The 124,463-nt window shown below is 38.2% G+C and overlaps 3 protein-coding genes and 2 long non-coding RNA genes across 6 annotated transcripts; 4 read left to right on the forward strand and 1 right to left on the reverse strand.

Annotated features, from left to right (window-relative positions):
- Positions 1-25,907: 25,907 nt before the first annotated feature.
- On the forward strand, positions 25,908-31,258 carry LOC127435363 (uncharacterized). The gene is made up of 3 exons (XR_007896192.1): positions 25,908-26,076; positions 30,829-30,974; positions 31,121-31,258. It is a non-coding gene; the product is annotated as an uncharacterized LOC127435363 (long non-coding RNA).
- Positions 31,259-34,787: 3,529 nt separating this feature from the next.
- LOC127435145 (uncharacterized) lies at positions 34,788-37,423 on the forward strand. Its single transcript, XR_007896134.1, has 3 exons — positions 34,788-34,910; positions 35,218-35,280; positions 35,367-37,423. It is a non-coding gene; the product is annotated as an uncharacterized LOC127435145 (long non-coding RNA).
- A 12,323-nt stretch (positions 37,424-49,746) lies between these two features.
- Positions 49,747-66,509, forward strand: LOC127435305 (protein mono-ADP-ribosyltransferase PARP12-like). Its single transcript, XM_051688674.1, has 10 exons — positions 49,747-49,983; positions 53,105-53,232; positions 53,551-53,767; positions 53,877-54,021; positions 55,557-55,692; positions 55,965-56,085; positions 56,189-56,267; positions 61,681-61,786; positions 62,821-62,926; positions 65,147-66,509. The coding sequence occupies exons 1-10, from the start codon at positions 49,950-49,952 to the stop codon at positions 65,200-65,202; spliced, it is 1,128 nt and encodes a 375-aa protein (XP_051544634.1). The 5' UTR covers positions 49,747-49,949; the 3' UTR covers positions 65,203-66,509.
- A 245-nt stretch (positions 66,510-66,754) lies between these two features.
- Positions 66,755-82,849, forward strand: si:ch211-244b2.3 (uncharacterized protein LOC557230 homolog). Its single transcript, XM_051688579.1, has 12 exons — positions 66,755-66,901; positions 67,293-67,365; positions 67,543-67,666; positions 67,800-67,950; positions 68,216-68,336; positions 68,490-68,577; positions 69,427-69,532; positions 69,675-69,780; positions 80,804-80,882; positions 81,041-81,104; positions 81,229-81,349; positions 81,473-82,849. Exons 2-12 carry the CDS (start codon positions 67,326-67,328, stop codon positions 81,532-81,534), a joined length of 1,062 nt encoding a protein of 353 aa, XP_051544539.1. The 5' UTR covers positions 66,755-66,901; positions 67,293-67,325; the 3' UTR covers positions 81,535-82,849.
- Positions 82,850-92,620: 9,771 nt separating this feature from the next.
- On the reverse strand, positions 92,621-120,933 carry LOC127435041 (SCY1-like protein 2). Of its 2 annotated transcripts, none has more exons than XM_051688174.1 (18): positions 120,825-120,933; positions 115,963-116,158; positions 110,678-110,835; positions 107,221-107,365; positions 106,923-107,072; positions 106,005-106,226; positions 104,839-104,955; positions 104,502-104,627; positions 103,510-103,686; positions 102,579-102,701; positions 102,365-102,478; positions 102,130-102,262; positions 98,432-98,550; positions 98,153-98,253; positions 97,525-97,603; positions 97,347-97,430; positions 96,928-97,047; positions 92,621-95,454 (listed from the first exon to the last, which is right to left on the reverse strand). In XM_051688174.1, exons 2-18 carry the CDS (start codon positions 116,137-116,139, stop codon positions 94,804-94,806), a joined length of 2,796 nt encoding a protein of 931 aa, XP_051544134.1. In that variant the 5' UTR covers positions 116,140-116,158; positions 120,825-120,933; the 3' UTR covers positions 92,621-94,803. The 2 variants fall into 2 exon arrangements, with proteins under 2 accessions (XP_051544134.1, XP_051544133.1); XM_051688173.1 differs by having other exon boundaries at positions 120,817-120,930.
- Positions 120,934-124,463: the final 3,530 nt, after the last annotated feature.

Raw genomic sequence — 124,463 nt, forward strand, 5'->3', positions numbered from 1 at the left:
TTGATGAAACGCCTAATATTATCAGAAAAGCTACGGCCCTGAATAAACCTCACCTGATCAATATGTATAAGAGATGTCATAACTTTACTTAATCGGTTAGCCAGAATTTTTGACAACATTTTTACATCTAACTGGATCGAACTGAAATTAGGCGGTAACTTTTACACTTGCTAGGATCTTTGTCCTTTTTAAGAATCAGACTGATCTGGGCTTGTGTCATGGTTGGGGGAAGCTTTCCATTCTTTAATGCTTCTATATAATCTTCTAGCAAAAGTGGAGCCAATTCTGTTGCACAAGATCTAAAAAATTCAGCAGCAAATCCATCTGGCCCCGGAGCTTTGCCTGTAGGTAGGGCCTTAATTACCTCGTCAAGCTCCTCCAAGGTTATCTCAGAATCAAGAGAGTTTTTTTGCTTGGTGGTCAGTTTAGGGAGTTCTAATGGATCCACAAATTTTTTAATATCTTCATCAGTAGATGAAGACATGGAACAATAGAGATCAAAATAGAACTCCCTAAAAGCATTATTAATTTCACTGTTCAATATAAATATTTCACCGGCAGAAGATTTTATTGAGGGAATGGTAGAAAAAAACTCTCTCTGTTTTATATATCTAGCTAAAAGCTTTCCTGCTTTGTCCCCTGCCTCAAAGTATGACTGCCTTGCCCTGAACAACCAAAACTCCACTTTCCGTGACAAAATAGCATTATATCTATATTTCAATCGGGTCAATTCTCTGAGGCCATCAGACGACATAAGACATTTCAGCTCTGCCTCTGCCCTTTTAATATTCCCTTCCAATTCCACAAGTTCTTGTGCTTTGGATTTTTTGAGGAATGAGGCATAATGTATGATCCGACCCCTATGAAAAGCCTTAAGTGCCTCCCAAGCCATGCCCACAGAAGATACTGAGGACCAGTTGGTCTCCATATAAACATTGATTTCAGCCTTTAACATTTGTTGGAAATCAGGATTTTGCAAAAGGGATTCATTAAAGCGCCAACTATATGATTTCTTTTTCTCCGTATGTGGCAACATCTCTAAACTCAACAGGGCGTGATCTGAGACTAAGATGTTTCCAATTGAACAATTGACTACAGATGAAATGAGGGACTTAGATATAAAAAAATAAAAAAAATCTATTCTAGAATAGATTTTATGAACTGATGAATAAAATGTATAGTCCCTACCAGATGGGTTCAAAAGTCGCCAGATATCTGCAAGACCAAGATTTTTACACATCCTGTGCTGTTGCTCTAGGGTGCTTACACACTTTTTTCTTCACTATGATCAAGAACTGAGTCCATCAAAAGATTAAAGTCTCCTCCCAATATTATATCATAAGGGGTGCCAGCGGTTTGCAACATCCCTTCAAGATCTATAAAAAAGCCCTGGTCATCAGCATTATGTGCATAAATATTAGCCAAAATCAGCCTTTGTCCCTGAATTTCAACTAAAACAATAATGACTCTTCCTAATTTATCCTTAATTACATTTACATTTACATTTATTCATTTGGTAGACGCTTTTATCCAAAGCGACTTACAAAAGAGGAAAACATAAGCGAATCATCTTAAGGAGACAGTGGTATGAAAAGTGCCATATTACAAAGATTCTCTAGCATCAGAATAGTAATCAAAACAGAATAAAGTGCAACAGGAATTTTTTTTTTAATGACTGGTTAAGTGCTCATGGAAAAGATGTGTGTTTAGTCATTTTTTGAAGACAGAGAGTGAGTCAGCTTCATGGATGGAGTTGGGTAGGTCATTCCACCAACGTGGTATGAAGAAGCTGAAAGTCCAGGAAAGTGTTTTGGTGCCTCTTTGTGTTGGTACAACAAGGCGACATTCCTTAGCTAACCGCAGGCTTCTAGTGGGTGCGTAGCTCTGCATAAATGATTTTAGGTATGCTGGAGCAGACCCAGTGACTGTTCTGTATGCCAGCATCAGAGCCTTGAATTTGATACGTGCATCAACCGGCAGCCAGAGGAGAGAGACAAGGAGTGGTGTAACATGCACTCTCTTTGGTTCATTAAAGACCAGATGTGCTGCCGCATTCTGGATCATTTGCAGGGGTCTAATTGCACATGCAGGGAGGCCTGCAATGAGAGCATTACAGTAGTCCAGTCTAGTTATGACAAGTGACTGGACAAGCAGTTGTGTGGCATGTTCAGAGAGGAAGGGTCTTATCTACCTGATATTGTAGTGTAAATCTACATGATCTTGCGGTCTTTGAGATGTGGTCTGTGAAATTTAGTCTGTTGTCGATGGTTACCCCTAGATTTCTGACTGATTTGGAAGGCGTTACTGTAGTTGCACCCAGCTGCACGGTGATGTTGTGTTCAACAGCAGGGTTGGCTGGAAAGACAAGGAGTTCAGTCTTGGCTGGGTTGAGTTGCAGGTGGTGCTCCTTCATCCAGGCTGAGATGTCTGCCAGGCAGGCAGAAATTCAAGCAGTCACTGTGGTGTCGTTGGGCTGGAAAGACAAGTAAATTTGCGTGTCATCAGCGTAGCAGTGGTAAGAGAAACCATGTGCCTGAATGATGGGTCCCAGTGATGTTGTGTATATAGAGAAGAGAAGTGGCCCAAGCACAGATCCCTGAGGTACCTCAGTAAGTAGCTGATGAGGCTTGGATACCTCACCTCTCCAGGCTACCTTGAAGGACCTACCTGAGAGATAGGAGTTAAAACAGTCAAGCACTGTTCCTGTGATGCCCAGCGAGGAGAGGGTAGAGTTTTAAGATATTTGAATTGTAGATGTTTATTTATCAATATAATAACTCCCCTGCTCTTACTTGAGTCAGCACTTAAAAAAAATATGTCCACCCCATATCTTCCCAAATTTTTCAGCTTTCTGTGGGGAAAGCTTCTTGAAGAAACACTATATCATATTTCTTACGCTTAAGAAAAGTAACAACTTTTCTTCTTTTTATGGGGTACCCCAACCCATTCACATTCCATGTGGAGAGTGATAATCCATTCATATTAACGATTGACATCTTGATATAATAGAAAGAAAAAAAATGTGTGTCAAAAACAAGATAATACAGACCACAATCCCCATTAGTGCAACATTCAAACCCTGAACTCGCCACCCCCCCAAACCAACCAAAAAAAAAACACATGCGCATTAACACCGCTTACGAGAGTGCCAACCGGCGTCAGTCCCTCCAGACTCAAAGGTCCATGCACGCCTGCAAGAGCCCCCACGACAAGTTTGCCATCAGATTGTTCAGTTTTGCCTCACAAATTTGTAAGGCAAAATTACATAACAGAAAATACTTTGTAAAAAAACCTCTGCCAATAGGCATCATAAACACACGTAACATATAGGTTAATTCACAGAACTGACTCAAAGATGTGTTCTTCCACAGAACAAAATTCTAGCCACTATAAACCATTCAGTGTCCTCAAACAGTCAAACAGATGAATGGTGAACCGATTGCTTATGAATGCAGCAGATGACGTAATCATTCCAATGTCCCACAAAAAAACTCTGCAAATCAAACCCCAGCCAACAGGAGGCATAAGAACAAAGAACATATGCAGGTTCATCCACAAAACTGTTCCAAATAGTGTTACTCCACAAAGCAAACTCCAGCCGCTAGGCGGAACCATCATAAACAGCAGCAAAACAGGAATCCCGGTTCCTCGGGTGATCAAGAGTCAAGTTCACTCAGAGGGCACATGAAAAGAATACACCATGACTTACTCAGACCGCCAACTGTAAAAAAAAAAAAAAAAAAAGACATCCTGTGTGTGGGCATGTAAACATTTTGCAGTCATCCATAGTGTCTAATCTCAATCTGGCTGGGAACTTCAGTGCATAAGCGATCTTCCATCAATGCAAAAGATTCTTTGAGGAAAAGTGTAATTCCACCAAACAGACTCCAGCCGCCAGGCGGAGTCAATGCAAAAAGAAACAGAAATGACAATGATGATGACGCCCAACTTCATCCAACAGTAGAATCAATGAACAGCAAGTCGATCCACTTACAAGAGAAAAACCCCAATGGTTTACTCACTCATAGATTGTATAAAAGACAGTTCTTGTTTCGGACACGTGAATACTTTGCAACCATCCTTCATCTCTATTCTCATTCTGGCCGGAAACATCAGTGCAAAAACGATATTTCTTTGATGCAAGATGGACACTCCTTGAATCGCTCGCGTTTCTCTCTTGTCGAATTCGCGAAGTCCGGGAACAAGAAAATACTGTGATTCTTCCAAGAAAGCCCTCCCCTGTTCCTCGCCTGGTGCAACACAAGATCTTTATCGGATGATCCAAGAAATTTGACCAACATCGATCAGGGCCTGTTTCCCTCAGTAGATCTACCTGCCGGAACTCTGTGAGCTCGCACGATTTCCAGCCCACGGACCATTATTTCGAGCAGACTCGGGAAGAGTTCATCTAAGAATTTCACCATATCGCTGCCCTCCTCATGCTCAGGAATTCCAACAATTCGGACGTTATTCCTGCAATTTCTATTCTCAAGATGTTAAATTTTTCGAAGAACACATTCCAAATTAACTTTGGTCACGGGTGGATTAGCGGGTAATTCCCTCTCCGATGACTCAAGACAATCGTTTCGTCTCTCAACATCCGTCACTCTTGTGACTAGCTCAGAGAATTTTGCTTCCATCTCCATAATTGATCGACGTATAACAGCGAGATCCTCCAAGTCAGCAAGAATCCTCGTCAGCATCACCGACATGTTGGACAGTTGACGCTGGCTCTCCTCTCTCGTCGCACCAACCAAATCGAGTCCACGGTCTGTAGGCCTGACGGGGCTTTCATCCTGAGCACGTAAGTGTCTTTTAATGTCTCCAGAGCACGAGGATTTTGACTTCTTTGCCATATTTTACCTCAAAGAGGAAATGTGTAACTGACTGTATCGAATTTCACCAGGTTATCACATACAAATAATAAAAAATTTAGCAAAGTGCACAGAGCTCGTTGCTCACACGTCTGCTCCCTGTACGGCGTCATGTGTCCCCCGCTAGAGTTACTTTTAAATGTATGTGCCATTAAACATGATTTTTTTTTTTCAGGTAGCTATAAACAACTTAATGTTTAATTAGTGATGTGATAAACTACACTACCCATTATTCAGCAATAGAGCGCAACAGTCAGGTTCCAGAAGTAAAAATCCCATAAATTTTCTCCACAGACCCATCAAGTTAACCTTTAAAGACAGGCCTACTATGAGCTCTGAGGTTGTTAATCAATAGAATATCCTTCTGTTGAAGCCATCCTTCTGCGTTATTTCAACGTAGTTTTTTAGAAATCGTTTTTAGAATTTCTTGTGAAGAAATGTAAGTGCAGCGTAGTTCTAGCGGGAAGACTAGCAGCTGTACATCATCGCGCCATTAGCTAGGTAACTCCTAGCCAATCACATGTAAGCCATTGTTTTATAAGTTTGCTCACAATCTATCACATTGCTGTTTCAGTGTGCTAACATGGCAAACTCCATCACCCCACCACCACCAGTTGAGTCCCATCCTGCACGGGGGTATTCTCCTCGCCCCTGCCTCCTATCTCCGGCAGGATATGACGGTTCGGAATACAACTTCTTCGGACCGCCAGATGGGGCTTACGCCAAAGAGAGACGTTACATTTCTGTTTTATATTCATCAAATAAATTCAATCTTAAATTTCACTCAAGTCTGTGAGTCTTCCTGATAGAACTACACTTCCTATGATCCTGAAGAGAAAGAGCCACCAATCAGAGAGTCACGGCAAACAAACCGTGGCAATAAAGCTCAGTAGCGACTGCCCACTTCCATGACGCATTGTGAATGATGTAATCGCGTCGGTCTCCCTACACTCTCAAAATACTTATGTATTTGTATATATCTGTATATTCTACAATAAAATCAAAAATATATTGTTTTTTTGTGATGGACCGAAAGGAAAATTTATGTCAGAAACCGAAAAATTCTGGAGACACCGGGCCAGAAACCGAAACCAATTTAAATCAAAGTTTGTAAACTTGTGATTCCTATTGGAGCTCTTTGGTTTGGTTCATGGCTTAGAACACTTTTATGAAGGATTTAAATAATTCCCTATGTTAAAAATGAATGGGAAAAATACTTCCGGAACCAAGACGATGTAATTGATCATTTTGGGTTGAATAAAATGGATAACTAAGTTGTTCATTTTGGGACAGTTTCCTGTTGAAATGAACACTAGAGGTGCTACAACAACAATGAATTTATTCACTTTCACATGTGGAATATTTTTATCAAGTTAAATATAAATTAATCAAGTATAATCAATATAAATATAGCCATTTTTGTCTACAATTATTTCTAAAGGTCAAGCATGGACTTTACTGTGTGTTTGGGTGTGTTTAGTGGCCTGTGGGAATGAGGCCCCTGAAAACGGAATGTGTAATCACATATGGTACTCATATATGGTAAACTTGAGTCTCATGTTTTGACACTAGAGAAAATATAGGATAAGGCCCCGTAAAGAGGTTCCAGATGGGGAGGGTCCTCTCTCATATTTTAATGTTTTCTAAGCAGACTAAAGACACAGAACAAAATGTATGGGGTGTATTGGTCACGCCCTAGGTGAATATGTGTATATAGGCCTGTTTGAATACAGAAAGTCAGTTGTGCTGGGAGCAACTCGGCTTTGCTATCTCTGATAATAAAGTCTATCTTCTGGCATCAAAACCCTAAGACTTCAAGAGTGATGTTTCACAGAGGTGGCGGAAGCCACAACACACACAAATAAGTAAAACTGCAGATTGGGTCAATATATCGAAGTTCATCTTGCGAACCATAAAAAAATTAATTAAAAAAAGATATCGTGGATATAACTCGATATTTTGAAATTTGCAACATTGTTTTTTGTCCTTGTGATCGTAAATGAAATGACCCGTCAAACATTGTAATCTCTCTATCAATTGATTTTACTACTACTGCACTTTTTTCTGCACTGTTTACAGGGTTCGCAAAAGGTGGCTTGAATTTAGCTTTTAGAAATGTAAGTACTGGAATACCTGGAAAATCACCATGTTTTGATGAAAAGTGAAAAAACAGATCATTTCCTCCATGTAATCAATGGTGGTTTTAACCACCACACAAACCACGCATCCCGGTTGGGAAGCTCAGCAAAAACCACTTGAAGGGTGACATGTTATTATGGGTATACGCACGGCGCGAACGCGCTGTTGTCAGAGCGGTCCACATTAGAGGTCCGCTGGGTTTTTAAATCAGTTTTTCAAGTAGGATTTTGTCCTTCCGAACTTGTTTAACCCACACGCTCTCACTCACATACGCGCGAACGGATGTATTAGGGACCGTTCACGCCAAACGTGTTTTTGCGTGCGTCTGCTCTGTTTTTCCATTGTTTCTCTTTGTAAACACGCACTGAAAGAAGTCCATACCTGTTGCATCACGTCTCGCTATTTCTTTAGTGTCTCATGCAGGACCGGCACATTTTAGACACTGTGTCAAGTTAAAAATAACTTAATGTCTCAAAAATGCATCTCGAGACACCTGCGTTCTGTTTCATTCGTTGTGCCGCATCTTGATTGTTTTTAGCGCAGGTGTCACAACGATTTAACGTTCTGAACAAGTTCAGGTTGCAAAGAGTTGACTGTTACAATGTTTAACATTATTCCAGATTGTTCTGCACCAAGCAAATTTTCAGCGCTTGATAAACGGCAATGTTTTTAGTAGTGTGCTGATGGGCTGCCATGCCTTGTATGTTTACTTTTACAATACTGCCTACGATGCTTACATAAAATACAGCCTTTTGCAACACTTTCCAGGTGAAAGTAATTAAGACAGAAATATATTACTATTGCATATAACAAATCCTCAAAGTTATAAAAATAATACTGTATCATATTATAATGACAAACTCGACAACAATAAATAGTTGTTGGGTTATAATAATAAAATGACAACTGAATTCCAAAATGTTAGTTAGTAGGTTTTGCACACCCTGTTCATTTCACAAAATTAAAAACAATTAATAAAGTGTTTTGAAAAAATATATGTATTGCTTTTTTTATCATTGTATTGTGGAAAAACTGGAAAACATGTATTATCTTTAACTAGATTTTTACTTCATTAAACATTTTTAATGTACTTGGCTACAATCGCTGACAGGATGAATTTAAAATTATAATTTAAAATCAGTTTTATGTAATTTTTCTAAATTGGGGCCGGTCGGTTTCTTGGGGCCTCAGAAAACACACCTCTGCGTGTAATGTGTGTAAATCAAAGATGAGGCAACTCTACTTTCATTGAATAATGTGTCTTAATATCCTTTCTGTTGTTTACAGTCAGATAAAACAGCATGGATGCACTAAAGAAACTTAGAGATTCTCATTGATGTTCACTGAACTGGAATACTGTGAAATGCATGTTGAAACTCTTAAAAGTGACAGTACCTTTTCAACGTTTCTTATACATATGAATGTAAACTCAATGTTTTACTCAATTGTACACATTATTTCAAACAGTGATAGCTCATATCAATATTATATATACTATTTCGTGATAAAATATTAATTAATTTGAATGTAGATTTTGTAGATTTTGATGTAGAAAATGTGCATTTTACAAAGTTAAAATGTGATAATAATAATGATGACAAACAAATAATTACAAAATAAAATACTTTTTTCAGGACATGTTCTGTTCAGTTCTATTGATTAATTGTTCTGCACCTGATCATCCGGAATGTACCCCACTATTTTTGAAAGTTTATTTGTTTGTGAAATTTTCTTATAGAGAAAGGTATATGAGCAACGCTTCTTATTTAAACTTTGAGCATTTTATAGTGTGTATAAAATAACTTTATTTTGATAATTATAATTATTATAATTATATTAAATATAGAAATTATAATGTGTATTTTGCTCAAAAAAAAAATCAGAAAATAAAAATGTTCTGTAATACTTTGTAATTTAAGTGTTACTATATTGAATCGAGATTATATCAAATTGTGAACCTCATAATGTATATCGAACCGAATGGTGAGATAACATATCATCCCATCCCTAATTTATAAACACTTCTCTCATTCCTTTTTACGTTCCTCACACAACACTATCTTTTGACATCAAAACATTTTAACTATACTGTAGCTCTTGTAAGGCAATACATTTTAAGTGTTGCATTAAAAAAATCTACATTTACAAGCTTATAGAAGTACATTCAAATTGCATGGTAACTCAACTGATAGAGCATTGCACTTGCGATGCAAAGGACAGGGGTACGAGTCCTGAAGTGCATGCAAGTGTTATAGAAGCACCACAAAATGAAGTGGTTGATTCAGCAATTGCATTTTTTTTTATCTCATATTAGCCTTTTCTGACACTATCGGTTAGATTCAGGTTTAAGGTTTAGGAAAGGGAGGTAGGTTTTGTTGAATTAAAACTCAATATAGTATTAACCTTTAAAACCTCATCTGTTTGGGAGAAAAGGGACCTTGCATTTAGCGCCACACAGTGGACATTTCACCTCGGAACAGCTGCGAGAAGCGTAATGAACATCGTAATATCATTCTGCAAAACTGGTGCCAGTCACATAATTTTCATGAAATCAAGCAACCCCCATCTCTCTCTCTCTCTCTCTCTCTCTCTCTCTCTCTCTCTCTCTCTCTCTCTCTCTTCTCTCTCTCTCTCTCTCTCTCTCTCTCTCTCTCTCTCTCTCTCTCTCTCTCTCTCTCTCTCTCTCTTTCATATACATATATATATATATATCTTTACCACTACTATTTTATCACATTGCTGTGGTTTGGGTGGGAGTTTTAGGTCACTGTACTCTGCCAGAGAACAAAAAAGATTTAGGCGCACTGCCTTAAGTAATACAAAACAGCTGACACTGTGTAATACAATATAGTACTGTTACAGAGCTAGCGGCAACCAATGCCCTCTGTGAAATCACGGCTAGTAATTTTTTTCACACTGACATGTGGAGAAGATTGTGGTCATAGAGGGTTGCCATTTATGAGCCGGCATTCATTGCTTCCTTTTTGATGTTTCCTTAAAATACAGTGCATACAGTATACTTCCTTTATATGTAACTGCAGTTTGAGGGAATTCAGAATGTTAGCGTATTAGTCATGATGATGACCCAGTTAAAGGGCTTTGTATGTGAATCCAGCTCCCAGAACTAGAGGTTGACCGATACTGGATTTTGCAGATACCAATATCTAAGCTGATGGAAAATGCAGATAACCGATTAATCAGTCAATGATTTATAATATCGATTCATAGAATGATTTTTGAAAAAAATCTTAGTCCTTGCTAACTACGATGTGCACAGACACAGAGGCTGCAAGAGTTATTTAAAATCCCAGATGTAGTTTATTGTTCAACCAAAATCCCCAAAATTATCAGAAAAAAATCTGATTTTGTGTTTAATGCGGGACTTTTAACTATAAACAAGCCCAAAACACATTGGAGACTCTTATTTTGAAAAGACAGAGATTTGGCTCCTTGGTTATATATTTAAGTATAACCCAAATTTTTCTAGCCTATATATTCACCAGATTATGGGTTTTGTATATGTATATTTCGCCAGATGAGGTTTAATAAGGAAAAAGGTTTATTATTATTCACACGATATGAAGTTTGTGTATGTGCTGATGGGGAACGTTTCCATAGAGTCGCATTTTACGCTCCATGTCCTCGCTTCAATTTAAAAACTTTCAAATGCATTGAAGTGAAGAAAAAAATATGGATGAATATTGTCAATGATGAAAGATTGAGGAACACGAAGGAATAAAAAGAACAATCTGCATCCATTTTTGACGATTACCGATAGTTCCAAAAAGTAACTATCGGCACTGATTAATCAGTAAAACCGATATATCGGTCCACCTCTACCCAGAACCACTGATATCAAATGCTTAATGTGAATATAGTGTCCTTTACCAGTGTTCAAGTCAATGGCAATAACTGCCATACATTTAAGTCCTAGTTAATTTACTTAGTCTCAAGAGTAATACCAACTAAGAGGAAAATGTTTTTTGTAATCAACAACAGCATAACAGTCACATAAAGTCATCTTTGCAGCCTCAACTTCTTCAGAACGTCAAATTTTTGTGACACCTGCGCTAAAAAAGCTAGACGCAGAGCAACGAATGAAAAAAAAACTTATTTTAATTTGACACTGTGTCTAAAAAATATGGCAGCCCTGCACAAGACATTGAAAAAACAGAAAGGCACAGTACCATTGTCAAAGACGTCTGTCCAGCGCGTTTACACACTGTAGAAAAACAACGGAAAACAGTGCAGATGCAAAAACATGAAAAGCTGAATAGCCCCTATGTCTGTTCGCGTGCGCTGATTTTCATTAATTACAAATCCGAACTCGAATTTATACTTGAAAATTGATCCGAACATGGCCTCAAACCAGACAGTTTGTCAGGTCCTAACATTTCAAGTTGAGTAGCAGACAAAGGAATCCTTTTTATTTTTTTTTTAAATAGCCAATAGGTTTTAGATATGTCACAGCCATGAAACATGATTTGATACCTGCTTGTCATTGCAGGTAGTATTCTAGGGAGGAACACTGTCATTTTAGAGAGCGTTTGATTGGACAGTTTAGTGCAAGATAAGTAATCCATTTATTATATGAGTAAAATGATGAGAGTGAATTTTCAGTTTTGAGTGAAAATTCTTTCATTATTGACTTTTCCTCTGGAGAAACATTTGAGAAGCAGAAAAGTGTCCTTTTGTTATACTTTTAATCTAATTTCTGAGTTTTCTTTCTGAGTTTTCAGGACTGGCCTGTGCATTTTTAGCATCTCATTTAAATGATAGTTCATCCAAAAATCTAAATTCTCTCATCATTTACTCACCCTCATAACATCCCAGATGTGTATGACATTCTTCTGCAGAACACAAACAAATATTTTTATAAGAATATTTCAGCTCTTGAGGTCCTCAAAATGCAAGTAAATAGGTACCAAAATTTTGAAGCTCCAAAAAGCACATAAAGTCAGCATAAAAGTAATCCATGAGACTACGGGTGTTAAATCAGTGTCTTCAGAAGTGATATGACAGGTGTGGGTAAAAAAAAGATTAATATTTACACTGGCGGCCAAAAGTTTGGAATAATGTACAGATTTTGCTGTCTCAGAAGGAAATTGGTACTTTAATTCACCAAAGTGGCATTCAACTGATCACAAAGTATAGTCAGAACATTACTGATGTAAAAACAGCAATTTTTTGATCAAATCTAGACAGGCCCCATTTCCAGCAGCCAATACTCCAACACCTTATCCTTGAGTAATCATGTTAAATTGCTAATTTGGTACTAGAAAATCACTTGCCATTATACCAAACACAGCTGAAAGCTATCTGTTTCATTAAATAAAGCTTAACATTGTCTTTGTCTTTGTGTTTGAGTTGCCACAATATGCAATAGACTGGCATGTCTTAAGGTCAATATTAGGTCAAAAATGGCAAAAAAGAAACAGCTTTCTCCAGAAACTCATCAGTCAATCATTGTTTTGATGAATGAAGGCTATACAATGCTTGAAATTGCCAAAAAAAAAAAAAAAAATTAAGATTTCATACAAAGGTGAACACTACAGTCTTCAAAGACAAATGACAGCTGGCTCTAACAAGGACAGAAAGAGATGTGGAAGGCCAGATGTACAAGAGAATAAGTACATCAGTGTCTCTAGTTTGAGAAATAGGCACCTCACATGTCCTCAGCTGACAGCTTCATTGAATTCTACCTGCTCAACACCAGTTTCATATACAACAGTAAAGAGAAGACTCAGGGGTGCAGGACTTATGGGAAGAATTGCAAAGAAAAAGACACTTTTGAAACAGAAAAACAAAAATAAAAGGTTAGAATAGGCAATGAAACACAGACATTGGACAACAGATAATTGGAGAAGAGTGTTATGGATCTTAACCCCATTGAGCTTTTGTGGGATCAGCTAGACTGTAAGGTGCGTGAGAAGTGCCCGACAAGACAGCCACATCTATGGCAAGTGCTACAGGAAGTGTGAGTATCTGGACAAACTGACAGCTAGAATACCAAGGATCTGCAAAGCTGTTATTGCTGCACGTGGAGGATTTTTTGATGAGAACTCTTTGAAGTAGTTTAAGAAGTTCTGGGAAAAAAAAATTCAAATTGTAATAGTAATTTTTCACATTATTAATGACCTGACTATACATTGTGATCAGATGAATGCCACTTTGGTGAGTAAAAGTACAAATTTCTTTCCATAAGAGCAAAATCTGTACATTATTCCAAAATTTTGGCTGCCAGTGTGTCTTTTTTTTTTTTTTTACTATAAATTCTCCTCCCTGCCCAGTAGGTGGCAATGTGCTCGAAGAATGCAAATCGTTAAAAACAAAAGACGAAGAATGTGAAAGTGGGGATTGATTGTAAAAAAATCTATGTTTGTGTTTTGCAGAAGAAAGAAAGTCATACACATCTGGGATGGCATGATGGTGAGTAAATGATGAGAGAATTTTAATTTTTGGTTTGGACTTAATATTTTAAGTTTTCAGAAAATTTTTACAAATATTTGAATTGCTTTGTTGTGGATTTTATAATAGACACACTTTGTGAGAAAGGCGTGAGCATGTGCATCAGGAAGTTTTGATATGTCAATTTGAAGATAGTGTAGTCACTTTGTGGTTGTGGAAACTGTGTGCAGTTTCTTGAAAACATTATTGCATGCTGTCCACAGTAGAAACTTTGAGTAATTGTGCAACAGTAACCTTTAAAATACCCTCCAATATTCAATGCTCTTTTTGTTAATGAGACTCAACAAGCTCTCTATTTTGTTTTTCCTTGTTTCTGCTAGCACAATGCACAATCCTCAAAAAAGAACACTACAAACAGTAGATATCTGCTACAGAACATGAGTAAGCAATAATATAGACCTAAATTCTACTGTAAAAGATAGGTGCATTTCAATATGTGTATTCTTAACTATTTAGTCAAATGTTAAAAGATCAACTAAGCCACAAAATTCAAGATATGGGATTACTTTGAGTCACGTGATGCCATGCGAGAGTCAGACGTGTAAACGACAAGCTCTGCGCACTTTGCTAGTTTTTAATTATTTTTATGTAATAAACCGGTGAGATTCGATACAAAGAAGGCAAAGAATTCAAAATCCTCGGGCTCTGGAGATATTAAAAGACACTTAAATGCTCAAGCTGGTGCCTCGGACGGGCCCGCAGACCAGGTACTCTGTTTGGATGGTGCAGCGGGAGAAATTCAGTGTCAACAGGCGAGCATGTCTGTGATGCTGAGGAAAGTTGTTGCTGACTTAGAGGATCATTCTGTAATACGTTGATAGATTACTGCGGTGGAAAAGATATTCTCTGAGCTGGTTACAAGAATCGGGGAAGTCGAGAGATGGGTCAACTGAAGTCATAGGAAAGGGAACTAGCTGTTAACCCACTAGTGACCAAAGTTGATTTGGAACACATTTTGGAAAAACTGGAAGACCTTGAGAATTGTAGCCGGCAAAACAACGTCCGAATTGTTGGAATTCCTGAGCATGAAGAAGGTCGAGATATGGTAAAATTCCTGGACGAGCTATTCCCGAGCATGCTCGACATAATGTAATTCTGTCTCACAAAATTTGTATAGAAACACAGGACTTGAGCAATCCGACGGCAAAGTTGTCTCATAGGCGTACATGGACTGTTTGAGTTGAGCGGGGTTAATGCGCATGTTTCGGGGTTTGACTGTTGCACTAATGGGGAATGTGGTCTTTATAATTTTATTTTAGACACAATCTATTTTTTCTAATATGTCAAAATGTCAAATGTAAATATGAGTGGATTGTCTCTCTCCACGTGGAATGTGAATGGGTTGGGGCACCCCATAAAAAGAAGGAAAGTTATTTCTCTTCTTAAACATAAAAAATATGATATAGCGTTTCTTCAAGAAACGCATCTTTCTTCGCAGGAAGCTGAAAAATTTGGGAAGATATGGGGTGGACATGTTTTCTTTAGTGCTGGCTCAAGTTAAAAAAAAAAAAAAATCAAATCACTTTATTGTCAGACAGCCATATACACAAGTGCAATGGTGTGTGAAATTCTTGGGTGCAGTTCCGATCAACATAGCAGTCGTGACAGTGATGAGACATACACCAATTTACAATAACATCAAATTAACACAGCACAATTTAAACGTCTGATATACACACAATTACACACAACAATATACTAATAATAACATACACTGTGCAGTATACAATACACACTATATAGATACACATTATTCAATAAAAATAAAAAATATATAAAAAAGTATATATAGTAGTATATATAGAATGTACAGTAGGTTGTATTGTACTGTATTGACATTCAGGCTGTCGGTTGATAGTAAGTTGTTAAGAGAGACTATAATGTAATAATAATATAGTTTATGACAGTCCGGTGTGAGATATAAGATTAAGGGTAATAAAGTGCAGTGCTGATGTATTTTGATCGTGGGAGATCAAGAGTTCAAAAGTCTGATTGCTTGGGGGAAGAAGCTATCATGAAGTCGGCTGGTGCGGGTCCTGATGCTGCAATACCGCCTGCCTGATGGTAGCAGTGAGAACAGCCCATGGCTCGGGTGGCTGGAGTCTCTGATGATCCTCCGAGCTTTTTTCACACACCGCTTGATATATATTTCCTGGAGGGAGGGAAGATCACCTCCGATGATGCATCTGGCAGTTCGCACCACCCTTTGCAGTGCTTTGCGGTTGTGGGCGGTGCTATTGCCGTACCAGGCAGAGATGCAGCCAGTCAGGATGCTCTCTACAGTGCAGGTGTAGAACCGTGTGAGGATGTGGCGGTTCATTCCAAACTTCCTCAGCCGTCTCAGGAAGAAGAGGCGCTGATGAGCCTTCTTCACAACGACTTCAGTGTGGATGGACCATGTGAGTTCCTCAGTGATGTGGACACCCAGGAACTTGAAGCTGCTGACTCTCTCCACTGGTGCTCCATTGATGGTGATGGGATTGTGTTCTTTGTCTTTTTTTCTGAAGTCCACCACAAGCTCCTTTGTCTTACTGACGTTGAGGGAGAGGTTGTGCTCCTGACACCAGTGTGTCAGAGTGTGCACCTCCTCTCTGTAGGCTGTTTCATCATTGTCAGTGATCAGACCTACCACCGTCGTGTCATCAGCAAACTTAATGATGGCATTGGAGCTATGTTGCCACACAGTCATGTGTGTACAGGGAATACAGTAGTGGGCTGAGAACACAGCCCTGTGGGGCTCCAGTGTTGAGGGTTAGTGCTGAGATGTTGCTGCCTATTCTAACCACCTGGCGTCTGCTTGACAGGAAGTCCAGGATCCAGCTGCACAGCGAGCTGTTTAAGCCCAGAGCCCGGAGTTTCTCATCTAGCTTGGAGGGCACTATGGTGTTGAATGCTGAGCTGTAGTCTACAAACAGCATTCTCACATAAGTGTTCTTTTTTTCCAGGTGGGAGAGAGCAGTGTGTATTGTAGATGCAATGGCATCATCAGTGGAGCGGTTGTTGCAGTAAGCAAACTGCAATGGGTCAAGAGAGAGAGGCAGCACAGAGCAGATGTAATCTCTGATTAGTCTCTCAAAGCATTTGCTGATGATGGGGGTCAGAGCAACAGGACGCCAGTCATTTAAGCAAGTTATTTTTGATTGCTTTGGAACGGGCACAATGGTGGATGTTTTAAAGCATGTGGGAACTACAGACAAAGAGAGGGAAAGGTTGAAAATTTCTGTTAAAAACACCAGCCAGCTGGTTCGCGCAAGCTCTGATGACGCGGCCCAGAATGCCGTCTGGGCCCGCGGCTTTGCGGATATTCACCCGTCGGAAGGATCAGGTTACATCCGCTACAGAGACGGAGAGTGAACTAACCTCTGTAGCTTCGGCCACGAGAGCTCTCTCCGCGATGGCGGTGTTATTTCCCTCAAAACGAGCATAAAAAGTATTTAGCTCATCCGGGAGAGAGGCAGTGGTGTTCATAGCAGAGATTTTATTCCCTTTAAAGTCCGTGATGATGTTAATTCCCTGCCACATGCTTCTAGAGTTGGTGGTGTTAAACTGTCCTTCAATCTTGCTCCTGTACTGGCGTTTTGCTGTTCTGAGTTATGCACTCTTTTCGGAGTGCATAACTGGCTTGTTTATGCTCCTCCGCGTTCCCGGAATTAAAAGCGGAGGTCCGCACATTAAGTGCCGCACGAACATCGTTATTTATCCATGGTTTCTGGTTCGGGTAGATCCGTACTGTTCTGGTCGGAACCACGTCCTCCACGCACTTTTTGATGAAACACATTACGCTATCAGCGTAAAGCTCGATGTCATCATCAGAGGCGGACCGGAACATCTCCCAGTCCGTGTGATCAAAACAGTCCTGTAGCATAGAGTCTGATTGGTCCGACCAGCACTGGATCGTTCTGAGAGCGGATGCTTCCTGTTTCAGTTTCTGCCTGTAAGCGGGCAGAAGCAGAATACAAGAGTGGTCCGATTTGCCAAATGGTGGGCGGGGGAGGGATTTGTAGCCATCCTGGAAGGGAGAGTAGCAATGGTCTAAAATCCAGTCCCCTCGTGTGTCGAAACTAATGTGCTGGTGGTATTTTGGTGCGACTGATTTGAAACTGGCTTTATTAAAGTCCCCAGTCACAATGAACGCGGCCTCAGGGTGCACGGTTTCCTGCTCACTTATACTCCCATACAGTTCCTTGATTGCCCAGTCTGTGTCGGCTTGTGGGGGGATGTACACAGCAGTGATAATGACCGCTGTGAATTCCCTCGGTAGCCAGAATGGTCGACACAGATGCATGAGAAATTCCAGATCAGGAGAGCAGAAAGACTTGAGAGAATGAACGTTCCTCTGATCACACCAGGATTTGGTGATCATAAAACATACACCACCACCTCTGCTTTTACCTGAGAGGTCTTTTGCTCTGTCCGCTTGGTGCACGGAGAACCCCGCGGGTTCAATGGCTGAGTCTGGAATCTCCACAGACATCCAAGTTTCCGTAAGGCAGATAATGCAGCAGTCCCTCATCTCTCGTTGGAAAGAGATCCGCGCTTTCAGCTCGCAGAGCTTGTTATCCAGAGACTGAACATTTGCCAGTAGAATACTGGGTAACGGGGGTCGATTTGCGTGGCGTCTTACTCTGATGAGAACGCCGGCTCTGTTTCCCCTTTTCCTTTTGCGTTTCTGCGTCCGGACTGCCCAGACAAAGGGCTCCGCTTGCGTGTTTGTAAACAGCGAATTTGAAGTCCGGTTTACGGTGTGAAATTGCTGAACCAATGTCCAAAAGTGTTTGTCTGTCGTAGACAATAAGGCAGACAACGTCCAAGACAAAAAACATAAGAATTGTGAACAAAACAAACAAAACACTACTATGTTGTGTCGGAGCTCGCAACGCAGCAGCCATATTCAGCGCCATCTTGAGTCCAAGAGCAGGGGAGTCATTACAATGATAAGTAAGCATCTACAATTCAAATGTCTCAAACAGATTAAAGATAAATTAGGAAGAGTCATTATTGTTCTAGCAGAAATTCAGGGGCAAAGGTTGATTTTGGCTAATATTTACGCACCTAACGTTGATGATCAGGGCTTTTTTTTATAGGTCCTGAAGGGATGTTGCAAGCCGCTGGTACCCCTCATGAAATAATATTGGGAGGAGACTTTAATTTATTGATGGACTCGATCATAGTGAAGCAAAAGTGTGCAAGCCCCTTAGAGCAACATTGACGCTCCACAGGATGTGTAAAAATCTTGGTCTTACAGATATTTGGAGACTTTTGAACCCATCTGGTAGGTACTATATAAGCTTTTGGCTAGATATATAAAGCAGAGAGGGTCTTTTTCTACCATTCCCTCAGTGAAATCTGCTGGTGGTGAAATATTTACCTCGGCCATTGATATTAATAATGCTTTTAAAGAATTCTATCTTGATCTCTATAGTTCCATGTCTTCGTCTACTGATGAAGATATTAGAAACTTTGTGGAACCATTAGATCTTCCTAAACTGACAACTGAGCAAAAAAATTATCTTGATTCTGAGATAAACTTGGAGGAGTTTGGCGAGGTAATTAGGGCCTTGCCTACAGGCAAGGCTCCTGGGCCAGATGGATTTGCCACTGATTTTTTTAGATCTTATGCTACAGAGTTGGCTCCATTTTTATTAGAAGATTATATGGAATCATTAAAGAATGGAAAGCTTCCACCAACCATGACACAGGCCCGGATCAGTCTGATTTTTAAAAAGGACAAAGATCCAAGCGAGTGTAAGAGTTACCATCCAATTTCCCTGATCCAGCTAGACATTAAAATATTGTCAAAAATTTGGCTAACCGATTAAGTAAAGTTATGACATCTCTTCATCTAATTCAGGGTCGTAGCTCTTCTGATAATATTAGGTGTTTCATCAACATCATATCAGTGGTGAATGATCAGACTCCGGTTGCTGCCATCTCACTTGATGCCTAAAAGGCATTTGATATTGTAGAATGGGATTATCTTTTTAAGGTTTTGGAAATGTATGGGTTTGGGAGTACGTATGGATGGATTAAGTTGCTTTATAGACACCCAGTGGTACAAACAAATGGATTAATTTCAGATTATTTTACTCTGGATGGGGGCACCTGGCAGGGTTGCCCTTTTTCCCCATTATTGTTCTGTCTTGCCTGGAACCATTAGCAGCCGCAATAAGAAAGGAGGATGATTTTCAAGGAGTGGTGGCGGGAGGTATGACGCATAAGCTTTTGCTTTACGCATATTATATTTTATTATTCGTCTCTGACCCCACTAGAGCTATGCCTTGCCTCCACAGAATTATTAATTCCTTTTTTAAGTTCTCAGGATACAGAGTCAATTGGTCCAAATCCGAAGCTTTGGCTCTGACAGCGTACTGCCCAGTAATGGCTTTCCAGCCATGTGCCTTCCAGTGGCCCAAACAGGGTATTAAGTATTTGGGTATTTTATTCCCAGCTAATTTGTCTGATTTAGTTGGAGTTAATTTTGACCCTTTAATAAAAAGGTTTTCGAGTAATGTGGACAGGTGGGCTTCATTTCATTTATCTATGATTGGGAAGGTTGATGTTATTAAAATGAATTGTATTCCAAAATGCAACTACCTGCTACAGTCTCTCCCTGTAGATGTCCCCCTCTCTTATTTAAGCAATTTGATAGCATAGCGAAGTCCTTCATTTGGAATGGTAAACGTCCCAGATTACATTTCAACAAATTACATAGGCCGATTGACAATGTGGGCTAGGCCAAAATTATGTATTAATAAATCCCCTTTCTGTTGGTCAGAGTGGATTGTGAGGGAGATTAATATGCTCGGTGACCTATATGAGAGTGGAGTGTTGAGATCTTCTGAAAATTTGGTTCAACATTTTAGGATTCTCAGATCTTTAGGTATTTACAGCTGTGCCATTTGCTCTGTACTGTTTTTGGGAGTAGCATACACCCCACTAAGGCAGCAGATATGGTGATTACTGCCTTTGGAAAAGGTCATGAGGCATCAGTGTTTCCCTGTTAATACAGAGTCTGGGTGGCGGATCTTTAACTTCTCTCAAGAGAGTATGGGAGAAAGATTTAAACTTGGTATTGGAGGAGGGAGTGTGGGTTAGGATTCTAAAAAACATCAAGTCTACATTTAGAGATATAAGGGTGCGTCTGATATAATTTAAGATTTTAAATAGATTTTATTGGACCCCCTCTAGATTGTATAGACTTGGTCTCAAAGACACACCCACCTGCTGCCGATGCCAATCAGAAGATGGGGACACAACCCATGTTTTTTGGGGGTGTGTAAAGATTCAAGAAATTTGATTGAGGGTTCAGAATTTTATTTGTGATGGCTGCTCGGAAGGAAAGGTTTAGGCTTATGTAATGTGATTCCTTGTTCCTGTTATATTTATTTGATTCAAGAAATTTGATTGAGGGTTCAGAATTTTATTTGTGATGGCTGCTCGGAAGGAAAGGTTTAGGCTTATGTAATGTGATTCCTTGTTCCTGTTATATTTATTTGATTTGTCATTGGAATCAATAAATAAATGTTAATATCAAGGTATGGGATTACTTTATAACCAAAGAAATTACTAATTTCGGAGCTCTTTCTCACAGACAACAAAACATCACAAGACAACATAGTTTCATGACAACTATGTGGGGGGGGGGGGGGTCTTCCATGGTACACTACTACAAGTTATTTTCCTATTTAAATCATGGTTTATGTTTAGGGTTTTTAAAAAACCCTTATGTTTAGGGTTTGGGTTAAACTTAGGAAAACTCATAAGAACATCATTCAGTGGTGTTTATTTTTCTCTATGGGAGTAAAAGTCGTAGGTTTTAGTACGAACCAACTCGTACTGTTATTACGACTTGTTATGAGACCGGGTTGGTTCAGTATTCAATGCTAAGGTGTTGTGGGTGGTTGCCAGTGTTCTTGCTAGTTGATTGCTTGTGTGTTCTAGGTTGCCTCTATCAAAATCAACTGACTTAAAATGGCATAGGTACATAATGCGGGACCATAATGCCATTAAGCTGAGTTGCTCTACCCACAATGTGTTTATCAGTGTAATGAAACCTAATAGAACATTATCCATTTTATGCATGTTTTGATGATTTGGTAACCTGGTATGTCAGTATCCTTAAATGTTATCTTTATATCCTTTATTCTTATTAGCATCATATTCCAAGTCTTCTTAAGATACACAAAACACAAATTGTAGGTAACCTTTGGGGTTGTCATTTACTGAAAATCTTGACATCCACCCTCGCTCTCTTTGGAGCATTTATGATAGTTCATGAAAGTCGTTAACTTTTTTTTTTTGTCCTTTTGGAACATTACAGCTGTTTAATTAAGGCAATGTTATTCATCAAAAATTCACTTTTTGTGTTTCACTGATGAAAGAAATTAGTTAATGATGGTAAGGATGACATAATTTAAATTTTAAATGAACTATTCCTTTAATTGCTAAACGTTTTTCCATTTATGCAAAATCACATATACAGGCGCTACAGCGGCCCGCATCGGGTGAGCTGCTGTAAAATATTGTACGCATGCAAGCACTCGCCCACATCCTGAATGTGAGTGATAAAATAACTCGTGTATATAACCATTTAATAGTGTTACATCTTTGTTAAAACATTACCCAAAACTCTTGAATACTTTCATCGTAAGAATAAGGACGCACTTCCAAAGAAAAAAAAAGTGAACTGCCGAACAGCTGAAGCAACAACTACATCCTATGCTTTCTCCTTTGTTAATTAATTCTTATAAAATGTAAGTTGAGGGTCATTGTTTCTCCACAGTAAATTTTTTGCCATCCAACATTAATACAAGACTGAGGTAAGTTCTGAATTTACCGACCACATGTGGCGTCGCGTGCATTATTTACATTTGGCAGCACGCTCAGCTGTGTACACTGATGAGCCAAAACATAATGACCACCTTCCTAATATGCTGTTGGTCTTGGGTTTGTATTTTTCTGCCAGCCGCGAAATGAATTTGCCAAACTGGTTGACCATTCCAAGAAAGCTCTGTAGCTCACTGACCTTGGCTGGCTCGAGCAAGTTTTCGAACGCCGCTGTCTTTGGTACAGCGGTCAAGCCAGCCGCGTATGGCAAGCCAAAGTATTCATATACGCCTGGTCGGGCGTCTGATTGCACACTGCAAAACGCGCGTCCTCGACGTGTGATTTGCCATAAAAACGAGCGTTCTTAACGTGCGCTTTGGGGTCACGGAAAACGCGCGTCGGAAACGTGCATTTTTTAAATTATTATTATTATACGTTTTTGACGTGCGTTTATCATAACAAAAATGGGCGTCGAATACGTGCGTTTTGAGTCGGACAAGACGCACGTTATTAACGTGTAAACAGGTAAACCATGTGTTTGAAGTGTCCAAACATGTGAAAAGAACGTGCTCTTTCCTTAGTGTTCTCAAAATTGCATGTCGAAAGCGTGTGCTCACTTTTTAGGGTTTGAGCCTGTCAAAGTTTTGGACTCTTGTATTATCATTAAATCCAACCAAAACAATATGGAATTATCGAGGACAAATTTGACAAAGGATTATAATTGTTGAGTTATTATAATCCAGTATAATTTAGTTCAACAAAAAACAGACAGAGGTTTGCGTATGAAAACATGAAACTTTTCTTTAAAATGGCCGTGGGGGGATGACAGTGGATACATATATCTTCGATCAAGGCCAAAACTTTGTAAGGTAGTTGTAAGCTTTGTAAGCTCCCCAGTTGGAGCCAATAAAATACACCACATTTATGATCAGCTTGGCTATGTAGCTACAGATAGCAGTGGCTACATGCCAAATTTATCTGACCTCTTGTATTTCTCTCTGAGGTTTAGTGTTGTTGCTGTTGTGCTTTGGCTCCTCCCACTCAGGTTGACATAATGAGATTATTTCTGTCTGCAGGTGTGTTCTGCCTTAGAAATATTTTTGTAACAAGAAAACAAAAACAACTCTTGGTTTCTGGTAAAGTTCACTGGTTTTTATTTCAGCACCTCGGACAGCAGCCCCCCTAATCACTGCAACTAATGCTGCATTCGAGACACCTCTGACATTTTCCAGTTGTAATTTCTTCCGACTTTCGACCTCAAAGCCTTCCAGGTGCATGATGCCAAAAGTGAACGAATAACATGGCTGACCATGACGAACTGATGTTTCTTTGTCAATTGTACACACAATTGAACCCTCAGCAATGCCATTGGTGTTAATTAAAAATATTTTAATTAATGATTAATTTATTAAGTTTCTTCCACCCAAAGAGGAGGGATCAGGTAGGCACAGCAGTGGTAGTCACAGATGATGTAGCAGGAGATGTGTAAAATACAAAGCTTCATCTATTGGTATCATTCCAACTGAATTTTACATTTTTATACACTGTAAGATTCTGTACTTTTACTCAAGTACAGGATTTGTGTACTTCGTCCACCACTGCTGAAATTTGGTGGAAGACCGTCTGCTGGTTCTGTGGTAAACTGACTGGAAAAACACCTTGGTCGATCCTGTGCAACTACGAAAAAGTCTGTGTTACATTTGACTCGGTTGTGCCCCGTGTACCCCTAATAGCTCAAAGTTAATGTTCTCCACCTAGGTCTCATTAACAGTGCTAATCGTGTTCGTTATTATAAGCTGGTGGTTAAGGTTCATTAAGGAAATGGGTCTGGTACAATTTACGTTATGTTGCCGTGAAGTTGATGCCATTCATTTTAGCTGCTGTCTAACATTACCTCGGTAGCACCTGGATGACCACCATGGCTCGTAAAATTCTGGTACAGTGTAGGATCACTTTTAACGACAGTTGTCGTCTTATTTTGTCAACGTTAATTCCGGACCTCGATATTGTGGAAGCAACAATTGTAAGGTAGGTTAATCACTGTTTTTCATTCACCATTGTCGTAATTGTTTTGCACGTTTGCATGACAAACAGGAAAGTTAAGTTATGCCTTCCACTAATATCTGGATTTTTATTTTATGGAACCATTGTTGGCAGTGTTCTGAATCATTCCTAGCCTTGGAATAATGTAATTCTGACAATTAAGAAGCCAATTGAATTGAGCAGTCCGTGTGAGTTCTTGAACAAGAGTTTAGGCCCACAACATTCTTTCTAACTGTTTCCAATTTTCTGTCCTGTGAGGTAGTCACAAACTAATGTGAAAGTTTGTTTCGACTTTCCCATTGTTTGCTAATTATCGATACTGTACAAAATTTGCTGACCAACAGCATCCAAACCAGGTGTGAACTTAATCTATATTTTTGTCTCTTGAATATTTTTTTATGTTATGTGCTTGTAGACTGGAAACGGTGTTGCTCAGTTTACGCGATGTATCATTTGGGACTGCTTCTGCGCAAAAACTCATTGGTCTTCTATCAGCGTTCATTCAGATCCTGCGAGACCAGGCCAATAATCAAGGTAGATTGATGTCATTGATAATATTTATATTTTCGTTTGTTGCACACTTCAATTTAACATAGCGATGTAATGTGGATGGCCGACATTTATACCCAATTTAAAGGGCCCATCATATCGAAATATATTTTTTATCTATTGAACACCAGTCTAACCTTTTGCAGCTTCTCCAGTTTGCCAGTCAAATTGTTAATGGCAGAAATTATTCACCAGTCCATAATGCACGTTATGACCATGTAGTCTGGATGCGAGTTCCTATGAACACCTTATAGAAAATGCTGTCTGTTTTTTCTATACTTCCAGAAGGTGCAAGTGGGTATCAAGTACCACTGATTCATGGTGGTAAAGGTCCCCCATCCTATGATATAACCAGGCCACAACCAGAACTTCTGGTGGGGTCTGGATTTACTTCAAGGCAAATTTTTGAAATCCTTGATGTGTCACGATCTACTGTGAGACGGCGACTAAGGCAAGGTTCAGTCAGTGTCTAACACATATTACATATTTGTGCATGCCATCAAATTACTGTAAATGTTCACATGAGCACAGGGGTTAAAACAGAACTCATGACTTCTTACTGTCTTAGATAATTTCCAAATTAACACATTAGTGTGAACAGGTGAAGTCAAATTGTCTCGTTTTCATCACAACCAGTGTCTGTCAGGAAACTATAGAATGGACAAATGGGCATCTGTGCAGCTTACAGGACTTTGAGAGGGCCAGAGTATGTAAATAGTGGCTGTGTGAAATGCAAAAAAATGTCATTTCCCCTAGATAACTTATAAGAAATATCAGATTTTGGGGTTAGATTTTGAAAGATATTTGTTAAATAAAAAATGGGATAAAACTAAATGGTTAACAATTTGAAGTAACTGCTTTGTCCAAACCTTCCCTTTAAATAGAATCTTTCATCTCAACTGTTCAAGACGCTATGCACGGATTACGGATCAGGAGCTTGAAAGCATGGTCATCGATGCTGTCGGTCAAAATGATCTACTTGGACCTGAATCTGTGAGGGTTCAGTTAAGCTCATCAGGTGTACTTGTACAAAGGAGGAGGGTGAGGGCGAGTATGCTTCGAACCAATCCAGATGCAGCTGTTTTGAGAGCTAATCACAAAGACTACAGCGCAGAACATACCGCGTAGCTGGCCCAAACTCTCTATAGCACCTAGATGGTTATCACAAGCTCATAAGGTAATGATTCATTTTCTTTACATCTGCTAAAGTCTCACTACAATTAATTAAAATCATATTTATATGATATTTTAAATGGTATTTATCCAACCATCATGTTTCAGTTGTTTAGACTGGTAATTGTGGTAATTGTGTTGGAGCCATACATCATTAAGGTAGACAAATACTTTTCAATTTTCATAATCCATATTATATAGTCTCATAGTAAGATTTGATATCAAAGTATTGCGTTGTATAGCCAAGTTACACAATCCAAAAGGCTTATACCACTTCCAACACCTCACACATTGTTTTCAGGGATTTCCATTTTGATGACTTTATCAGCTATGTAATCTTCCTTTATATTCATATTAAACTAGAGGAAGAGCTGCCTGGTAATTAAAAAAATATTTTGCTTTCAAAGGTGGTGGATTGTGATTCATAGATGGCTACAGTCGGCTTGTGGTTTTCCTTGTCGCATCCAACAACAATCGCAGCAGTACAGTCCTGCAACATTTCAACACAGCAGTCAACCAGTATGGTGTGCCTTCACAAGTGCGTTGTGATTACGGTGGAGAGAACGTTGATGTGTGTCTCTTCATGAATGTCTTCCATGGAATGGGCACCAGGAGTGTTCTCAGATGTCAGAGTACACATAATCAAAGGATCGAGAGGTTTTGGGGTGATCTTTGGTCTGGCATGATCAGTGTGTACCATAACACCTCTTTACATTCCTGGAGTCGGAATGAACTGCACATGTGGGCTTTGCAGTATGTGTATCTCCTGAGAATAAACAGGGATCTCTGAGTTTTCCGCCATCGCTGGAATAATCATGGCCTGCTCACTGAGGGATTTAGCACTCCAGTACAGCTGTTTGTCCAAGCATGCCTGCGGTTGCAGATCAGGCCCTTGAGAGCCATTCAGGGTGTATCTGAAGGACCTGTCAGTGCCCCAGAATTTCAAGGTGGTGTTCCCTGAGTACCATAATGCTGATCCTCTATGGAGAGAGGACATTCATGTCCCTGAAAGTCTGCTCGATCTAAATGAAGGTGATGTTCATCAACTCCAACACTTGGTGGATCCTCTGGATGTCTCCAGGGATAGCATGGTTGCTGACCTTCTTCAGATGACAATTATGTTCCTGCAGTCTGTGGTTCATCCAGAGACTCTGGTTATATTGTAGTTTTGTGACATAATGTTTTTAACAGTAGTTGTAAGTTCTGTGTTTTGGTATAAGCCATTGTAAGCTAGTTGGCCATTTTTGTCAATTACGTAGGTTTAACACGCTTGTGTTTGTGTGATGTTGACTGCATTGCACATTAGCCTATTTGTAAATATGTCCCTGGATGTGGTATGGAGTTCCTTATTCAAAGGGTAATTGGGTGTTTTATCCCAGTTGAACTCTCTTTGTTATTCTGTCCTCTGGCATATTAATTACCAGTAAATGATTCATACAATATATAAAACGCCAAGTAGTACAATTTAAAAATAATTTATTTATATGCATTTATACTCTTGTAGATGTGTCCATCATAAAATGTATGATTAGTAATACATTCATTTATAAAGATTTAATTCATTTAAAAAGATTTAATTAATGCATTTCTAGATGTTTGGTTTCATACGTTATATGATGGACATAGTTAATTATGTTATTAAAGTCTTGAATATGATGTTTTATAATAGGTATAATATCCTGCGATAATAACCATATAATTACGTGCAAAATGTTTTACGTGAGTCTGGGAAACCCCCACAACAAACAGGCTTATGGGCAAACGTGGTCTGCATAGTGCACATAGCTAGCTATATACTTTGTCATCATGGAGGAAGATCAGCGCTCAGCCTGTTCTACAAGAAAAAGCATGTCAGATCAGAGGTACAGATCACGTCTCATAAGTTTACGATCACAGATAAATGCTAACTTTGATAGGTTGATAGGACAAGCAACTCTGGCAAACGAGGACCAAGAAGGTAGTCTCATTGAAAGGTAATCTGGTGTTACTGTAAAGTAATGTATAGTCATAAGGATAATTGCAAGAGAGATACTTTATTTACTTTATGTATAACCCAGCCGTAATCATGTTAATTATGACTGAACATGAGCATGCTGCGCGCACTCTCGCGGACAGCAATCGGTTTTCGGCGGACGATCAATTTTTGGCTAGACACCTGTCGCTAAAAGAAATGTTCAATCATGTGAGCGTAACTGAAGGGTTACTGCGTTAACGTGAGCGATATTCTAAAACCAAATGTCCAATTTGGTGTAACTTTTGTACTTGTAGGTTGCGGGAGTTCAGAAATGAGACAAATCAAGGCCACCAAGGAGGAGGGTAACTGTTGGGCTTTACTGGTTGTTTAGATCAGTGTTACTATCAGAAATAATTAATAATTATTTCTTTAGTTATTAAGTAATAATTTAATTAATTGAATCTAACTCATTAAAACCTCATATGGGGCTCCAGTAAATGTAGTGTGCTACGTTTAGGAGCGGGTTTGGTTATTAGCAATAATTAATAATTATCAAAGATAATTATTAAAATCAATAGAACATTGAAGAGAATCAATGTTAGCTTTTCTAATCCTTTAAATCAACAATTATCAAAGATAATTGTTTATTGTTAACATTGATGAAACATTAATTCAAATTAACACTAGCTTATTGATCATTCAAATTCAACAATCATCAAAGATAATTATCAAAAATCAATAGAATATTAATAAGGATTAACATTGATGGGGCACCATCCTGGAATCAGGGACTAATAACCAGATAGTATAACAGTCTCAATATTAGATTGTTTTCTTAGGAAAATTGACATCCGAAGAATATCGATTTTCAGGGGAAAAAACAATGAATGAATGTTTGAATCCGAGCACTGACAGTCTGTCAGATGCCACAGGCGTATGCAAAACAAACCAAAACACTTCTCTTTGTAATATAAACAAAGTTTATTTATGCAGTAATATCAATTAATAATTAATACAATGCAGTCAATAAACTTCCGACTTACAACTACAAACTAAACAGTGATATGATTAGATATGGAAATCAAAATAATCCTATAACACATGAGGGTGTGTGTGTGAGAGAGCGAGTGTGTCTGTGTGTGTGTGTGTGTGTGCGTGTGCGTGTGCGTGTGTGTGTGTGTTTGTGTAAGGAGGGACGCGCACAAAATGGCGGACGTGACTCTCGTGGAGAGTATGTCACACGAGACTTCCGGCCATGGAATATGGCCGCGAATGTGGGCGGAGAGAAACCGGTCAATGGCATCTACCAGTTACCGCGTGTATCCACTTGTACGATAGCTTAGGGACAAAGCTGAGCTTTATCACGAAGCTATCTACGAGCCAAAAATGTGTGCCAGAATGTTTGTGAGGGGTCGCGTGTGTGTGTGTGTGTGTGTGTGTGTGTGTGTGTGGTTAGTACAATAGAGAGAGAGAGAGAGAGAGAGAGAATTAAGTGATGGCCCCAAAGCCGATTTTGCGATCATGGGAGAGAAAGCAGCTGTTAGTTTATCACTCAGAGTCATGCAGTCCTGCGTTCTTTGATTCTTTATTGGATAAACTCAGTTTCCCGGTCTCACCCGCGATAGCGAAAATGCACAACAGTCCAATTTGGTTGGACCACAATACAGCACATAAAATTTGTGATAATTAATACCCTGAGTATTAATAATTAGCAGACATGGCAGTCCTTAAACTGTACAAGCAAAAACCTTGAAACACAAGAATAACACACTATAATATTCTATCTCTGCCCAGACGTAAACCTCTTACTTGAATCGCATGAGGATGCAGAATGTGTGTTCATCCATCCTTTAACTCAGACTTGGTTCCTCGAGGCTCGGGTGATGACAGGAGGCCGTTTTCTCGCTCTGTCGGCGGGCGGTACAGCTGTTGATTCTTGGCGGGCTGGCGGAGAAATCAGAAATGTCGACTTGATTGAAGATGGAAGAGAAATCTTTAATCTCTTCACTTCTGCAGGCAAACGGATGAAGATGCTGATTGCTCGGCGGTCTCCTTCGGATCCGTTAGAGTGTTCGGTTGAACACAGAGTAATCTCAACTCGTCCAGCGAGATGGAGATTGTATGGCCACAGTTTCAATTTGGACGTTACTTCCTTGTGCCACAAGACTGCACCTGAGAGCAGCGATGAGCTGTGTCTACCCACGGCGAGCAAAGTTGCAGGAAGCAAATCCCGGAAGCATTTCAGAGATATTTCTACTCCTGATGATGTCATGGTTGAGGGACGTTCTGTTGTGTACCTCATCCAATAGGAGTTGAGAGTTCAATCCTTTAGTGAGCAAGGCTTCATGGGATTTGTAATCTGTTTTGGACTCCCTTTGTTTGATTTTGGCGCGATTTTTATCAGGATAATTTATGACCTGGTATGTGGGGGCCTGAGTTAGGTTTTACGACTGTGTTAGGCCTGCCTTTGTCTTCTATCTGAATACATGAGGCCCAACATAACCAACCCCCCGTGGACGTTAAGTGTACGCTTGGGATTCATAGATGAGGGAACCAATCAATCTGTTTCTCGACATAAGTATTGATTTGATGGGAAATAGTCCGTTTTCAACAGGTGGAGGTCAAAACGAATATATAGAATCTTTGGTCACTTTTTTCTGAAGTTGTAGAAAACTTTAACCAGTTTTAAATAGTTCACTAGCCAGCTTTATAGGCTATTTTTCAATCAGCGTTTGACTTGGCCATAGGTGTTGTGACACAGGATGTTTTAGGGTTTTTTTTCTTTTTTTTTTTTAATTGCAGAGAGCCAGGGGTTCTTGATAGGCCATTCGAGCTCTGTCGGATGGATGTCCACCATAACATCATCGTCCTGAATTTGCCTGGCATCACACCACGTGACAAAAGAGTGCCTTGAATTGAATAGGTCTGCGGTTTATGTCAGAATCAAGGTAACCTATTTTGTATAAACGCAGCATTATCTATTGCTACCTTTTTGGATGTATTGATCTAGTCCATATGAATACACCTTTTGTGGAATATTGATGGATTTGGACATTAGTATCCAATTCTACTAACCTGTCATTTATACCCACAGGGTGAGGACCAACCTCCCGTTACCGTGCACAACCAGCCACCCTCACCTGGAACGCCAAATCCCCCTCCCTCTACCATGCCGAGACGTCAGACAACAGCCCCCCCATAGAAGAAAGACATGTGTCCCTATCACTAGGAATTAGAAATAGCTCAAGCAGATTGTCTCATCAGGTGCATAATGATGTCAGTGGTGGGGATTCAGACTGTGTGTTTGTGGAGGTAAGATGAACTTTAGATGAATTGTCACTATTTGAAATCACAAATCTGTTGCAATCATGATTGCAAAGGAGGCGATTATCATGGGTGTAAATTTCATCTAACAGTTGGGCGGGACAATAAACATAAAATTACTCGAGAGCAATTTTTTAAGGGGACACAAATAATACATCCAAAATGTTACTTGTATAGCATATGTGTACACAGAGGAAAGCCTTACTACTATTATTAATGTGGCATGGAGACCGTGCCATTATCCTTCTTCTCAAAGTTTCTCTCTGATTCAATGAAAAATCTGACTAAATTGACGCTAACATAGCGGACTCATGGAAAAATATATCGGTTATCATTATTTTTTTGTCATGACTAATTTCTTAATGACTCAGCATCATCTGAGTCATTTCATCCAAGAATCAAGAATCACTTCATCTGATGTTTAAAGTGAATAAAGTATCCTTGCCAGCCTGCTTACCGGAGTTCCACAACTACTGAAGCGATTCAACTTTCCCACCTGACTTGTGTGTGTAGGTGACGCAAAGGGGGAAAGCAGGCAGTGGACCAAACCACTGTGAGGGAAGGGAGGGGGGACTCAAAATGTTTCTAAACTTAAATCGCATTTCTTTGCATTTGTATTGTTTTACTACTTACACAATTATTTCAGTATACAGTGCATCTGGTAAGTATTCACAGCGCTTCAATTTTTCCACATTTTGTTATGTTACAGCCTTATTCCAAAATGGATTAAATTCATTATTTTCCTCAAAATTCTACAAACAATACCCCATAATGACATCATGAAAGAAGTTTGTTTGAAATCTTTGCAAATTTATTAAAAATAAAAAACGAAAAAAATCACATGTATATAAGTATTCACAGCCTTTGCCATGACACTCAAAATTGAGCTCAGGTGCATCCTGTTTCCACTGATCATCCTTGAGATGTTTCTACAACTTGATTGGAGTCCACCTTTGGTAAATTCAGTTGATTGGACACAATTTGGATAGGCACACACCTGTCTATATAAGGTCCCACAGTTAACAGTGCATGTCAGAGCACAAACCAAGCCATGAAGTCCAAGGAATTGTCTGTAGACCTCCGAGACAGGATTGTATCGAGGCACAGATCTGGGGAAGGGTACAGAAAAATTTCTGCAGCATTGAAGGTCCCAGTGAGCACAGTGGCCTCCATCATCCGTAAATGGAAGAAGTTTGGAACCACCAGGACTCTTCCTAGAGCTGGCCGCCTGGCCAAACTGAGCGATCAGGGGAGAAGGGCCTTAGTTAGGGAGGTGACCAAGAACCTGATGGTCACTCTGACAGACCTCCAGCATTTCTCTGTGGAGAGAGGAGAACCTTCCAGAAGAATAACCATCTCTGCAGCACTCCACCAATCAGGCCTGTATGGTAGAGTAGCCAGATGGAAGCCACTCCTCAGTAAAAGGCATATGACAGCCCACCTGGAGTTTGCCAAAAGGCACCTGAAGGACTCTCAGACCATGAGAAACAAAGAATGAACTCTTTGGCCTGAATGGCAAGCATCATGTCTGGAGGAAACCAGGCACTGCTCATCACCTGGCCAATACCATCCCTACAGTGAAGCATGGTGGTGGCAGCATCATGCTGTGCGGATGTTTTTCAGCGGCAGGAACTGGGAGACTAGTCAGGATCGAGGGAAAGATGAATGCAGCAATGTACAGAGACATCCTTGATGAAAACCTGCTCCAGAACGCTCTGGACCTCAGACTGGGGTGAAGGTTCATCTTCCAACAGGACAACGACCCTAAGCACACAGCCAAGATAACAAAGGAGTGGCTCCGGGACAACTCTGTGAATGTCCTTGAGTGGCCCAGCCAGAGGCCAGACTTGAACCCGATTGAACATCTCTGGAGAGATCTGAAAATGGCTGTGCACCGACGCTCCCCATCCAACCCGATGGAGCTTGAGAGGTCCTGCAAAGAAGAATGGGAGAAACTGCCCAAAAATAGGTGTGCCAAGCTTGTAGCATCATACTCAAAAAGACTTGAGGCTGTAATTGGTGCCAAAGGTGCTTCAACAAAGTATTGAGCAAAGGCTGTGAATACTTATGTACATATGAATTTTTTCATTTTTTATTTTTAATAAATTTGCAAAGATTTCAAACAAACTTCTTTCATGTTGTCATTATGGGGTATTGTTTGTAGAATTTTGAGGAAAATAATGAATTTAATCCATTTTGGAATAAGGCTGTAACATAACAAAATGTGGAAAAAGTGAAGCGCTGTGAATACTTTCCGGATGCACTGTATATCATTATATTATTTACAATACACAGCTGGTTTTTAATGATATATTTAGGGGGGGACAGCCCATAGATGGGGTAGGTCCTGACCCCCCCGCAATTTCCGCCTGTGGCGATGATTAGCCTCCAAGTCACAAGGGAGGCTGGCTGAGGTTAAAACCTTTCTTTAAAAGCATACAAGGCTTTGGTTCCAATTTAACAGGTTACTCATTTTCTCAGGTGTTCACAACTCTATATGGGGAATTTTTTATGAAATGTGTACTTTTTTGTGATTTTATGTATTTTTCCCTTAATTCAGGAAACACGACTGGCACCTCTGGCCAGAGGGCAAAATCCAGAGATGCCATCTTTTGAATGGATAGTGGAAGTGAGTTTCATCTGCTAATTGAATAAATGTATATATGCAATCAGTTGAACTTTATAGTTTGCTTTGGGTATATCCAGTGCAGAAATGCCACACTACACTTAATTTTGGGCCTAAGTCTGTGTTGCCACGTAATTTGTTGTGTGTCTTGGTATAAAGACTGTAGAACAGACATGAGCACTAAGGAGAAGCCAGGACATAGAATACCTGGAGGCCCTCAGCAGAGACGAGCAAAGGGACCAGGAGAGGGCAAGTCCAAAATAATGCAAATCCATTTGTTTTTCTTGGTTTTACTACCTTTCGGTTTAACTTAACTTTTAGGTGAGGGAGATACTGAAGAGGTTATTTTTACTGGATTGACAGTAAATATAAGTAAACTCTGGCTGTAATACACTTCTCTGTTATTAGGAAGCACAGAGACTGGCTTTGGAGCGTAGCAACGAAGCTGCACACATGATGGAAGAGAGGAGATTGAATGCAAGTAAATTTGATCCTTTAGTAGGATTTGTGAGTGAGCTGGACCAAAGTTATGTAAATCTAATAGAAGAAGAGGCAAGGAAAATTTACTGAACAGTCTAGTTTTGGCTCAGCAGTATTGAAATCATGATAAATTTGACCTGGTAGTTAATTCACTGATGTCTCTGTGAATCCCACCTCAGGAACCCATACTATTCTCAGTCCAGCCAAAGTTCAGATGTGTCTAGACAGTAAAGCTTTGATTCTCCCACCCACTGACAGATTTTTGGGACTGTATATAAATCTCATCAGTAGTTCTTTGATGATTACCAAAGCTGTGTTGTCCTGTTTCCACAAGGCCTTAATGGAAATATGCGGCCGTCTGTGTCCTGAACCTTTAAATGGCTTCAGAATCCATCTCAAATATCGTGATGGTTCCATGAAGTCAAGGCGGTTCCTACCTACACATTCATTGCAGGTGTTTACTACTGTACTCTCAGATCTAGAGATTAACAAGCATGTTATTTCTCAATTGGTTCAAGTTTACCAAAAAGTTGGTTGCCCAGATCTCTCAATAAAAATTTAAATTAAGTTCTGCTATTTTGCAGTACAGTACCAGTCAAAAGTTTGGACACACGTTCCCATCCAAGAGAATGGGAAAGTGTGTCCAAACTTTTGACTGGTACTGTACATGAACCTCTGTATAGGCTACATGTGTGCATGTTTTTCCTGTTACCTGTATTTTTATGTTTTTGTTGTTTTTTTGTTTTTGTTTTTTTAAATAGAACCTTGGTACAATGAAATTAGACCCTACGCCTGGTTCCGTGACTTCTTGCTAGATGTGGAAGGTATGATGTCAATAGTATGCAAAGCTATATAGCAAATACCTAGTTTCAGGTATTTTTATTTAAGATATTTACATTATTTGCCACAGGTGGAGAAATGCAGGTGGACCAAAGTAAAAACCTTACTCTGCAAGAGGTCTTGGCCTTTGCTTCCGGGCTGGAAGAGTTGCACCCACTGGGATTCAAGAACCAGCCAATCATTGATTTTATATACACAGACTGCAAATTCCCAGAAGCTAACACATGTGACGTAGTCCTCTGCCTACGGATACATAGGAGCTACGAGGAGTTCTGCCAGCACATGTGCAGTGGGATATAGCAGGCTACAGAGTTTGGATGACATAAACCACGTCACATTGTTTCTTGTTGTTTTTACAGTTTTGACATTTGTTTTATCAGCCAGACACTACTCAGACCTCTCCTCCCCACTCTTTCTATCCTACTCTCATTACCCCTCAGCTACCCCACTCCCTCTCCCTAACCTACCGAACAGGGTATTAGTTAGGTGGTCCATAGCACAGCCAGTTACCCAAAGCCCTCCACTCTTGTTCTATATCATCTATAGTTGTTTTTCACTTCTATGCTGCAAGACTGAGCTCCACAGAGTAAGTTTGTTACTGTTGTAAGTTTGTTAGTTGTCCTCTGTCTTCTGATGCAAACAAGCCAAAAGTATTGCAGCAAATGTTTGGAGAGTCACACATTAAAACAACTAAATTGTGTTATAAGACTAAACAGCCCTTATATAAAGTTTATAACTACTTTTGTTAGTTTTCAGTTATAGTTTGCTGAGAATCATTAATTTGGACAAGACAAAATCCACTGAAATTCAGTGAATGAAGCATAGACATAATGTTTATTTTCAGACACATCCAGCTGCTTCTTTGCTTTAAATATTATCAGACCAGTTTGTCAGCAGCTTCACCACAGAAGGCAGAAGACACATTTCTCACGTTTCTATAAAGAGACTTACTGGAGTGGTCCCACATTCAACTAAAACTAAAGGACATTAACAGTGAAACAGTAATCACTGTATTATTATTACAGATAATCAGTATATTATGGAATTCATTATTAAGCATTGCTGCTATTTAATGGTATTATGTAATTGGCCTAATTATATGACTTTGGAGTACCCCAAACAAAGTAGCCTACACCTCTCATATCTTGATATATATCGGAGGAGACCGACCACCTGTCATATCCAAAAAAAGTTCTGGAACTTGTAGGTGGTGTGGCCTAAATGATTGCCATTCTAGACTATATCACTAACTGCTACTATATGTATATGTATATATATATATATGGGCAATTTAGGCTGGGTAATTAGGTAGCTTCTGTTCAGTTTAACTCAGAACTTCAAAATGTAGTTTTGTTTTGTGGGTTCAGATTTCGAGACACTCAAATCGTATTTGGCCTTAAACCTAGAGCATAATTACACTGATTACTGGCAACATTGTCTACCATTTGTATTGTATCAATTCGACAGCAAACCAGAAATTTTAAAACAATAAAACAATTAGACAATGTGGATAACATGAATGAATCTTACAGTGGATAAAAATGCACAATTCAGTTGGAATGATAACAATAGATGAAGCTTTGTATTTTACACATCTCCTGCTACATCATCTGTGACTACCACTGCTGTGCCTATCTGATCCCTCCTCTTTGGGTGGAAGAAACTAGTGATGTCAATTAATCAATAATCAAAATATTTTTAATTAACACCAAAGGCACTGCTGAGGGTTCAATTGTGTGTACACTTGACAAAGAATCACGAGTTTTTCACGGCCAACCTGGAAGGCTTTGGGGTCGGAAGAAATTACAACTGGAAAATGTCAGAGGTGTCTCGAATGCAGCATTAGTTGCAGTGATTAGGGGGGCTGCTGTCCAAGGTGCTGAAATAAAAAAAACAGTGAACTTTAATAGAAACCAAGAGTTGTTTTTGTTTTCTTGTTACAAAAATATTTCTAAGGCAGAACACACCTGCAGACAGAAACAATCTCATTATGTCAACCTGAGTGGGAGGAGCCAAAGCACAACAGCAACAACACTAAACCTCAGAGAGAAATACAAGAGGTCAGATAAATTTGGCATGTAGCCACTGCTATCTGTAGCTACATAGCCAAGCTGATCATAAATGTGGTGTATTTTATTGGCTCCAACTGGGGAGCTTACAAAGCTTACAACTACCTTACAAAGTTTTGGCCTTGATCGAAGATATATTTATCCACTGTCATCCCCCCACGGCCATTTTAAAGAAAAGTTTCATGTTTTCATACGCAAACCTCTGTCTGTTTCTTGTTGAACTAAATTATACTGGATTATAATAACTCAACAATTATAATCCTTTGTCAAATTTGTCCTCGATAATTCCATATTGTTTTGGTTGGATTTAATGATAATACAAGAGTCCAAAACTGACAGCAAATCCACAGGCTCAAACCCTAAAAAGTGAGCACACGCTTTCGACATGCAATTTTGAGAACACTAAGGAAAGAGCACGTTCTTTTCACATGTTTGGACACTTCAAACACACGTTTGCACGCCTGTTTGGTTTACCTGTTTACACGTTCATAACGCCCATTTTTGTTATGATAAACGCATGTCAAAAACGTGAACGCGCGTTTTTATAGCAAATCACACGTCGAGGACGCGCGTTTTGCTGTCAAAGCGCACGCTTTTGACGGGTCACTATGCAATCAGACGCCCGACCAGGCATATATGAATACTTTGGCTTGCCATAGCCGCGATTTAAATCTGAGTGCGCGCATATTGCAGTAATAACGGTACTTTGCGGAAAGAACAGAAAGACGTGCTTCCTGACTCCTGTTGAGTGCAGAAGATAGCGAGTCTTACTATATTGACGAATAAGCGTTTAATAACTGTTTGTGACGTGCTGGTGTTTATTAATATGTTTGATTTAGGCTGTGTGAAAGGTGACTGGTTTAGAAGACTCTTGGATAGGGCAGGTAAATAATTTATAACCAAAGTTTACTGAATTATCATAACATTACATTTACATATTACATATAATAAATGTTACTTTTCTGCCAAGGATCTATCATTGTCATTCATATGTACCTTGTAATAAACTTTGAATTGTAAATCCTGTAGGTAAATTAAAACTTAACAGTTTTTGAGAAAATTAAAGGCAAATTCACCCCAAAATTCAAAGTGCATCCTAGCACTTGGATAATTTCATGTTCAAATTCTCTTAAAAAGTGTTGCTCACTTTTTCAAAGGATTAAATATTAGAGTGACCCCGACTGTTACTGTATCAATTTTCAAGTCATTTAACTGTACAGTGTTTGAAAAAATTAAAGGCAAAATCACCCCAAAAATCCATCCTAGCACTTGCATCACTTCCTCATGTTTAAACACATCATAAAAAGCATTCCTTTATATGTTTGCTATTAATATAATTAAAGGCAAAATCACCCCAAAAATCTAATTTTGTCCAGGCATGTGAATCAGATCCTCATATTCAAACACTCATAAAAAGTTTTCATTTTTGAAGGGGTTCTTGTTCAAACATACCATGCTTATTAACATATGAAATTTAAACTCATTTAATGTAGTATTGGACAAAATTACAGGAAAATACCCTCCTGACACTTTCGGTATGCTGTTGTACTCATGCACAACCCATCAGACTGCACAACAGTGTCTACTGTGGCTTCAGCACCTGTGGACATTTTTTGACTCCTTGCTGCACACTGATGCACACACCTAATAAAATTAGCTTCTCATATTAGGTTTTTGTTTTATTGGTTAAAAATTACATATTTGCATTTGTATCTACTGTGACATGTCATAACACAGGTTATGTAACTACTAGTTAGTTTGTAACTAAGACAGTGCTTAATTTGGTTGCACCACTTGTTAAAATACGATATGTAATAAAAGTAGACTTGATAAATAGTATATTTTTGTAATTAACATTTTTTATTGATTTAAAGAAAAAACACAACAGAGAAAAACACAACATATACACACCGAATCAACATTTATCTTTTAACCCTCATTAACATCTCTCCCCAAACACCAACCCACCCTACCCCAAAGAACACCCCTGTAGTCACATAAAATAATACACACACACAAACAATAAAATAAAAATAAATAGAAATAAATAAAAAATAAAACATATAATAAACATGCATAATTAAACTAAATGTCTCCCTCCTCATCCCTTCATCTAGAGTCCTCCAAAACTGCCAAATACTACCGCACTTCCTTAAAAATAAGTCCTCCTGCCCCAGCCTTCCATCTATCATCTTCTCATAAGCCGCCACCCTCCCCATCTCCGCACACCACTCCGGAAATGGTGGCGCTCTGTCTGACTTCCATCCCCTTAAAATTATTTGTCTTCCAATCATCACGCCAGTCAGAACCCAATTTTTATATATTTGTCCCCCAAATTTATAAATTCCCCATCGCCCAAAATGCAAAGTCTGGGGCAAAGTAAAATTTGAGTGCCCAGAATGTCACGCAAATAATTCTGAATCTTTAAATCTTTGTAAAATCTTAAATTGCATAAGGCGAACCCTTGCATCTCTAGATGCAGACTTGACATTTTTCAGAACCTTAGTCCACACTCCATCCTGCAATACCAAATTCAAATCTTTCTCCCATAGTCTCTTAATAGAAGTTAAAGCTCCATCCCCCAGACTCTGAATTAACAGGGAGTAGTACACTGATGCCTCATGACCTTTTCCAAAAGCCGCAATCACCTCTCCCAAAGCATCTGCCTCCTTAGGGGTGTGTGCTACTCCCAAAAATAGTACAAAGCAGGTGGCACAATTGTAAATACCTATAAAACTGAGGTTTGGGGATCCCAAAATGTTGGACCAAGTTTTCAAACAATGTCAACACTCCACTTTCATATAGGCCACCGAGTGTAGTAACCCCCCTCACAATCCACTCTGGCTAGCAGAAAGGGGACTTGCCAATACATAATCTTGGGTTCTGCCATATGCTCGAGGCAACATTTAAATAAGTGTGCAATTTAAACAATCTGGACACTTTAGTCCATACCGAGTGTAAATGTGAAATAACGGGGTGTAACTTTTCTAATTAGTTTGATAGAGATGCTTTGTAATGGCGAAATAGGGGCAAGAACTGCCTGTTCAATAACAAACCAGGGAGGGGCTCTTTCAGGTGGAAGTGACCAATGAGCCAAATGTCTGAGACTGAACACATTAATAAAACAAAATCGTGGGTAGGCCTAGCCCTCCTTTGTCAATCGGCCTATGTAACTTATTAAAATGCAATCTGGGACGTTTACCATTCCAAATGAAGGACTTCGCTATGCTCTCAAATTGCTTGAAATAAGAGAGGGGGACATCTACAGGGAGAGATCGTAGCAGGTAGTTACATTTTGGAATACAATTAATTTTAATAACATTAACCTTCCCAATCATAGATAATGTAATGAAGCCCACCTGCCCACATCGCTCGAAAACCTTTTTATTAAAGGGTCAAAATTAACACTAACTAAATCAGACAAATTTGCTGGGAATAAAATCCCCAAATACTTAATGCCCTGTTTGGGCTATTGGAAGGCACCCAGCTGGAAAGCCATTACTGGACAGTACGCTGTCAGAGCCAAAGCTTCGGATTTAGACCAATTAACTTTGTATCCTGAGAACTTTGAAAATGAATTAATAATTCTGTGGAGACAAGGCATAGATCTAGTAGGTTCAGAGACAAATAATAAAATATCATCTGCGTAAAGCAGAAGCTTAAGCGCCACACCTCCTGCCACCACCCCTGGAAAATCATCCTCCTTTCTTATCACAGCTGCTAATGGTTTCAGGGCAAGACAGAACAATAATGGGGAAAGAGGGCAACCCTGCCGGGTGCCCCTATCCAGAGTAAAATAATCTGAAATTAATCAGTTTGTTTGTACCGCTGCTACAGGGTGTCTATAAAGTAACTTAATCCAACCAATAAATGTACCCTCCCGAACCCATACATTTCCAAAATCTTAAAAAGATAAACCCATTCTACCATATCAAAGGCCTTTTCAGCGTCAAGTGAGATGGCAGCGACCGGAGACTGATCATTTGCTACTGACCACATGATATTGATGAAACACCTAATGTTATCAGAAGAACTACGGCCTCAAATAAACCCCACCTGATCTATATGTATAAGTGATGTAATAACTTTACTTAATCGATTAACCAGAATTTTGGACAAAATTTTTACATCTAACTGGATCAGGGAAATTGGGCGGTAACTTTTTCACTCGCTTGGATCTTTGTCCTTTTTAAGAATCAGACTGATCCGGGCTTGTGTCGTGGTTGGCGGAAGCTTTCCATTCTTTAATGATTCTGTATAAACTGCTAACAAAAGAGCAATTTCTGTAGCATAAGATTTGAAAAACTCAGAGAAAAAGCCATCAGGCCCCAGAGGCCTTAATTACCAGATCAAGCTCCTCCAAGGTTATCTCAGAATCAAGAGAATTTTTTTGCTCAGTTTTCAGTTTAGGAATATCTAATGGTTCCACAAAGTTCCTAATATCTTCATCAGTAGACGAAGACGTGGAACTATAGAGATCGAAGTAGAATTCTTTAAAGGCATTATTAATATCAATGGCCAAGGTAAATATTTCACCACCAGCAGATTTCACCGAGGGAATGGTAGAAAAAGACTCTCTCTGCTTTATATATCTAGCCAAAGGTTTTCCTGCTTTGTCCCCCGACTCAAAGTATGACTGTCTTGCCCTGAATAACCAAAACTCCACTTTCCGCGACAAAATAGCATTATATCTATATTTCAATTGGGTCAATTCTCTGAGGCCATCAGATGACATACGGCGCTTCAGCTCTGCCTCGGCACTTTTAATATTTCCTTCCAACTCCACGAGTTCTCGTGCTTTGGATTTTTTGGTGAATGAGGCATACTGTATGATCCGACCCCTAAGAACCACCTTAAGTGCCTCCCACGCCACGCCCACAGAGGATACTGAGGACCAGTTGGTCTCCATATAAACATTGATTTCAGTCTTTAACATTTGTTGGAAATCAGGATTTTGCAAAAGGGACACATTAAGGCGCCAACTATATGATTTCTTTTTCTCTGTATATGGCAACACCACTAAACTCACCAGGGCATGATCTGAGACTAAAATATTTCCAATTGAGCAATCAACAACAGATGAAATGAGGGCTTTAGATATTAAAAAAAAAAATCTATTCTAGAATAAATATTATGGACTGATGAAAAAAATGTATAGTCCCTACCAGATGGGTTCAAAAGTCTCCAAATATCTGTAAGAGCAAGATTTTTACACATCCTGTGAAGCATCAATGTTGCTCTAGGGAGTTTACACACTTTTGCTTCACTATGATCAAGGACCAAGTCCATCAAAAGATTAAAGTCTCCTCCCAATATTATATCATGAGGGGTGCCAGCGGCTTGCAACATCCCTTCAAGATCTTTAAAAAAGCCCTGATCATCAGTGTTAGGTGCGTAAATATTAGCCAAAATCAACCTTTGCCCTTGAATTTCAGCTAAAACAATAATGACTCTCCATAATTTATCTTTAGTCTGTTTGAGACATTTGAATTGTTGATGTTTATTAATCAATATAATGACTCCCCTGCTCTTACTTGAGCCAGCACTAAAGAAAACATGTCCACCCCATATCTTCCCAAATTTTTCAGCTTCCTGCAGGGAGAGATGTGTTTCTTGAAGAAACACTATATCATATTTCTTATGTTTAAGAAAAGTAATAACCTTATTTGGGGGTGCCCCAACCCATTCACATTCCATGTGGAGAGAGATAGCACACTCATATTAACATTTGACATTTTGATATAGAAGAAAAAATAAATTGTGTGTCAAAAACAAAGTTATACAGACCACATTCCCCATTAGTGAAACAATCAAACCCCGAACTTCCCCATGAACAAAACAAACAGAAAAAGAAAAACGTGCGCATTAACCCCGCGCATGAAAGCGCCAACCAGCGACAATCCCTCTAAACTCAAAAGGTCCATGACGCCCACGAGCCCCCACGACAACTTTGCCATCAGATTGCTCAATTTTGTCTCAAACATTTGTGAGGCAAAATTACATAACAGACAATACTTTGTAAAATAAACCCCAGCCAATAGGAAGAATGAACACAAATAACGTGTAGACTCATTCACAGAACTGTCTCAAAGGTGTGATCTTCCACAAAACAAATTCCAGCTGATATAAGACTGTTCAGATTCCTCGGACAGACAAACGAATGTTCAGTGAGCCAGCTGTTATGAGTCCAGCAGATGACGTGATCATTCCAGTGTCCCATAAAAATACTCAACAAAACAAACTCCAGCCAGCAGGAGGAATAAGCGCGAAGAATGAACAGATTATCCCACAGCTGTTCCAAAGGAGTGTTATTCAATAGAACAAGCTCCAGCCGCTAGGTGGAACCAATACAAAAAGAAACAAAACCAGCATCCCGTTTCCCCGGATGGTCGAGTCAATTCACTCGGAGGCCGCATAAAAGTCAACTTTATTGTTGACCTCCCCCCCCCCCTTTTTTTTTTGCAGTACAAGCTTGTCCAGAGTTTTCCTAAGCCGTTTGGAGTGTGATGCAGCACATGTTTCCTTGGCAATGAAGTGGAGCCTGATGTTAGTGCAGCTTTCTGCAATACACTTTGAGTATGAAGATGTGATTGTTGTATGGCTCTAGGTCGAACATGTGTGCCTCAAGCTCCTTGAATGCAGAACCACCATGGAGTTCCAGAACCTTTGTGGAGACCCTGGATTTAAATTTGGTGTCAAATTCAGAGATGGGCCTTGTGAGTGTGTGCTGTTGAATACATTTCTCAGCTGTCTTGCAGACTTTCAGGACACTGTCTGACGGTCTGATAAGTCCACCTCGGGACTTCATGTCGATCAGTGTGTTCATCTTGCGAAGAGCTCTCGACACTGAGTGCTGATAAACAGGTAGTGCACTCAATCTTCTTCATAGTTGTTTTAACTACAAAGCCTGCTATGAACCCCACAACAGCCTCTTTGAACATGGACAAGCTGGGAAGACATACAGTGATGTTTTTCTCTGTGTCTTCTGTTTCAGGCTGAACATCACTTTGCCTGAAATGCCAGCATATCAGAAGGTGTTTCTTCCAGTTTCACTGTGCTATCCGATGGAGAACAGTTGCCACTAGCTCTGGTGGTATGTCTTGCTACCTATCTTTTGAAAGCTGACTTAAATTGCCTTGCTGTGTGATTGTTATTAAATCCATTAGCAGATTTGTCCCCACATATCTTCAAATTTGTATTGTATTGTTCAGTTTAATAGTCCATTTTTGTGTGTACTTGGAAGCTTCTGTTATTGAACAAATATATATATATATATATATATATATATGATTTCCTTGAGTGTGCATATGTCAATAAACCTCTTTCTGATTATGATATAAAAGATCAGGGGATTGTTGGAATAATTAAATGCTCACAAGCTGGTATGTACATATTCCAGAAATGAATGCAAATGCATGGGATAATTCCATTAAGTAAAGGTAAATTCCCTCTTATTTCAGTGTTGATGTTAATTTTGTGGTAATTATTTTGTGGTTATTGCTTCGTATTCAGTTCAACAGCATTAAGTTAAAGAGGACAAATGTTATATTCAATTGAACTGTGCACATGTATTGTATATGGGTGAATTTGCCTTTAAATTTCTCAAAAACTGTACAGTTAAATGACTTGAAAATGTATACAGTAACAGTCAGGGTCACTCTAATCTATAATCAATTGAAATAGTGAGCAAACCTATAAAGGAAAGCTTTTTATTGGCGTTTGAATATGAGGAAATTATCCAAGTGCAAGGATGAATTTTGGGGTGATTTTGCCTTTAATTTTCTCAACAAAAAAAAACTGTGCGGTTTTAATTGACCTACAGGATTTACAATTCAAAGTTTATTACAAGGTACATATGAATGACAATGATAGATCCTTGGCAGAAAAGTAACATTTATTATATGTAATATGTAAATGTAATGTTATGTTAATTCAGTAAACTTTGGTTATAAATTATTTACCTGCCCTATCCAAGAGTCTTCTAAACCAGTCACCTTTCACACAGCCTAAATCAAACATATTAATAACACCAGCACGTCACAAACAGTTATTAAACGCTTATTCGTCAATATAGTAAGACTCGCTATCTTCTGCACTCAACAGGAGTCAGGAAGCACGTCTTTCTGTTCTTTCCGCAAAGTACCATTATTACAGCAATATGTGCGCACTCGGATTTAAATTACTGCTGGCTTGACCGCAGTGTCTTTGCTGGGTCTGGTTGCACCCCCGCATCTGAGAGGATGTGCCCTGGAAACTTCACTGTTTTTCAACATTGAGGGTAATGCCAGCTTTATCAAGCCACTGTAACATCGCATGAAAACGCACGTTATGCTCTTCCTGAGAACAACCCCACATCAGCACATCATCCATATGGTAGACTAAACTGTCCAGGTTCATGTGACCTCGGTGAACATACGGTTTTGAAAGTGCTCAGGTACTGATGGTGCAGTACCTTTACCGAAAGGTAAGTGATTGAAGATATAGTGTCCGAACGGTGTGATTAAAGTTGTGAGCTTGGCGGACTCCTCGGCTAACGGAATTTGCCAAAAAGCCCATGTTAGCGTCCATCTGGCTAAAAACCTTGGCTCCCGCTAGCATCCCAAGGGTCTGCTCAACAGAAGGAAGTCTAAATTTCTTCCTGCGCACTGACTCGTTGAGCTTTGTGAGGTCAACACAAATACGTGGATCACCTGTCTTTTTAGGCAGGTCTGCCCAACAGTCGATTGACCACATAAACTTATTTCAGCGCCTGCTATTCACCTTTCTGTAGTAGTATGTTTGTGACACCTATCACTTTAAGTGACACGTACACTTAACACTTAACACTTTTACTATACTTATGTGTGATTTGCTTTTTGCAAGAGCCAAATTTTGCAGAGTAATACATTTAACCAAGTTGTACCAATGTGATGTCTTGTTCTTAAAACTCGTTTTTCTTGATGTTCACTTAACCATGATTGTCACTTTGAAAAATTTAGCAAATAAATATAAAAATAAATAAATAATATTCTAAAGTATCTTTTTCAATGTATTTGTTTATTGCAGTTTAGGGTTATCTCTCTAACACAATGTGGAAAAGTTAATGAAGACCCTGTTTCGGTTTATGGGGACATTTAATGTTCGGTTTCAATCCAAGACAATCGCTTGGGGCCAGTGGCGTAGATTTGGCTTGAACATTTTGTTTAATATACAGGTGCATCTCAATAAATTAGAATGTCGTGGAAAAGTTCATTTATTTCAGTAATTCAACTCAAATGGTGAAACTTGTGTATTAAATAAATTCAATGCACACAGACTGAAATAGTTTAAGTCTTCCACCTTCTGGAAAGTATGTTCATTTACTGTATATGTACTCAATACTTGGTAGGGGCTCCTTTTGCTTTAATTACTGCCTCAATTCAGCGTGGCATGGAGGTGATCAGTTTGTGGCACTGCTGAGGTGGTATGGAAGCCCAGATTTCTTTGACAGTGGCTTTCAGCTCATCTGCATTTTTTGGTCTCTTGTTTCTCATTTTCCTCTTGACAATACCCCATAGATTCTCTATGGGGTTCAGGTCTGGTGAGTTTGCTGGCCAGTCAAGCACACCAACACCATGGTCATTTAACCAACTTTTGGTGCTTTTGGCAGTGTGGGCAGGTGCCAAATCCTGCTGGAAAATGAAATCAGCATCTTTAAAAAGCTGGTCAGCAGAAGGAAGCATGAAGTGCTCCAAAATTTCTTGGTAAACGGGTGCAGTGACTTTGGTTTTCAAAAAACACAATGGACCAACACCAGCAGATGACATTGCACCCCAAATCATCACAGACTGTGGAAACTTAACACTGGACTTCAAGCAACTTGGGCTATGAGCTTCTCCACCCTTCCTCCAGACTCTAGGACCTTGGTTTCCAAATGAAATACAAAACTTGCTCTGATCTGAAAAGAGGACTTTGGACCACTGGGCAACAGTCCAGTTCTTCTTCTCCTTAGCCCAGGTAAGACGCCTCTGACGTTGTCTGTGGTTCAGGAGTGGCTTAACAAGAGGAATACGACAACTGTAGCCAAATTCCTTGATACGTCTGTGTGTGGTGGCTCTTGATGCCTTGACCCCAGCCTCAGTCCATTCCTTGTGAAGTTCACCCAAATTCTTGAATCGATTTTGCTTGACAATCATAAGGCTGCGGTTCTCTCGGTTGGTTGTGCATCTTTTTCTTCCACACTTTTTCCTTCCACTCAACTTTCTGTTAACATGCTTGGATACAGCACTCTGTGAACAGCCAGCTTCTTTGGCAATGAATGTTTGTGGCTTACCCTCCTTGTGAAGGGTGTCAATGATTGTCTTCTGGACAACTGTCAGATCAGCAGTCTTCCCCATGATTGTGTAGCCTAGTGAACCAAACTGAGAGACCATTTTGAAGGCTCAGGAAACCTTTGCAGGTGTTTTGAGTTGATTAGCTGATTGGCATGTCACCATATTCTAATTTTTTGAGATAGTGAATTGGTGGGTTTTTGTTAAATGTGAGCCAAAATCATCACAATTAAAAGAACCAAAGACTTAAACTACTTCAGTCTGTGTGCACTGAATTTATTTAATACACGAGTTTCACAATTTGAGTTGAATTACTGAAATAAATGAACTTTTCTACGACATTCTAATTTATTGAGATGCACCTGTATATATATATATATATATATATATATATATATATATATATATATATATAAACAGGTAAGAAAGGTAACTTTGGAAAAGTTGGTCTTCATAAGAGTTTTAAGAGGTGCTTGATGAATCTCACAGAGCCTGTCAAGAAATTATACTAATTAGGAAAAGACTGTTTACATCTTTAAGATTTTTTTGCATTGTGACATTTTTGTCATGTCAATTAAGCATTGTTCTTTGCCAAAGTTTCATTACTGTGGTGTGAAAAAGGATAAATTATTTAAATTGTAAAGTACTGATAACTAAATCATAAGTAGTATTTGTTGTATTGCCTTAACATAAATGCTGATATAAATAAAAAAAATCGTGTGGTTGCCAGGTCCTGCTAGGAGTCCAAACCAAGTTTCCAACATATTCTGGTACCTAGATATGGCTTGGGAGTAGTATAGTAACGTTCATTCTATGAGACTTGGGGTGTGTCTAATTTCGAAGGCTGTAGGCAGCGGTATACCTGGCTTTCCATGCCAGGCTTTTCAGTAAAACAGCATACTAGACTAAGTTCTTAGAAATTACAAAAATGTAATAAATCAATATCACACAATCAAAATTGTGAATATAAGCATGGCTCTGATTCGGACGTAGCTACGAGGCCGGTATGTCATTCATACCAGTAGCACAACTGCGAGTATGATGTTGCTTTTACACAACAACAAACAAGAAATAACATTGAATAGCTTACGTTTTATAGATAATTTCTTCTCCAGCGAAAGAAGTTCCAAAATAAGAAGTCAATTAGCATCAAGCACAACTCTGATTGTTTTGAACTAGTGGTGTCACATTTGTAATGAGTGTGTGTTTTTAAACTTCTTTCAAGTGAATCGTTCCCATTCACTTCCATAGTTTCGGTCGTGAACGACTCGCTGTTGTTTGACGAATCAGTCGAGTCGGTGGGTGCGTCTCGTTTTTTAAATTGCTCTTCTTTGTTTCCTCGCTTCTCCGTCCTCGAGCCTGTGACTCAGAAACTGATCAAACTCTGCCATCTTTAAGAAAGTATCAGTTCTCTAACTGCACCACGAGGAGGACGGAGGAAGCTTTGCCGACGACACTTTAGCGAGGAAGCACAGAAGCATCCTATGCAGAAGACTTTTATGTCGAAGTACATGAAACGCGCTTAAATTCTCATCCCCTTTTACATCTTTCACCTTACAAGTTTCACCTTTACAGTTTAAATAAACTATAACTGTCACATGCTTCAACAGTCTACGAGGGTGGAACTAGGAAACGAGGAAGGAAGGAAGGAAAGGAAATGAGAAGCACCAAATAACTCAATGGCTCACTAATAACAGACACTCATTTGTCATTGTAAATGTCTGCATTAATGGTCACTGAACGAATCGGTGAATGAAATCAAAATTAACGATAAATGAATCAAAAGGCACAAACACGGAGAAGCGAAGTGACTGAGTGCTCCAAGTGCGGTTGAGTTCATGTAATGAAAGAACAGATACACCCACCCTCCTGAAAAAAAAAAAAAATCCTCCTTTGTGCTGTTATACATTTACTTTGTAATTAAATTTAAGTGCACTCTGTCAGTATTTATTAAACAGTATTTTGTAATAATTTTTACATCATGTAAAAATAAATAAATACATAAATTCGTATGGCATTCAAATCTGATAGACAAGAATAGTGGTCATAGTTACAGTTGTTCCTCGTTAGATGGAGCCAAAGCTTCAAAATGTCATTTGACGTTAAATAACTTTGATTAACTTTGTTAATATTATGAGGCATTCTCGATTTTAGGACCAATCTTGGTGAATGATAAACCAAAATCTTCAAAACAACATAGATGAAGATACTAATGTAAGGAAACATGTCTATCCATTTTGTGGGCATGTTTAGGTCTGAGAAAATGAAACTGAAAGCATATAGGGAATCTCATTTATGAACATGGCTTCGAATTTTGACGAGGATTCGGGTGAGTTCTTTCTTCAAATATCAAAAGAATAAATAGCATAAAACATGCAATGTTCCCTGTCTTAGGTCAGTTAGGATCACTGCTTTATTTTAAGAATGTGAAATGTCAGAATAATAGTAGAGATAATGATTTATTTCAGCTTTTATTTCTTTCATCACATTCCCAGTGGGTCAGAAGTTTACATACACTTTGTTAATATTTGGTAACATTGCCTTTAAATTGTTTAACTTGGGTCAAACGTTTTGGGTAGAAGCTAATTGGCTAATTGTCTAAAGGCTTGACATCATTTTCTGGAATTTCCAAGCTGCTTAAAGGCACAGTTAACTTAGTGTATGTAAACTTCTGACCCACTGGAATTGTGATATAGTCAATTGAATGTGAAACAATCTGTCTGTAAACAATTGATGGAAACAATACTTGTCATGCACAAAGTAGATGTCCTAAACGACTTGCCAAAACTATCATATTTTTTTGCTAAAAAAAAATTATTTAATACAAATAATATTAAATCTGTGGAGTTTTAATTACTTCAACCTAAGTGTATGTAAATTTCTGATTTCAACTGTATATGTATTTTTTTCAAATGTATGGGCTGTTTAATGGCTTTTCAACACAATTTAAGTTAAACAATTATAGAACAAACTTGTACAATTAATGATAGCCTATTTTGTGTGTGTGCGTGCATGCGTGTTTATAGAAATGTTGTATAAAAGCAATATCATATTCACACCCAGGGGGCACCGTTAGGATTTTTGGGCCCCCTGACAACTTTGCATTTTGGGCCCCTATCTTATCATAACCCTTACAACATTTTTTTTTTTTCTTTAAACATTATCAGTATTAATAAATGTGAACATAAGCATGTTTGCATATTCAATAAGAGACACTAAAAATAAACTTGAGTTTGAAAAGTTCATTAAATTAGTCGTCATTTTTATTATTATTATAGCACTTTTCACAACACACATCGTTTCAAAGCAGCTTTACAGAAAATCATGCATTAACAAAAAAAAATATCTATAAAATCTTAGAGTGATCATTGTGTAGTTTGATTAAATTTGATTGTAAATTGTGTATAAAAATTTAATAATTAAATAATTGTATTTAGAACCCCTGTGAGCAAGCTAAAGGTGACTGTGGCAAGGAACACTAAAATCCATACGATGTTGGTTAATGGAGAAAAATAACCTTGGGAGAAACCAGGCTCAATGTGGGGGCCAGTTCCCCTCTGGCTAAACATCATGAATATAATGCCAATATTAGTTATTTGTGTGCAGTGCAAGTCATGGTTTCAAATGAGTAAACTAAGTAAATGTTAAGGGCCAATGTTTAAACAAATATTTTTTTATGAACTGTAAGATTAATGACTAAAGTCTTTGAAGTTCATCCTGGATTAACTGCAGAAGTTCACATAGATGCATTGTCCTTTGTTAGTTGGCTGATGAAGGCTTTTTTTGGCAGTTAGAATTAATAGAATTAATGCATTTAATACAAATAACTATACAATACATTAATATATATATATACTGTATTTCCTATGGTATTTAATGCATTTAACACTGGTATTATTTTTTTAATACATTGATTGATTTTAGAGTCATTTAGAAATATAGCATCATACTGCAATACAGAGTAGGCTACATAAGGTTATAGTTTTACAAGTTTATAACAGTTGTTTAAAAAAAAAAAAAAAAAGTATCCTAGTCTATTGTACTTGTGTGGGTAGTGTTGTTGAGACATTTCACATTTTACCACCAAACATGGAATTTGCCCATATTTCATATTACACTCTCATGCAAAAGTCCTTAATTTTATGTCTGTAGTCTTCAGTATTCAGCATTAAATAAAAGATATATGAACTATTTAAAAAGTTTATTTACTTATAAAAAAAACATGAGTTTATATGCCATGAAGAAATAAGTAGTTTTATAAAGAATAAGCCTCTAGATTTCATCTCCACACATATGTATTTAAGAGGGTTGAGGTTTCATATGAATTCTAGGGTTGCTATCTCTAATCTGAAGGCAAATTGAGTACACAATATTCTTCCTCATTAGAATAGAACAGATTTTATACAGGTAAAAATAAAAACTGTTAGCTTGGCTCATACTTCAGAAAGGTCCAAGCTTTAAAGCCCTTGATTTTACTTTTTTTATTTGTAAGATTCACCACAGGTTTGAGCATGGATGGCTCATCATTACTGAATAGGTCAATGTAGGTTTCCATAAAACAAAGAATTTTGTTTTTTTTTTGAAGAAAAAACAGTAGCCCAAACATTTAAAATCCTTATTAGAATGACCTTTGTTATAAAACTAAGTAGTCTTCTCCTTCCCCTCTTATAGTTTTAACATGAAAAAAATTCTGTCTAGTCATACGTTTCTACAGTTGGTTTTGCTACAGTAATGGCACACAATACATTTTCTCGTCTTTTCCTCGTCAGCGCTGTTTATAATGTCGGGTCTGTCTGGTCTTATGAGATATTTAACATTCTCCATAGTGCTTCAAAGTAGAAAGTTATCAATTTTATTCAGGTTTTGTGGTCAATGCCACGCTGTTTAGCGCAATCCAGTCAAGCCTGGTTTATGACACGTCCAGCGCGAGTCATGCTGCAGGCTGTACAGATGGGAAGCGCATTTTGGGATAAACCACTGAACGTCTTAAGGTGCATCCCAGTCATCCCACACACTAGATCGTCTTTTATTAAGAAAGAACAGTTTTCATTTTAGCTAACCAGTGCAAAGTGGCCATTTATAACAAAATCACACAGAAAAAGTCTTCGGGGTCCTGCTGGGCGCTTTGTCTGTCCAGGGCCCTTAGCGTCATCCTAATCTTTCCCGACGTTACGGCACCCTTGATCACACTGGTGTGCTTTTATACAGAATATAACCAGAGCTAGAGAAAACAAGCATTTATGAAGTTTGACTTTTGACACACACACACAAAACATATATATGTTCGGGGATATGCCCCTTGTGACAACTTCCTTATTTGACAAATAGTCCCGGTCTCCTCTACAGTACAATCTCTATAGTAGAACATTTATTATTACAAAATATCTAAATTCAATTTTCTCTAAGTTATATTTTGATTAAAATTGTTGTATATTAATTATTCTTTTTAGTTGAGAGCAGACATCAAAAGTCAGACTCTGAGGATAGCTCTTCGGGTTTCAGTGAGAGTGACTCTGAAACAGCCTCAGAGTCTGGCTCCAGCTCTGGAAATGAAGCAGTCAGACATACCACTGCCAAGGTAAATCCCCAATTAGATAGAATAAGAAAGACAAAAAGAAAGTTGCATATTGCATGATAATGTAGACAAAGCTTCTCAAACAAATGCACTTTTATAAAAAAAAATAAATAAAAAAATTTAAATAAACCACATTACTTCTTGAGCGTGAATGCAGTTGTCTAAAAGGAAGAATTGTTAACCTCAAAAATGAAAATTCTATGTTCTCACCCTGAAATCCCAAATGTGTTTAACTCTTTCTTCCGCAGAAAATTTAAAGAGAAGTTTAGAAGATTGTGTTGCATGAACTAACCTTTAATAATACATTTGTTATGTGTTCAGATATGTAAGAGTTATAATCATGGTCGCTGCCATTATGGAGACAAGTGTTGGAACCTGCACATATGCTTACACTATGCGAAAGGCAACTGTCATTATGGTGCCGGGTGTCGTCTCAACCACATCACGAGTTCATCTTCATCACCTAGACAAAGTGAACTTCCAGGAAGGAAAAATCATGGAAGACGGCGGAGAAGGAGCCGGAGTCCCTCACCTGTTGGTATGTGTGTTTTGATGTCTGGAATGGATAAATAATTGTTCAATTAAATAAATAGTGTGCAATGCTAGCCTTTTTTTTTTCTTTTTTTTTTCTTCTTCAATACTAATAGAAAATGATGGAGACAATGAAAGGCCCTACAGGTGGCAGCTGGATATTGGAAGAGGCTGGGAGGACGTTGCCCATGATTACATACTAGAAGCCCAATATTCACGCCCTAACACCAAAGGAATCAAGATCTATAACACTAGTGCTGGGTGAGTGCAGGAGATCAGAAGATTTAAGTTTGTTTTGATCAAGTGCTTTAATCAGGAGTCTAAATAGCAAAGTTGCTGGAACCCTATTGTATTTGGGTTTTCTTCATTTCCAAAGGGTTAGTTCACCCAAAAATGACAATTCTGTCATTATTCATTTACGTTCTTGTTGTTGGGCATCAGACTGTATTGTTAATCACAGAGAGCCCAAACTTGGTAAGTTGGTACAGGACCACATTTTTGCAAACATTTTTAGTCTTCTGGATTCTTCATGTGGTTTCTATATGTCTATAACATTGTAACAAATTTCGTAATGGGGTTGCAAGGAGGAAGCGGGAGAAGGCAAATCCAACTCAAACGGTATTTACTTATATTATCTAAACACCCTCAGGACAGAAAAGTATTTTGATTCATCAGAATATTCTTTAGATACAAGCCAAAAAATATTTGAGAACGGCTAATATTGACTTTTTTTGATCTTTTGAACACAAGGTCCAAACTTAAAACTTGCTACCGTTCCACACCTGAACCAAATTTTGTTCCATTCTGCCCACAAGGGGCGCTGCAACTCAAAACCATTTTATATGGCATCCATATGTCCAAGGATGTTGAAATTTGGCATGCTTTTTCTTTTATATTAGTGCTAATATGCGAAAAATAGCAATCAAACAAAATTAACAACAAAAATGGCCTCCAACAGCCAGTCAAATTTCAGCAGCCATTAATTTCAATTGAGAATGGATGATCATTCTATTTCTTAATCATCAAATCGTTTGGCAGATATAAATCAATAAATGTTTCTGATGTGGTGCGTTATGATTAACTAACCTGTATCTTTTGAGCGCAAAATCCAAAGTCCACAAAATCTGGTACACGTGGATCACTGGACAAATAGCACACCAAATTTTGTTCTATTCCGAACATAGGGGACACTGCAACTAAAAACCATCATAAACTGCAACCGTTTGTTTGTGAATGTTGAAATTTCACATCCTTTTTGTTTGGTACAAGTGCTAATAGTAAAATAGCAATCAGATAAATGATCAAAAGTCAAATATCAACAGCCATTAATTTCAATTGAAAATTAATTTATATTTAAATGAATTCATCCCGTTTCCCATTTATCAAATCGTTGGTCAGATATAAATCAGTGAATTTTTTGGGCATGGATTTTAATGCCTAACAGGCCTGTATCTTGTGAAAGCAAAATCTAAAGTTCACAAAAAAGGTTCACATGGACAGCGGGACAATCTGAGGATGCATATCAAATTTCACAATTTTTCGATACCAGGTGGTGCTATTATGAAAAAGTCCTCAAAACTCTGAAACCATTTGATCAACAATGTTTAAATTTGCCACAGCTGGAAACAACTTTATCTAGATCATCCATAGAATTATTTGCAATAAGATTCAATAAAATATAGCAAAATATAGCTTGTGTCTATATTTAGACATTATGTTTGAATTATTGTTTTAAATAATTACTTGAGATAATTCCCTCTGCCTCTGTGATTTATTCTCCATGTCATTCCCTATAGGGCTATTTCAATTGATTTTACTAAGATGAGAGTTCTTAAGAAAACGAATATTAGAGTCCGCCGTAAAGGTTCAGAACAGACAGAGTGGCTCTGGTGGTACCAAGGTGACCAAGGCTGGTATCGTTATGGAGAGAAGGTAAGTGATATGACTTGTGCACTATATTCTAAGTCATCTGAAGCTTTTTGATCACTTTGTGTGATGAATATCATGAAATGTTGTTATTCGCTCTCAAAAAAAGTCACAAATCAAATATGGCAACTACGTCAATAACATCAAACCTCATTGGTTCTTGCAACATGATGTCTGTTTACGAGATGCAATGAGTACCAATAAGGTTGTGTTATCGACGTAGCCGTCATATTTGATATATAATTAATGCACAATATGTATTGCATCTGTGGGTCTAGGGTTCTAAGGGCAAAGCCAGTCCACTTCAGAGCTCAAAACTAGAGCAGGAGTACCAAAAGAATCGCAAAGGTTCTGTTCAGTTCAGCGTTGACTCCACCAACTATGAAGTTAACTTCAGAGGTTTGTTTTTATTTGCAACTACGCACATGACTAAAAGTAAGCATTCATTCCTTAAACACAATTGGCCAGATTCATGAATGTGCGCTTTTTTGTGTGTTTTCAGGAATGTCACAGAAAAATTTATCTACAGGCCATAGCAGACGGGTTAGACGACGCCCTAAATATGAACCTCAAAGTGGAGTGTGAGTACAAAAACCAATTTGGGCAAAAAGTTCACTAAACAGATCAATATTTTGGGCCATATTTAGTACCTTTAGCTCATTAAAGTCAACATGAAATTAAAATGTACCCTATGTACTTTCTTTTTTGTAATTAAATTTTTTTATTGATTCATATATACACCACAAAGAAAAACCCAGCACATATACAACGAATCAACATTTCACATACAAACCCCACTAATATCAGTTCCCATTCACCATCCCCACCCTGACCCCAAACAAACACCCCTGTTGTCCCACATAATAACACAATAACACAACCAAAAAAAATCAATATATACTGTATATATAATAAACATACATAATTAAACTAAACTACACTCTCCACATCCCTTCCGCGAGAGTCCCCCCCAAAAAACTAAATAATTGCCCCATTTCTTTAACAAATATGTCCCAAAACCCCAGCCTTCTACTTACCACTTCCTCTAAAGCAGCCACCCTCCCCATTTCCACACTCCTCTCCGAAAAAAGGGCACTCCATCCGACTTCCATCCCCTTAAAATTATTTGCCTGCCAATCATGAGACTGGTCAGAACCCAATTTTTAATGTGATTATTCCCCAAATTTATGACCGCCCATCACCCAAAGTACAGAGTCTGGGACAAAGTAAAATTTGAGTGCTCAAAACGTCACACATACAACTCTGAACTTTCAACCAAAGTTCTTGAATCTTAGCACACCCCCAAAAACATGGATTGCGTCTCCATTTTCTGATTGGCATCGCCAACAGGTGGGTGTGTCTTTAAGACCAAGCCTATATAATCTAGAGGGGGTCCAATAGAATCTGTGTAAAAGATTCTTAAACTGCATAAGGCAAACCCTTGCATCTCTAGATGCAGACTTGACATTTTTTAGAATCCTAGCCCACACTTCCTCCTCCAATACCAAGTTTAAATCTTACTCCCATAATCTCTTGATAGAAGTTAAAGCTCCATCCCCCAGCATCTTAATTAACAGGGAGTAATACACTGATGCCTCATGACCTTTTCCAAAAGCAGTAATCACCTCTCCCTGAGTATCTGCAGCTTTAGGGGGGTGTGAGCTACTCCCAAAAATATTACAGAGCAGGTGGCGCAGCTGTAAATACTTTTAGAACTGAGATCTGGGAATCTCAATGTGTTGAACCAAATTTTCAAAAGATCTAAACACTCCACTCTCATATAGGTCACCGAGTGTAGTAACCCCCCTCACAATCCACTCTGACCAGCAGAAAGGGGACCTTTCAATACATAATTTAGGATTCAGCCATATGCTCGAGGCAACATTTAAATAAATGTCTGAATTAAACACTCTGGACACTTTTGTCCATACCGCGTGCAAATGTGAGATAACGGGGTGTGACTTATCTACTATGGTTAGTTTAATAGAAAGGCTTTGTAACGGCAAAATACAGGCAAGAACTTCCTGTTCAATACAAAACCAGGGAGGGGCTCTCTCAGGTGGAAGCGACCAATGAGCCAAATGTCTGAGACCAAATGCATAATAATAAAACAAAATCTTGGGTAGGCCTAGCCCACCTTTGTCAATCGGCCGATGTACAGTAACTTATTAAAACGTAATCTGGGACATTTACCATTCCAAATGAACGACTTTGCTATACTATCAAATTGCTTGAAATAAGAGAGGGGGACATCTACAGGGAGAGATTGTAACAAGTAGTTAAATTTTGGAATACAATTCATTTTAATAACATTAACCTTCCCAATCATAAATAAATGTAATGAAGCCCACCTGCCCACATTGTTCGAAAACCTTTTAATTAAGTGGTCAAAATTAACTCTAACTAAATCAGACTAAATCAGACAAATTTGCTGGGAATAAAATGCCCAAATACTTAATGCCCTGTTTTGGCCACTGGAAGGCGCCCGGCTGGAAAGCCGTTACTGGGTAGTACACTTTCAGAGCCAAAGCTTCGGATTTAGACCAATTGACCAATTGAGAACTTAGAAAAGGAATTCATAATTCTGTGGAGGCAAGGCATAGATCTAGTAGGGTCGGAGACAAATAACAAAATATCATCTGGGTAAAGCAAAAGCTTATGTGCCATACCTTCCACCACCACCCCTGGAAAATCATTTGCCCTTCTTATTGCGGCTGCTAATGGTTCCAGGGCAAGACAGAACAATAATGGGGAAAGAGGGCAACCCTGCCAGGTGCTCTTATCCAGAGTAAAATAATCCGAAATTAATCCATTAGTTTGTACCTGTAGCAGTGATGGAGGTCATGAGAGCAGGATCTAAGAGCAGCTATTTTAATAAGAATAAAACTAAATACAAAACAGGATGAACACAGAAACAGGGCAAGACAGGAAACCAGGAAGCAAAAACAAACGGAAACAAACAGGACTGAAACCGGAGCATGAACTGGGGAGAAACATTAACAACCGACAAAGGTGAACAGAAAACAGGGCATTATATACATGAGGGATAATTAGGTAAATGACACACAGGTGAAAACAATAGGGAACTGCTGGTAGCGATCAGGGCAGGGAAAAAAAATCTATTCTAGAATAAATCTTATTCTACATCCTGTGAAGCGTCAGTGTTGCTCTAGGGGACTTATACAATTTTGCTTCACTATGATCAAGAACTGAGTCCATCAAAAGATTAAAGTCTCCTTTAAAGCTAGCGGCTTGCAACATCCCTTCAAGATCTATAAAAAAGCCCTGATCATCAGTGTTAGGTGCGTAAATATTAGCCAAAATCAACCTTTGCCCCTGAATTTCTGCTAAACATATAATAATGACTCTTCCTAATTTATCTTTAACCTGTTTGAGACATTTGAATTGTAGATGTTTATTTATCAGTTTAATGACTCCCCTGCTCTTACATGTCCACCCCATATCTTCCCAAATTTTTCAGCTTCCTGCAGGGAAAGATGCGTTTCTTGAAGAAACACTATATCATATTTCTTACGTTTAAGAAAAGAAATAACCTTCCTTCTTTTTATGGGGTGCCCCAACCCATTCACATACCATGTGGAGAGAGATAATCCACTCATATTAACATTTGACATTTTGACATGTTAGAAATAATAGATTGTGTCAAAAATAAAAATCATAAAGACCACATTCCCCATTAGTGCAACAATCAAACCCCGAACCTCCCCCCGAACCAAACAAACAGAAAAAAGAAAAATGTGGGCATTAACCCTGCGCACGACAGCACCAACCGGCGTCCATCCTTCTAAACTCAAACAGTCCATGTACGCCTATGAGAGTCCCCGCAACAACTTTGCTGTCGGATTGCTCAAGTCCCCTGCTTCTATAAAAATTTTGTGAGACAGAATTACATAACAGAAAATAATCTATAAAACAAACTCCAGCCAATAGGCAAAATAAACACAAAGAATGTGTAGATTTATCCCCAAAACTGTATCAAACTGTATAAAAAAATAATAAAAAAAAATCTGTTTAGTTTCCTCGGACAGTCAAATGAATGTTCAGCGAGCCGACTGTTCATGAGTGCAGCAGATGACCTAATCCTTCCATTGTCCTGCAAGAAATACTCCACAAAACAAACTCCAGCCAATAGGAGGCATAAGCACAAAGAACGAGCAGATTCATCCACAACCGAGTGTTATTCCACAAAACAAACTCCAGCCGCTAGGCAGAACCAGCACAAAAAGAAACAAAATGGTGACCATCTTCCTCAGACAGTCAAGAGTATATTCGGCGAGTCAAGTTCACTCAGGGGCCACATGAGAAACACCAAATGGCTTACTCACCCCATTGTCTTTATGAAAGACAATGCTTGCTGTGGGCATGTAAATATTCTGCGGCCATCCTTGGTATCTATTCTCAATTTGGCTGGAAACATCAGTGCAAAAGCGATCCTCCGTCGATGTAAGGGTTTCTTGAAAGAGTGTTACTACACAAAATAAACTCCAGCCACTAGGCAGAACCAATACAAAAAGAAACAAAATGGTGCCCAGCTTCCTCAGACAGTCAAGTGTATATTTAGCGAGTCAAGTTCACTTGGGGGCCACATGAGAAACATCAAATGGCTTACTCCAATGTTTTTATGAAGGACATCATTTGCTGTGGACATGTAAATACTTTGCGGCCATCCTTGGTATCTATTCTCAGTTTGGCTGGAAACATCAGTGCAAAAGCGATCCTCCATCGATGCAAGAGTTTCTTGCATTCCTTGAATCAATCATGTTTCTCTCTTGTCGAATTCGCAAAGTCTGGGAACAAGAAAATGTTGTGGTTCTTCCAATAAAGCTTTCCTTTACTCCTCGCCTCGCACAACACGAGATCTTTATCGGATGATCTCAGAAATTTGGCCGGAATTGATCGGGGCCTCCCTCAGCGGATCTGCGAGCCGGGGCTCTGTGAGCTCGCTCGATTTCCAGTTTATGGCCTGTTATGTCGAGCAGACTAGGGAAGAGCTTGTCTAGGAATTTCACCATATCTCTGCCTTCCTCATGCTCAGGAATTCCAACAATTCGGACATTGTTTCGTCGATTACAATTCTCCAAGTCCTCCAGTTTTTACCAAACGCGTTCCAAATCCACCTTGGTCGCTAGCTGATTAGCAGCTAATTCCCTCTCCGATGACTCAAGATAATCAGTCCGTCTCTCGACGTCCAACAATCTTGTAATCAATTTAGTGAATTTCGTTTCCATGGAAGTAATCGATCGACATATTACAGCAAGATCCTCCAAATCTGCAACGACTTTCGTCAGCACTGCCGACACATTCATAATTTCACGCCAGATTTCTTTCAGTTCACCATCCGAATTGAGTCCGGGGCTTTTGGTCTGTCGCTCCGGGGAATCAGCCCGAGCACATAAGTGTCTTTTAATATTTCCAGAGCATGAGGATTTTGAATTTTTTGACATATTGTCTTCCTAGAACAGTTAAGTATCAGGGTGTATCAAATCTCACCGGTTTATGACACAATTAGTAATAAAATAAGCAAAGTGCGCAGAGCTCGCCGTTCACACGTCCGCTCCTCACATGGCGTCATGTGACTCCCCCTATGTACTTTCTTAATACATGTTCCTGGTCTTATTTTGCACAATTCATCAGTGCATGTTATTTCAGTGAAAAATATTTGTCTTCGTGATCTTTCATCAAAATGTAATAACTTGCTCTGCCTTTGAAACGATTCTGTTTCATTCTGAAATATATTACATGACATTATGTGAGTAAAATGGGTTTCGAATGCCGGTTAATGTTGATTTTAACAATACTCACAATTCTTTACTCTAAAAAACTAAATGTACATTGATGTCACAATCAGCATACATTGAAATACAATCACTTAAAATTCATTTATATTTTAGTGTTAAAGTCATATGCTGAATTGACACTACTCATCAATATTATGTTTAATACTAATATAATGTTTTCACTAAACATTTATAGTGAATTATCTTTGAAGTTTAAGAACTTGATGACTCCTCCAAATAAGGCCCCCATTTGGCAGTTTGAAGGGAAAAGTGGTGGAAACTGGCACACCTTCAAAAACTCGGTAAAGCTCTTTCTTAACACATCTATAATGCTTTTCTGTACATGTTAATGGTGACCTTGAATGTCAATATTAACCTTATATTGCAGCATATTCTGTCCAAGAACTGCCCACTTAAACGGGAAAGCAAAAAGTCACTGCTCCATTTGTTTTTTTAAGTGCCATTTAGGGGTGGGTTTATCTGAGGTTGATTATACAACATTAATAGACCGGCTTGGGATAATGGCTCAACAGTACCTACGAAAGAAATTGTGTAGGAAACAGAAAAATTGCAGAAAAGTCCTGTTCATGGATATTTATTTTAATTGCTACTAAGTGCATCAAGCAAATTAAGAATAATAAAAAAAAAAATTGCCCATACTCTCAAAATTTGCATAAAGCTAGCCAATCGGATTTGAGCTTACTTGATCAAGAAAGGGCCTGGGTAGCTCAGCGAGTAAAGATGCTGACTACCACCCCTGGAGTCGCGAGTTTGAATCCAGGGCATGCTGAGTGAATCCAGCCAGGTCTCCTAAGCAATCAAATTGGCCCAGCTGCTAGGGAGGGTAGAGTCACATGGGGTAACATCCTCGTGGTCGACGTTCTCGCTCTCGGTGGGGCTCATGGTGAGTTGTGCGTGGATGCCGCGGAGAATAGTGTGAAGCCTCCACATGCACTATTTCTCCACAGTAATGCACTTAGCAAGCCACGTGATAAGATGCGTGGATTGACAGTCTCAGACACAGGGGCAACTGAGATTCGTCCTCCACCACCCAGATTGAGGCGAGTCACTACTTAGAGCGCATTGGGAATTGGGCATTCCAAATTAGGGAGAAAAGGGGGAGAAAATCAAAAAAAGAAAAGAAAGTGTTTTCCATTTTTATGTGCAATATGCTTAAGATGGTCAGTGAACTGTGGTCTGTGGAGTAGGTGGTCTGTGGGTGTGAAGCTGAGACTAATATTGACTTAACCAACATAATTAGTCATTGACTAAACTGTGTATTTAAGTCTATAGGGAGATTAAATTACAATTGTTCATCTTGTTGTTTTCTCAATAGGGTGGATGTTCAGTTTCTAGTGCTGACATTGAGAGATGCTACAAACAGCAACAAAAAACCATGACCTTCAGTGTAAATGGTGACACTTACATACTGGATTTTTCAAGTATGTCAACAAAAACAATCAAATTTAATAATTATGCGCAAGTCTGAAAATGTCTCTTTTTGTCTGGTAATCAGAGCATTCGGGGTTCAATCCCTGCATTGTTATACATTCATCTTTTTTGTAATAAACTAAGTTAAATAGCAACTCTGTCATTGGATGTATAACAGCAGCTGTATCTCATTTGTTTCCATTTTAATGAATTATTTCACTGACAAACATTTGTAACTTTAGTCTAATATGAAGACATTCTGAAAACGCTTTACAAATTTGTGCATGAAACACTGTATGGATGTATATTAATGTCCAATGTCTTTGAAACAAAAAAGCACATTGAATTGCATTAATTGAAAAATAAACTAGAGCTGTAAGAATTAACACGTTAATGCATGTGATTAATTAAAAGTTTAACGCATTATTTATTTTTTAATCGCGATTAACGCATTTACCATTAATACAGCATAATCACTGGTGTGAAGGGCAAAACCTTTGTAATGTGTCTGCCCGGAGTCATTACTTTGACGCACATGCCACAAACAGACACACACAACAGTGCTGGAGCCCTTCCAACAGCCTACAAGTTAAGCATTATTTGGCACAGTGCGGCGGTCCCATAGACTTTCTTTGAGCAGTACTGTCGTAACACACTAGTTGACCGTTATGCTCTCTCCTATGATAGAGGTTGTTATCTCAGTAAATAAATGAATCTCTGACAGTGCTTCCTTGTCAGTGATATAGTGATGGAGAAAATGGCTGCTACTGGCAGTGACAATGATGAAGACGATGAAGTGACGAACCCAAGTGCAGTTTATGTCCAAACGTGAAAACCAGTAAACCTAACTATAAATGTGAACAAAACATTGACTTGACTTGACTTGACTTGACTTGACTATCCATAGTCTGACACCACCTGACACCAGACAATGGCAAACATGAGGGCTTAAATATAAGGACATGGGTAACAGGTAAACAAGACAACCAATCACAAGACTAAACTATAAACAAGATAACAAGACTAAATGAACTTTAACCAATGAAAAGACAAGACTAATAACAAAGTAATCAAACAATGAACCAATGAAAACAAGACACATGAACAGGAGAAACACATGACAAGATCACATGAGGGAACAGGAAATCACATGACATGGCAGGAACAGGAACTAAACTTGAAAATAAAAGACATGAAAACAAGAACAAAACACATAAACATGACATCTTAACACTATTTGATGTACAAAACAAGCCCAGATGGGACTTGTGATAGAAATCAAGTATTTTTCAGCCTATGTAAGGCACATTTTAATTTCCACAGAAGCACACCAAATCTTAACTATCACCAAAACGCAGAATGAGACCTTTTTGACTGCAAGCTCTTTTCATGGTGAACTCAAAAGCGACTCTTGACGCTGGCGCTGATGCTCTGACGCAACGATTGCTGTAGCAAAGCGGATAGCTACAGTCTACTGGCAGATTAATATTGTGGAGGATGAGAGTTTAAGAGATTTAATGCCCATTGCAATGAATATGCAACTTATGTGGGGACTATTTTTTCAGTTAGTCAAACTCCCCATGTTACTTGAATTGGTGCTATTTTAGTTCATTTAAATCTGCAATTAATCACAATTAACTACAACAACAAAAAATGATGTAATTAATCGCGATTAAAAAAATTAATCGACTGACAGCACTAAAATAAACGCATTGCATTAACAATGCTTACATTTTTTTAGGATGCAATTTCATATGGTTGTTATATGGTTTTTATTAGTGCAATTATGCATGCTTTTTTCAAAGACATTTGTCATTAATATACTTCCATACACTTGGGCGTGTTTAAAACATTCAGTCAGAAAATGAATTCTGGATCACTGTTGAAAAGTTGGGTAAAGAAAAACAATCATGTTATGTCAAGGCGATAATTCAAAAAGTTCATATCAAACAGGAGTCCCCAAGTTCAACTTTTTATTATTTGTATTTTATTTTTTGGCAAATTTTTCAATTTGTTTGGGACTCCACCACCCGCCTCCTTTCAATTTGAACACGGCTGCTAATAAAAAATAATAATAATAATAATAATTAAAAAATACAAGATCATAACTTTTTGGGTATATTAACATGAATCTTTTAAAACAAACTTTAAAATACATTATTGTCCAGTTTAGGTGAAACAAAATCGAGTCATACATTTTGAAATGAGATGTTTATTTTGCTTTTTTCTAGGGATGAATCAAGTCAACCAGAGGACAAATGCCAAACGCAAGATCCAGCGTGTATAAGGTCTTTCTGGAGATTTTGGCTGATGCTTAGGATCCAAACAGGAAATATGAGTACAATTTGTGGTGGACAGCATTATATGTTATTTACTTATTCATCTTAAGTATAAGTGATTTTAATGTTTTTATTCTGTTTCAGATTACATTAGTGTCTTGTTTTGAGAACTGTCTTTAGAATCATTATTCAATTATATTAAACATAATTTTTTTTTTAAAATATGGTGGAGACTGAGGCTAGTTCTCGCACTTTTTACTCCAGTGAATAATTCTCATGGTAGGTTTGTGTTTAACAGTCAGATTCTGCATAGACATAACTTAAAGTCTTGGTTACAAAAAAGGCTATTACCACCGTTCAATAACAGTTCATTAAACACACATGTTGGACTTTTTGACAACATGCTCCACTAGCAGGGCATGCTAGTTTGTTTTTATTGTGTTCACTTGTTTACCCAATAGCTATAGCAAAAATATGATATTGGAATTTTCGTTTGGATGATGGATTTCACAAAAATTATCCTAATTTGAGAGTATTTTAAACTATGTGTTGGAAACCAACATACAAAAACTCTGCCAGAGAAAAAACACTTTTGTGTAACTGGGCTTTTGTGACGACTTCCCTGTGTTTCACTCCTAAATTTAAATCCTTAACCTGAACATAAACATGCAATGTGCCTGAAGCAATCTTGCAATGATTTTGCTTTCTGTGTTTGTTGATTTTTCTTTGTAATCCTATAAAAAGACTTTTTTTTTTTTATGTTTATTAATGAACGTGCCAAGACAATTGTGCAATGCAGATTATACTGTTCGATAAGTTGCAATCATATTATCTATGTATCGTATATATTTGGTGAGGTAACTGTTGAGAACCAGTGTTTACACTGTTTGTATATTCATTTTTCTTGAAATTTTCCAGTTTTATTTTTTATGTAAATGAAAGTGTTTTGTTTTTTATTATTATTATTATTATTATCAACATGCTCACAAACTTGCTGAAATGATCTGTTAAAAATTCAGTCAGGGATACACAATGATACTATGTTGAGCAATACACAATATAATATACAACACCATGTAATATAGCCTACAATACAGGACAATCTTATTTTGAATTACATTACAGCATTACAATATACAAACTTTGGACACTGTAGCAATGAATTAATTAGTTGAAATAGCTTATTTCGACTGGGTTTACAGATTACAAACTGAACTGTTTTTAATGGTGTATATATGCTACGCAAGGATTTTGTAGTTCATGGGTGCCTTTCTTAATGCATGTTGCTTGATTTAAAAATAAATAAAATGATACATTTTAGATGAAATCTTGTTTAACTAACATGCACACACAATATGTAACATTACTATTTCTTTATTGAACAAATGGACAAAATGATTTCTACAGAGAATAGTATGTTAGTGGGGATCACTGACATCATCATATAGCCCTTTCAGAAATGTTTCAGAAATACTTTATGGTATTGAAACTATAAATATTTTTACTGACACTGATTTGAGAAGAATCCCGGAAATCGCGAGTCACGACGCTGAAAGGAAACCGAAACTGAATCAGTTGTGCTGTTTCATTTAGCAGTTCGTACGAAACTTAGACCATTTTATGTATATGTATATATATATATATACCTAATGATTATAAATTATTGTTTGTTATAATTTATATTATATAGTGTCTAGAAGGCATTTGGTAAGTAGAATTACACATGTAATTTCAGTATCATGTGATTGATAACCCTGCGCGAGTCCTAATAACAACTCATAGATAGCACGATCGTATTATGGATACATTTTCACACTTAGGCATGATGTGAAACACCTGTCTTTATTATTATTATTATTATTATAAGTGTGAATAAGTCTGAGGAAGAGAAGCAAAGTCATTAAGTTATTATGAAAAAAAAAAGCTGTCACGCTTTAAGTGACACAATTATCAAAGATGAACAGAATCAAAAATGGAATTGTTTCCCCAAAAGTATCTGAAGTTACAGTAAAAAAATAAATAAATAAATAAATAAAAAACGGAATGTATTTGCATTAGATAGCAAACTATCTTAATTTCTGTTTATGGCTAAATTAAGATCTTTAGGTTAAAGACATTCAGAGAACCCTGCATGAAGAAACAAAACAGCATTATTGGCAACATGGCAGCAGGTAAGCCTGTTAATTAATACATTTCTCATTGTAATGTTGGCTCTGGTATTCAGCAAACAATAAACCAAAAAAACGTGTCTGGGAATTTTCTTTTCTGGTCACTAGCGCAACCAAAACTAAATATTTAATAGTTGTCTTTGTTGTCTTTCATTCGTTCGTTCGTTCATTCATACTCAGGTAATCACTATGAGTGGCAGTTGTATGTTGGACAGCGGTGGTCTTCTATCTGTAATGATATTGTCATTGAAACCCATTACTGTCAGCCAGGGGCTACTGGAATCACCATCTACACCAGCATGGGGTGAGTTTAGTCTTCAACAAGTCCTGTTTCCTCACAGAGATCATCAAATTGAGTTTATTGTAATAAGGCTTTACAATGACGGCATTAGGTCCATATTTTTTATATTATTAATTGTTTTCCATTGGTTCAACAGGTCTCTCTATATTGACTTTGATGCTATGACAATCAATGGACCTTATAATAACCTCAGTATACGACGCAACACATTTCTGAACTACAATCAGAAGCAAGAAGTAGGCTGGTACTACAAAGACAACCGTCACTGGTTCGAATATGGATCCCAGGTATAAGTGACCTTCTATCAACCTATCATTTCCCTCTGATTTTAGGTTAGGTTATGGTTAAAGTAGGGTTGAAGGTACACTAAGGTTTCCACATTTTTATATTTTACACTTAAGAATTGAATAGTACTTTAGAAAAACCTGTTCAAAGTGATGTACAAAGATGAAGATTCATGTCATATCAGTGGTCTAGAAAAAGCTGTTTTAATTAACAAGTTAACCTTTTGATCAGTCTTCCCCTTTATTTTCCTTACTCTAAATTCGGCAGGGATCAGGTGGGAACACATCCTCAATTGGAAGTGATTATATAGAGCAACAATACAACAACAACCCAACAGGTTCAGTCCAGTTTACTGCAGGAAACATGACTTACATGGTGGACTTCACTGGTAATTCTTGAAAAACTCTCTTTAACAATTGAGAATTGTGTCAAGGCCCTGACACAACATATTAGCATCATTTATGACAAATGGATGCACTATACATTTAAAATGGCTAACTTGCAGATATAAAAGTTTATTTGTGTTTTTGGAATGTTTTAGCCATGACTCAAACCAATCTGTCCACACACATGACGAGAAAAGTGAGACGGCGACCAAAATTAAATTCAATAGTATCAGACAACAACAGGTATCAACCCCCCCCCCCCCCCCCCCCAAATTTACAGTTTGTGTTAATAATTTGTTTATATAGACTTAATGTGACAATTTATGGAAGAGTGGTTTTGTGGTTATATTGTGGCCATGACAGGATGCACATGGTCAGCAACAATACTCAAATAGACTGTGGCATTCAAGCGATGATTGATTGGTATTAATAGGCCCAAAGTGTGCCAAGAAAACATTCCCCATGGAATGGCAGCCAGCTGGTATGTGATCACCGCTTCGAATCCCGCTCGTGGCGGGTCGAGTAGGACTGGTGACACCCACACCATTACACCACTGCCACCAGCCTGGACTGTTGACACAAGGCAGGTTGGGTCCATGGAATCATGCTGTTGGCGCCAAATTCTGACCCTACCATCTGTGTGCCTCAGCAGAAATCGATATTCATCAGACCAGGCTAAGTTTTTCCAATCTTTAACTGTCCAGTTTTGGCAAGCCTGTGCCCACTGCAGCCTTGGCTTTCTGTTCTTGGCTGACAGAAGTGGAACCGGATGTGGTCTTCTGCTGTTGTAGCCCATCCGCCTCAAGGGTCGATGTGTTGTGCATTCTGATATGCTATTCTGCTCACTACAATTGTACAGAGTGGTTATTTGAGTTAGTCTTTCTGTCAGCTCGAACCAGTCTGGCCGTTCTCCGTTGACTTGTAAATTGTTTGTCAAAGCATTCTAACATGAATTAATAATTTATGTAAGAATGGTTTTATGAATGATTTACACGAAAATTCGCTATGCTAATTTTTAATGAATGAGGCCCAATTTCTTTTTCTTGTGTCGAAAAGTTGAACATCAAACCTTTGTTTTTTTATCGCATGCAGTTCGCCAATGCTGGAATCTCCCACTACAAATTCAACAGATTCATCGACTGAATTCATCTGGGAGTTTAATGGTGATAAAGGCATTTGGACTGAGTACCAGAAACCAGTAAGAAGTTCTGAAGATTTTTTTTAAACCAAAGAAACACTGTCCAAAGAAGCACATCCAAATTCAAAAACTGCATCAGCTTAAATGTTTGAATGTGAAATGTTCCACCAGTCTCACATTTCATTGCACTTTTCGTTTGCAGGGATGTTCTTTGGATAGTGCAGAAATCGAGAGATTGTATCAGCTAAACCCTGAATGCCAGGTTTCATTCACAGCTGGACGATACACTTACACTCTTTACTTTGGTGGTAAGACACATTAAGAGAAATTATAAATAGACAGATTATAGGCCCTTTCCCACAGCTGGAACTAAAACCCATTTTAGGTACTTTTTGAGGAACCATTCAGTTTTCGGCACTTTCGCACATGAGGTACTATAGTTCCTCTTAACCCTTTAGAGGGACTTTTTTGCTCCTACTCTGGGGTAGCTACATTTTGGGAGAAGAAGAACTATGGGAGGTGCTGCAACCTGAGATTGGTCAAACACGTATGATGCACAAAGCAATGAGAAATGCGAAGAGTCGGCAGCCGCCATGAGTAAACAAACTTGTAGCTGCTAGCCTGCTACTCAGAGGATTGCACTAATTTTCCAATTTCCTTAACCGAAATAACATAAAACCAAGTATCCAAAGAGTATCGCCTGTTATACATATTATGTGTGTGCGAGGGGTGGGCAGAGCTGCTGCTGTGACTTCAACGGGAGACACACTTTGAGTTTTTATCGCATCTCTGTGACAGCTGCAGCACTGTACAGAAATAAAGTGATTTCTGTATGACTACATTTAGTTTTTTCTTGTGATAATGGACATAAATAATAAGATGTTTATCAAGAGTGGGTAATTGAGAACTGTAACAAATTTCAACAGAAAGGAGGCGGCGAGAACCGGCTTGACAATATAAATAATCTTTTAATAAAACAAAAAGACACAAACATAAACACATGCAGGTCAGCTGCCCGTAACTCACTCTCTCTCTAACTGCAGCCTCCGGTTGCCTTTATCCCTCTTGAGGGCTCGATTAGCCTGATTAGGGGCTGGGTGTGCAGCATCGTGACCCGGCCCCACCCTCCTCCCTGCCACACTCCTCCCTCCTTTCCTTCATGACGTACACCCCCCCCACCCCGCCTTATGGCCCATCCTGCAGGCAGGGGAGGGAAAAACAACAACAATAAAAAAACGAGAAGGAAAGGCCAACACGGAGCAACAGCAGGAGAGAGAGAGAAAAAAAAAAACGTACTGCTGGTTCTCCGATACACTGTAGCCTGGTCCTCGGCCACTCCTCCACCCTCTAGTGGACGACAGCCGCGCCTCCCCGGGCGGATCGGAGGCAGTCCTCCAGCCCCTGGCGGACGGAACGCACCGCTGCATTTTCAGTGGACGGTAGGGGTCTCCTCTGCCCCTGGCAGTGGCCCTGACCGCTCCAGGCGGTCGGCTAGGAGCCCCTCCTCCCCTCGCGGTCGGCGGCCGTTCCTCCGTTCTCAGGTGGCTGGGCTCCTCCATCCCCCGGCAGATGGCCGCAGCTGCTCCGTTGGGGTGGATGGTAGTGGCGAGGACTCTACTATGCCGTATCCCTCCTCCTTCCCGGGTTTCAGCACCAGTGTAACAAATTTCAGTGGAAAGGAGGCGGCGAGAACCGGCTTGACATATATAAATAATCTTTTAATAAAACAAAAAGACACAAACATAAACACATGCAGGTCAGCTGTCCGTAACTCTCTCTCTCTCTCTCTCTCTCGAACTGTTACCTCCAGTCCCCTTTATCCCTTTCGAGGGCTTGATTAGCCTGATTAGGGGCCGGGTGTGCAGCATCACGACCCGGCCCCACCCTCCTCCCTGCCACAAGAACTATTCTAATTTACATGAGGAAAGCATTGCGTGCCTGTTCCAAGTATTTAGTTTGAGTCCACCTTAGTCGAGTCCGAGTTAGATTCGAAAGGGGGCCGAGTCAGACTCAAGACTGAGTCCATAACAGGCAGAGTCTGAGTGGAGTCCGAGTGAATCTGTTTATGAATCTTAATTAAAATTGTAGTCTCTATCTGCTGGTGTTTGGAAAAATACATACAAATGATTCAACATAGTAGTAATTAGCATTAGCTAAGAAGTTATGTTTCATAATTTGACTAAATGGCACTCCGGTAAAGCTGTTTACATGCAGAACAAAATCAGTGTAATGGGCAAAATTCCACGTGTGCAGATTGGTTTTTGTTTAAACTTTGTAATGTGTCTGCCCAGAGTCATTATACTCACACACACTTCACAAAATACACAACAGCACATCCGTGTCAGTGATAAAATGATGGAGAATTTACCTCTTAAGGCTATTTGATGTACAAAACAAGCCCAGAAGGGACTTGTGACAGAAATCTAGTATTTTTCAGCCTAAGGTGCATTTTATTTACCACAAAAGCACGTCAAGTCGTAACTATCACCAAAATGCAGAATAAGACATTTTTGTCTGCAAGCACTTTTCATGTGGTGTTCATGCTGACGCTGGTGCTGACACCCTGACACGAATCATGAACGCGGCTTCACAATTGCTGTAACAATGCAGATAGCCACAGTCTACTGGCAGATTGATATTGTGGAGGATGAGATTTTAAGAGATTTAATGCTCATTGCAATGAATATGCAACCTTTGTGGGGACTAGTTCTTTCAATTAGTCAAACTCCCACTTAGATTTTGGGAAACATTTAATGTTATTTGAATTGGTGATTGTGGCATGTGGGGCATGGTCATGTGTCAGTCTGCGGGAGAGGGAAAGTGGTATGGCTCGTCACCTGTGCTGCAATTACTCTAACATCCGTCTCCCTCCACTATTCCCCCCAGGTTGGCGAGACAAAAACATGACCATGCCCCCCATGCCACAGTGATATATTAGTGCATTTCTATCTTTTACATATTGTTCTATTTTATTTCCTAAGATGGAAATAAATGCATTTTGACAGGAAAATAAGTAGATATGGTGTCAAATTTCAGCATTTTTTAAAATACACGATTAATCACAATTTATTGATGAAAAAATGTGAGATTAATCGTGATTAAAAATTGTAATCGACTGACAGCAGTAAACAAAAAATTTCGCTGCCCATAAAATCCTTATATTTTATTGTGTAAGATTGAATGTTGTGAATAGTGGAAATATGCTGGAAAAGACGTATTTTAAGCAGCAACATCTTGACTGCACAAATGTTTCCATTAAAGGGGAAAGTATTAGCTGTGTGCAATTTTAACTGTTGTCAGGTCCCTTGCAAAACTGCCTTTTAGTTTAAAGTACATTGGCTACATACCTTTATTTATGTTTTCTTTCCACATGTCAGTAAACATCGGCAGTCATGTTAGCCACCTCGGTAATCAATGTTTTACATTAAGCGTATTGGTTGACTGATTAGTGTGCCTGTGCTCGTGCGTGTGCTCAACACAATGACACAAACTCTAGCTACAAGATCAGGGGGATGCTACAGCTGTATGCAGACATACTGTAGATGCGTTCATTTATTTCTCATTTTCATTATTTTATTTTTGTTTATGCTTTGGACTCGACTGGACTCTGAAAAAGATTTTCCGAATCCCAAAGGCTCGAGTCCAAGTCAAGTCCAAGTAAAATAGTCTGTGACAAGTACATGTACATTGAGTCCTCAAGTACCCCAACTCTACCTGTTACTGCGTGTTTTACTTGCATCAGGATGTCATTTTACAGTCAAAGGGTGAGTTTGTCAGTACAGTATTTTATGTTGAGTCATACTGTAAAAGCCTTAATTGTAAAAGATCATGATAAATAGGTTTATTGTGGGAGTCACGTGATGCCATGCGAGGTTCGGACGTGTGAACGGCGAGCTCTGAGCACTTTGTTAGTTTTAATACTTTTTATGTCATAAACCGGTGAGATTCAATACACCCTGATCCTTAACTGTTCTAGGAAGACAATATGTCAAATAATTCAAAATCCTCGGGCTCTGGAGACATTAAAAGACACTTACGTGCTCAAGCTGACACCCCTGACAAGGCCACGGACAATTAAGCCGATTTGGCCGGAGAAGTGAAGGAAATTCAGCGAGAATTGTTGAACGTGTCGGCAATGCTGACGAAGGTCTTTGCTGACTTGGAGGATCTTGCTGTAATACGTCGATCTATATCTTGTTGTAATACGTCGATCAATCACTGCCATGGAAACGAAATTCACTGAGGTGGTTACAAGAGTGGGAGATGTCGAGAAACAGATAGATTATCTGGAGTCATTGGAGAGGGAATTAGCTGCTAATCCGCTAGCGACCAAGGTGGATTTGGAGCGCGTCTGGGAGAAGTTGGAAGACTTGGAGAATCGTAACCGGCGGAATAATGTCCGAATTTTTGGAATTCCTAAGGACGAAGAAGGTCGGGATATGGTGAAATTCCTGGACGGGCTCTTTCCAAGTCTGCTCGACATAACAGCCATAAGCTGGAAATCGAGCGAGCTCACAGGGTCCAGCTCAGTGATCCGCTGAGGGAGACAGGCCCCGATCAATTCTGGCCAGATTTCTGAGATCATACGATAAAGATCTCGTGTTACATGAGGCGAGGTGTAAAGGAAGGCTTTCTTGGAAGAACCACAGCATTTTCTTGTTCCTAGACTTTGCAAATTCGACAAGAGAGAAACCTGATCGATTCAAGGAATGCTAGAAACTCTTACATCAACAGGAGGTCGCTTTTGCACTGATGTACCCGGCCAAATTGAGTATAGATGCTAAGGATGGCCGTAAAGTATTTACATGTCCCCAGCAAGCGATGTCCTTCATAAAGTCAATGGACTGAGTACGTTATTTTGTGGTACTCACGTTGCAGCCAAATGGACCGACTCACTGAACATCCACTTGATCGTCCGAGGAAGCTTTTTTTTGTTTATTTTTTTGCTGGTTCCGCCTAGCGGCTGGAGTATGTTTTGTGTAGCAGCACTCCTTCGGGACAGTGTTGTGGATGAATCTGCATGTTCTTTGTGCTTATGCCTCCTATTGGTTGGAGTTTGTTTTGTGAAGTATTTCTTGCAGGACATTGGAGTGATTGGGTCATTTGTTGCACTCATGTAGCAGTCGAATGTGCCGGCTCATTGAACATTCGTTTGACTGTCCGAGGAAACTGAACGGCCTTTTTTTTCTTTTTATTATTTATTTTCTGTGTGTGCTTGTTCCGCTAGTGGCTGGATTTTGTTTTGTGTAGGAACACACCTTCAGGACAGTTATGTGGATGAATCTACACGTTGGAGTTTGTTTTAAAAATTATCTTCTGTTGTGTAATTCTGTCTTAAAAAATTTGTATAGAAACACCGAACTTGAGCAATCCGATGGCAAAGTTGTTGCGGGGACTCTTGTAGGCATACATGGACTGTTTGAGTTTAGAGGGATTGACACCGGTTGGTGATGTCGCGGGGTTAATGTGCACGTTTTTCTTTTTTCTGTTTGTTTGGTTCAGGGGGAAGTTTGGGGTTTGATTGTTGCACTAATGTTGGAATGTGGTCTTTATAATTTTATTTTTGACACACAATCTATTTTTTCTAATATGTCAAAATGTCAAATGTTAGTATGAGTGGTTGTCTCTCTCCACGTGGAATGTTAATGGGTTGGGGCACCCCATAAAAAGGAGGAAAGTAATTTCTCTTCTTAAATGTAAGAAATATGATATAGTGTTTCTTCAAGAAACACATCTTTCTTCGCAGGAAGCTGGAAAATTTGGGAAGATATGGGGTGGACATGTTTTCTTTAGTGCTGGCTCAAGTAAGAGCAGGGGAGTCATTACACTGATAAGTAAGCATCTACAATTCAAATGTCTCAAACAGACTAAAGATAAATTAGGATGAGTCATTATTGTTTTAGCAGAAATTCAGGGGCAAAAGTTGATTTTGGCTAATATTTACGCACCTAATGCTGATGATCAGGGATTTTTTATAGATCTTGAAGCACCCCTCATGATATAATATTAGGAGGAGACTTTAATCTATTGATGGACTCAGTCCTTGATCATAGTGAAGCAAAAGTGTGTAAACCCCCTAGAGCAATACTGACGCTTCACAGAATGTGTAAAAATCTTGGACTTACAGATATTTGGAGACTTTTGAACCCATCTGGTAGGGACTATACATTTTTTTTCATCAGTCCATAATATTTATTCTAGAATAGATTTTTTTATATATATCTAAGTCCCTCATTTCATCTGCACAATTGGAAACATCTTAGTGGCAAATCACGCCTTGGTGAGTTTAGGTATTGCCACATACAGAGAAAAAGAAATCATATAGTTGCCGCTTTAATGTATCCCTTTTGCAAAATCCTGAATTTCAACAAATGTTAAAGGCTGAAATCAATGTTTATATGGAGACCAACTGGTCCTCAGTATCCTATGTGGGCATGGCTTGGGAGGCACTTAAGGCGGTTCTTAGGGGTCAGATCATACAGTATGCCTCATTCATCAAAAAATCTAAAGCACAAGAACTTGTGGAGTTGGAAGGGAATATTAAAAGTGCAGAGGCAGAGCTGAAGCGCCGAATGTCATCTGATGGCCTCCGAGAATTGACCCGATTGAAATATAGATATAATACTATTTTGTTGCGGAAGGTGGAGTTTTGGTTATTCAGGGCAAGACAGTCATACTTTGAGTTGGGGGACAAAGCAGAGAAGCTTTTGGCTAGAAATATAAAGCAGAGAGAGTCTTTTTCTACCATTCCCTCAGTGAAATCTGCTGGTGGTGAAATATTTACCTCGGCCATTGATATTAATAATGCTTTTAAAGAACTCGATTTCTATAGTTCCACATCTTCGTCTACTGATGAGGATATTAGAAACTTTATGGAACCATTAGATCTTCCTAAACTAAAAGTCCCTACCTACTGGCAAGGCTCCGGGGTCAGATGGTTTTGCCGCAGAATTTTTTAGATCCTATGCTACAGAACTGGCTCCACTTTTGTTAGAAGTTTATACTGAATCATTAAAGAATGGAAAGCGTCCTCCAACCATGACACAAGCCCGGATCAGTCTGATTCTTAAAAAGGATAAAGTGTAAAAGTTACCGTCCAATCTCCCTGATCCAACTAGATGCAAAATGTTTTGTCAAAAATTTTGGCTAACCGATTAAGTAAGGTTATGACATCTCTTATACATATAGATCAGGTGGGGTTTATTCAGGCGATAAGAAAGGAGGATGATTTTCCAGGGGTGGTTGTGGGAGGTGTGGCGCATAAGCTTCTGCTTTATGCAGATGATATTTTATTATTTGTCTCTGAACCTATTAGATCTATGCCTTGCCTCCACAGAATTATTCATTCCTTTTCCAAGTTCTCAGGATACAAATTCAATTGGTCTAAATCCGTAGCTTTGGCTCTGACAGCGTACTGTCCAGTAATGGCTTTCCAGCTGGGCACCTTCCAGTGGCCCAAACAGGGCATTAAGTATTTGGGCATTTTATTCCCAGCAAATTTGTCTGATTTAGTTAGTGTTAATTTTGACCCTTTAATAAAAAGTTTTTCGAGCGATGTGGACAGGTGGGCTTCATTACATTTATCGATGATTGGGAAGGTTAATGTTATTAAAATGAATTGTATTCCAAAATTTAACTACCTGCTACAATCTCACTGTAGATGTTAAAATTGCATTTTAATAAGTTACATAGGCCAATAGACAAAGGTGGGCTAGGCCTACCCAAGATTTTGTTTTATTACTATGCGTTCAGTCTCAGACATTTGACTCGTTGTTCACTTCCACCTGAGAGAGCCCCTCCCTGGTTTGTTATTGAACAGGCAGTTCTTGCCCCTATTTCGCCATTACAAAGCATCTCTATCAAACTAATCGGAAAAGTTAAGTTACACCCCGTTATTTCGCATTTATACTCGGTATGGACTAAAGTGTACAGATTGTTTAAATTGGACACTTATTTAAATGTTGCCTCGAGCATATGGCAGAACCTAACTGTGCCACCTGCTTTGTACTATTTTTGGGAGTAGCACACAACCCCCTAAGGAGGCAGATGCTTTACTCTCTCCACACCCCACCCGAGAGCCCTCCAAAAACTCCAAATACCTGCCCCATTTCCGTATAAACAAATCCAAGCCACCCTGTCTTTCCGATGACACCTCCTCATAAGCTGTCACCCTCCCCACCTCCGTGCACCACTCCGGATATGGGGGCGCACCAGCTAAACTCCAACCCCTCAAAATAACCTGCCTGGCAATCAACACACAGGTCAGATCCCAGTTCTCAATATGGCCATCCCCCACATCAATGACCGCCCCATCGCCCAGAACACAAAGTCTGGGGCAAAACGAAACCCGAGTGCCAACCACGTTGCGCACAAAATTCTGAACCTTTGACCAGAATTTCTGGATCTTGACACACCACCAAAAAACATGGGCCATGTCTCCATCCTCCTATTGGTATCTCCAGCAGGTGGGTGTGTCTTTAAGACCAAGCCTATACAGTAAAATTTTGAATTGTATAAGACGCACCCTTGCACCTCTAAATGCAGACTTTACATTTTTTAGGATCCTAGCCCACACCCCCTCCCCCAATGTCAAGTTTAGATCTTTCTCCCATAATCTTTTGAGAGAATTCAAAGTTCCGTCCCCCAGACTCTGAATTAGCAGAGAGTAATACACTGATGCCTCATGACCTTCCCAAAAGCAGCAATCACCACTCCCAGAGTATCCGCCGCTTTAGGGGGGTGCATGCCACTCCCAAAAACAGTGCAGAGTAGGTGGCGAAGCTGTAAATACTTATAAAACTGAGATCTGGGAATGCCAAAATGTTGAACCAAATTTTCAAAAGGTCTCAATACTCCACCCTCATATAGATCACCGAGTGCATTAACCCCCCTCACAATCCAATCTGACCAACAGAAAGGGGACTTATTAATACATAGTTTAGGGCTCAGCTATATGCTTGAGGCTAAGTTTAAATAAATATCCGAATTAACTCTGGACACTTTTGTCCATATCGAGTGCAAATGCAAAATAACGGGGTGTGACTTAACCTCTCTGGCTAGTTTGATCAAAAGGCTTTGCAGTGGCGAGATAGGGGCAAGAAATTCCTTTTCAATACAAAACCAGGGAGGGCCTCTCTCAGGTGGAAGTGACCAATGAGCCAAATGTCTGAGACCGAATGCATAATAATAAAACAAAATGTTGGGTAGGCCTAACCCACCTTTGTCAATCGGCCTATGTAACTTATTGAAATTTAACCTGGGACGTTTACCATTCCAAATAAAGGACTTAACTATGCTATCAAATTGCTTGAAATAAGAGAGGGGGACATCTACAGGGAGAGACTGTAGCAGGTAGTTGAATTTTGGAAAACAATTCATTTTAATAACATTAACTTTCCCAATCATCGATAAATGTAATTAAGCCCACCTGTCCACATCATTCGAAAACCTTTTTATTAAGGGATCAAAATTAACTCTGACTAAACCAGACAAATTTGCTGGGAATAAAATTCCCAAATACTTAATGCCCTGTTTGGAATACTATAACATATTTCTTACGTTTAAGAAAAGAAATAACCTTCCTTCTTTTTATGGGGTGCCCCAATCCATTCACATTCCATGTGGAGAGAGATAGTACATTCATACCAACATTCAATATTTTGATATAATAGAAAAAATAAATTGTGTGCCAAAAACAAAATGATGAAGACCACATTTCAACATCAATGCAACAATAAAACCCTGAACCTCCCCCCAAACAAAACAAACAGAAAAAAGAAAAACGTGTGCATTGGCGCCAATCCCTTAAAACTCAAAGAGTCTATGTATGCCTACAAGAGCCCCCGTGATAACTTTGCTATCGGATTGCTCAATTTTGCCTCACAAATTTGTAAGGTAAAATTACATAACATCAAATATTTTGTAAAACAAACCCCAGCCAATAGGCAGAATAAACACAAAGAACATGCAGACTCATTCACAGAACTGGCGCAACACAAGATCTTTATCGGATGATTTCAAAAATGTGGCCAGAATCGATCGGGACCTTCCTCCCTCAGCAGATCTGTGAGCTGGGACTCTGTGAGCTCACTTGATTTCCAGCTTGTGGCCTGTTATGTCGAGCAGACTCGGGAAAAGCTTGTCTAGGAATTTCACCATATCTCTGCCTTCCTCATGCTTAGGAATTCCAACAATTCGAATGTTATTCCTGCGGCTTCTATTCTCAAGATCTTCAAGCTTTTCAAGAACACATTCCAAATCAACTTTGGTCACGGGCAGATTAGCGGCCAATTGCCTCCAAATAATCGATTCGTTTTTCAACATGTCACTCTTGTGACTAGCTCAGAGAATTTTTTTCCATCGCCGTAATCGATCGATGTATTACAGCAAGATCCTCCAAGTCCGCAAGTACCTTCGTCAACATCACCGACATGTTGGACAGTTGACGCTGGATTCTTTCTCCTGCCTCGCCATCCAAATTGAGTCCCCTGTCCACAGGCCTGTCTGGGCTTTCATCTTGAACCCGTAAGTGTCTTTTAATGTCTCCAGAGCCCAAGGATTTTGACTCCTTTGCCATATTTACCTCGAACAGTAAATGTGTAACTGGGTGTATCGAATTTCACGATTATATTATGAAAATAATTTTAAAAAATTAGCAAAGTGCGCAAAGCTGTCTCTCACACGTCTGCCCTTCGCATGGCGTCACCGTACTCCACTATATCATATTTCTTACGCTTAAGAAAAGAAACAACCTTCCTTCTTTTTATGGGGTGCCCCAACCCATTTACATTCAATGTGGAGAAAGACAATCCACTCATACTAACATTTGACATTTTGATATAGTAGAAAAAATAAATTGTGTGTCAAAAACAAGATTATATAGACCACATTCCCCATTAGCGAAACAATCAAACCCCGAACTTTCCCCCGAACAAAACAAACAGAAAAAAGAAAAATGTGCGCATTAACCCCGCGCACGAAAGCCAATAGGAAGAATGAACACAAAGAATGTGTAGACTCATTCACAGAAATGTCACAAAGGTGTGATCTTCCACAAAAAAAATTCCAGCTGATATAAAACCGTTCAGATTCCTCAGACAGACAAACGAATGTTCAGTGAGCCAGCTGTTGTGAGTTCAGCGGATGACGTAATCATTCCAATGTCCCGTAAAAATACCTCCTACTTTTTTTTTTTTTTAAATAGTATGTGAAACAGTAAATGTTTCAAACAGCAGTATGCTACAGAATTGAACTTAACTTCATTATCCTAGTATCCTAATATCCTAGTATGCTATCCTGAACATAGTCACTATCTTCATTACTTTTCTGCAGGGATGTATCAAGTAAATAATAAGTTTGGTACAAAAAGACAAGTGAGAAGAATAGACAGCGGAGTCCAGCAAACCAACAGGTATGAATCCAAGAGTGATCGTAGCCAGTCTCATAATATCATCTTAAATTGGACCAGGTTATGTACAAAAAAAATCAAACATTTTGGACTTATCATTAAAAGTAAAGTGTTATGAATGCATTACAATGAACGATTTTCTTTCATTTTTATGATCATAGTGCATTTTCACAAGCTCGCTGGCAGTTCCAAGACGTGGACGGCAACTGGAAGGACTACTCTAAAGTAAAAGAAACTAAAAACATTTTGACCAGTACAGCTGCACCATACTGATGAACTGAACACTGAATACACACCTAATGCATTGTAGTCTGTTTCATAAACTTGATGGACTTTGTCGTTTGTGTAGGGTGGTTCCCGGGGTCATTGCAGTGTGTCAAGTCAAGATATTGAGGCTCAGTATCAACAGGACTCTGCTGGGACAGTAAAATTCTGGACAGGCAGGTTCCACTATGAGCTGGACTTCTCAGGTGTGTGCATGTTCAAACTAAAACAAATACTTTGTCTTTTGTTCAAATCTTTTTTATTAAATCAAGTCATGTTTGGTGTGGACATATTTGATCTGTTATTTTCATTTTTGCATTTTGTTGCAGACATGTCCCAGACAAACCTATCTAACCACACTAGGAGACGTGTGCGCCGCCTTCAACAATAAAATCTCACCTGCCTATTCTTATGTTTACTTGTATATTTATGTGCATGTTCTCAGGATGCCAGTTAAATGGATAGTTCACCCAAACATCATTTACACACCTTCATGTCACTCTAAACCCATATGTCAAACACAAAAAGAGAAATTTGAATTACTGTTGTCTATGCTCTTTTCCTTGCACTGAATGGGGACAGAAGCTTTCAGGCTTCAAAAAGAATGCATAAGTACCATGAAAGTATCACAAAAGTGCACTAATCCAGGTCATCTAAACTTATACAATAGCTTTGTTTGAGGAACACACCAGAATTTAAGTGATTATTCACTAAAAATCTTGATTTTGGCTCTAGCTCTAGAGAAAAGTAGTGATGTCTGATTCGTGAATGAATCATTCTTTCGACTTGGGTCTTTTCAATGAATCAGTTGAAACCAATCTCATAAATTTCACTGTGTTTCTCACACAAAGCTATCGTATAGCTTCAGAAGACTTGGAATGCAGTGCAAATGGGCAACTTTTATGATATAACATGTTTGGAGCGACATGAGGGTGTGTAAATGATGACAGAATTTTCATTTTTGGATGAACGAACCCTTTAACTTCAGAATGTCTAATGCCCATTCTTAACTTTAATAGCCACTGCCTGTATATGCTAATCAAATTATGTTTTGCTTTATTTGTCCAGACTAACTTATAGATAGTGTATGTGCATAGAATTGTTTAACTGCCATTATATGTGATAGTGGCTTTCACCATTTTTCTGAAGCCAATGGCACAATGTTTTTTTCGGTTATGGGATTAATTATGCAAAATATACTGTATATAGAACAGGTAAAGGGACATGTTTTTTATTTGCAGTGCTAGTAAACCATGGTGTGGTTCTGTTTTTAACCTTGTGCGACCCCACGTACACATGCGTGGACATTGCATTTTGGCTTTGCTATAGGCAATACATAATTTAAATTCATTTAAACCAACTCATCTCAGTTCAGGAGATTCTATGCTGTCAGTAAAGGGTTAAACTTTGGGAAAAACGGCAACAAAACTACACCTGGTAAGAAACCTAATTAAGTTTTTACATTGAGTCTCTAGTATCATCCGATATGCCATTTTTAAAATTTGAGCAATTTATCACGAAATGCCATGCTGTTAAACACAATGTACATTAATGTGTACTTTAGCACTTTTTTTCCCTTATAAATCTTATATTTACTGTGTATTAGTCAAGACATTTTTATTTGTAAAGTGCTTTACACAAATCGTTTCAAAGCAGCTTTACAGAAAATCATGCATTAACGGAAAATGAAACTAATATCTATAAAGTCTTAGTCATCATTGTGTAGTTTGATTAAATATGATTGTAAATTGTGTATAAAAATAAATAATTATAAAATAATTGTATTTAGAACCCCAGTGAGCAAGCCGAAGGCAACTGTGGCAAGGAACACAAAACTCCATAAACTGTTGGTTAATGAAGAAAAATAATCTTGGGAGAAACCAGGCTCACTGCGGGGGCCAGTTCCCCTCTGGCTAAACAGCATGAATATAATGCCAATATTAGTTATTTATGTGCAGTGCAAGTTATGGTTTAAAATTTGCAAACTAAGTTAGTGTTAAGAGCCAATGTTTAAACAAAGATTAATGACTAATATCTTTGAAGTTCATCCTGGATTAACTGCAGAAGTTCATACAGATGCATTGTCCTTTGTTAGTTGGTCGATGAAGGCTTTTGTTGGCAATAGTCTATGTATTCCATTTTAAGAGTGTAGTCCATCATTAGACCAAGGTGATGCAGGTGATGCTCCTCAGAGATCAGTGAGGTGCATCGCAGTTCAACCAGCAGGTCATTTCGGTAAGGTCTATCCTACGTCCAAGGGTCAGGCAGTGGAAAATGAAGTATCCCATGTCTTATGGTTGAAGTTGGCATCAGTTCATCCCCTGAAGTCCATCATAATATACTGAAGTGATGTCTGGCTGGCACCGGCTGCATTTAGTCATCATCACTCAGAGACACGTAGCAGTGGAGTCCGACACAAAGCAGGAACGGAGCTGGATTTGGCTGGAATTTTGCGATTGTAATGAACGTGATGGAATATAGCATGGTAGAAGGTCACTTAAGTACTGCGGAGCTAGACCATTTAAAGCTTTGAATGTAGTTGACAAAATTTTTAAAATGAATATGAAATTTAATAGGTAATGAAATGATGACAAAATGGGGCTAATATGATCATATTTCTTGGTTCTAGTCAGCACTCTGGCTGCTGCATTTTGAACCAATTTAAGTTTATTTATTGAACTTGCAGGACATCCTCCCAGTAATGCATTACAAAAATTTAGTCTTGAGGTCATGAACGCATTAATTTGTCATGTCGTAATTTAGGAATAATTGTAAGGTGAAAGAATGCTGTTCTACAAACATTGGACATTTTCAAAGGACAGATTGGTATCAAATATAACACCAAAGATCTTTGCTATAGAAGACGATGTAACAGCACATCCATCAAGAGTCAAATTATATCTTTGCGGCTTATTTTTAGAGGTTTTTGGTCCAATAATTACTACCTCTGTTTTGTCGGAATTGAGTAGAAGGACATTTCTGGCCATCCAATCTTTGATTTCACTGATACACTCTGCTAATTTTGAGAATTGTGAAATTTCATCGGGTTTCAAAGAAATATAAAGTTGGGTATCGTCGGCATAACAGTGGAAACTTATTCCATGATTTCTGATAATATCTCCCAGGGGAAGCATACAGTGGTGTGAAAAAGTGTTTGCCCCCTTCCTGATTTCTTATTTTTTTGCATGTTTGTCACACTTAAATGTTTCAGATCATCAAACAAGTTTAAATATTAAAAAAAGATAACACAATGTCAAACGTCAAAGATAACACAAGTAAACACAAAATGCAGTTTTTAAATGAAGGTTGTTATTATTAAGGGAAAACAAAATCCAAACCTACATGGCCCTGTGTGAAAAAGTGATTGCCCCCTAAACCTAATAACTGGTTGGGCCACTCTTAGCAGCAACAACTGCAATCAAGCGTTTGCGATAACTTGCAATGAGTCTTTTACAGCGCTGTGGAGGAATTTTGGCCCACTCATCTTTGCAGAATTGTTGTAATTCAGCCACATTGGAGGGTTTTCGAGCATGAACTGCCTTTTTAAGGTCATGCCACAGCATCTCAATAGGATTCAGGTCAGGACTTTGACTAGGCCACTCCAAAGTCTCCATTTTGTTTTTCTTCAGCCATTCAGAGGTGGACTTGCTGGTGTGTTTTGGATCATTGTCCTGCTGCAGAACCCAAGTTCGCTTCAGCTTGAGGTCACGAACAGATGGACGGACATTCTCCTTCAGGATTTTTTGGTAGGCAGCAGAATTCATGGTTCCATTTATCACAGCAAGTCTTCCAGGTCCTGAAGCAGCAAAACAGCCCCAGACCATCACACTACCACCACCATATTTTACTTTTGGTGTGATGTTCTTTTTCTGAAATGCGGTGTTACTTTAACGCCAGATGTAATGGGACACACACCTTCCAAAAAGCTCAACTTTTGTCTCGTCAGTCCACAGAGTATTTTCCCAAAGTCTTGGGGGTCATCAAGATGTTTTCTGGCAAAAATGAGACGAGTCTTAATGTTCTTTTTGCTCAGCAGTGGTTTTCATCTTGGAACTCTGCCATGCAGGCCATTTTTGACCAGTCTCTTTCTTATGGTGGAGTCATGAACACTGACCTTAACTGAGGCAAGTGAGGCCTGCAGTTCTTTGGATGTTGTTGTGGGGTCTTTTGTGACCTCTTGGATGAGTCGTCGCTGCGCTCAACCCAAAGCTTTAGAAATGGCTTTATAACCTTTTCCAGACTGATAGATTTCAATTACTTTCTTTCTCATTTGTTCCTGAATTTCTTTGGATCTCGGCATGATGTCTAGCTTTTGAAGATCTTTTGGTCTACTTCACTTTGTCAGGCAGGTCCTATTTAAGTGATTTCTTGATTGAGAACAGGTGTGGCAGTAATCAGGCCTGGGTGTGGCTAGAGAAATTGAACTCAGGTGTGATAAACCACAGTTATGTTTTAACAGGTGGGGCAAACACTTTTTCACACAGGGCCATGTAGGTTTGGATTTTGTTTTCCCTTAATAATAACAACCTTCATTTAAAAACTGCATTTTGTGTTTACTTGTGTTATCTTTGACTAATATTTAAACTTGTTTGATGATCTGAAACATTTAAGTGTGACAAACATGCAAAAAAATAAGAAATTAGGAAGGGGGCAAACACTTTTTCACACCACTGTATATAAGGAGAAAAGCAGAGGCCCTAAAACTGATCCCTGTGGCACTCCATACATTTTCTGCTAAATAGGACGTAAACCATGCTAATTCAAGTCCACAAATGCTAACATAATTCTCAAGCCTGTTCAAGAGAATGTTGTGATCTATGGTGTCAAAGGCAGCACTAAGATCTAAAAGCACTAGAAGAGAAATGCAGCCGCGATCAGATGATAAGAGGAAGTCATTTGTAACTCTGATAAGTGCAGTCTCTGTAATGTGATGGGGCCTAAATCCTGACTGAAATTGTTCATATATACTATTTCTCTGTAGAAATGAACAGAGTTGGGAGGACAATACCTTGTATTTTCGACATAAACAGGAGATTTGAAATTGGTCTATAATTAGCCAATTCTCAAGGATCAAGCTGTGGCTTCTTAATAAGCAGTTTGATAACTGAACTATCAAGAGTGCTAGAGAAGACTGTATTTATATTTACTGTTATTACTTCAAGTTCTTCTAGATTTTTTGGTTTACTGAGTAAATGAGATAAATCTGGAAGATTATTAGTGAAGCTATCTTTAGTGGTCGAAAGAATAGTTCTACCTGAACAATAGCGTAGTGTAGACTGAGTGACATTAGCTGATTGCAGCATACAAGAGACGAGGTAATGATCTGAGATGTCATCGCTCTGTGGCAGAATTTCTATAGTATCAACATCAACTCCATATGACAGAATTAAATCTAGCATATGATTATGGCAATGAGTTCTGTCACATTTTGACTCCAAGAGAGTTGAGAATATCGATAAATGCTAATCCCAATGTTTCATATTCATTATCTGTGTGAATGTTGAAGTTTCTAACAATTCAAGCTCTATCCACATTAACTACTAGATCTGATAGAAAATGTGCAAATTCACCAAGGAAATCAGAATATGGTCCGGGTGATCTACTGTAGCAAGGGTAAAAGACGACAGAGATTTATTTATTTATTTTTTAATCTGACCTTGTCACATTAAGCATTATTTGTTCAAAAGAATTAAACTTATATCCTGTCCTCTGAGTAACACCAAACACTTCACTTTAAATTGCAGCAACACCTCCTCCTCCTCGACCCTTCAGACGAGGCTCATGTTTATAACAATAACCTGGTGGAGTAGATTCATTTAAACTAATATATTCATCCGGTTTAAACCAGGTTTCAGTCAAACAGAGCACATCCAAACTATGAACTGTAATAATTTCATTTACAATTAGTGCTTTGTTTGAAAGTTTAATTTTTCCTTAATCAAATTTTTTTCTAAATGATTTAGTGAGGGGTTTGTGTTTTGTAGTTCGGGAAACAGACACAGTCTCTATGTGTAGTTTATGTGACCTGTGTGATGTCTCAAGGCAGCTTGCAGACATTCGGATTAGCCAGTTTGTCTGCTTCCTGACCTGAGCCCCAGTTAATTCAAATACTATCATTATTAAGACTAGCAAATTACTAGAGAGGAGAGTGGCACCTTCTCTGGAGAGATGGAGTCTGTCTCTCTTTAGCAGGTCAGGTCTACCCCAAAAACTCTTCCAATTGTCTATGAATCCTATGCTATTCTATGGACACCTCTCAGACATCCAGCCATTCAGTGACACTAATCTACTATAAACTTCGCCACCACAATGAGCAGGGAGGGGGCCGGAGCATATTACAGTGTCTGATATCGTTTTTGCAAGTTCACACACCTCTTTAACATTATCTATAGTCATCATTAGTGCTGACATGAATAACAATTTTAGAAAATCTACGTTTATCATTAGCCAGCACTTGTAAATTTGATCTGATGTCAAACGCCCGAGCCCCTGAAATGCATTTAACAATAGTGGCTGGAGTCTCAATTTCCACGTTTCTTACAATAGAATCTCCTATAACAAGGGTGCTTTCAACAAGATTCTCAGTGGGTGCATCACTGAGTGGGGAGAATCAATTGGAAACCATAACAGGAACGGGAGAGTGGTGTCGCTTTGATGAGAAAATATGCTGCCGAGACGTCACACAAACACCCTGCTGCATGGGCTCTACAGCTGCATGGGCTCTACAGCATAGTGTGTGTGTTGCTCACTGTACTACCCGCATCTGAAACAGTATCTAGCGGCTCCTCTTTCTCACTGACCTCCACTAGCGTTTGGATGCGTGTCTCATTAACCTTCTCCATCAGCCTGACTAATTCCTTACATTTATCACATGTAAACCCCTCACTGCTGATGGAAGAAGCTATAGTAAACATGTGGCATGCAATGCAGGAAGCAATAATATGAGTGGATGCCAAGACTTACAACAATTGTTTGTTGTTATGGTTGTTCTTGAACAGCGAGGGTTTGAGATCAATGTGAATCCCTCACACAATTGTTTGCTGTTGTTGTGGCGGTTCCTGATCAGCAGATGTTTGTGATTGATGCAATAATCTGTGTAAAACATAGAAGAGTAAATTATGCATTATTACACCGAGAATCACTGGGTTCATCCAAAAGCTGAAAAATGTTGCTTTCAGAGGCTTTATATGGAGTTAGGATGAAAATAAGGTGCATTTTGAACTGTTCCGAGACCAGTGCAGACAGACAGCACACTGGAGGTTGTCATTCACTGAATAGGGAGTAAGGGAACTCTTTATGCAGCTAAGTGCATTCAATCCAAACTTCCTATCAAAAGTTCAGTTTCAGGCTGCAGATGATGTTTGAACCACTCAACATGTTTGGCAGACATGGGACAGTGGTAATCAATACATAGATTCAGAATTTATAATGTATAATTTTATTTGAACATGGTTTGTAGTGATTGGATAATGCTAGCCATTACATTTACTCAAACTTAATCATGCTAATTTCTGAAGTAATGTCTTTAACATCTCAAAAACATGAATAACCAACACTCCTAGAAACAAATAATTTGCTAAAAAAAAATATCTAACTTTCTATAGCTTGGTATTGTATAAACATTCCCAACTTAGTCCCGCTGTCCACATATACTGGTCAGCCACAATATTAAAACCACTAACAGATGAAGTGAATAACATTTATCATCTCGTTACAATGGCACCTTTCAAGGGTTGGGATATATTAGACATCAAGTGAACAGTCAGTTCTTGAATTTCATGTGTTTGAAGCAGGAAAAATGGGCAAGCGTAAGGATCTGAGTGACTTTGACAAGGGCCAAATTGTGATGGTTAGACGACTGGGTCAGAGCATCTCCAAAACGGTAGGTCTTGTGGGGTGTTCCCGGCATGCAGTGGTTAGTACCTACCAAAAGTGGTCCAAGGAAGGACAACCGGTGAACTGGCAACAGGGCCATGGGTGCCCAAGGCTCATCGATACGCGTGGGGAGCGAAGGCTAGCCCGTTTGGTCCGATCCCACAGAACAGCTACTATAGAACAAATTGCTGAAAAACTTAATGGTGGCCATGATAGAGAGGTGTCAGAACACACAGTACATCGCAGCTTAATGCGTATGGGGCTGCATAGCCTTAGACCGGTCAGAGTACCCATACTGACCCCTGTTTACCACCAAAACCACCTACAATGGGCACGTGAGCATCAGAACTGGACCATTGAGCAATGGAAGAAGGTGGCCTGGTCTGATGAATCATGATTTCTTTTAGATCATGTGGACGGCTGGGTGCGTGTGCGTCGTTTACTTGGGGAAGAGATGGCAGCAAGATGCACCATGAAAAGAAGGCAGGCTGGCAGAGGCAGTGTGATGCTCTGGGCAATGTTCTGCTGGGAAACCTTAGGTCCTGGCATTCGTGTGGATGTTACTTTGACACGTACCACCTACCAAAATATTTTTGCAGACCACGTACACCCCTTCATGGCAACGGTATTCCCTGATGTCAGTGGCCTCTTTCAGCAGGATAATGCACCCTGCCACACTGCAAAAATTGTTCATGGAATAGTTTGAAGAACATGATAAAGAGTTCAACGTGTTGACTTGGCCTCCGTATTAACCAGATCTCAAGCCGATTGAGCATCTATGGGATGTGCTGGACCAACATGTCCGACCCATGGAGACCCACCTCGCAACTTACAGGATTTAAAGGATCTGCTGCTAAAGTCTTGGTGCCAGATACCACAGGACACCTTCAAAGGTCTTGTGGAATCCATGCCTTGATGGGTCAGAGCTGTTTTGGTGGTACGAGGGGGACCTACACGATATAAGGCAGGTGGTTTTAATGTTGTGGCTGATGACATTAAAGCTGTATGTTGCCATCAATTTTTAGGAAAACTATTTGCTCTAGATTTTTTTTTTTTTTTTTTTTTTTGCATGTTCATTAGGTGGTACAAGTTACAAATCATAAAGGGAAATGGAAAATGCACTCAGCAGTCACGCGGGGGTCTCAGGAGGTTTAGGAACAATAACTTTTGTTTCATTTTATTCATGTTTTCTGTGTATTCAATAAAATGTTACTTTTTTAACATACAAATTATGATAAATCTCACGAAGTACAGTGGCATGCAAAAGTTTGGGCACCCCTGTCGGGGGACTGTGAAGGCCATGGCAAAACCTTCAGCTTGTGCCTCTTGAGGTAGTCCATTGTGGATTTTGAGGTGTGTTTAGGATCATTATCCTGTTGTAGAAGCAATCCTCTTTTCATCTTCAGCTTTTTTACAGATGGTGCGATGTTTGTTTCCAGAATTTGCTGGTATTTAATTTAATCCATTCTATCCTCTACCAGTGAAATATGCCCCTGTGCCACTGGCATCAACACAAGCCCAAAGCATGATCGATCCACCCGCGTGCTTAACAGTTGGAGAGGTGTTCTTTTCATGAAATTCTGCACCCTTTTTTCTCCAAACATACCTTTGCTCATTGCGGCCAAGAAGTTATATTTTAAATTCATCAGTCCACAGGACTTGTTTCCAAAATGCATCAGGCTTGTTTAGATGTTCATTTGCAAACTTCTAATGCTGAAATTTGTGGTGAGGATGCAGGAAAGTTTTTCTTCTCATAACTCTTCCATGAAGGTCATATTTGTGCAGGTGTCGCTGCACAGTAGAACAGTGCACCACTGCTCCAGAGTCCGCTAAATCTTCCTGAAGGTCTTTTGCAGTCAAACAGGGGTTTTTATTTGCCTTTCTAGCAATCCTACAAGGAGATCTCTCTGAAAGTTTTCTTGGTCTTGCAGACCTCACCTTGAACTCCACCATTCCTGTTAACTGCCATTTCTTAATTACATAATGAACTGAGGAAATGGCTACCTGAAAACTCTTTGCTATCTTCTTATAGCCTTCTCCTGCTTTGTGGGCATCAATTATTTACATTTTCAGAGTGGTAGGCAGCTGCTTAGAGGAGCCCATGGCTGCTGATTGTCGGGACAAGATTTGAGGAGTCAGAGTATGTATAAAGCTTTGAAATTTGCATCACCTGGCCTTTCCAAACGATGTTTGTGAACAAGCCATAGCCCTAACAGACTAATTAAGGTCTGAGACCTTGGTAAAAGTTATGAGAGCTCAAATCTCTTTGCATGGTGCTCCTTTCCCTTTTTTCACTCTAAAATTGTACAAAATAAAAATTATACACTAATATTGCTTAAAATGTTGAACAGAATGTTTCATCTTTAAATGTATGCCTTTTGGAGATCAGTTCATCTTCTTATCACTTAACTATTCATAGCAACAGAAATTTTGACCAGGGGTGCCCAAATGTTTGCATGCCACTGTACATGCCCAGGTCATTTTTTTTTTTTTTTTTAAGCAACAATTAAAAAAAAAAAAATACAACTTTTCTTTGCATTACAATTAATCACTTTTACATTCAAAATTCTAAATACTGTATTGCATCCAGATGGTTTACTGTTTGTTTTCAATTCCCAATTATGTAAGACATTCTGTCTGTACATTTATTATTATTATTATTTGTTATTAAAATCAACATAAATTAAGTTCAGAACAATAAATAATTTATTTGTATTTTTTGTATTTTATTTAATTTTTGTCCCATTACAGTAATGACTGATATTTTTTTGTATTATTGTAATGAAAAATGATGGAATGTGCTTTATTGTCATAAAAAAATGTCACAATGTAAAAGATCTTCAAGGTCCTAAAAATGGGCTTAATTTTCTTTTGATTTAGGGGTGAAATATGACCCCTGACATGTTCTCAACAGGTTTTGTAAGATTCACACAGAAATATTTGTACACGAAGTCTGTTAAAGAAACTGAATGTAGGCAATAAAGGTATTCCATTGTGTATTTTGGTAAATCTTTACATGAAGTCATTAAGTCATCTAAACGCAAGACAACATGACCTTTGAGCATGATGTAAAACTCAATGAGCCCACGCTGTACACCTATTACAGCTGTAGAAAACAATGGTCCATAACTTGAACAATAAGCTTATGATGTTTGGTTTGTTCAGGCCAATATACTATTTTATATATATATATATATATATATATATATATATATATATATATATATATATATATATATATATATTTTTTTTTTTTTTTTTTTTTAAAAGTCAAATAAGATATTTAATTTATTTGACATATGCAGTAAACAGCAACATTGCAATACCGCACTCAGATGTGCTTTTAAAGTCAATATGAAACAGCAATCGCAACCTATTTTAGTTCATGTGATGTATCTGTGAGTGAAACCGGACATTCAAAAAGGAAAAAATAGGGGGAAATTGATTGGATTTGCGACAAGTGGGTGTCCATACCAAATTGGAGCCAGATCTTTGTAATAATGTGCACTTATGAATTATTCACAAAAAGACCAGGAGCATATATTAAGAAAGTAGACAGTGTCAATTTTGATTTCATGTTGACTACTTACGAAGGTAAAATGTTACCCTTTAAATAAACTATTTATTTGATTTCAAAAATTACCATCTTACCAACAATCCAGTTCACATTTTTTTACATTAAAACAAACCCAGATAATTTATCTACATTAATTTAGACTATTTGAAAACTGCATGAAGTGAAACACTCATACAGTGTCATTTTCACAACCCCCATCACAGACCTGCTACTGCACAACTCTCAGCATAAGGCCTCTCATTTAGAAGACCAGGAAACACATTCCCTTTGAATAAAACCAGTCTGGATTTTAAAGTTCCCCTTCAAGAAAGTGTTTTGCTTGAAACAGTACTAAGAAAAAAAAACAAAACACGTACTGTACACTTCATTCATGTGGTTTGTAGAAATAATACACATTCTGGTGACTTGCCATATTGCAGCTAAACGTTTGGTCATGATATGGAATAATATGTTCCGTTGGTCACTCTCTACAACAAGAAACTGCCCATATCAAGCAGTGATAATGATAACAGCCAAAAACAAAAAACAGTGGATCAAATGTAGCGCCATTGTATGATCAGTAACTTCCAACCAACACAAAATTACAGGATATATAACAAACACAGGGCAGAAAGCAATGACAGAAACTGAAAGACAGACAAACACGTGAATTGTGTTCTACAGAAGCCATTAAAGTAATGACAAAATCCCCAAAAATATCTGAATCCCTTCAGTTTTCAGCTCAACTACATTTAGTGCACCTACAGTATGAAGACAATGTCCTTTCATATGAGGGCGAATATCACAAAAACTGTCAGGAACATTTCCATGTCATATTTCACTCCAAAACCAAAATAAAATTGGAATGAAGTTTTTCCTAAGTAAAATAAAGCTTATTTTTTTTAATTTTTTTTTACATACATAAGCACATTATATTTAAACTGTAAAGTATTTATACAACATACTAGTATCGTATGCACATTTATGATAATTGTAATAAGTCTGGGCAGGATGGTTTTCATACAGCAATGAAAATAAAGTTTTTCACATTATTGTGAGGAGAATTATATTTTTTCCATTACGGTAATGGGAGTTAATGCACTTCAGTAATTAGAATATACACTTTTTCCCTTCATTTTTACAATGAGAATTATATTTGTTTTATATTTTGGCAGATAATTAGATTTTTTCCAATACTGTAATGGCAATGAGATTTTTTGCCTTAATGAAATTAAGATTTTGTTTTATATTACTCTTTATATTATATTATTTGCATTTTAGTATTGAGAATGACACATAGTAATTAATTATTAAAAGACAAATTATATTATTGTAATAAGAATTAATTAGCATTAATGACAATGAGATTTTTCATATTAAGGTAATGAGAATATGGGGATAAAATGTGCTTTTCTATCATGAATATAGTGCAAGAAATTCTTAATGGTGCTAAAAATAAGCTTTGTTTTTTAATGCAAAATATACATTTCTAAAAAAAAAAAAAAAAAAAAAAAAAAATTGTCAAATAGTACCTAGACATTTCTTTGTGAGATTCGCCCAAGAAGCTTTTACTTCAGTGCACCAAGTATATCAGTATGGACCTCAAAAAATAATCAATAGTAACATTATATGCATTTCAGTAAACAATTTATAAATCCATTTATTTTAGGCCATGACTGTGGATAGCACCAGCATCCATCTCTTCATTGCTTACAAGTTGATCATTTTAGCTCAAGAGTTAAAAGAGCAATTGAGAGACTTCCTTTATCAGGAAACAAATCAGCAAATCCTGTTGATGTTGCCATTTGTTTTGAAAGTGGAAGTTGGCTCATTCAGGCAAGGGGTGAATGTGAGGAAAAGGAAACCAAAAGTTCTTGAGGCTACCTCTTATGTTACTAAACATCTGGAACTTGTGGTGAATGTGTCAAGCCAAAAGGCATGATGATCCACCAACAGAAGCCCCTAAAGGATAGAGCCCAAGCTTCTTTTAGGAACATGATGGTTTGTTCGGTCCTTTTAATTTATACCAAGAGATAAGTTGACTGTTTGCAAAAGGTGCACCATGATAAGAGCTAAAAAGACGAAACAAGCCAGAAATACAATTTTAAACACTGTCTTTCAAAAAGAGACACCATATCCCTTCCCACCAAACTGTGACTGTCATCGCCACTGCTGATGTTTCGCTTACATTTCCCAATTGAGTAGAAACCAAAACAAGGGCAAAAAGTTTTAACCAAAAAGGTCTTTAAGGTTATTGTTGACTGAAGCACTTTGTTTCATCATTCCAGTGTTCACAGCTGGAGCGGAAACAGGTTGTGAGAAGTTCTGCGGGTTGAAGAAAGGGTTTGCCTGCATCCCAAACCCACCCTGAACCCCCGCCATTCCCATCGGAGCTGCCTGCATGGATGCAGTCTGGGAAGGTTGGCCCGTACCAAACTGGCTAAGCCATGGGGAAGGTGCAGTGGTTCCTGGGGCCAGTTTGGGGGCCATTTGGTTCAGGCTTAATTTGGGTTTGTTAGGGGTGAAGAGGGAGTCTAGGGCGGACATATCAGAAGGCTTGTTAGACTGGTTTTGGTTCTGGTTTTGGGTGAGGCCGCTGAAATTTGGAGTGCTGGTAGTGGTGGCCATGCCCCCATAGAGAACAGGATTGGCAGGTCTCATGCCCATCCCAATACCCATACCCCCTGTCTGGAAGCCCATGGGTGAGTTGAAGCCATTGTTGATGGAGCCTATGGTGCCCATTCCACCCATGGAGGGTCCAGAAGGAAAGGTGGAGGAGATGGTGCCCCCCTGCACGGGCATCGTCCTGGGCCCAGTGGTCAGTGAAAGGTTGTTCAAAGAGGTCATGTTGTTCAGGAGACTACTGGTCAGATCTTTTGCCTGACAGAGAACAAAAAAGTATTCTTCAGTAATAGCAAGTATAACATAAACAAAAATAGGTCATTTACACCAGTGTTTCCCAACCCTTTTCCTGGAGGCACACCAACCAACTCATCAGCTCATTGGAAAATACTCCAAGACCTGAAATGAATGCATCAGATCAAGGAGACATTCAAAATGTGTACTGTTGCTGTGCATCCAGGAACAGGGTTGGGAAACATTGATTTACACCACAAGCCATCACAGCAATGCCAATAAACATAAGCCACAATTTCTTTAACCACAGAAGTGACTCAATCTACCATTAAGATTCATCAGACTAGTATAATAAGGCGCATGCAACCTTTGCCCTAAATGTATGCACTGATATGGAATATCTGGGCTGATACGATAATCGATAATTCTAAAAGCTTATTGTGGCCGATACTGATATTTGATAATTTAACTTTTTGGCTTTTAACCCTTTAAAATGTAGCTGCTAGCTAATAAATAAAATAAAAAAACAATTAACTTGTAACAACATAGGTGTTGTTTAAAAGTTTGGAATCTGGTAGGGATGCACCGATATGGAATTCTAGGCCGATACCAATAATTCACAGCTCATTATGGCAGATACCGATAATATGGCTTTTTGTCTTTTTACTCTTTAAACTGGAGCAGCTAGATAGATAATTAAAAAACTACTTGTAAATAAAAATAGGTGTTGCTTAAAAGTTTGGTGTCTGATAGGGATGCACCAATACGTAATTTCTGGGCAAGTACCGAAACTGATAACCGCTAATCTTAATTTTTGAGTTTCAACCCTTAAAACTGGAGCAGTCAGTTGTTTAATTAACAGTTTGTTCACTTGAAACAAAAAATGATGTGCACATGCACATACTTGGCCTCATTCACAGACACTCTTAATCTTGCTCATCTGTGACAGTTCAAATATGTGTTTTATGATACGATAATGTGTCTCTGATGGTTGCTGACTTCCTGACATCAGTGCAATAATAATATTTTTTCCCAGTTATCAGCTGCCAATGTATCGTGCTCCCCGTCTAAACTGTAAATACAATTTTCTATTTATAGGCCATGTATGAACAGGAGTAGGGCTGCACGATTTAGAGAAAAAGTCATATTGTGATTATTTTGTAAAATATTGCGATTTGAACAAAAAAAAAAATTATGATTCCTTTTTATCAAAATATGGTAATGTTTTGACCATGTTCTACTACCAACAAAAGACTTGGGCTACTCTTTGAGGGTTCACACTTGAGTCCTCTTAAACTTGGACTTTTTTCACTTCAGCCACAAACAAAAAGATAATTAAAACAGTGAAACAAAGCTGAAAACACAGCTATATGTAATTTCCTGCAAATTTAAGTTTGAACAGCATTTTGGTGGTGGTGTGTTTTTATTGTATTTTAATGGGTTTCATGTGAGAAAGTGGCAATATAGATTTAAAGGTACCACTCTCCAGCATGTTACCTGTGGTGTTGTTGTTGCTGGTTTGATGCTCTGAGGAGCCAAAGGCTGCTGGCTTCTCAGTTTAGCAGCCTGTTCCTGCTCTTTAGCCAAACGCTGCTTTTCCTCCAGGGTCAGAGACACCTGAACAAACCACAAAAAACACTTAGTACTCAAGAGAATCTCATCAACCAGGCCTAATCGGGTTTACTAAGATCTACCACCACCTGAGCTCCATCATAAGATAATTATGTAGGTAAAATAAAAAAAAAATGTTAAATAGTGTTAAGAAGTACACTTAATTAAATCACATGCATTAAAGCCTTAACTTTGACAGTTCTAGTGATAAAGTCACTTTTCTAAAAGTTTTACATTTGAAAAAAAATGAAACAGGAATAATATCTTTCAGTTTTGCTTCTTGTTGGATGTTATGTTAAACTCACTCTTGAGGGTTGAGAAACAGTTGAAGAGGAGGAACCGTTCTCTTTACCATTCACACTTGCACTTCCACCAAAGATATCATCAATCTATCAGAACACAAAGAGAAATGGTAAATTCCAGTTTAAGTACATTTAAAGCAGCAGTTGAGTTATGGGAAGTGCAACTGGTGTAGTTACTCACGTCTCTGACTTGTGTGGCTGGACTGTGCGTGCTCTTGGTCTCCTCTGATTGGTTCAACGGGTTTGTGATGTTTAAACTCCTGGAAAGTACAGAATACAGTTGAAACAGTTGAACAACATTGTTTGGATAATGCTTTATTCACGACATGTCGGAATAAACATAACTATGAGTTTCTGACAGGGTCAGAAATTAAGGTGGGCTCTGGGCTAAAAATGTCACTGAAACTGACAAAATTGGCCCTGTAATTGAAAAAACGTGGGGGCAAAAAAATTTTTTAAAAATTAACCCGGTTAATTAATCCGGTTTTTATCTGTTATATCAGATAAAAGTTATAGTTAGAAGTTAGATAGTTCTTAATTTTTTAGATAGTCCTAATTATACATATTTTTGCATTAAATATAAGTTGAATTACATTTTAAAGGTAAAAGGTAAATTCTTAACCTTGAGAATTTTTACCAATGGATTATTAAATTGAAGTATTTGACAAATTAATTAGACTGTTTATGTTTTAAATGGTTAAAAAAAAGCCCTTATAAAGATATAAAATACCCCTGAAAATCAAATCGATTTTTGAAATGGAATAAAAGAAACCATGACAATAAAATGAATAAAGAAACAGAATGGGCACCTCTGTTGTTCCTGCATGACGTGCAGCTGTTCTAGTTTGGTCTTGTGCTCCGCCTCCATGCGACTCAACATGTCCCTGATCACAGCCATGAAAGAGTTAAACTGAAACACACCACAAACACACACAAGAGCATTTATAAATCTATGAGGAGTTTGTGTGTGCATAGAATCTACAAAACTCAAGTAACTTAGAATTTATATTAAATGGATATGCAACAAAGTCTCATTATGTAACAGACAAACACTTTTATAGCATACATGTGAGTGTGTGTGTTTTCACCTGGTTAAGGTTAAGGTTGTTATCAATACTAAGTGACACCAGATGAGGTAAGCTCTTTGCAGCGAGGTGCTCTTTAGGGATGCCCAGTTTCTTATGGGTGAAAGTGCACTTGTAGATGCCTGAGGGAAAACAAAGAATAAAAGCTTTAAGAATCAAAGTTACTTAAAATAGTCAATCTTTATTTCCCAATGTACATAAGATAAGAGCAAAACAATTACTATGGTGTTAAAATTTCTCCCAGGATAAAATTCAGTTCAGATTTTTATACAACAGCAACTGTTACAAAGCAGCTTTAGACCTAGGATACTCCAAATAGTTTTCCTAATAAACAGCAAACTGCATATTGCATAAGCTTGTGTTGTATTTTTCAATTGCATACAATGAATGGGTTTTTTTTTTTTTTTACTTCCGGAACCCGACTGTTGCATTCTATGACACTTTCCGAAAAAAAAAAAAAAAAACCCATAGCGAGTTTTACGACATCCTCATGATTGATTATAGGATTTCCCGCTGTCAAACAAACTAGGACGACCGCCGAAATATATTCAATAAATGGATGCCAAAGTCCAGGTAGTGTTGATTATTGGGTTGCCAGATATTCCCAATCTTTCCAATATTTGAAACCGCTTCGAGTTTAAAATAGGCACACTACACTGTGGGGAATAACACCCAACCCAGTGAGCTCTGCTCGTGAAGTGCAAAATTTGGCTGCTTATGTACAGTTCAAGCCGTACAAAAGAATGGTATTTCCAAGAGTGGAAACCTCAATAGTTTGTGAGTTAAATGCTCTGTGTGGATTTCATTCATCTAGCCATACTATGAAATGGATTTCTAGACTGAAAAACAGCACTCCGTTTTACTATTTCTCTTACCTTTGTCATATTACCACTAAGGGCGTTGATTTGACGTGTTAATTTAGTGCAGAAAACTATGTGATTAATCATACCCCCTGACCCACACATAAATTTTATAATGCAATTAAGTATTTTTATTAGAGGTAGACCGATATATCGGTTTTACCGATTAATCAGTGCTGATGGTTGCTTTTTGGAACTATCGGTTATCGACAAACATCTATGCTGATAGTTGCCAACAGTTTTTTTTTTTTTTTTTTTATTCCTCTGTGGCCAGCGCTTGATGAGTTTACAGTTAGAACAGCTTGAATCTACAGTATAACAGCAGCTTTTGGAAGTGGAATAAAACAATCACTGACACTCGTTGGGATTTGGTATCTAAATCTTTCGTCATTGACAATATTCATCCATAATTGTAATCCTCACTTCAATGCATATTTTGATATTTTGATTAGATGATCAATTGTTTTAAATTAAATCAAGGGCATGCAAAGAAAAATGCGACTATATGGAAATGTGCCCCGTCAGCCCATTCATCGGATCTTCAACTTCATATCTTGAGAATAATAATAAACCTTATTCCTCATTAAACCTCATCTGGTGAAATATATACATACAAAATCCTTCATCTGGTAAATATACTGTATAGGCTAAAAAAATCTCAATTTGGTTGATACGTACTTAAATATAGAGCACTGAAATGGACCCAAGCCTTATCATTTCAAAATAAGAGTTCCAGGTGTGTTTCAGGCTTGTTCATAGTTAAAAGTCCACGATATGCTTAATTATGTCAAATCTTAATTTTTTTTTAGTTACTATTGGGATTTTGCTTGAACAATAGACAGAATGTGGGATTTTATTCATTTTGGAATCTTGTTGGTGCCCTTCATAGTAAGGAAAGTCTATAAATCACATTCTACAAATCAGTTTTAAAAACTATCGGCCGATTAATCGGTTATCGGCCTTTCCCACCATCTTAGATATTGGTATCTGCAAAACAGACTATCGGTCGAGCTCAAATTTTTATATGAATTACATGTAACTTTTTTTTTTTTTTTTTTTTACGAGTCGCGTCAGCAGGGGCACCGTTATGAAAATTGAGAGTTCATGGCAAATTTGCCGCAAATTCGCCACTGATAATGTTCACATGCAAATGAGCTTTGTGGCAAACATGCGGCAAATTGTACATTGTTGCCAAAGGTATGCCAGAGGTTCACCACATCTGACGAAGAGCTGCAAACTTAAGGCAAACATATGTGGCAAATCAAAAGCTCATTTGTATGTGAAAATAACGAGCGGCAAATTTGTGGCAAGTCTGCGGCTAGTTTAGATTTTTTTGTAAGGGCAGTACGCCTCAACAAACCTCACAGGCAGCACAGCCACAGAATGACAGACAGTCACAAAAGGACGCATTCTTGACAGCTGGACTATGCACAACAGAATCCATTTCGAGGCAAGATTTACAAAGTATCAACTACCATATTTTATGGAAGTCGCACCTGACAATAGGTCAACACCAGGTCAAAATTGCATTGTTGAGAGAAAAAGAAATAAACAAAAAAATTCACAGATAAGTCGCATATCTGTACAAGTCGCATTGACAGAGATTGCATTCTGCAGGCACTAGGACCCGGGAGAAGCTACCCGACATCCCTTCAGACACTAAGATGTCAAACACGGTCCGTAAAGATTACAGTACCTCAGAATCAACACATCGTATCACAGTGTTTTTGGGCTTGTTTAAATTGGGAGAATTTGCTTTAAGTAATCGTGTGTAATAGTTTCTCATATTCTGTTTATGTTTCATGAAAGAAATGCAACAAGTAAGCCACATCTGTTTATAACATCTGTAACTCTATGCTGTGCACAAATAAACAGATTTTAGTCTGAGAGTAAAACAATATGCCTGTTGTATTCTATTTATTCATTAACATTAGCAACTGTCTATCTGTGGATATTTCTGATATTTGCAACCCTGTTTGCAATGTATTAATTATCCTGTTCACTGACTGAATGTTTTTACTATGAGTGTGATGAAACGTTTTGTTTTGTTTGTCAGTGGTCTAGAGTTTGTTAGAACAATAATGTTATGATGACAGAATATTTAAACTGGTTGCATTTGTACTTTGTAAAGGCAAAATATTCTTAATTGGCAAAAGGCTTCTACCATCACTATGACTGAATTTTCATCTGTTTTGGTGCGAGTGTGTTTTACCGGCAGACATCAGTTACGTATAAATTATGTATATTAGTCACTTCGGACTACAAGTCATTGGACCTTTCAGATGATGAAAAAAACTGTGATTTATATTCTGGAAAAAACAATAATTTTAATTTGACAAAACATCCTAAAAATGCAGCATTTATGTCTCTAAAACCAGTGAGATGCTCCAAAACGGAACACATCCTGTAAGAAGAGGACAGACTTATGAAGATAAACTCAATTACACAATGAATTGCTGTCATCTGCAGGCTAATGTTCAATGATATGGAAGTAAAACAAACAATATATTGACTTCTAAAGCCACTTTCTGTGTCATCTAATATACTGGTCTGCCACAATAATACAACATATTTCATTCTGAATATCTGAATTATTACATTTATTATAGGCCCTACAATTAACATATAAAATTATTTTAATAATTATGTATTATTTATTTTGGATTAGTTTTATTTTGGGGTCTTTTTCAGCAAATACTGATATATGCGATTAATTTCGATTCATTTTATTAATTAATTGGCATGCAATGTAATTCATTAAATTAAAAAATTTACCCAATTGACAGTCCTAATTAGTACAGTTCTTAAAATGTGTGCATATTTTAAAGTGAACAGAATTACCCAGAATGCCCATGAGCACAGCCGGCTCTCTGGATGGAATCTGTTGTAGAAATGGTAGAATTTCATCAATGACGAACCATTTATCCAGATATTCCAGAATCTTGCCTAGGCACACCAAAGAGTTCACCCTCACCTGAAATAATTACAACCACAGAACAAAATAAACTTAAAATCTATTCTTAGCAATGCACATTGATGGTTTCACAAGAGACATAAAAGAAGCAAGGACACAAACCGCTAGTGAGGACGTCTTTAAACAGGCAGATTTGATACGGGGAATGAGTGCATTCTTCATGGAGGGATACTCGATCAGATTGGCAAACGTGGGAATGATATTCAGACAAAGCTCCTGTTTAGGAAAGGAAAAGAACACAAAACAAGCAGTATTTTAGACAGACATTGAAAATGAAGTTTTCAAGCCGAATGCACAAAGTTTATCATGTGGTCACCTGTATTTGAATCGAAGGTGCCTCCACTGCTCTGTACACCATAGGCAGCACACTGTTCTTGATGTCTTCAGGAGGAGTTTTGGTCAGTAGCAGGTCCATCTTTTGTAAAAATATCAGCAGGATCTGGATATACAGAGAGAGAAATTAGGAAATCAAATGGTGAAATATTATGATTTTTAAAAGCCGTCCCATGAAAGATGCCTTACACATCTCTACTGTGCCAGTGGGTTGATCTGTGACAACATATTCACAATATATTTGCAATGATTTTGATGGCGATCTAAAATTAAGCCACACTGTAAATATATGGCAATGATCGTGATGCGCTTCTTATTTGGCCATTAAGTCCCATAAAGAGCATTCCATTAGACTAATTTTCCAATCCTTCTCTGTACTGCAACTTGAAAGTATGAGAGTGTTAAGTCTTTAGAAGCTCAAATGGCGTTATGAGCGGGAAAGTCAATTAATTTCCGTCAAACTGTTCAAACTATTTCAGTGAATCAATTCTACTGTTCTACTATAAACAATTACATTTGGGCAACCTGCAACCTTGTTATGACAGCAAAAAATGGATATGACTCTAACTGAAACATGTTCATGAAAACACAAAAATATTGTGTGAATTGCACAAACACAAATAGTGTATTGATGAAAAAACTAGCACAAGGACAAATGTTCAAACCTCACTCACCATGTTGCTAGCCTGACAGCATGAAAGAGAGAAAGCAGTTACTTTGAGAAAAAACACCATTTCCTGTGACCTGAGCACCAGTCTGTACTACAGAGGTTTATCAAGGTTATGTGTCAGCTAAGTACATTTAATATAACATATATAAGAGAACTCTCCAACCACAGGATATTTAAGTGTCTAGAGTGGATTATGGGGAAAAACTGAACACAAATGGACTCAGAATGAGAAGCGTGTGTGTACCTGTACAGGCTCCTGTTGTTTGAAGACCGGGGTGAGGTCTGGGAGCACAAGGCGGATGTATTCCTCTTTTGTGCACTCTTCAGCGATGAGCAGCACGTTTGGAAGAACAAACGGAACCATATCAGGATTAACAAACTCAGATGTGAGCGCCGGCAGGATTCTGTATATTATCACTCTCTGAACAGCGGGAAAACCCCCCCCAGAAAAACAAACACCTCTTATAAACATTACTGAACAGTGCAGTACTGAAAGGTGCATATATTTTCTGAATGAACACCACAAACACTCTTTATTACAAATTGCAATATATAAATCAAGTCACTGTCAATAAGAATCATTCAAAATGAAACAATAAAAACAACATGAAAACAAAATTACTAATCTCTCTGGTCTTGTTGTGCACAATCTATCAATGAATGTTATTCTAATTAAGTTAAACCTCCTATACGGTTTGGTCATTTTTGACCAACTGTTGATATTACAAAATATAAGCCAATATTCACTGATAATCCTTCCTCTACTGTAGCTCTCAAATCTCAGTTGCACTTCTGTTCACTTAACAAATTACAACTTTAGACTTCACCGATACCCCACTGGTTTAGTGAGCGTCACGTGACTAATCTACGGCAAGATTAAAAAATGTGATTTGAGGACTACAGCAGCGGGGAAGTGAATAACGGTTCAAAAATGTGGTCTGTTCCTCACTCACAAAGCTACTGCATGACTTCAGAAGACTTGGAATACAGCATCAGTCATATGGACTACTTTTATGATACTTTAATAGTGCTATTTTGTCCTTTTCTGAGCTTGACAGTATAAATTACCATCCACTTTCCTTCTGACATTCTGCCTAGCTGCATCTTTTTTGTATGCAAGATAATACAGGGTTGGAACACCATAAGGGTGAATAAATGATGACAGACATTTCATTCTTAGGTGAACTTAAGGAAAATAAATAAGCTGAATGTCTGTGTGCAAATATTTGCTCTTGCCTTAGGCAGTTTCGGCAAAACTTTGGGGAGGCCTTTGTAGAACTGAGACTTCTGCAGGTTGTCCCGCTGGAAAAGCGAGTCGAAGTACTGAAGAGTCATCGCTCCGACATCATCAAAGAAGGGAATCTGAACATGCACATATGCCAACTCTCACTCATGGTCTTGCACAATCATATCACCACAATAAACTGCAATTCTTATATGATCATTACAGACACTTTGCTAAAGATGCTCTTCAAGCAAACGGGAAGAAATCAGTTTAAAACTACAGTTCTAAAATTATGGCATTAAGCATGCGAATGGAGAGAAAGTGCAAAGAAAGAAAGGGAGTTCTGACCTTTGTCATCTGATCAGCATCTGGACGCACGTTGGACGTGACGCTGAGCAACATCTTCACATGTTCCCTCACCTCCTCTGGGATCTGACTTAACACTCCTGGACTCAAATGACTCAACTAGAAACAAAATACTGTCAATCAAACACAAAGTTTCAGGACAGGGAGACAAATGGAAAGCAAACAAGAAAACAATAAGTGAACCTCCATGGTGTGACATCAGATTATTATACTGGACAGACCAATTAAACATCCACTAACTGGCATTTTAAGATCATCATCTTGGTCTGCTTTGCCAATTAAAAGAAAAGTGTTAGCAACCCCTTGTGTCAGCTGCACAATCTACAGACTTGACAATGTAAAAATAATGTGTAAGAAAAGCAGCAGCAGCTGAAAAGTGCGCATTGATAAAGGCCTAGGTCGTATTGATAAATGTTTATATGCAGTTCACGTTTTCGATTACAGTGAATTTTTCTTTTTTTGTCTTAATTTTTTTATCATCTTCTTTTATTTGTTTTTATTACTACTACTACTACTACAACAACTACTACTACATGACAGTTATTTGTCAGCCAAATTTCATAATTGTGACAGCCCTAATCTAGACAAAGGGTGGCTACTTTGAAGAAGTTAAATAAGATAACTGTTTTTGGTCACTACATAATTTCCATACTTCATTTTGTATTATTTCATATTCTGATGACTTCAATATTATTCAAAAATGTGGAATAATATAATATAATATAATATAATTATAATAATAATAATGCATTAATTTATTTTTGAGTGAAATTTAAGTAAATATTGTGTAAAGAAATTATATTTGAGGTCGACCGATAGTGGATTTTGCCAATACCGATAACTAAGATGGTGGAAAAAGCTGATAACCGATTAATCGGAAGATGGTTTTTAAAATGGATTTTTAATAAGTTAACCCTAACCCTATCTAAACTATCGGCACTGATTTTTGCAGATAACCGATAGTTCCAAAAAGTGCCTATTGGCACAAATTACTCTGTAAAACCCGATATATCGGTCTACCTCTAGTTGATATTAATTCCAGCAATTTTGTTTACATCTGAAAGTTTTTGTGTTTGAAAAATTAAAAAACACCAACCGCTTAATAAAATCTCTCCAAATACAAATACGTTGTGTGTTCACTCCCTCACCTGGTCGAGTTGTCGGCTGAAGCTCTTGAATATGTCCTGCTTGTTGACCTGAAAGACGGGTTTCCCTTCATTAAACACGGCATGGATCAGCACGCCCAGTGAGTACATGTCAGAGGCCGCTTCACAGCTGACTGACAGGATGTACTCAGGGGCGACATACTCGGGGTTACGCAGGCAGAGAGGCGGTAGATTGGGGTCCCACTCTTTACACACATACTTGGGCTAAAAAGACACAAACAAAATCTTAAGCACATTAATAGATTCGCTTTGACAAGACAAGCTAAAAAGATTCATATCGTTCATATAAGTTTTCTGGGACTTTAATCAACATGAAACTGTATTCACAACTCATTTTACTTCCATAATGGGACATTTTCCCAAGTGAAACAGGACATTTTAGGGGAAATATTGGAGAAATGTGGGGCGGAACTTGATATTACCCATTAGAAATTGAATGGGTCGTGAAAAGTAGATGTTACATGCCAGAAAGGAGTCCTGAATGAAGTCCAAGTTTGCATTGGATTTGAGGTGTTTTGACCGGGAGGCTGAAGGGAGCATCTTGATATATCCCAATGTTAATGCTTCTTTTCAAATGTATCGTTTTTTTGCTATTATTGCTGTATACTTTAACATCAACCAGCTTTAATTACTGCCTAAACAGTAGCCTTAAACTATACCTAAATAGCTAATTGGCTCTTGGTTAATATAACCCAGATGACCTAAGTGACATAAGCCAAACAAGGCAAGTTGTTTCAGAGGCAGAGCAAGTTATTACATTTAAATGAAAGAATACGAAGACAAACATATTCAGTCTATGGAATAATTTACATGAATCAATAAATTGTGTACAATAAGACCAGGAATGTGTATGAAGAACATTCATGTTGACATTCAGGAACAATAAATCCAGTTACTAACCTCAGCGTCAGAGGGGTTAATAGACGAGATACTGAAGTCAAAGCCCATGATCTTCCAGGCGCCGCTCTTATTCAAGATGATGTTCTCTGGGCATAAGTTACTGTGAACCATCTTGACTCCGCTGTGGAGGAAGGACAAACCCTCTGAGATCTGAAAGAGATGGAGAGAATCTTATTACGGTAGTTAAAATACTTAGGTAATGACTCAATCAAGAACTCAAACAGAATAGCTCAAGTATGTGTTTTTTAGGCCAGTTGAAGTGAGACATTGCATTAACATTCCTGCTCTACACTCTCACCTGCAGTAAGCCGTATTTGGTCTCCACGTCGTAGAGTTTATATTCTTTGATGTCTGTGGGAACGGGGCTGGGGAGATTGTCCCACTGGCCGAGCACATTAGCTAGACTAGCAAATACAGGCTCTGTACAAAAGGCTAGACAGTCTCTAAAGATTCAAACACAAAGACATCTAGTGAGAACAGCAATGATACAGATAAAAACACAGGGTATCATTGCAAAAAGTAATTTTTTCTGAAAGTCATGTAAATCCCCACCACAGTGTCATTTCCAGCACATCTCATATTCTGTATTGTGTTTAATAGAATTCTTTGGTGGAAAAGACGCTGATGGTAAAGACATTTTTAACGTTTTTGAAATAAAATGACTGACACTTTGTCTTACTAAGGCAAATTTCATATAGCTATCATTTTATGTATCCTAAAGACATAAATAACATTTTCAAATGTTTTGGATAATTTGGCAAAATTACAGCTTGATTGTAAATGACACCCAATACATAAATATTCTGCTCACAAATTATACTTACCTTGAATTTTCTTTGCTTTCTCTAAACATCATGTGTCTCATATTTCATTTCAAGCATGCTCTTCACTGACACTTTTGTTGACTTGGTTAACAAGTACACTAACTTTTGAATAAACTTCATTAGGAGCAAAATTGTTTGGTGTGGTAGAAATAACGCCACAATATGGGACAGTGGAAATTTTTGAAAAAAACGTAAAATAAATCATTTTCACACAATATACAGTGGAAAGAAGAAGTATGTGAACCCTTTGGAATTAGCTGGTTTTCTGCATTAATTGGTCATAAAATGTGATATCTTCATTAAAGTCACAAGTATAGATGAAACAAAATGTGCTTAAGCTAACAACACACAAACAATTATAATATTTAATGTCTTTATCAAACACATCCCATTAAACATTAACAATGCTGTAGAAAATGTAAGTGAACCCTTGGATTTAATAACTGGTCGACCCTCCTTTGGCAGCAATAACCTCAACCAAGTGTTTCCGGTAGCAGCGGATTTGACCTGCACAACGTTCAGAAGGAATTTTGGACCATTCTTACTTACAGAACTGCTTTAGCTCAGACATATTCTTAGGATGTCTGGTGTAAACAGCTCTCTTAAGGTCATTCTACAGAATCTATATTGGGTTAAGGTCTGGGCTCGGACTGGGCCACTCCAATAGGTGGATTTTCTTTTTTTGAAGCCAATCTGTACTGGATTTACTTCAGTGTTTAGGGTCATTGTCCTGCTGCATCACCCAACTTCTACTGAGCTTCAGATGGCACACAGCCACTCTGACATTATCCTGTAGGATATCTTGATAAACTTGGGAATTAATTTTTCCTCGATGATGGCAAGCAGTCCATGCCCTGGAGAAGCAAAGCAGCACCAAATCATGATGCTTCCTCCACCATACTTCACTGTTGGGATGATGTTTTAAAGTTGATAAGTTGTGCCCTTTTTACACAATAAGTAGTGCTGCATGTTCTACCCAAACAATTCAACCTTAGATTCATCAGTCCACAAAAATTTTCCCAGTAGCATTGTGGAGTGTCAAGGTGGTGTTTGGCAAACTTCAGGCATGCAGCAATGTTTTTGTTGGAAAGATGCAGCTTCCTTCATGGTGCCCTGCAAAGGACACCATGCCTGTTTAATGTTTTCCATATAGTAGACTCATGAACAGAGATGTTAACCAGCTAAATGATTCCTTCAAGTCTTTAGCTGTCACTCTAGGGTTATTTTTTACCTCATTGAGCATTCTGCGGTTTGCCATTTGAGACATCTTGACTGGACAGCAACTTCTAGGGAGAGTAGCCACAGTACTAAATCGTCTCCATTTATAGACAATTTGTCTAACTGAAGACTATCTAAGCTTGTCGAGATAACTTTGTAACCCTTTCCAGCTTTATGCAAAGCTACAATTCTTGCTTGTAGGTCTTCTGAGACCTCTTTTTTGCGAGGCATGGTCCACGTCAGCAGATGCTTCTTGTGAATATCAGATTCAAAATGTTTGAGTGCTTTTTATAGGTCAAAGTAGCTTTAACCCACACCTTCAATCTCGTTTCATTACTTGGATGCCAGGTTCGCAACTCCTAATCAACTAACTAGCTTTTGTTGACGTCATTAGCCTAGCGGTTCATATACTTTTTCCAACCTACACATTGAATGTTTGAATTATGTATTCAATATGTACAAGAACAATACAATATTTTTTTGTGTTATTAGTTAAAACAGATTATGTTTTTTCATTATTGTAACTTGGATGAAAATCAAACCAGAATTTAAGACAAATGTATAAATAAATTGAGGTAATTCCAAAAAGTTTACATACATATAGTTTGTTTATTTTTCATTGTTTATATGATCATAGTTTTAAACATGTCATTTTATTTTTTTATAATGGATTTTCATAGTTTATACTGAAAGTCTGGGTCAAGGCTAAAACAGGAAAATTTATACTCATAAATGATGAAGGCCTAATAAAGAGTTTCCAAGTCAGTTTTAATGTGAACTTCATATAATAAAAAAATGGACCATGGACCCCTGGAGCATGCAATTGCCCAAAGTTGAAGAAGCTGCCTACTTAGGAAAAATATTTAGGCTTTATATGTGTGCTCCAGATGCAAAATGTAGGTAGGTAGCACATTTATGCCTTATACGATACCTCGTTTTGACACATTTTGACTTCATCTAAGCCAACAGCACATGCATCCTTGGTTACTCAAGGACCGGTCAATTATAAATATACTAAATAAAACTGCAGTACCGAAAGGTATCAATTAAATACTCAAACTAAATAAAAAGCAATACTTCACCCAATATGTGTGTGCTGTTTATTGATTAAGATGTTGGCTTAGTGGCATGCCAACGTGAAACTCTACTGGAATCAACTGCATTAGTTTACAGTCTCTTCTGCACTTTACGTGAAGAGTGATATTTAGTGCACATAAGTGACTGTTAACGAAGTTGCAGCTAATAAAGAATGTCATTTAGGAAGCTTTATTACACTTAGAAGCCAGTAGCCTATGACTATAGATCAGAGCTTCTGTCCTACGAGGCACATGCATTATTATTCAGTAAAGATTTGAGTCAGACTGCTGCTTTTGATTTCATGATCCACGAAGTAGACACATATTGATCCCAAAAGCACAGGAGCCAATACTCTACAGAAATCCTCATTATCAAACTTTCTCTACTACTGAGACTTCTGATCAGTTTAACTTCAAAACTCGAAGAAAAATACGAAGTGAATACGAAATAAAGCTCATTTTCATTCCAATGCTGATAACATTGCAGCTGTGTGTCAAAACTTATTAACTAGAATTTACTAACCTGGATTAATTATTTTTGGGCATCATTTGAATGTTTGTCTATGTTACACAAAAAAAGCAATCTAAGTAGGCAGCTCACTGGGTTTTGAAACACAATGCATGTGTTTGTGGTCACCTGGACTCCTCTAGCGGATGCTGGACGGTGAGGAGGCGTGGATGTCGTAACCGGGTCAGCTGTTGGACTCCTCTCTTAAGTGAATCGATGATCTGATCCTTCTCAAACTTCTGATAGCGATCAATGAGCTTCTTATCAAACACAAAGACAGCCACTTCCTTTGGACAATAGAAACAAACAGGGATGGATGATAAGCACAAATTTACATTGCGTTATTCTTGAAATTTCTGGTAGATAATGATACACATCACCATATACACATTTTTATGAAACGTGATTCAAAAACTTCGGGAAAAATAATGAAAGTTCCATTTCGATATAAAATGATGTCCTGTAATTGACCTTGATTAATAGTAGACCTGTCATGTCCACTGCAATGAAACTTTGCAATCAACAAATAAATTATTATTAAAAATTATATTTTATCTACTTTGCATCGTTTTTAAATCCAAGCAAAAACAATACCACTCCACGCATTTGTTGTGGATTTAGCCTTCCATTGGATACTGTAAACCTTTTTGGCAGCTATATAGTATTAGATATAAAAGCATGGTTGACAAAGGTGTTTTTAATTAATTAAACTAATTCCTAAGGTATTTAGTGTGATCGTCTCTCTCTCCGCGTTTGCGGCAGAACAGATGCCGATAGGAAGGCTTGACGACATCAGCAATCGTAACTGAGGGGCTTCCCCATTTTCTCTGATTGTAAAGTGATCGGAACAAGAGGTTGCGTAAACAGTAAAGTTTTCATTATTTACCAAATTTTAAAAACATTGGATAATTCCAAACGTTTAGGAATTTTGACAGATTTGAAAACAATTATGAAAGCATGAAATGGAACTAACGCATCAGTTTTCCTTTTAACCATCTTTATGCACGCTAAAAGAATAAACGCAAAAGTAACTAATGAATAGGCGCGATTATTAAACAATCATCTGATTGCGGTTATTTTGTCTTCCTTCATGCAAAATCTGGGCTCATTGGTTTAATTGGACAGACTTAAAATTACTTTATAAATGTTCATGTCATTCAGAAGTTTTTAAGTCTTAAAAGAAATCAAATATCCCTATTTTACTATATGATTGCAAGTTAAATATGAATGAATGACTTCTTAAGGGTTATGTAGCATGAAATGCACTAATACAGACAATTAATCGTCATAATCATAATTATTTGTTTGACAATTAATCATCAGCCAAATGCCATAATTGTGACAGCCCTACTAATGACAAATAAAATAATAGAATGATTATTTGTAGCACAGCTTCTGATTGGAATTTGCATTCCATAAAATGCGGCAGCATTTTGCATAACTACAATAGACATGATACTCAAAAATTTCTAAAGGTTGACACATTTCTCCCGCCCACCGCTAGAAGCAAATTTACCTTTTTAAAAACTGTGCAAGTTTTAAATTATTTTTAAAATGAAAAAAAATTGACTTCTTTGAGTAGGATCAGGCCATGTCCACACTACCATCTTCTCGTTTAAAAGCACTTTGATTTTGCTAAATTTACACCTCTCATACACACTGGAATGTTGTTTCCTGCACCAAAATTGCACCCAAGAATTTCACACACCGTTGCACTTGTGTATATGGCTGTGTGACAATAAAGTGATTTGATTTGAAAAACTGAGACTTTTAAAAAAACCCTCTCTATTACCACATACTTTGGAAAACGATGATGTTAGGAAACTGAAAATAGGGTTTTTCAACAAAAATGAATTAGTGTGGATGTGGCCATATTATCCCACACTTGCATCGCCTTCATGAGAAATGAGAATTGTCTAAGAAAATGTGTGCTCACTGCTAGGCTACGACTCAATAACTCTTTTAAACTGTAAACAGCTCATAATCTTTGCTGGGTTTTCAATTATAAAAAAAAAAAAAAAACTACAGATAATATAGCTCTACATTGGCACATTTTGATTCTGACACAGTCACATTACTTTAGATTCATTATAAATGAACAAAACTGCATATTGCACTATCTTGGCTGCGACTATAAAAAAACCCAAGGACAAAACCTTCCTGTTTCAGAATCAGAATGAGCTTTATCGCCAAGTATGCTTACACACACAAGGAATTTGTCTTGGTGACAGGAGCTTCCAGTACACAACAATACAAAAACAGCAACAAGACTTTTAAAAAATAATTAATTTAATAAAAAAATAGATAAATATTGAAAAGAAAAAAGTATATATAGAATACACAATAGACTAAATAAAAATCGGTTAAGTACAGTGCAAGGGAATGTAATGGCAGAAGAGGTAGGATGTGTTGGATAATATAAAAAGACTAAGCTGTGTATTGCACATTAATTATTGCTCAAAGGGGCAGTTTTAACTGTTCATGAGATGGATAGCCTGGGGGAAAAAAACTGTTCCTGTGCCTGACAGTTCTGGTGCTCAGAGCTCTGAAGCGTCGGCCAGAAGGCAACAGTTCAAAAAGGTAGTGGGCAGGGTAAGTGGGGTCCAGAGTGATTTTTCCAGCCTTTTTCCTCACTCTGGAAATGTATAGTCCTTGAAGTGGGGGCAGGGGGCAACCAATAATCCTCTCAGCAGTCCGAACTGTCCTTTGTAGTCTTCTGATGTCTGATTTTGTAGCTGAACCAAACCAGACAGCTATTGAAGTGCAGAGGACAGAATCAGTGACTGCTGAGTAAAACTGTTTCAGCAGCACCTGTGGCAGGTTGAACTTCCTCAACTGGCGAAGGAAGTACAACCTCTGCTGGGCCTTTTTCACAATGAGTCAATGTGTGTCTCCCACTTCAGGTCCTTTGAGATGGTAGTGCCCAGGAACCTGAATGACTCCACTGCTGCCACAGTGCTGTTTAGAATGGTGAGGGGGGACAGTGTTGGGGGGTTCCTCCTAAAGTCCACAATCATTTCCACCGTTTTGAGCATGTTCAGCTCAAGGTTGTTTTGACTGCACCAGACAGCCAGCTGTTTAACCTCCCTTCTGTATGGAGACTCATCGTCATCTCAGATGAGGCCGATGACAGTGGTGTTGTCTGCAAACTTCAGGAGCTTGACCGAGGGGTCCTTGGCGATGCAGTCATTGGTGTACAGGGAGAAGAGTAGTGGGGAGAGCACACATCCTTGGGAGGCACAGATGCTGATTGTACAGGTGCTGGAAGTGAATTTCCACTTCCAGCTGTTTCACAAGCTGCTGCCTGTCTGTCAGAAAGCTGGTAATCCACTGACAGATAGACGTGGGAACAGAGAGTTGGTGTAATTTAGTCCGGAGAATAGCTGGGATGATGGTGTTGAAAGCTGAACTGAAGTCCACAAAAAGGATCCTTGCAAATGTCCCTGGTCTGTCCAGATGTTTCAGGATATGATGCAATCCCATGTTGACTGCATCATCCACAGACCTGTTTGCTCGATAAGCAAATTGGAGGGGATCTAGAAAGGGTCCAGTGATGTCCTTCAGGTGGGCCAACACCAGTCTCTCAAATGACTTCATGACCACAGACGTCAGGGCGACAGGTCTGTAGTCATTAAGTCCTGTGATTTTTGGTTTCTTTGGGATGGGGATGATAGTGGAACATTTGAAGCAGCATGGGACTTCACACTGCTCCAGTGATATATTGAAGATCTGTGTGAAGATGGGGGCCAGCTGGTTAGCCCAGGATCTAAGACATGCAGGTGAAACGCCATCTGGGACCTGTGCTTTCCTTATCCTTTGTTTTCAAAAGACGTGGCTCACATCATCTTCACAGATCTTAAGTGCAGGTTGAGTAGCAGGAGGGGGGAAGAGGGGGGCTGCAGGAGGTGTTGGTGTTTGTGTGAAGTGAAAGTCAGAGTGGGTGTGGGGTGTGAGATTGGGCATTTCAAATCTACAGAAGAACACATTCAGGTCATCAGCCAGTTGTTGGTCCACCACAGGGTTGGGGTAGGAGTCCTGTAATTCGTAAGTTGTTTCATGCCACTCCACACTGATGTAGGGTCGTTAGCTGAAAACTTGTTTTTCAGCTTCTCAGAGTATCTTCTTTTAGCCACTCTGATTCCTTTATTCAGTGTGTTCCTGGCCTGATTGTACAAGACTTTATCCCCAACTCTGTAAGCATCCTCTTTGGCCTAACGAAGCTGCCAGAGTTCCGCTGTAAACTATGGTTTGTCGTTGTTAAATGTTAAATAAGTCCTAGTAGGAATGCATATATCCTCACAGAAACTGATATATGATGTAACCTTATCTGTGAGGTCATCCAGGTCGGTGGCTGCAGCCTCAAAAACACTCCAATCAGTGCAGTCAAAGCAGGCTTGTAGTTCCAGCTCTTCTTTGTTGGTCCATCACTTTACAGTCCTTACTACAGGCTTAGCAGATTTTAATTTCTGTCTGTAGGTTGGAAGAAGATGAACCTGGGTCTGGGTATTGTTGTTCTGTGTTTGTAATTTGATCAGCCAGCTGTTGCAGCACGGCATTCAAACACGCGTTTGGCGCGATATACACACTCACCAGAATAAACTAGGAAAACTCCCGCGGCAAGTAGAAAGGCTCACAGTTAATAAAGAGCGCTTCCAAATTAGGACATCACATCTTCTTTAACGTTGCTACATCTGTACACCAATTTTCACTGATGTAAAAGCATGTTCCACCGCCTCTCGTTTTCCCCGTTAACTCCGCGATGCGATCCGCTCTGAACAGCTGAAAGCCCGGCAGATGTAATGCGCTGTCCGGAATGGCTTCACTCAGCCAGTTTTCTGTGAAGCACAAGGCAGCAGAGGTTGAAAAGTCCTTGTTTGTGCAGATGAGGAGATGTAGTTTGTCCGTTTTGTTAGGAGATTCGCTAGATGAATGCTTGGCAGTGTTGTTCGAAAGCCCCGCCGACGGAGCTTGACCAGCGCGCCTGCTCGTCTCCCTCGCCTGCGTCTCATAGCGCGTTTAAACAACCTCAGCCTCTGACTAAAATGTCAAACAAAACGTCCGAATATTCAAAATCCGGGAAAAGATTGACTGGTATATGCTGTCGAATGTTCAGCAGTTCGTCTCTGGTAAAACTGACTGGAAAAAGATTACTAAACACAGGACAAACAAACAAAAACAACAAAACAATAGAAGCGCTCCACACCGAGGCGGCCATCCACGGCACCATCATGATCTACAAAATCTACAAAAACATCCACTGTCGTGTTGTAACCACATTCAATGTGCTCTTCTCAGCAGAACATCTTGCATGCAGAAGTAAACTTCAATAAAATATTACAGGTTCAATTATGTGTCTTTGTAATAGGTAACTGTATATGTTTGAGAGTAGTTACTTGTATAGTAACCCACCACACCTGTTTAGTGGATTTTTTGGTGCCGTTGTAGATCCTCCAGCTCATTCCGGGACCCCCACTAGCAATATGGCGGCCCACCTCAAACTCCCGCGTGACGGGGTTACCCATGACGGCACTGGTCATGTCACCTGCCACCTTGGTGACAGTGCTCTTCAGTTTATTGAGCATGGACTCCATTATTTCACTGACTGTCAACCTGCAATAGGAAGTAAAACATTGTACATTAGCAGACAGATTCTGTTATTTTTTTCCCAGTTTATCATCTGCCTGGTGAAAATCTTAAATCTATTTGTTTAGAAGCTGTCTAGAGTCCGCTTTGATTGACAGTTAAGCAGAAGTCTTAACAGGCTTTACTCAGAGAGAATTAATGATCAATATTCAATCCTGGCAGCAACTCAATCACAGCGCTTACCTACGCTTTAAACAGGGTACAATTAATTGGAGATGCAGAACTGCAGACCGCTCTGTATACAGGAAACACAGTTGAATTTCAATAATAAAGGGGTTGAAGTAAAAAAATAAAAAATAAAAAAAATGAAATGACGGGCACTCTGAGCAGGAATACATTTGAAAATCTGTCACAGTTAATTTTATCAAGGTCTAAGTGTTACAGGCTCAAATTGAGATATGAATTCATCCTGACAGCCTCTCAAATTGTTTGAATGAGGAAAAAGAACAACAACAAAAAAAACATCCACTGTTCTGTGAGCTCCATACAGAGAATAGTCACTCTTGTAAGGGCTGTTTTTTCATCAGAACACTATCATTAGTCTTTGGAATGCATTGGTTAGGGAAAATAATATTAATTTAAAAATTATTAAAAAACTAAACAAAAAATACGTTACTCTAAACTCTAATGTGAACCATTACTGCCATTCAAGGCAACACATGATCTAACATTTCATGAATCAAACTTGATTTCTTCATATTATGCTAAATAAATGGGCCTAATAAATTACAGTACATCTATTATTAATATCATTACTAATTTTATAAAAATTTTAAAAATCATGTCACTTTCACATCCTTAAAAAGATCTGCATGATCCAAGACAGTTACTATTTATGATGTTAAGCAATCTAAACATGTAACACTAAAAATAGTGATGTAAACAATTTACAATAGTGCCATTTTTGTTTTTTTTTTATGAATGTTCTGGGTTTAATACAAGACAAGCTTAATCGACAGCATTTGTATTACCTAAAAAAAATTACAAAAATAAATAAAAAAAAAACAAGTGAAGGATGAGACAAAATTATTTAAAAATTGCGGTTTCAATAAGGCACTTACATTGAAAGTGAATGGGGCCAGATGATAAACTTCAAAATACTCACTGTTTCACAAGTATAACCAGAAGACGTAATACTTATACATGTTAACACAATTTTCATGTGATAAAATCAGGGATTTACCACCGTTACAGTGTTTAACAGACTGCAGTGTTTACCGGCGTTGCATTGTCATAACAACGAAGTTGTAAAATTGGTTAGAACAGGAAAAATATTAAATTGGTTATAACTATGGAACCGTTGGTACAATTGACTTCAAACTTTGCATGCAGTTTGTGTGTGTGTCTTAGCTGCCATCAATGTCTATGAGGACATTTGCGTATGTTGAGAAAAATGGCCGCCATCGGCCAATCAGCTTTCAGCAGCTATTAGACAAGACTAACAAAGGTCGATCGGAATAAAACTCGGTGGACCTATTTGACTCTTGGCCTAAGAGGTCTGTGCAAAGTAAAAAAAATAAATAAAAAAATCGGCCACTGGGAGGCGCCATCACGATTTTTGTGCGCGGTAACGGTTTTATATAACGCAGTATTTTCAAAAAACACAAGTAATTCATATCATATGATAGCTCTTCTCATTCTGAACAACTTTGCATCAACAACCATTGGTGTCAGTCAAACCGTTCGTTAAATATTTGAGATTACGATTAAAAACATATTTTTGCGAACTAGTCCTAGGTTTTTCGCTCAATTCAAACGAAACCTGTGCTGTAAGATTCTCTGGAGTCTACTTATCAATAATTATCAAAAAAATATTGAACTTTTGATTTTAAGTGTCGATGGCATGCCAAAATATAAGTAATGCACTGGGCCATTTTACTTAAATAGCTATAACTCTTAAACAGAATGAGATATTGTCATGAAATTTGACACACTTACGTAAAATGTGTGCTCACTGCAAGACTATGACTCAATAACTCTTTTAAACTGTAAACAGCTCATAATCTTTGCTGGGTTTTTGATTATCAAAAAAAAAAAAAAAAATGTTTTCAATATTTTGATTCTGACACAGTCACATTACTTTAGATTCATTATAAATGAACAAAACTGCATCTTGCACTAACTTGGCTGCAACTATAATAAAACCAAGGACAAAACCTTCCTGGACCCCCACTAGCAATTAGGGCTGCAACTAACGATTATTTTGATAATCGACTAATCTAACAATTATTAGAACGATTATTCGGGCAGTTATTACAACGATTAATCATTAGCTCTAAACCGACTATTCAGCTTGTGCCCTGACTTAAAAGGTTGTATTAAATGTGCTTGCTAACAATAAAGAGGACAAAATCATCTTTTAAAAATACCTCTAAATGACATTCAATGAATTAAAAGGAAAAAATACTTTTTATTATGTTTAATTCAGTAAAAATGTCACTACTAAAAAATTCTATTATCAAGTGTATTTGTCTTTTTTTCCATTTAAAATGGTCTAAAAATCCTTAAAACAAGATGCATTTACTTGAGAAGTAACATATAAGATATTTAAACTTGCTTTAAGAGAATTGATCTTAAATATAAGTATATTTTGTATATAAGTGTATTTTTTCACTTGGTTATACTTCTGCGAGTGCAGTAAAGACAAAATACGCTTATATTAAAGATCAATTCTCTAAAAGCAAGTCTAAATATCTTATATGCTGCTTCTCAGGTGAATGCATCTTTTTTTACAGGATTTTTAGATATTTTAAAATATTTGTATTTTTTATATTATATTCAACATTCTCAGATAAAAAAAATTAAAAATCTTCTGCAGTATAGCTGCTAAAGTAAATTTACGTTGTTTTAATTGAGTTTTAGATATTTATATTGGAGAACAAGCCAAAACAAAAACAAATAAAAAAGTTATTTTTTTGCAGTGTATAATGGGGCGATTGTTCACTTCAATCCATCTTTAACTCACAAAAAAACAAACTCTCTTATTAATAAAGCTGCGTTTTGCCAGTTTTCTTCACAATAAGAAATGCACAGTGACACATATATTATGATTCAATAAGTTGCCATCGCGTTATAATCTAGCTGCATTAAGCGCGCGCACTCGAGGGATGAGCGTCCCCGCAACAGAGTGTACCTCAGCCGGGTGCAGTTTCAATCTCTCCTCCTTAGATCAGGACACTTCACACAACTCATCGAAGAGGCACTGACCGCACAGAGAAATGCCAGTTTCCTTATTATTTTAACTTTAATAAAGCTATAACACATTAAATAGAACTGCACTGTTCCCTTTAAAGACGCTCGACACGCACGTTTTGCTTAAACTGAGCGTCAGCTCCGGCTCTGCTTATTCCACAAATCTGTATTTACTTATTTTGTATTTTTGCATTATAATTCCCTCATACTTTGCGATCTACATCACCTGAAGCTGTTTGGAAATTTTAGAGTGCGTCTGGACTGTGAGATGTTTTTTCTTCCTCTCCTCAGTCAGGCGCGAGCTGCAGTGCTGCTCTTGTGTGCAATCATTAGAGTTTCATATGATCTTATGTTACGTTAAGATCAATCGACTATTCGACAACGAACATTTTTGTCGACAATTTTTTATTGTCGATAACGTCAACTAATCATTTCAGCCCTACTAGCAATATGGCGCCCCAATGTAAGGGCTCATTCTGAGGACAAACATACAAAGAAATGGGTCTTGGCTACTTGGTGGCACTATAAAAATAACAAAATGTAATATGACTTTAACAACGGGATCTCTATTCCAACGGAGATGGCATTTTGTATTCAATTTGTGCACTGTCTTTGTTGCATTTTGTTTAAGAAATGCTTAATATAATGCAGAACATATGCTTAAAGGCCCTACGGTGCTTGAACCCCGATAACTGCTGCTTACAGCTATATTTATCTTTATTATTTTTTGTTAAATAAACGATGAACGAGTTGAAATTATTTTTTTGCAGTAATCAACATTATGCCACAAATGGTGTCGACTGAGATTTGAACCAAAATCATTAAATTAAGAGATAATATTTTACATTATATCTGTTTTTGTTAGATGTAGGAAGTGGCACAGTTGGGTCATATGACATCCTGCGAGTGTGTGACATATTCAACAGGAAATATTTCATGAATAAGCAGCCGCCAGGTGTAAAGTGATGCTGACAAGATTTAGACTGAATAAAATACATTACTATGACTCATAACTGACAGAATAATCATAGAAACACCTGCTAGTTTCTTTACCTCTTGACACCAAACACATGCAAACTATCATGAGACGAAACTTCGATGAAATAAAATGCTGACTGTACTCTGCTCGCTGTTGAGACAGTGATTCAGCTGACGTTCATCAACGTGAATGTGAATCACATTTGTGTTCCTTAAGACGACAACATTTCAAACCTTTAACACTACTGTCATTTTAATATGTATTACTCAATATATGTCGGAATATCAACTAAAACATAATTCACACTGATAAAACATAATAAAACACGACAGCAGCTGCGCTAACAGGCTAATGCTAATGGAGTCAAGCGTCACTCCACAGAACTGACATATAATCGCAGAATTAAGACTCAGGATGAGAATAAAGCTCATAAACACATTGAATTCATACTAGCCTTTATACCAGAGGAGGTGACAGCGAGATAGAAGTGTTATAAATGAGTACTGAGGAGCGTCAGTGGCGGTAGCGGCTAACAGCCTTCATGACAGTTCAGCAAAACAACCGAGAGAGTGAAGCCGGAGGAAAAAGTCAAAACTTCCGGCTGAAAATATGTGATAAAAGTTCTCGTTTTCAAAATAAAATTCAAACTGACGTCACTTCTGACCAATAATGTTCTGTTTAAATGTACTTTCTTTTTGTCTGTATGTTTTTGGTCTTTTATATTAGATGTAAAAAATAAATAATAATAATAAAAAAATTAAACAATTGTTTTTTTTTGTTTTTTTTTTATAATAACAATAATAATTTCCAAATTAACATTCTTTTTTTTCCCCCTTCAAAATCTGTGATTATGTTCCTCTTTGGCCTAATGAAAACCTAGTAGAGATATATTACCTTATGTTGTTTCACTAAGAATGCATGCACTTTCCAGAAAGGTGACTGTTATGTAGTATAGTAATGTTGTCAGTACTGTCAGTTTGGCCCCAGCAAAATCCCACTGTAGAACATAAAGATAAATAACTGGCTGGGGTGTGCTTCTACAGAAAATCTTATTAGAATGCATTGCATTTACTCTTGTTTTATATCTGGGGTCTCTGTGACCCTAAACATAAGCAAGTGCCATTTGCCATGGTGGACATTTGAAGCATGGAATTTCGTTTATAATTTGTTTCAATCTGATTATTAAATGTTAAAGGAATAGTTCACCCAAAAATTTAAATTCTCTCATCATTCACTTACCCTCATGCTATCCCATATGTATATGACTTTCTTTCTTCTGCTGAACACGAATGAAGATTTTTAGGAGAATATCTCAACTCTGTAGTAGATGCAAGAGAATGGTGACCAGAACTTTGTAGCTCCAAAATGCACATAAAGGCAGCATAAAATAATGCATAAGACTTCAGTGGTTTAATCCATGTCTTCTGAAGGCATGATTTTTCCCCCAAACCACTTGAGCACAAGCCACACCCTTATTGAAAACTACCACCAGGCTTATCTTACCATTGGTCGGCATCGGATCCATTCACAATCTTTGTGGAGTCTGAACTATTAACTGGTGACTGAGTGATTGCGATGACCAATGAAAACGTTCCTGAGGGTTTAGTCATGACTGCAGGGTGTGGTTTGCGCTCAAGTGGTTTTGAGGAGGAAAGAAAAATCAAACCTTCTGAAGAAATCTAATCAGTTTTGGGTGAGAACAGACCAAAATATAACTCCTTTTTCACTGTACATTTTGACATTGCAGTCTCAAGGCACGATCATGATTTTGACCTCAATTACACTTCATAGTGCTTGATGCACGTGCAGATCGTAGATAGCACTAGGAAGTGTAATCGAGCTTGAAATCATGATCGCTATGGAGACAGCTGATTTACAGTAGAAAAGGAGTCATATTTTATTCTGTACTCATGCAAAACCGATTGGATTACTTCAGAAGACATGGATTAAACCACTGGAGTCTTATCGATTACTTTTATGCTGCATGTATGTGCTTTTTAGAGCTTCGAAATGTTGGTCACCATTCACTTGCACTGTATGGTCCTACAGAGCTGAAATATTTTTCTAAAAATCTTCATTTGTGTTCAGCAGAACAAAGTCTTACACATCTGGGATAGCATGAGGGTGAGTAAAAGGGGTCTTGGGCTCCTAGCTTTTTATATAACCAAACATTTTTAGCATAGCAGGTGTAAATTACACAAAATAAGAAATAAAATATGAGCTCTCTAAAGGCATTTTAATGAGTTTCCAGTAAATTAAAGTGCATCCACATAAACAATATCATGTAGTTACAGTAAATAGCCAATTTAATTAGTCCAAAGTTCCAATAACACTATTTCACTGACTTTTCTGATCAATTACAAATTAATAAATATCACTGACATGTCACCATAATACAGTGCATTTTTACATAATTATTAGCAGTTAATACAATTCAACAATTAAATATTCCCTTTGTTTTTCTGAATAAATATGCCATACACATTGTTGACTGTTTTGCTACATTAAACACTTCCATTTTAAATCCAATTAAAGATGAGAAGTTTACTCTAGTACAGTAATATAATGAAATGCTGATCCTAAATCAGTGGTGCTCACATTATAGTTTTCAAAAAGGAAGTGTCCTTGTTAAGATAAAGCACATCATTTGTATATTTACCTTCAGAATGAGCTTTATTCAGAATCAGAATGAGCTTTATTGCCAAGTATGCTTACACATACAAGGAATTTGTCTTGGTGACAGAAGCTTCCAGTGCACAAACTATACAACAAGACAGAGATAATAATAAAAAAATAGAATAAAAATCCTTGAGTAATCATGCTAAATTGCTAATTTGGTACTAGAAAATCACTTGCCATTATATCAAACATAGCTAAAAGCTATTTGGTTCATTAAATGAAGCTTAACATTGTCTTTGTGTTTGTTTTTGAGTTGCCACAGTATGCAATAGACTGGCATGTCTTAAGTTCAAAAATTGTTTTGATGAATGAAGGCTATACAAAGCTTGAAACTGACAGAAAAACTGAAGATTTCATACAAAGGTGTACACTACAGTCTTCAAAGTCAAAGGACAACTGGCTCTAACAAGGACAGAAAGAGATGTGGAAGGCCAGATGTACAACTAAACAAGAGGATAAGTACATCAGAGTCTCTAGTTTGAGAAACAGATGCCTCACATGTCCTCAGCTGACAGCTTCATTGAATTCTACCCGCTCAACACCAGTTTCATGTACAACAGTAAAGAGAAGACTCAGGGGTGCAGGCCTTATGGGAAGAATTGCAAAAAAAAAGCCACTTTTGAAACAGAAAAACTAAAAGAAAAGGTTAGAGTGGGCAAAGAAACACAGACATTGGACAACAGATAAGTGGAAAAGAGTGTTATGGATCTTAAACCCATTGAGCTTGTGTGGGATCAGCTAGACTGTAAGGTGTGTGAGAAGTGCCCGACAAGACAGCCACATCTATGGCAAGTGCTATAGTAAGTGTGGGGTGAAATGTCACCTGAGTATCTGGACAAACTGACAGCTAGAATACCAAGGATCTGCAAAGCTGTTATTGCTGCACGTGGAGGATTTTTTGATGAGAACACTTTGAAGTAGTTTAAGAAGTTCTGAACATTTTTTTCAAATTGTAATAGTAATTTTTCACGTTATTAATGTCCTGACTAAACATTGTGATCAGTTGAATGCCACTTTGGTGAATAAAAGTACCAATTTCTTTCCATAAGAGAACAATCTGTCCAGTATTCTAAACTTTTGGTCACCAGTGTATATATATATACACATATATATATATAATGTACAAATACAAATCTGTTATATACAGATGCAAGGGAATGTATGGCAGAAGAGGCAGGATATGTTGGATAATATAAAAAGACTAAGCTGTGTATTGCACATAATTATTGCTCAGTGGGGCAATTTTAACTGTTCATGAGATGGACTGTTCCTGTGCCTGACAGTTCTGGTGCTCAGTGCTCTGTAGCGCTGTCCAGAAGGCAACAGTTCAAAAAGATAGTGGGCAGGGTGAGTGGGGTCCAGAGTGATTTTCCAGCCCTTTTCCTCACTCTGGAAGTGTATAGTTCTTGAAGGAAGGGCAGG

The sequence above is a fragment of the Myxocyprinus asiaticus genome, chromosome 45, assembly GCF_019703515.2.
Source record: "Myxocyprinus asiaticus isolate MX2 ecotype Aquarium Trade chromosome 45, UBuf_Myxa_2, whole genome shotgun sequence".
NCBI classification, from domain to species: Eukaryota; Metazoa; Chordata; class Actinopteri; order Cypriniformes; family Catostomidae; genus Myxocyprinus; species Myxocyprinus asiaticus.

Excerpts from the sequence above, each read along its gene's own strand:
- LOC127435305 (XM_051688674.1), top strand. The coding sequence starts at position 49,950 with ATGAACATGGCTTCGAATTTTGACGAGGATTCGG. Across the intron at positions 53,768-53,876 it reads CCGGAGTCCCTCACCTGTTG|AAAATGATGGAGACAATGAA; the intron begins GTATGTGTGTTT and ends CAATACTAATAG. Across the intron at positions 61,787-62,820 it reads GGCACACCTTCAAAAACTCG|GGTGGATGTTCAGTTTCTAG; the intron begins GTAAAGCTCTTT and ends TTTTCTCAATAG.
- si:ch211-244b2.3 (XM_051688579.1), top strand. The coding sequence starts at position 67,326 with ATGAAGAAACAAAACAGCATTATTGGCAACATGGCAGCAG. Across the intron at positions 67,667-67,799 it reads ACCATCTACACCAGCATGGG|GTCTCTCTATATTGACTTTG; the intron begins GTGAGTTTAGTC and ends TTGGTTCAACAG. Across the intron at positions 67,951-68,215 it reads GGTTCGAATATGGATCCCAG|GGATCAGGTGGGAACACATC; the intron begins GTATAAGTGACC and ends TAAATTCGGCAG.
- LOC127435041 (XM_051688174.1), bottom strand. The coding sequence starts at position 116,139 with ATGGAGTCCATGCTCAATAAACTGAAGAGCACTGTCACCAAGGTGGCA. Across the intron at positions 104,628-104,838 it reads ATGCTGATCAGATGACAAAG|ATTCCCTTCTTTGATGATGT; the intron begins GTCAGAACTCCC and ends GTGCATGTTCAG. Across the intron at positions 97,048-97,346 it reads CTGTTTCTCAACCCTCAAGA|GTGTCTCTGACCCTGGAGGA; the intron begins GTGAGTTTAACA and ends TGGTTTGTTCAG.